Source organism: Bufo gargarizans, chromosome 7 (assembly GCF_014858855.1).
Source record: "Bufo gargarizans isolate SCDJY-AF-19 chromosome 7, ASM1485885v1, whole genome shotgun sequence".
Classification (NCBI taxonomy): domain Eukaryota; kingdom Metazoa; phylum Chordata; class Amphibia; order Anura; family Bufonidae; genus Bufo; species Bufo gargarizans.
Window position 1 is genome coordinate 173,069,163 of NC_058086.1, and position 144,179 is coordinate 173,213,341.

At 51.6% G+C, this 144,179-nt stretch overlaps 1 protein-coding gene across 4 annotated transcripts; it reads right to left on the reverse strand.

The window, feature by feature from the left end:
- Positions 1-8,214: 8,214 nt before the first annotated feature.
- On the reverse strand, positions 8,215-64,376 carry SEMA3F (semaphorin 3F). Of its 4 annotated transcripts, none has more exons than XM_044300622.1 (19): positions 64,159-64,376; positions 44,747-44,874; positions 26,298-26,458; positions 25,634-25,696; positions 25,188-25,307; positions 22,730-22,813; positions 21,303-21,396; positions 20,404-20,523; positions 20,179-20,318; positions 18,869-18,983; positions 18,712-18,781; positions 18,490-18,634; positions 18,123-18,345; positions 15,083-15,171; positions 14,675-14,716; positions 14,200-14,369; positions 14,010-14,077; positions 12,494-12,627; positions 8,215-9,937 (listed from the first exon to the last, which is right to left on the reverse strand). In XM_044300622.1, the coding sequence occupies exons 2-19, from the start codon at positions 44,856-44,858 to the stop codon at positions 9,536-9,538; spliced, it is 2,352 nt and encodes a 783-aa protein (XP_044156557.1). In that variant the 5' UTR covers positions 44,859-44,874; positions 64,159-64,376; the 3' UTR covers positions 8,215-9,535. The 4 variants fall into 4 exon arrangements, with proteins under 4 accessions (XP_044156557.1, XP_044156560.1, XP_044156558.1 ...); XM_044300623.1 differs by having other exon boundaries at positions 8,218-9,937; positions 14,212-14,369; positions 64,159-64,371; XM_044300625.1 differs by lacking the exon at positions 22,730-22,813 and having other exon boundaries at positions 8,216-9,937; positions 64,159-64,374.
- Positions 64,377-144,179: the final 79,803 nt, after the last annotated feature.

Sequence of the window (144,179 nt, forward strand, 5' to 3'; positions counted from 1 at the left end):
ACATTGTCTGGGGTTTTGTGGATCTGCAAACAATGTGGGCCACAGCACCTCAATCACAGTAACAGAGGGGGCAACAGCACCCCAATGACAGTAGCAGAGGGGGCCGACAGCACCCCAATGACAGTAGCAGAGGGGGCCGACAGCACCCCAATGACAGTAACAGAGGGGGCCACAGCACCCCAATCACAGTAACAGAGGGGGCCACAGCACCCCATCACAGTAACAGAGGGGGCCACAGCACCCCATCACAGTAACAGAGGGGGCCACAGCACCCCATCACAGTAACAGAGGGGGCGACAGCACCCCATCACTGTAACAGAGGGGGCGACAGCACCCCTTCACAGTAACAGAGGGGGCGACAGCACCCCAATGACAGTAGCAGAGGGGGCCGACAGCACCCCAATGACAGTAACAGAGGGGGCCGACAGCACCCCAATCACAGTAACAGAGGGGGCAACAGCACCCCAATCACAGTAACAGAGGGGGCCGACAGCACCTCAATAACAGCAACAGAGGGGGTGACAGCACCCCAATCACAGTAACAGAGGGGGCCGACAGCACCTCAATAACAGTAACAGAGGGGGCAACAGCACCCCAATCACAGTAACAGAGGGGGCAACAGCACCCCAATCACAGTAACAGAGGGGGCAACAGCACCCCAATCACAGTAACAGAGGGGGCAACAGCACCCCAATCACAGTAACAGAGGGGGCCGACAGCACCTCAATAACAGCAACAGAGGGGGTGACAGCACCCCAATCACAGTAACAGAGGGGGCAACAGCAGCCCAATAACAGTAACAGAGGGGGCGACAGCACCCCAATCACAGTAACAGAGGGGGCCGACAGCACCTCAATAACAGCAACAGAGGGGGTGACAGCACCCCAATCACAGTAACAGAGAGGGCCGACAGCAGCCCAATGACAGTAACAGAGGGGGGCGACAGCACCCCAATGACAGTAACAGAGAAGGCAACAGCACCCCAATGACAGTAACAGTGGTTGACAGCACACCAATAACAGTAACAGAGGGGGCAACAGCACCCCAATCACAGTAACAGAGGGGGCAACAGCACCCCAATCACAGTAACAGAGGGGGCAACAGCACCCCAATCACAGTAACAGAGGGGGCAACAGCACCCCAATCACAGTAACAGAGGGGGCAACAGCACCCCAATCACAGTAACAGAGGGGGCCGACAGCACCTCAATAACAGCAACAGAGGGGGTGACAGCACCCCAATCACAGTAACAGAGAGGGGCGACAGCACCCCAATGACAGTAACAGAGAAGGCGACAGCACCCCAATCACAGTAACAGAGGGGGCAACAGCAGCCCAATAACAGTAACAGAGGGGGCCGACAGCACCTCAATAACAGCAACAGAGGGGGTGACAGCACCCCAATCACAGTAACAGAGAGGGCCGACAGCAGCCCAATGACAGTAACAGAGGGGGGCGACAGCACCCCAATGACAGTAACAGAGAAGGTGACAGCACCCCAATCACAGTAACAGAGGGGGCAACAGCAGCCCAATGACAGTAACAGAGGGGGGCGACAGCACCCCAATGACAGTAACAGAGAAGGCGACAGCACCCCAATGACAGTAACAGTGGTTGACAGCACACCAATAACAGTAACAGAGGGAGACAGCACCCCAATACCAGTAACAGAGGGGGCGACAACACCCCAATAACAGTAACGGGGGGCAACAGCACCCCAATAGTTACTACAGCGACAGAGAGAGAGCAGCCCAATTACAGTGACAGAGGGAGACAGCACCCCAATAACAGTAACAGGGGGCAACAGCACCCCAATAACATTAACAGGGGGGGGGGAGGGGTGACAGCACCCCATTAACAGTAACAAGGAGAGAAAGTACCCCAATAACAGTAACCGGGGGGCAACAGCACCCCAATAACAGTAACCGGGGGGCAACAGCACCCCAATAACAGCGATAGATAAGCTGGGCCAGGATTGTATTGAATAACGGAGGGGCTAGGTAAAGGGTCAGAATATTGGGGGCTGGGTAAAGGGTCAGAATTGTATTGGGGTCAGAATATCGGGGGGTTTGGGTAAAAGGTCAGGACTGTATTGGGGTCCGAAAATTGGGGTCTGGGTAAAGGGTCAGGACTGTATTGGGGTCAGAATATCAGGGTGCTGGGTGAAGGGTCACTAATGATTTCTGGATCTTTGTCCTTCATGTGTAACACCCCAGAGCGGTGTTACCACTTCTGCACCTTGCTACTGTCTTTATTGGTCTAACCTCATGTCACCTTATGCATTTATTCCAGGTCCTCCACACTGTGCATTTCTAATGTTATGTAACTGTTCATGTAATGTGCCTGGTTCACCAGCAGGTAGCAGCAAACAGGGCAGAGTTATAGTTAGAGAGAATTGTACTTACCATTCCATTCTAACCCCCCTCTGTAGGGGAGTGGGCCAGCCCTACTTCCTGCAGGAAGGGTGGGGACCAGTTGGTCTAGATTACCCCCAGCTAGGGGAAAGGTGTGTAGGGGTACTGCTGGACATGGAGGCCAAAGCTTGAAGCCAGGAGGAAAGTTTCCTGGCATAACCTAAAGTCAGACTAAAGAGTGGAGTGCAGCATAAAGAAGTAATCAAAGTTACTAAGCTAGCCTGTCAGTACAGCAGAGAGAAAGCAGAGTTGAGTTTGCCTGCCAGTTCATGCTAAAGCCTGCTGGAACCAAGACAAAGCCTGAAAACCGTTTTGGAGAAACATTTATTCAAGTAAAGCTGCCATTGAACTTCATCTCAAGGTCTGGACTCAGGTTATTCTTTTATTCAATTATTCCCCCTATTTAATGCTTCGGAGCCAAAGCCTGGGGTCCAGCGGTATCCAGGTAGGAGCACCGTGACACAGAGACATTTTAGGCTGCAACATACCAATCGGCATTTCCTACACCTGGGACGCATGTTATATAGGAGGGCCCTGGCGGGGGGGCCCGTTGTACATGCGATGATGAAAAGAGCGAGACATCAAAGGAAGAGGCAGGAAGTGTACAGATGGGGGGCTGTGTACAGGGCGCCTCTACTGCCCAGGATGATGGGAGTGATACACTGTGTGTGAGATGGCGGATTAGATTGTGAGCTCCTCAGATGTCAGCTGCAGTTACTTCCAGGTCTATATCTATGAGAGAGGATGGCCACGGTCCTCGGATCATAAGATCTAAGGGAAGTTCAAAACTTAAAATAAATATTCTAGTTTCCACACTGGCCCCTGAGCCATCCAATACAATCTATCTGTACAGCGCCACCTGCTGATGGTTCTTTTTATTCCTTTGTCCTGCTCACTAAGGTGGCTGCACATGCTCAGTTTCATCCTTCAACTGCCTCCTGAGCTGTAGCAGAAAGGACACGCCCCCTGAGCTGTAGCAGAAAGGACACGCCCCCCGAGCTGTCGGCTTGATATAAATCTAGCAGAGCAATGACTGGGGAGATCTCTGGATCCATGTGGGGTGCAGCGCGGGTCCCGCCTGTGTTAGAGATTGCCATGTCCTATATGAGGTCTGTCATTTTCTACATTAATGAAGGAATTACCTCAACAAGTGGCAATTATCATGTAGAGGAAGTTAGTACAAGCCACTTACTACTATATTATTCTCCATGTTGCCTCCTTTTCTGGCTGGATTCATTTTTCCATCACATTATACACTGTTTGTTTCCATGGTTACGACCACCCTGCACTCCATCAGCGGTGGCCGTGCTTGCACATTGTAGGAAAAAGCAGGAAGCACACATAGGCTGGTGCTTTTACCTACAGTGTGCAAGCACGGCCACCATTGATGGAGTGCAGGGTGGTCGTAACCATGGAAACAGTGTATAATGTGATGGAAAAATGAATCCAGCATAGGAGGCAACATGGAGAATGACAATACATTAGTAAGTGTCTTATGTTTACTTTCTCTTCATAATAAATGCTATTTGCTGAGGTGAGAGGACCCCTTTACATGAGGCGATTATCGTGGAAATCATTATTAAATCAAGCAAAACCGCACAATTATTGAGCAGTGTAAGAGCAATGAGCGACAATCGGTAGATTTCTCGTTTGTGCGATTACGCTCCCGTTATCGCTTTGTGTAAATGCGCCAGTCTGCATTACAAACCCTGGAATACGTGAGCGACACGTGTGAACAATAATTGGCGCGTCTAAAGGGTCATCGAGAAACGACTCGTGAATAGAAAAGTGGCTTCCAAATGATGAGGGCACGGCGGCCCCCGGAGCAGCAGCTGGAGGTGAATAGTCTCCATGAAGTATTACAATCGGGAGACCGTCAGCAAGTAGAACGTAGCGGAACCGGTGGGTGCAGGAGGGACACCGACCGGAGATACAATGTATCACTCAAACCTCTCCCGGTCGTTTGTTACATTGTATCAGGCTGGAGTCTAGGCTGTGTAACATCAGAGGATTGGATACAACTGTAACAGACCCTCAGCTGTGAGAAGTATTACAATCAGACCGTCAGCAAGTAGAACGTAGCGGAACCGGTGGGTGCAGGAGGGACACCGACCGGAGATACAATGTATCACTCAAACCTCTCCCGGTCGTTTGTTACATTGTATCAGGCTGGAGTCTAGGCTGTGTAACATCAGAGGATTGGATACAACTGTAACAGACCCTCAGCTGTGAGAAGTATTACAATCAGACCGTCAGCAAGTAGAACGTAGCGGAACCGGTGGGTGCAGGAGGGACACCGACCGGAGATACAATGTATCACTCAAACCTCTCCCGGTCGTTTGTTACATTGTATCAGGCTGGAGTCTAGGCTGTGTAACATCAGAGGATTGGATACAACTGTAACAGACCCTCAGCTGTGAGAAGTATTACAATCAGACCGTCAGCAAGTAGAACGTAGCGGAACCGGTGGGTGCAGGAGGGACACCGACCGGAGATACAATGTATCACTCAAACCTCTCCCGGTCGTTTGTTACATTGTATCAGGCTGGAGTCTAGGCTGTGTAACATCAGAGGATTGGATACAACTGTAACAGACCCTCAGCTGTGAGAAGTATTACAATCAGACCGTCAGCAAGTAGAACGTAGCGGAACCGGTGGGTGCAGGAGGGACACCGACCGGAGATACAATGTATCACTCAAACCTCTCCCGGTCGTTTGTTACATTGTATCAGGCTGGAGTCTAGGCTGTGTAACATCAGAGGATTGGATACAACTGTAACAGACCCTCAGCTGTGAGAAGTATTACAATCAGACCGTCAGCAAGTAGAACATAGCGGAACCTGTGGGTGCAGGAGGGACACTGACCGGAGATACAATGTGTCACTCAAACCTCTCCCGATAGTTTGTTACATTGTATCAGTCTGGAGTCCAGGCTGTGTAACATCAGAGGATTGGATACAACGGTAACAGACCCTCAGCTGTGAGAAGTATTAGGTTTTCAGCCTTTACTGAAAACAAGAGCGTTTCAATTTACTCAGAGCAAGCAGAGATCTTAATTAAAAATGCAAATAGTTCAAACACACAGTAAGATCAAACTGCTGGAAAGGAAGACTGGCTTAGTTGGCCCTAGCAACCAGATCCCATTTCCGGTGGAGCCGGATTGGTTGCTAGGGGTAACTGAGCCGGTCTTCCCCTCCCCCCAGTGTACTGATCCGGCTTCAGGTGGGTGCTCTGTAGGATGGCGGCTGGTCCTGCTTCGTGTGAATGGCGCTGCGCACAATCCTTCACATCACGCTGGAGAGCGAGCAGATTGCTGGCGACTGTGAAGACCCGAGGGATCTCCGTACCAGAGACGCCATATGTTCGGCAGCGAGACAGACGCGGCTCCGAGGACGAGAGATTTATATGTTCCTGCAGCTCAGTGGCGTCAAAACTTCTGCAACTTTCTAAGTAATATGCATTTTAATTCCTTATTGTTTTTAAGATCTCTGCTTGTTGTCAGTGAATATGAACCTCCCACTCACATAAATGAGGGGCTGTTACAGTGTGTCAGCGTAGATAATGCTCTGAACACACATCAGCAGCAGAAATCTCTCTTGTCCTGTTCACACTGATACATTGTAACGGAGTCCAGCATCATCCTGGGACCTACATACATATAGATGTACGGGAACCGACACGAGATGAGCGGGACCTGGCGATCTGGTGGTTGCTGCCCCCCTTAAGCCGCCGTTTTCCCACTTTGCCTGAGCTCTGGGGCCCGGTAACTGTGCAGCCGCAGGCCGATGATCACACGGTGCTGCACGATGATGAGACTGGTGACAGCCTGGGGGCCCGTGCACTGGGGACCCAGCTCTCGTGGAGCCATGAAGCGCAGATTCCAGGACCTGTCCCTGCACGTCGCCGCTTGTCCTCAGAGATCAGCGGCCCCATTAGTCTGACACTAAATCCCTTTGAACATAAAAAGGAACGCCATCTGCTGCTGAGGGGGTTCCTGCAGGGTGGGGGGGACACGGACCTTCATCCGGCTCCAGCTCGTGGCCGGTCCTTCACCGGATGAGACTCGGAGCACAAATCCCCCCCCATCTCCGTGTGCCAGGACACAAGTGGAGGTCACAAGTGTCTGTGGGGCACCGGAGAACCACTGTCCGCTGCCGAGAAGATCCGCATGGAGAAGAGTCAGATCTCCGTTTCTGAGGAAATGAAGATCTGAAAAAACACCTCAGAGACAGAGAAATTCCAGTAATCCAGAAGAATCCGGCCCAGAACTGCTGAATAGTGCGGAATGTGGGGGGCGCCGCGCCCTCCCGCAGAATTGCAGGTCTATAACCCACAGGTCGCAGCCATATTCTGAGGCGGTGAAGATACTTAAACCCTTAAACCATGGAAATAAAGGGGCTCCCTGATCCTTGAGACACGTGTCAGGGGCCAGGCAGGAAGAGGATCCCCAAAATCGGAATACTTCATACCATGGCTGGTGCATGCTGGGAAAGAAAACACTGACTAATGAAGCAGACTCTCCGCGCACAGAACAGAGAACATAGAACCAGAACCGCCATAGAAAAGTTCAGAACATTCACAGTAATTGTGTAGATTAGAACACTGTCAAAATCCAACCCCTGCACCGATACAGAGCGCCAAACCCTCTGCATAGCCATAGTTACAAGACAGCATACAGCCGCCACCAGGGGGAGCTCACCGCATGCAGACCCTACACAGCCGCCACTAGAGGGAGCGCACTACATACAGAACCTACACAGCCGCCACCAGGGGGAGCTCACCGCATGCAGACCCTACACAGCCGCCACTAGAGGGAGCGCTCACTACATACAGAACCCACACAGCCACCACTAGAGGGAGCTCACCACATACAGAACCTACACAGCCACCACTAGGGGGAGCTCACTACATACAGATTATACAGCCACCACTAGAGGGAGCTCACTACATACAGATTATAGTCACCACTAGAGGGAGCTCACTACATACAGACTATACAGCCACCACTAGAGGGAGCTCACTACATACAGATTATACAGCCACCACTAGAGGGAGCTCACTACATACAGATTATACAGCCACCACTAGGGGGAGCTCACTACATACAGATGTATACAGCCACCACTAGAGGGAGCTCACTACATACAGATTATACAGCCACCACTAGGGGGAGCTCACTACATACAGATTATACAGCCACCACTAGGGGGAACTCACTGCATACAGATTATACAGCCACCACTAGGGGGAGCTCACTGCATACAGATTATACAGCCACCACTAGAGGGAGCTCACTGCATACAGATTATACAGCCACCACTAGGGGGAGCTCACTGCATACAGATTATACAGCCACCACTAGAGGGAGCTCACTGCATACAGATTATACAGCCACCACTAGGGGGAGCTCACTACATGCAGATTATACAGCCACCACTAGAGGGAGCTCACTACATACAGATTATACAGCCACCACTAGGGGGAGCTCACTGCATACAGATCTATAATGTTGCTTGTATGTAGACATTTTAGACATGGTTGCAAAAACAAAAAGTTACCATTCACTGACAAACACAAATTGAAATTCCATCCTAACCTATTGCTGCTTACTCTGCTGAGGGCCTGTTACAATGTATTAGTGCATGTAAGAGCTATTACCCTGGAGTCCAGGACAGAACTGTCTCTAATACAAACCCTCAGCCGTGAGACAGGTTTTCAGTCTTGATGTAAACCATAATTGTTTCTATTCACTGACAGCAAGATCATGGAACTCACAAAGGGAGAAGTGGAAGACAAAAGTACATGAAACGCTGCAGAGATTTTCATTAGACAATGGAGGACGGGGTCAGTTATGATTGCGAGGCGCCGGACACCATGACGCCTCCCCTCCCCCTCGCTGTAAATCAGTCACCTTGTATAAAACAGGCCAGTGTTTATTGTATTGTGTTCATCCACAGGAGAGAATTCACCGCACGGTTCATACTTACATTCTCATTTACATCTATGTACAGACAATCAGCGGGAGGGTGACGGGCAGCGCCAGCGGTGAAGTCCTGGTCCCACCCTGTACCTGTGAGCATCATAGAGCACAGCACAATACAGAGGGGCCCCCGATGACCCCCTCATACACCAGTCCATCATCTACAACCAGTACACATGGGGGCAGGTGACCTCAGACGCCCGATTCATGGTCCCTGTTCCCAGACTCGGACTGGATCTCTGAAGACGTTTCCTACAGACATCAGGGCATGGTCCGCCATTTTGTTCCTATTAGCAAGGACATGTGACCCCCCCCCCCTATTATACAGATGTCAGGAGACCGCCGTCCATCTTGTCACCCTCGGCGCCGTCTTTCTATCAGGTTCATATGTTTAATGCTAATCGTACCACGCAATGACAATAAGGAAGACTTAAAGGTAGCAGAAGGCCCGCCGTGCTCGCCCCCCGACTGCCATTCTAGGGCCCCCACTCTGCAGCTCCAGGTGCAGCACTCCCATGTAGCATGATGTTCGCACGAGGGCGGATCATGGAAGCTTCAGCCACTGATCAGACATGACATAAAATAATGGAAGCTTATAGGACAGGAGGAGTCACCAGGCGGAGCGGCTCCGGCGCTGTAAAACGTCCGTGCAGCTCAGGGGCCGCTAAATACATGTACAAGAATGGCAGGAGGCAGAGGCTGGCGCAGGAACCAGAGCGTCTTAGCGGAGCAGCGGTCTGCAGAGCAGCTGGACCTCAGGCAGTGGAGGTAATGCTCTGCTCACCGTGCAGTGGTCATGATACAGGAAAGGTGCAATGTGCAGCCGAGCACCAGGGCTGCGACGTTCTGCAGGAAATGCAACAAGTTCCATATGATGAAGCTGTTCACATGCTGCAGTATAACAAACTGCCCGAGCAAAAACCTCCTCATCCAAACTGGGAATTTCTGCGTCCCCCAATAAATAATTCTGAGGGACCTTGAAAGGCAACTCCTCCGACGTTCTTTACATTTATAGATATTTATATATTTATAGTTTTTTACTCATTAAAAAAAAAATTGGGGTAAAAATAAAATAGGGGCTAGTCTGAGGGAGATGTAGGGGTCAGGAGGCTGGGGGTTCGCCTGCCGCAGCCAGCACCCCTTCATGTCTGCAGCTCCTCTGTGGGCGGGTGGTTCCGTCGATTCCTCGCTCGTTTCTGGTCCTGAAGATCTTTGGCGTCACTGTGAGCAGAGCCTGATGGGCGCCAGTATCCCTGGCAGTACTGGTTGATGAGTCCCATCTCCGGCTGGGATAGAAGCTGCACTAGATCATCGTAGGCCCCTGGGGGCCCAGCAGGGTGAGATGCAACGGCAGCTGGTGCTTCAGGGTGAAGAAGAGCGGCAGCAACAGCCTCAGCACTCAGAATGTGGAGCTGGACACGCATTACTGTGTGCTTGAAGTTGTTTTCGGTGGCCGTGCAGTGGTAGACGCCGGTGTCCGACAACTGGAGAGTCCGGATGAGGAGACCTTGTTCAGTCTTCAAGAAGCGGCCCTCCGAGCGGAGCTGTGGAAGAAGACATCTTTATTACCAGGGCAATCACAATGAGGAGTTGCATGCAGTCAGTGAATGGAAACCTCTACCTAGACCAGTTATGGCGAACCTATGGCACGGGTGCCAGAGGAGGCACTCAGAGGCCTCTGTGGGCACCCGCACCCTGGAAAAAATATATGGTGTACCAATATGCCTTAGAGTTTCCCTGCCCTTCATCGGCGCAGGGCACACTAGGCACGGCCCAGGCAGCGCAGGGCACATCTGGTATTATACTCCAGAGCTGCACTCACTGTTCTGCTGGTACAGTCACTGTGTACTGTACTGCACTGTCTCTAAAAGGTTCCCCATCACTGACCTAGACCCAAGTCCTGATTACACATCTGAAGGTGCGTTACAATGTATCAGAGTAGAATAACCTCTGACCTAAACTGATACACTAACAAAATGGATGTAATTCCATTGCCTTCACATTTTTGTTTTTGCCCCACTCCATATATTTGGCGGACTTTGCGGCATCAGGATCTGCTGGAGTTCAGCTCTGTTTCTAGATGGAGCTCATCTTTCCTGCAATATCTATAGAGCAGAGGAAGGAGCAAAAATCCTGAAATCTCTAGACTTCCTGACATACTCCCTATGGCTATACATCATCTGTCCGCACCGCCATCATCCAGGAGACCCGGATCTCTACATTTGAGGGACTGGTGTAATATCCCCGCAAATCCATAGAATCTAAGCCAATATAATCTATCAGCTCTGTTCACATAACAAAAAGACGTTTTATTCTTGCCCGCCGGCAGACTGCGTTTAGCTTTCCGCTGGGGAAATACGTCCTAGGTACACTGACTGTTACATGGGGTTTAAAGCTTTCAGCTTTGGACTCTGTTTGACCGGTTTTCTGTTCCTTTCCGGCTCTCTAGCTCCGTCCACGACATTCTGCTGGAAAGGAACTGACATCAGGCCAAAACGGAGTCCAAAGATGAAACCTTTAAACTCCACTTAACCCATTAAAGTCAGTGTATCCCTTGCAGTACACGTGAAGACCGTTTTCTGGGTCTGCCCTCGTATACCATTGACGAGGCCCTGCGGAGGGCTACAACATAGTGATCGTAACCTAAGAGTGAAGCAGGTTGTGCTTTCCTATACAGACAAAGGGGTGACATCGCTCTCCCGGCCTCAGTCAGGGACTGGCCTATGGACAAGCTCAGTGTAAGCTCCAGGGGTGTTCCCTACTCCAGTCTTCGCGAGTCAGGTGTGAGCAGGCATCTTGTTTTTAACAGGTGATCTATCAAAGTCTGATCTTCACATCGCTGTGGAAGTGACACAAACAAAAGGAGATTTCTGAGGACCTCAGAGGAAGAATTGTTGATGCTCATTAGGCTTGTTATAAAACCATCTCTTAGAGTCTGGACTCCACCAATCTACAGTCAGACAGAGTGTGCACAAATGGAGGAAATTCCTGACCATTATTTCCTCCCCGAGGAGTAGTGAGGTGACAAAGACAAGGTAAGAGCAGGTCGTGTAATAGTCTGTGAGGTCACCCAAGTTCCTTCTAAGCACCAGACAGCGTTTCTCACATTACCTGTTAATGTTCATGAGTCCACCATTAGGAGTGCACTGAACTACAATGCCGAGCATGGCAGGACTGAAAGGAGAAAGCCACTCCTCTCCAAATATTAACATTGCTGCTCGTCTGCAGTTTGTGAAGGTCACGTGGACAAGCCAGAAGGTATTGGAAGAATGTTCTTTGGACGGGTCAATCGGGAATAGAACTTTCTGGTGTAAATGAGAAGAGTTATGTCTGGAGAACGGAAAACCCTGTATCCTGCATAAAGACCTCATCCCCGCTGACACACGGTGCTGGTAGGATCATGGTCTGGGCCTGTTCTGCATCTGGGCCAGGACAGCTTGTACGGAAAGCAGGGGTTCAGATACTTTTACCGCTCATACACGTTATTTTGGAGCAATTTCCTCCAGGTCTGATATTTGTAACTTATTTGTTTGATTTGGTTCTTTATCTTCTTTTAGGACTTCTGTGAAAATCTGATGTAGTTTTAGATCAATTTTATGCAGAAATATAGAACATTCTTTAGGGTTCACAAACATCACTGTACACTGGAAACCTAGTAACAAATCCTCAGCTGAGAGCAGGACTAGCAACTGACTATGTATTTTATTTTTTTACGGGCAGAGTGCCTTTTAACAAATTTGCTCCATTTTACTCTGAACCACTGTATTACATTGGTGCTAAAAATGGCAGATTTAATAAATCTCCCCAAAGACAATTACAACTGTGTAGAGATTTTGGATTAATTGAGAAATAAAAGGGTTGTCAAGGATTAGAAAAACATGGCTGCCGTCTTCCAAAAACAGCACGTCAACATCCACAGGTTTTGCTGCTCACTTTAATTGAAGGGAGATGCATACAAGTCACAAGCCACTGATCAGCGAGGCCCTGCTGTTTTTCTAGTCCTGCACAGAATTTATACAAAAAGGTAGAAGACCTCTTTAACAGTTCAGGGTACAGTACTCTGAGGGGGTCATTACCCCCAACATTTGTGACCATCTTACCTCCTTTTTGCGCTCAGAGTTGTCCTTCTGTAGGATCCACTTGATGGAAGCCTGTGGGGAACGTGCCTGACATTCCAGGAACACAGAGCTTCCCTCCACCCCATACTGGGCGGCATCCATCCCATTCTTACTGGCTGCAGAAGAGGCAATTCAAGGGGAAAAAAATTAAAAATTACTGTGTGCATTCCGTGTCCATATCTCCGTTCCGCGCAAAAAAAAAAAAAAAAAAAAAAGTAAATAGAACACGTCCGCATTGTGGACAAGAATAGGACAGTTCTATTAGGGGCCGTCCCTTCCATTACGCAAAATGTACATGGCCGGTATCAATGTGCAATTTGTGGACCGCAAAACACCCTGTGGTCATGTGCATGAGCCCTAAGTAATGTATGTACACAGTGACTGCACCTGCAGAATAGTGAGTGCAGCTCTGGAGTATAATACAGGATGTAACTCAGGATCAGTACAGGATAAGTAATGTATGTACACAGTGACTGCACCAGCAGAATAGTAAGTGCAGCTCTGGGGTATAATACAGGATGTAACTCAGGATCAGTACAGGATAAGTAATGTATGTGCACAGTGACTCCACCAGCAGAATAGTGAGTGCAGCTCTGGCGTATAATACAGGATGTAACTCAGGATCAGTACAGGATAAGTAATGTATGTACACTGTGACTGCACCAGCAGAATAGTGAGTGCAGCTCTGGAGCATAATACAGGCTGTAACTCAGGATCAGTACAGGATAAGTACTGTATGTACACAGAGACTGCACCAGCAGAATAGTGAGTGCAGCTCTGGAGTATAATACAGGATGTAACTCAGGATCAGTACAGGATAAGTAATGTATGTACACAGTGACTGCACCAGCAGAATAGTGAGTGCAGCTCTGGAGTATAATACAGGATGTTACTCAGGATCAGTACAGGATAAGTAATGTATGTACAGTGACTGCACCAGCAGAATAGTGAGTGCAGCTCTGGAGTATAATACAGGATGTAACTCAGGATCAGTACAGGATAAGTAATGTATGCACACAGTGACTGCACCAGCAGAATAGTGAGTGCAGCTCTGGGGTATAATACAGGATGTAACTCAGGATCAGTACAGGATAAGTAATGTATGTACACAGTGACTGCACCAGCAGAATAGTGAGTGCAGCTCTGGAGTATAATACAGGATGTAACTCAGGGTAAGTTATGTACTTTAGAGTGACTCTACAGTTCAAGGAGATGAATATATCAATCAGATCAAGGACTAAATCCAGGACTCAAACAAAAGCTGATGCAGTCCAAGTACCATCTACAAACCCATCTAGATTATTTTGCATGTATGAAACAGTTTGTAGTTTAGTGAGCGTTGCGGGGCCCCAGGTCAGCTCTGCAGGTGATGTAAGGGATTAAGTGACATTATCAATAATCTTTTGCTCAGCAGTCATGGGGACTTAGGTCGGTATCATATACACGGCACCGTTATTTGGGTTGAATAGATTGTAGGACGTCCTAGTCCTGATCTTACCGTTTGAGTTGTAGCCGCGGCACTGCCTCATAGGATTCCCATGTCGGACATCCTGTCGACGGCTTCGCCTGTGAATAAGAGAGAGAAATGGAGACCAGAAGAGGAGGGGACAGATGTCAGGTGGATAAGGCCGTGGTGTGCGTTTGTTGTATACGATAAGGTTTCTCTATGAATTAAGCCCAGGCCTCACCCCTCTGCATACCGCTTGGAGGATGCTGAATAGCGCGAACACGTTTTTCCATCCCAGGCACAGTACGGATCTCTGGCTAGACAGCAATCAGCACACACCTCCCCGTATACGTCACAGCGATGGAGGGCAAGATGTGTCACCCCAGACACGGACGAGACATAGAGCTGTTGCTGTAATGAGAGAGGAACGAGTTATTCTGCCACATAGAACGTATCCCGAGAACTGACTGACACTGAACATCAGGGCAGAATCCACACAAGACGAGTTGGTACATTGGAACTTGGCCGTGTCTGGTCTAGATCTGGACTGTTGGAGCAGCCTGGTGTGATGGATGAGAGAAGCCACCTGTGGACAACCAATAACCAGAGCCTCCTCCTCACTACCCGTGGCCGGGTGATCAATCCGGACTACTTCAATTACATATAGACAGTGCTACAAGAACCATCGCCCGGAGAATAAAGATAGGAGCACTTACTCGTTTTGATGAGATTTTCATGGATTTGATGGATGCAGGGACCTAAGAGAGGGGACACTGGGTTACACATGAGTAGGACACAGATGAGGCATCGTATAACAAAATAATGTTCAGTCCAGGAAAAGTTAGAAGATTGCGATGGTCGTCATCCCTGTGGCAGGTCGGGTACAGGTATTCCTTGTGTAAGGATCTTGGAGCGATGAGAAATAACCCGACTATAGTATCTATATATTACCAGGACAAGGCTGGCCTCCACATCCCTGTCTGCACCACGGACGTGAGTGAATGCAGCAGATCCGAGTCCGTGAGCTAACGTAAGTGCATGATGGCCATGACAAACAGCAGCGTGTCTAGTATGTGGCGGCAAAATGTACTGTGTAATCGGCACCAACCTAAAGATGCCCTCACCTTAAACACTTCCACCTCCTCCAGGATGAGCTCCTCCGTCTCCAAGTCATCTTTTGGAAGCACAATCACTTTCTGCACCATGCCTTGATCTTAAACAAATGGTGGAAGGATTACAAGACGAGATACACAGACGGCTACGCAGAAAGTGCGACATTTCATGGAGTCTGTTTAGGGCTGGGCGATATCCTAAATATTCCTATGATAACGATATATATCGCGATAAATGCCCATTTAGAGAAAAACAAACACAGAACATGTACTCGTGTTTCCTTGTTGCCCCCATGCAGTAATATCCATCTCCTTGTTGCCCACCAAGAATAGGGTCACAATTCCCCCCCCCCCCAAATCTAATGGAGCGGCCGTGTCCCCTGCTGCTCTATTCATTCTCTGTGGCAGTGCCGGAGATCGCAGCGGTCAGCCATCTTCACCGCTCCCACAGAAAATGGGACATCCTAGCGGAGAACCCTGATAAGTGGGTTGTTCAGAGTGTGCCCATCATAGGTGCACATTGTCAGGAAGGGCACACAACAGACTTGTAGGTCCTACAGGAGGTGGTCACACTATTTTAATTAAATATATAAATTTCAGGGGTCACTAGGACCAAAGCGTGGCTTGATTCACCTGTCTGACTGTCTTTTTACTTTTATTTCATAAAACATGTTTCATACATTGTCAGGAAGGGCACCTTGGCATCATAAAGATGCATTTCAGTCAAATAAAACATTGGGGGTCATTTACTAAAGACTGGCGCTTCCCATATAGGTCTTAACTGTTCTCAGCCCCGGCCTGTCTGTGCAGCAGCCCCCAGAGAGCAGCGACTGTTCTCAGCCCCGGCCTGTCTGTGCAGCAGCCCCCAGAGCGCAGCGACTGTTCTCAGCCCCGGCCTCTCTGTGCAGCAGCCCCCAGAGCGCAGCGACTGTTCTCAGCCCCGGCCTCTCTGTGCAGCAGCCCCCAGAGCGCAGCGACTGTTCTCAGCCCCGGCCTGTCTGTGCAGCAGCCCCCCCGAGGGCAGCGACTGTTCTCAGCCCCGGCCTGTCTGTGCAGCAGCCCCCAGAGTGCAGCGACTGTTCTCAGCCCCGGCCTGTCTGTGCAGCAGCCCCCAGAGTGCAGCGACTGTTCTCAGCCCCGGCCTGTCTGTGCAGCAGCCCCCAGAGCGCAGCGACTGTTCTCAGCCCCGGCCTGTCTGTGCAGCAGCCCCCAGAGCGCAGCGACTGTTCTCAGCCCCGGCCCGTCTGTGCAGCAGCCCCCAGAGCGCAGCCACTGTTCTCAGCCCCGGCCTGTCTGTGCAGCAGCCCCCAGAGGGCAGCGACTGTTCTCAGCCCCGGCCTGTCTGTGCAGCAGCCCCCAGAGCGCAGCCACTGTTCTCAGCCCTGGCCTCTCTGTGCAGCAGCCCCCAGAGCGCAGCGACTGTTCTCAGCCCCGGCCTGTCTGTGCAGCAGCCCCCCCGAGGGCAGCGACTGTTCTCAGCCCCGGCCTGTCTGTGCAGCAGCCCCCCCGAGGGCAGCGACTGTTCTTAGCCCCGGCCTGTCTGTGCAGCAGCCCCCCCGAGGGCAGCGACTGTTCTTAGCCCCGGCCTGACTGTTCTTAGCCCCGGCCTGTCTGTGCAGCAGCCCCCCCGAGGGCAGCGACTGTTCTCAGCCCCGGCCTGTCTGTGCAGCAGCCCCCAGAGCGCAGCGACTTTTTACAGCCACTAGATGCCATTTCTTTGTGACCTAAAAGGACTTATACCCCCATGACTAGGGATGTCACAATACCAAAATTTTGATTCAATTTCGGTCCCATAAAAAGTAATGCAATACTCGATACCACGCAAAAGAAAAAAATTAAATGCCCCAAAAAGAGTGTGCATTCCGCAATTTATGGAACAGTCCTATCCAATTTTTTTATGGGAGAAGGAGACTAAAAAAAATTTCAGACATGGCGATACCCAATTAGTTTCTTTTTATGGTTTATATTTTCTTTTATAAAATTGGGAAAGGGTTAAAATTAAAAAAAATTTACTTTTTATTTTTATAACTATTAGCCCCCTTATGGGGCTAGAACCTGGAATCTTTTCATCCCTTGTCCTATGCACCCTAATAGAGATTTATTGCACACGGCAGCAGGGAGATTACCATGGCAGCCATGGATGGCTTCAGTAGCGTGCTGGCTGCCATGGTAACCGATCGGAGCCCTGAGATTTCACTGCTGGGGCTCCGATCAGAAGCTGCCACTGCGCCACCAACGAAGAGGGGAGGGGACCCTGTGGCTACTGCGCCACCAATGATTATAATTTATAATACTGGGGTATGGGGGGGCGCACCAATAAATGTACTAACCCCATAATACAAATATAGACTGCGGGTGCCGGCCATATTACACAGACAGCACTCTGCCTCAATGACAGGGATCCCGCCAAACCATGCCATTAACCCCTCAGGTGCAGCATTTGAGGGGTAAATTGCAGTGGTTCGCCGATTCCTGTCATTGAGACAGGGTATGCGATACGTCCGGCACCCGCAGTCAATATTTGTATTGACTGCCCCTCCCCTCCCTCCTCACTATTACCCTCGCATTGGTGGCGCAGCGGCAGCCGGCTCACAATGGGGGGGGTACACACTCTCCTTCTCCGGACGTTTTAGCTCCGGGTTCTGTGTGGCTAGACCATCACGTTTCCACACATTCACAGTCCATGCTTCATCCATGTTTTTCCTTGTCTAAAAGGAAACTCCTCCAGCAGTGAATGCCAATCACTCCACAGATTTGAGGAAAGCCAAGTGGCGATTGCCCCCTGTGGGAGCTGTAATGGCGTCATACTGGTCATCACCCAACTTTCCTAGAAACAGATATGAGGGATACAGCTGCACAGCATTTCTCGACTTCAGGACAGATAATTACAGGGACTTAGTTTACGATGCTGCCACCATCCGCACACGAGGCACAGACTTGATTGTGATGTGCTGGACAATCAGTAGCTTGCGCTGATTTCCTTCCTCACAATCTCACATCACTGATTACACTTCATTAACGTTATACTTCACTGTGATTGAAGCCTCATTACCTGTGCCTAAGAACAGAACCTCGTATCGCCCGTCAGACGCATCCACCTGATCCACAGCAATGGTGGTGAACTTGTAGTTGACATTGGTGCGGACGAGCAATGGCTGTCGATGGATGGGGTACACCGGATTGTACATGACCGGGTGAGTCCTCATGAAGTTTATTACTTCATCTGGGTAATCCTTCGTTGACTTCATGGACGGAGTGAATGTGCCACCTGGACACTGTGCACAAACACAAGGATGACGTTATACATCAGCGCCGCCACACGTGGATCAGTTTAAAAAATAAGAAACAAAGCAGATTCTAAAGGAACGGAGTTACACTGCATTAAAGCGGCGTACTAATCCTGAAGGAATTGCTCTTACCGTGCCCGGGCGTGGATATGGGATCTTCCCTGTATACGGCATCCACTGGTAGTTGGGTCCTTCCTTGTGAGCAAATGGTCCATTAAACACCATGCGTATGTCAGCCATCGAGTACACGCACACCGCCGAACCCTTAAACACAGAGCTACACAAGAAGGGGGAGGTTAGACAGATGCACACAAAACGACAATGCAAACAGCAGGGATAAGATGCAGGATGTACCCGGAGGCGGAGAAGACGGCGTAGATGACAGGGTTCTTATTGTCCTGCGTCTGCTGAATAAAGACGTCCTCTGGAAGAAAACACAATAAACCGGTGATGTCGTTACATCATACAACATGTCCCGCTGAGCGCCAGGCCTCTCACCCCAGATACATACGTAGTTCATCAAAATGAGTCTCTATCCCGTCAGCCCCCGGCACTGAACATATGAGACGCGCTTTCAGGAACGTGCTCCATTTATTTACCAGGCAGCAGTGACCTCCGTCGTCGTTCTAGGACAAGTAACATTATTTGTAACTCACATTGTACAGCGATGGAAGAATTCAGTACATCAGACCCGCTGCCTGCAGGATCCGGATGATCCGACATCCACACTAAATATTGTAGAACCACGTTTATCACGGATTCATGTGGTTACCTCTGTGCAGCTGAATCCCTCCATGAACGGGGAGTCTATGACTCCACTCCTCAAACTCCTTCAAGTAGGACCCATGGACTGTAATGTCAGACTGGAAGCTGGTCCGGGCTTGGTTAATCTGTGTAACGTGTGTATTCTGAAACTACTGTCCAAAAATGGTGCAGAACCCCCTGTACAATAGGTTACGCCACCACAATCTCCATCGCAGAACAGGTGGGTCCAGCACTTTTCTGCCCCCTGTTTTTTTAAGAAAGCAGCCATGTTTTCTAATCCTGGTCATCAAGACCAAGCTGCCCGGAGCCAGGGAACCTGCATGTTCATTAGAGTTTTCATAAATTAGGCTAAAAGGGGTTATCCAACACTATAGCAGACCTCACAGAGTGGCCGGCCCACAGTGGACATCATACTTACATGATCTCCACCGCTGGGTTCGACCTCTATTGCAAGGTGATGCAGAGGGCACAGGCCACTGCTGCCACCAGCCACTGGCTGCAGTGGTCACGTACCTCGCCGTCAGCAGGGTGCTGATGTCAGCGCAGCAGGGAGATGAAGAGCAGGCCGCGGAGCGATAGAGACTGAACACAGGAGCAGGTAAGTATGATCACCACTGTGGGTCGACCACTCGGCGGTCCGATATAATGTTGGATAACGCTTTAATCATTTTAAGACTTCTGCTAATTGATAATTTGGTTTCAATTTCACAAAATTGTCAACATCTCTGCTTGCCATCAGTGGGTGGAAACATTTTAGTTTATAGAGAGACTGGAAACCTGGCCTGTCAGAGGAGAGGGTTTGATACAATGTATCCAGTGTAGCCTCATGTCTATAAGCTAGACAACCTACAATCAAGACTGATACATTGTGGCAAACCACTAGGACGGGTTGTCCGGGCTTTTAATATTGATGACCTATTATCAGAATAGATTAACAGCTGAGGATCGGTCATCGATATTAAAAGCATGGACACAACCAGAAAACCTCTGCGACCGGTTTCCTTGATCAGATGACCGTTACGGAGGCAGATGGTGATGCGACAGTCCCCTTCTTACCAGGCACACTCTTCCAATGCGGGAATATACGGTTGGGCTGTGCGGAGAATCTGTCGACTTCTCCCGGAAGAAGAAATAAAGTTTATCGTCATTTCGCTCCAAGCTCTCAGGGATGAGCTGTACGTGGATGAACGCTGGATCTGTGGAGAGAAGGGTCATTATCTGAGGAGAAGAACAGGTCCTCTACCCATCATCCTCCTCTGCAGCGTATGACTGGAGTCTTACCATTGAGCCAGCGGGAATTGTACTGGTCGGTCCTCATGGCGGCTTGCTTGCCCATCGCTCTGAAAATAGCAGCATCAGTGCCCATAAAATCTATGTATACCCCGGAGTAGAGCTCCTCATCTGTAAAAGTCAGGACAAGATGCGACATGTAGACGATTCTCGCTGTCTGGGCGCCGCTACACTTCACACAGATGTGTACAGCGCAGAAGACGGAGTGACGCTTCTCTAGCTGGCTCCCAGCCCAGCAGCTGCTCCTGATTAATTAGAAAGTCTCAACCTCAGATTGTAAGGAAAGCCCCTCAGGTGGTGGACGCAGGGAGGGGGTCACATGGCGGGTCCCTCTCGGAGGGGCAAACAGATTAGCGGGAATGAGATCTGGCAGCCTTGTGTCCCCCCCAGATGGACCTCATCTTTGGATCCAACAGCTGCTCACAAACACCGTCTGCACGTTAACCCATCACTCCACAAGCTGTATGGTGCCTGATGGGGATGACTGAGTGTCCGGAGGAAAGTGTCACCGCGTAATGACCAAGCGGCAGCCTACGACTGGTGACTTATATGGATGCACTAACGGAAGAGGCTGTCCTCAAGTATAAGCCCTACAGGATGCCCCTTGCCCTGGTAAACAAGCCGGGAGAACATGAACACTTCTACTTCCCTTCATAGTTCCTAAAACTACGGGGTGTGAAGACTTGTGCTCCAGTCATGTCCAGAGCTGCTTCACGTGCACCATCCTGCAATGAACTGTTCTTTGTGCTGCAGGCAACACGCATATAATATAAGGCTTATGAATGCAGCTCTGGATGCGATTGGAGCAGGGCACATGGATCAGCACAAGCTGACGTTAAAGAGTTTATAACGACCATATAAAAAATCCAGCCCCCAAAGACTCCACTTACTGATGAGTGCGGAGACACTGTCCAGTTTAGGGTCATAGGCACATTTTCCTTTCCCTGACTCGACGCGATCTGGGTCCAGGTAGAAGACATAATCCTGTGGGGGTAAAGAGGCAGAGGGGTGAGGTACAGAGCCGCAGACATCACACTGTCACACTAAGGGTTAATAAACCATTGGAAGATTATAGGTCCTCAGGACTTTATTACAGGGGATGCCTGATCCATGAAGACGATATAAAGCTCCTGGGAGGAGGAGGTGGAGACGTTATGGAGGTGCACCGGAGGTGATCGAGAGGAAGGACAATGGGACAGCGGACAAGCTGTGCCGCAACACTAATCCTCAAGCACAGACAGCAACCAAATGATACAGGCTGAAGAGGCGGCTTCACTCTCTCAGTACATGACGTGCAAAGCTTCAAAATGGCGCCCGCCACAAAGGCAGAAAGCTCCGACATACAACAGGGTATGAACAGGTCATGTCTGCCCTCCAGAGCTTACAATCTAAAGTACTGTATTCCCTTTAGGAGGGGCTCATGTCAGTAATTCTTAATCATCAAATAATGAAAAGTTTTGGAGACTCCTAATAGACTTTGCCTTCATTCCCCACTGTTTTCAAGATCTCTGCTTGCAGTCTGTAAATAAACAAAAACTTTCCTGATTAAACTCAGAGGCTGAAAACCTGTCCTGATCTACAGTTATCTTCATCCTTCAGTCTTGGACTCCAGACTCGTAGCTCTTACCTGCACTGAGACACTGTACCAAACCCTTAGGTGCGTGAGCCGGACTAGAACAGGACTGTTTCCAAGCCTCTTAAAGTAAATGAGAACATTCCCAGTCCATGACAGGAAGCAGGGATCTTGAACACACAGCGAGGGAATGAAAGACACCGTGCAGTACATGTTATGTACAGACCGGGCCGCCCGCTGAATGACGTGGCGACACTGGTCTGTGTTTCGGCAGACTATGGGGCGGACTACCGGCTCTGCTCCGAGGACTCTGTCCAGGAGCTATGGAGAGGAAACGGTGGTACGTCTGAGGAGGAGTGAACCAGCCGGGCATGTATGAGCGGAGTAGCCATGGTCTTGTGAATCATTGAGCCAGCTCTGAAGACAGCATGGCAGAACAAGCATCACATGGCGACTCCATTCATACACATCCCATGCCATGACTGGCAAGTGCACAGCCCCCCGCTCACTGTGGAAGGGGCGAGGGTGATCTGTGGCGGCTCTGGGGTCTTCTATCACAGGACCAGCTGGTTCTCCTATGTGGGGGCATTGGGCCCCATGTCTGTACAACACTAACCTGTTCAGGGAAACATACAATTGTTTTAGGTCACAAAGAAAGATGGAATGAGGGCTAGAAGTTATCACTGCCCCAGTATCAGGATGGGCGGGGGGAGGGGGCTCCAGGGCCCCTGGGAGTGGCCCCACCTTGTGCTCTGCTGGTGCTGGGCTGGGCGGATAATCTGCTGCTCTGCTCCCTCTTCCTCCAGGGGGCGCTGTGTGATCTGAGGCCTGAAGAGAGGAGCAGGGCAATAAGAGTTAGACCTGAAGGCTGTTCAGGTTAAAGGCAGAAAGAGGAACACCGCCAGGAACGGGTGTGAGACACGACACGGATGGTGGACACACAGGGGCACAGATGGAGTCTAGCGCTGGCCCTAGGTGTTAGTTTTTGGATGCAATTCTGTAGATAGGAGACGTGTAGCATGATCACATGGAAACACGGAATACACCACACAGACATGCATACATAGCTACGCTGCTGGCACATACGTGTTACGGTCATGCAGGTGTCATTCATGAAATGAAAAAGAATAAACCGCACATGGATACAAAAGTCACGTGTGATGGATCATGTACGACACAGAATCACTGAATGTAACTCACCTCCAGAGGAACAGCCCCAATCCAGGCCACAACCCCTGCACCCTCCCATGTACCCACATACCGGATGGCTAGGAGCTGGCTGTGTCAGCGTCACCCGGTCTGCATCACAGCATGTTCACCCGTATACAATCCCACCCTCCAGTCCAAAACAGAATAGGTCACTACACATGTATCATCAACATACCTGGTACCTCCATTCCTCCGCTGGATTGGTTTCAAGATGGGTGCCAATGCTCGAGACCTCCCCACATGCAGAGCTGTAGGACAGTCTTATACACGTCCACTGCCGTCATATGGACCAGCGCCGATTATGTAGGTGCAGTGTCCATCTTAGGGCAGTGGAGGAAGGGGGCATGTCTTCGGGTTCTTACAGCACTCGGCATGGTGAAGTCCGAGACAGTGGCAGCCACCTTTAGACCAATCCGAAAGGGGAAAAGAACAGAGGGCACCAGGTACGTAAATTATACACGTGTTCTCCATAGTGAAGTTTTAGGTCTGGGCTGTCTCTTTAATAATATCAATTGGGTTCAGAGGTAAATGTCGCTTTTCAATGCGTGATATGGCTGTACGGACCAGATGTGTATGTAAAGTAGGGGCCCCCACTACGGGTCTGCCATAGACAGCAGTAATATATGCATCATTAAAGGATAACCACCAAAAACAGAGAGGATAAGGGGAGTGGTAGTGACTAATATTACACACCCACATAGTCACCCTAAATCCTTCTTTATGTCTTGGGTGGAGTTCCATTTTTGGATCCGTGTCCCTGTCGTCCTCCCTTTTATCAGAGCCACCTGACATTGTGCTTCCTATACCTTCCTGTACACCCTTGTGTCTTCTAAAGCTTCTGGCAGACAATAGAGCATACAGGGAGGAGCAGTCACAGGCAGCCGCAGTGCGAAGAGCGAATCCTCACAACAATAGAGATGGGCCATGAAACGCGCTGCCCCATTCCTCTGCCTAGATGAAACTCTGCGCTGTGGTGGCTTCTGAATGGGTCAAGCGACCCGGACGGTGGAAAAAGCTTCCATTACTCCTGGAAACCTGTGGTTCTAGTGCTGGGCTGGAGAGCCATCAGCCATGGGTCAGGTAACCGGTCTGATGGCGCACCGACACGTTTCAGACTCCACTCCCATCCGTTTCCCACTGATCTCAACCTGCACTTTTCTCCAGGGTGCATTGTGTGTACATTAGCCTCCATACTACCACCCCCATCATGCACACTTCTGCGTGTATCCTGCAGGTTCATAAATAAAGAGTAATTAGGACATGCTGGTGTGATAGGTCACAGTGATGGTTTGTAACGTTTATTTAACCCCGAGCTCAAGTGAGACGTGGCGCTAACCGATTCAGGACATGTTCAGACTACAGAGTTTATCCAAAAGCCTCAGTGGAATCCACAGCAGGCAACGCCCGGCTGACCCTTCAGTTTCTGCTGTCCACATTGACTCAGATCCACGTGGTGTCAGCCTGGAAACAGCAAACATGAAATACAGCGTGGACCCCACTGAAAACAAAGGACGGCGGATTCTGAAATCCAAACTCCTCATGGAAGCTGCTCCGTGTGAAACCCACGGGATGACACTTTACCATATGAAAGTGTCAACCCTGCCTGTAATAAGTGGTTATTGACCAACACCAAGCCTGCCAGGAAGTGTTATCCCGTGGGTTTAAAGAAAAACCGCGATGAGAGATAGAAAATAGGCTTCTATTGGATCGAGTCCTGGATGGCACAGACTGCGGGATGAGGATAACACTTCCTGGAAGTCCTGACCGGTCAGAAACGTGCGGTATTCTAGCTTCACCTTCTCTAAGTTGATGTCCCCCAGTAAGTCTGTCAGAAGGGTCTTTCTGCCGCCTAGCATTATACAAGAGCAGTACAAAAACCTGGTCTGCAGAGTATTGCTCCCAGCACTGTACAGAAATGCAGAGTATCCTCCATTCCCAGTAATCACACAGCACCCGGTTACCACCCGTGGCAGCGGATCATAGCGTTCAGTACCTGAGCTTTGCGTCCGCGGTTGATGTACGTGCACACAGGGTTATAAGCTCCTGTCCCGCACGCATACAGGTGCGTCCTGTTCCAGGGTTGGATGAGACGGATAAAATTACCGCACTCTCCCTGCGAATAACAGAAGTTGGAATACAGAGTAGGAGAAGCAAAAACAGTAAAAAAGATGGAAGTTTACAAGATCAGAGAGTGAACAAGGGGAAGAAAGGGGAAAAAGAAAGAGTTAATGAGATTAAATCCTGATCATCTCACCGGACTGTCTACATTATGTGCTCACCCAGCTTTTCTAAGGACAGATCTAATGGAAAAGCCTTTCTAACAAGCTGACAGCAGAGGACTCCTCCAGCATTTACAGGGGGGAGATGCTCTTTAATGTGCTGCAGGTTGCACTCGCCCCCTGAGCTGACACTTCATCATCCTCCTCCGGTCATACTCACATTGATGTCTTTACCGGATAAGACACATTCATCTATTCTCTGCTGCTTTGCCGGCCAGTGAATCTGCAGGGGAAAGACAAAATGAATCCTGTAAGTGGGGAGCCGGCAATAAAAGGAAAAGCCATCAACCCGCACCTCCAGAGTGAGAGCTGAAGCGAGCGCCTCCATCATGGGTAATAAGCTGCCTCTCCCTACACTCCTGTTACTGCTGCCTGTGGCGCTTCAGGCTCTGCTGTGGTTGCCTCACAAATGAGAAGCGGACATGCTGCCATTACAAGAAGATGGCGGTCAGAGCGAGGCAGCGCATTACGGTTATCATGCTGCAATGTGTTATTATAATCGACTCCCCGTATTCTGCACTGCTGGGCACAGATGCCAATACCCGGGCAGGACGCAGGATGTCAGCTGGTCCATCCTCCTCATATGTTTGAGACATCCGCGAGCATCTGAGAGCTGTGTGACGCACAAAGCGCAGTCATGTGACACCGGCAGCCATAGCGGTGAAAGCAGAAGGACACGCCTACAACGCCCTTCATATCCCGCGGGCTCTTACCATTATATGGGGAGGACAGACCACTGTGACCCTGGTGGTATACATACCCAGGACCCCACAGATGCCAGGCACAATCACTAGTATAAGACACCATCCTTGGTGCAGTCTTACTATCAGAGGCTCCCGGTTGATGTCCTGCAGATCCAGGGACAGGATGTAGTCTTTGCTACCCACGTACATCCGGTCGTGATCCTCATCTTTCAGCAGAATTCGATAATCGGTCGTGTTCAGCAGGAAGTTCAAGAAGTGCGCGGTGTTCGAAGCCTTCAGCTCTGCAAGGAGAAATATGAATTCATAACGACTACAGGTCTCAGCATGTTGTGCCAGCAGATGTGTAGTCCCACAAACAGCTGGAGAGCCACAAACCACCTAATCCTGCGCTACTGGAGCCAAGGACGAGCACCAACTGTACGGCTAGTGGATGCCATGAACCTTCCTGACGTGTCAGTGCGGACATGGAACATACAAGGCTCACTGACATGACCGCGATCCGTGCGTCAGGATTAGGTGTAATTACAAGAGGCATCACAGGGTTAAACGAGATTGCGTGGGAGAGATTAACCCGGGGACTGCAACGAGAGCCGCCTGCAGGTGCACGAGAGGCTTATGGGTTAATTAAAAGTTTAAAGCCCTAAAGAGTGACCCTGGAGGCCGGGACATGTCTAATTAAATCAGTTAACCGGGCTCAAGAGCATTTCAGCAATAAGCCACGGAGCGCAGCCCGACACCTCAGACGTGGCTTCTCGGAAACCTCTAGGACATTACAGTAACAGATGGGAACATTTTACTATGAAGTCGTCACCTCTGATCCCCACTGTGTACATGACATTACAGGCTGCAGAGCTGAAATCTCCCGGCATTCTCAGCTTGTTCAGCGTCTGCACATTAGTTGCTCTGGTGATTTACACTCTGGTAATGCAGAATGCTGAGTGCAGCTCTGGAGTATAATACAGGCTGTTACACTAGGCCCGTTTAACACAGATCCTGACGTAGGAGATGCGTCAGAACCGGACACAGAGGCTTCCTGAGAGGGCTCCTTAGACCGCGAGGGCATGCTGGGGGATGTAGTGCCATGACAGCTGGAGACCCCTGGGTTAAAGATGAGCTTAGAAGAGAAGTGTGTAGATAGTAGAAGTCATGGCTGACCCTCCACAGCACCAGACTGGTCACTAATGAGCATTTTATATCAGGGGACTGTGGAGCTTCTCACCTCCAGGGCCCGGCGTGCAGAACCCCACCGGAGCTGTAACCTCAGCCCTCTCTGGGGGACGCGAGACATCCCAAACATCTTCATTAGACGTGTGAAGGGGCCGAGAGCCCACGACAGCTGCGGCGGGATGATGTCATACAGACGTGGCGGGCACTGATACCCCTCAATCCCTGTCTTACAGTATAATTAATTTATGGTCTAATGTTACATTACAGGTGGAGCGCGGCGAACACTCGGCTCTGTCACATGGATTTCAGAGTAATAAATTATCATTCAAGTCTCATAATGGGCGTCACTGCGCTCTCCACAGACCCGGCGTGGCCCATTAACCAGCCATGCCACGTCCTCTGTGCCAGTCACCAGATATACATGTACAGCCGCATAGGATCAGCGTTTTGCCCAGTAACTGGGATTACTTGGGCTTCCAGTATGTGTCTTATTTCCCAGTATCTGGTGCTGGTTTCCATCAAGTATTTCACAACCTGGGCGAATTAACTCCTGGATCTGGGATTATTTTGCTGCTTGATGAAAAACAATAGTTGGTAAAGAAGGAACAGATGAGTAAATGTTTGTCCCGCTGCGAGGCTTTCATGTGGCCTTTGATGTGGACGGAGCTTTACATCCCAGCGGAGTAAACAGTAGTCGAAGATTTACTGCACATCACGTATGTAGCCAAACACAGAACATGCCATGGCGTGTTCAGCCGTACACTCACCGTGTGCAGACAGATCAGAGGGCAGCGAAATTACTGAGCAATCTGGGGCTGATCTACAGAACGGTTACACAAGAGCCGCAGCAAAGCTTTCTACATGAGGGAAAACAGGAGACGGGGTGGATAGTGTGGACAGAGCTGCGCTCACTATTCTGCTGGTGCAGTCACTGTGTACATACATTACTGATCCTGAGTTACATCCTGTATTATACTCCAGAGCTGCACTCACTATTCTGCTGGTGCAGTCACTGTGTACATACATTACTGATCCTGTACTGATCCTGAGTTACATCCTGTATTATACCCCAGAGCTGCACTCACTATTCTGCTGGTGCAGTCACTGTGTACATACATTTCTTATCCTGTACTGATCCTGAGTTACATCCTGTATTCTACTCCAGAGCTGCACTCTCACAGGTCTCCCAGCATGCCCTTACTGCTGCCTCCATACACCCCAAGCACAGGAGTCTACCACATATAGCGGTATGTAGCCCTGGTATGGGTTGTAGTGTAATGTGATCGGAGTCCCAGTTTATTTTTGCTGGGTAGAATGGAATACCGCGTGGATGTGACGTCATAAGATGAGGACAGCGCAGAAACTACGGCTGCGCTCCATGCGATGTGCTACACGGCCCCCGCAGTCTGGGCTCTCATGGCCCCGGCTTTCACGCCCTTTATATTGCCCATTATTTCACCCTGGAGTTAAGGAAACATATGTAGAATTTCAGGCATTTGGGGAGTAGAGAGGAGGCGATATGGTCTCCAGAACATGAACCAGAGGTTATTAACCCCTGCAGAACTGATAGCGGCAGAGACCAGACAAAGGGTTAATGGCTGCACAACAGGTCAGATTCCTGGGGGAGCCGGTCTGAAGTGAGGGGGTCCAGGCTCCAAAACACATGGGGGAGACGTACATGGAGACAGCAGAAGATAGACATGTCGGCTACTGACCAAACAATGGCGTCCTCGTAGGACCACCGGCAGCAGCACGTACAGCGCCCACAGCAGGTCAAGGTGCAACATTCTCGTGCACCTCGCACAACCTTGAATTTTTCATGTGCCGCGCTGGCGGGACGGAGACTGGAAACTATAGGGCAAAGCGTTGTGGTGACCAGGACCAAATGCATCACATTTCCGTATATGGCAGCCATGACAAGACGCAAGAAAGGAAAACTGTTAAAACAGGGAGCAAGAGCTGCGACATATCATGGCATGTGCGCCATCTGTGCCAACCTGTCAATACGTGCATCCTATGACGCCACGGATAAATGCCCACCACCGGAGGAATGTTCCCATGTGACAGCTCGTGGCCCTGCACGTTAGCAGCTGACACATTAATGATTAGTCGGAGGCGGCAGAAGACCCCCTGTGTGCTGGTCGCCGCCGGTCTTTGAAGCTCCTCCAGACACTGACCCCCGGCTGTAATTACAGAGCTCAGACCAGGAGCCACTAATTAGGAACCAGAGAAGATTTCAGGTCTGGGAGGGGGCGTGGGCCCCGTAACTGCTGCATACTAACAAGTCCTCTATTAGTACTAGGGGCCCCCACACGTACCCACCAAGTACTTGGGGCCCCACAGGTACCCCCCCAAGTACTAGGAGCTTCAGTCTAACAGTCTATGGTTGATGGCAGCTTCAGTGCTCTGCATGTTTATATAGACTCACATCAGGGCATTAAGTAGTTAATGTTAGGACGGTCCGTGCGCTGCACGTCTGTCTCCGCCACTGTGACCTCGCACACGTAAGAGTCCATGTGACTGCTGTATGCCCGGACAGACGTGTAGAGAACACGCCAGGCCCATGGTCTGGATCACAGGCCGCCTGGGCACACCTGGACCTGGGCGCACGCCCCACTCCTGTCTAACCAAAGTCATCATTGTGCACTGGAGACCACACACACGCAGCCGGAGTGTTTCCTTAACCTCCCTGGGGGGGTCACAGCAGCGCAAACACAAGCCCCATTCATGGCAGCCGGGCCTGCTACAAATCACACACACACATCCTAACCGCAGACCTGGAGACGGGAAATGTCGCATTTCAGCCCCCAATCACACAGCGCCCTGCGGTGCTCGCCCCACCAATAACAGCAGAGCCAACGGTGCCCAGGACGGCCCCAATAATCAAGGTCTACAGAAGATCGTCCCCACAAAGGTTTGTCATGTGCCACAGATACTTCCATCCCCCCATCTGCATGTATGACCGGAAATCTGCCTGTGCCATACAAATGGATCCAAAGGCACAGAACTGTTGTGTGTGAACTGCGCCGCAGGCGAGGATTCTCTACCCGGTGGAGCAGACGACCGCATCCTGCATCTGCCCAATGATACTGAGCGACCACTCGCCAAAGAGCAGCCAAATCTTCAAGAAAATGGCACCATGTGCATTTGGCTTCAGGAGACACAGGGGCGGTCAGACCAGTGGACGAAGGGTCAATAAGATGGGAATAGGTTGGACGTGACCAGAAGCCCAGTCCCTACGCCCGGTGGAAGGGGGTCCCGTCCGCCCAGTCCCTACACCCGGTGGAAGGGGGTCCCGTCCGCCCAGTCCCTACACCCGGTGGAAGGGGGTCCCGTCCGCCCAGTCCCTACACCCGGTGGAAGGGGGTCCCGTCCGCCCAGTCCCTACACCCGGTGGAAGGGGGTCCCGTCCGCCTGGTGGAAGGGGGTCGCGTCCGCCCAGTCCCTACACCCGGTGGAAGGGGGTCGCGTCCGCCCAGTCCCTACACCCGGTGGAAGGGGGTCGCGTCCGCCCAGTCCCTACACCCGGTGGAAGGGGGTCGCGTCCGCCCAGTCCCTACACCCGGTGGAAGGGGGGTCGCGTCCGCCCAGTCCCTACACCCGGTGGAAGGGGGGGTCGCGTCCGCCCAGTCCCTACACCCGGTGGAAGGGGGGGTCGCGTCCGCCCAGTCCCTACACCCGGTGGAAGGGGGGGTCGCGTCCGCCCAGTCCCTACACCCGGTGGAAGGGGGTCGCGTCCGCCCAGTCCCTACACCCGGTGGAAGGGGGGTCGCGTCCGCCCAGTCCCTACACCCGGTGGAAGGGGGGTCGCGTCCGCCCAGTCCCTACACCCGGTGGAAGGGGGGTCGCGTCCGCCCAGTCCCTACACCCGGTGGAAGGGGGTCGCGTCCGCCCAGTCCCTACACCCGGTGGAAGGGGGTCGCGTCCGCCAGCCTCCGGAGGGTCCCTACACCCGGTGGAAGGGGGTCGCGTCCGCCCAGTCCCTACACCCGGTGGAAGGGGTCCGCATCCGCCCAGTCCCTACACCCGGTGGAAGGGGTCGTGTCTGGAGAAGCTGCCAAAGCTCAGCGGAAACCAACAAAAAAAAGGAGACTATTCATAAAAAAAGATTTTATTTTTAATAAGGAGCAGAAGGAAACACGGCTTAAAAGTTACAGCCGCATCGCACTTACGTCAGCGCAGCCAAGAATAACACGGACATCCCAGCAGTATTGTGCGCTGGCAGGTTACGTTACATGGGGGAGGGGGCAGGTGAAGGGGCCGCCAGGATCCAGTCTACTACAGCACAAGGATCTGCCGAAAATCACATCCTCTCTGAAAGGCTAATGCCCAGGAGCTCACAATCTAATCTCACAAATATATCACTCATCATCCCTGCTCTCAGGAGTTCACAGTCCGCCATGTCACACAACACATCACTCCCATCATCCCACAGTCACTATTCAAATTGTGAGGCTGACAAGTCCTGCTGTAACAGCTGATGGGCTCGGCCCGATGTACGGGGGTAACAATCCTCTGAGCAGAAGACACCTCCCTCCTGTCGTGGACCTGAGGTTGACAGCTGTCTCATCACCGCTGCCTTTAATATTACGAGTCTGGCCCTTTAAAGCATTCTTCCGTGGCCCTCGGTGTAAGCGCTGAACACTTCCCTTGCACATGCAGCTGCGTTGCTTCGATTTATATGAAACATATGATAATGCAAAGCAGGTAACACACAGTGGGATAGAAAAATGGCGCGGGGTCTGCGGGCCCACCGCACACGGCCTCATTCACATGTGTATGTAGCAGCGCCGCTCACTGGATAACATGGAGAATGATGGCGCCCTGTGCGTGCGCTGCCCCCCCCCCCCCCCCCCCGTAGATTACAGTAAGTGGAAGACCACATAACAATGAATTTCATCCTCAGCTTTTCCAGCTGCTGTTCCATCAAATGTGAAACAAAAAAACCAAACAAAGCGGTTGTGGAGAAGCGCGCACATGTCGCAGGAGGGACGCCCCCCCCCCCCAAACAGGAGGGGGCACCGATTCTAGCTCCTACAACATGTCCCATCACTTTATGTTTAAATTCCTGACCGTGTCCAAGATCTCCGCTGCCTGTCAACCCGATCCCGCTTCCATCCAGAGGACCCCAATGTAGCAGTGCAGGTAAGAAGCATCAGCCTAGAGTGCAGGAGAGGGGAGCGATCTGTACCGCGTTTAGCTCAGGAGCGAGTCTCTCCGCCGTACGAGCAGGACCAGGCTGCCACGTGTTTTAAGCCTCTGGGCACAAATTCATGCTTCCATTCACAGACAGGAAACAGATCGTCAAAACTGTAAGGAACTGAAACATAAAAGGGGCTCATTTATGAAGATTGGAGTTTCTTACATACCTATTAATACAAAACACGCTGGTAAATAATGCAGAAAACTTATTACGAAGAGCATGGCGTTCTGTGCACCAGAGACGGCGGCTAGGAGCTGTGGAGACATATAACATTCCGGCAGATGTTATATCTTTATATATATATATATATATATATATATATATATATATATATATATATATATATATAAAAAAGGGGCCAAAGCCATGATAAGTGTCCCCTCCCCATGGCCATTAGAAAGGGGCAGAAGCTGTCCCTGCGCAGTGATTAAGCCTCCCTCACGTCAGCGTGCCGGATCCTGCACTTCGCCGTCCTTGGTAGGACAGAGGTGACATAGCTGAGCCGCGCTCCTGCGTTTATAGTCAGAGGATGGCAGAGACCGCCAAAACAAAACTATAAAAGGTTTAGGAGATCGGCGTTCTGTCCGCAAAGAGAACATACGGCGCCATCATGGGCAAGGATAGCCCAACAATCGATTGAGGCGCCCGCTGGAGGTCATCTTCTGTGCTCACAAGCTATTTACTCACCTATATCACTGACATATTCCACAGCGCTGTACAGACATTCTCCTCATGCTGTCCCCGGTGGAGCTCACAATCTAGGTTTCCCCTCAGTATGTCTATGCAATTCACAATTAAACAGCCTGCGCGCATGGACATCAGCATTCACACTATATACAGCATCTCCCAATAGTGAGCGCACCCCTATATACAGCATCTCCCAATAGTGAGCGCACCCCTATATACAGCATCTCCCAATAGTGAGCGCACCCCTATATACAGCATCTCTCCCATAGTGAGCGCACCCCTATATACAGCATCTCTCCCATAGTGAGCGCACCCCTATATACAGCATCTCTCCCATAGTGAGCGCACCCCTATATACAGCATCTCCCATAGTGAGCGCACCCCTATATACAGCATCTCCCAATAGTGAGCGCACCCCTATATACAGCATCTCCCAATAGTGAGCGCACCCCTATATACAGCATCTCCCAATAGTGAGCGCACCCCTATATACAGCATCTCCCAATAGTGAGCGCACCCCTATATACAGCATCTCTCCCAATAGTGAGCGCACCCCTATATACAGCATCTCTCCCATAGTGAGCGCACCCCTATATACAGCATCTCCCATAGTGAGCGCACCCCTATATACAGCATCTCTCCCATAGTGAGCGCACCCCTATATACAGCATCTCTCCCATAGTGAGCGCACCCCTATATACAGCATCTCTCCCATAGTGAGCGCACCCCTATATACAGCATCTCTCCCATAGTGAGCGCACCCCTATATACAGCATCTCTCCCATAGTGAGCGCACCCCTATATACAGCATCTCCCAATAGTGAGCGCACCCCTATATACAGCATCTCCCAATAGTGAGCGCACCCCTATATACAGCATCTCTCCCATAGTGAGCGCACCCCTATATACAGCATCTCTCCCATAGTGAGCGCACCCCTATATACAGCATCTCTCCCATAGTGAGCGCACCCCTATATACAGCATCTCTCCCATAGTGAGCGCACCCCTATATACAGCATCTCTCCCATAGTGAGCGCACCCCTATATACAGCATCTCTCCCATAGTGAGCGCACCCCTATATACAGCATCTCCCAATAGTGAGCGCACCCCTATATACAGCATCTCCCAATAGTGAGCGCACCCCTATATACAGCATCTCCCAATAGTGAGCGCACCCCTATATACAGCATCTCCCAATAGTGAGTGCACCCCTATATACAGCATCTCTCCCATAGTGAGCGCACCCCTATATACAGCATCTCCCAATAGTGAGCGCACCCCTATATACAGCATCTCTCCCATAGTGAGCGCACCCCTATATACAGCATCTCTCCCATAGTGAGCGCACCCCTATATACAGCATCTCCCAATAGTGAGCGCACCCCTATATACAGCATCTCCCAATAGTGAGTGCACCCCTATATACAGCATCTCCCAATAGTGAGCGCACCCCTATATACAGCATCTCCCAATAGTGAGTGCACCCCTATATACAGCATCTCCCAATAGTGAGCGCACCCCTATATACAGCATCTCCCAATAGTGTGTGCACCCCTATATACAGCATCTCTCCCATAGTGAGTGCACCCCTATATACAGCATCTCTCCCATAGTGAGTGCACCCCTATATACAGCATCTCCCAATAGTGAGTGCACCCCTATATACAGCATCTCCCAATAGTGAGTGCACCCCTATATACAGCCTGGTGCGGACATTTGGAGTTATCGCTCTCGCACTGGTCACTGGACGCTCAGCATGGCTCCTCATGGCCAAGAACTCTCCGAGGATCTGAAGAAAAGGCTCCTCCTGCTACATAAAGATGGCCGCAGGGCAGTGTCCAACATGAGAACGACCCCAAACACCTCCAAGACGACCACTGCCTTGTGAAGAACCGGCTCCAGACCTAAACCTACGGAGCATCTGTGGGGCCTCCTCAGACGGAGGTGGAGGAGCGCAGGCTGTAACATCCACCAGCTCCGTGATGTCGTCCTGGAGGAGGAAGAGGATCCCAGTGGAACCAGTGAAGATCCAGTCACCTCCATGTCCAAGAGTTAAGGCCGTGCTGGGAAATAATGGCGGCCGCACAGAATACGGACACTCTGGGCACAGTTTGGCCATTGTCACTTAGGGGTGTCCGCACTATTGATGCCAGTGGTTTAGACATTAATGGCGCCCAATTTACACCGTTATACAAGCTGCACACGGAGTACTGTACATCGTATCACAGGGTCAGATCGTCAGGGGTGCACTCACTATGGAGAGATGCTGTATACAGGGGCGCATTCACTATGGAGAGATGCTGTATACAGGGGTGCACTGACGTGTGAGATGCTGTATACAGGGGTGCACTGACGTGTGAGATGCTGTATACAGGGGTGCACTGACGTGTGAGATGCTGTATACAGGGGTGCACTGACGTGTGAGATGCTGTATACAGGGGTGCACTGACGTGTGAGATGCTGTATACAGGGGTGCACTGACGTGTGAGATGCTGTATACAGGGGTGCACTGACGTGTGAGATGCTGTATACAGGGGTGCACTGACGTGTGAGATGCTGTATACAGGGGTGCACTGACGTGTGAGATGCTGTATACAGGGGTGCACTGACGTGTGAGATGCTGTATACAGGGGTGCACTGACGTGTGAGATGCTGTATACAGGGGTGCACTCACTATGGAGAGATGCTGTATACAGGGGCGCACTGACGTGTGAGATGCTGTATACAGGGGCGCACTCACTATGGGAGAGATGCTGTATACAGGGGCGCACTCACTATGGGAGAGATGCTGTATACAGGGGCGCACTCACTATGGGAGAGATGCTGTATACAGGGGCGCGCTCACTATGGGAGAGATGCTGTATACAGGGGCGCAGTCACTATGGAGAGATGCTGTATACAGGGGCGCAGTCACTATGGAGAGATGCTGTATACAGGGGCGCAGTCACTATGGAGAGATGCTGTATACAGGGGCGCAGTCACTATGGAGAGATGCTGTATACAGGGGCGCAGTCACTATGGAGAGATGCTGTATACAGGGGCGCAGTCACTATGGAGAGATGCTGTATACAGGGGCGCAGTCACTATGGAGAGATGCTGTATACAGGGGCGCAGTCACTATGGAGAGATGCTGTATACAGGGGCGCAGTCACTATGGAGAGATGCTGTATACAGGGGCGCAGTCACTATGGAGAGATGCTGTATACAGGGCGCAGTCACTATGGAGAGATGCTGTATACAGGGGCGCAGTCACTATGGAGAGATGCTAGGCAGTCACTATGGAGAGATGCTCAGGGGCGCAGTCCTATGGAGAGATGCTGTATACAGGGGCGCATCACTATGGAGAGATGCTGTATACAGGGGCGCAGTCACTATGGAGAGATGCTGTATACAGGGGCGCAGTCACTATGGAGAGATGCTGTATACAGGGGCGCAGTCACTATGGAGAGATGCTGTATACAGGGGCGCAGTCACTATGGAGAGATGCTGTATACAGGGGCGCAGTCACTATGGAGAGATGCTGTATACAGGGGCGCAGTCACTATGGAGAGATGCTGTATACAGGGGCGCAGTCACTATGGAGAGATGCTGTATACAGGGGCGCAGTCACTATGGGAGAGATGCTGTATACAGGGGCGCAGTCACTATGGAGAGATGCTGTATACAGGGGCGCAGTCACTATGGGGAGATGCTGTATACAGGGGCACAGTCACTATGGAGAGATGCTGTATACAGGGGCGCAGTCACTATGGAGAGATGCTGTATACAGGGGTGCACTCACTATGGAGAGATGCTGTATATATATGGCACGTGTCTGCACAGACGGAGGAAAAAAGCATTCTCTGGGAATGTGACATTTCCTGTAAACTGTGGCCGATAGGAAGCTGAAGAGGAAGGCGAGACGTCGCCGAGTCCTGAGCGTGACGCTGCCCGCACCAACCCTTCCATATTTCCTGTATACCTCAGAGGAAATAAATCATTATCACAGGCCCCGGGTTATGGCGCCACTTTATACTGTGCAAGTTAAAGGGAACCTGTCACCGGGATTGTGTGTATAGAGCTGAGGACATGGGCTGTTAGATTGCCGCTAGCACATCCGCAATACCCAGCCCCTATAGCTCTGTGTGCTCTTATTGTGTAAAAAAAACCCTATTTTATCGATATGTAAATGAGGCAAGTAAGAAGCCCAAGGAGCCGTTATTAACATTTACAGAGTCCAGCACCAACCGCATCCTCCACATCTCCTCCTTGCTTCAGACTTCACAAAGCTAGGACGCCGTAATCTCGCGATGCACGAGCTAGCGCATGCGCAGTTCGTTCCCGAGGCTGATGCCACACAGGGAAGGACCACTATGCATGCACCAGCTCGTGCATCACGAGATTACGGCGCTCTAGCTTTGTGACGTCGGGGAGCAAGGAGGAGATGCGGAGGATGCGGGCGGTGCTGGGCTCCGGAAAGGTTAGTAACCGCTCCTTGGGCTTCTTAATTGCCTCATTACATATCTATAAAATCTTTTTTGGACACAATAGAAGCACACAGAGCTATGGGGACTGGGTATTGCGGATGTGCTAGCGGCCATCTAACAGCCCATGTCCTCCGCTCTACACCCAAAATCCTGGTGACAGGTTCCCTTTAAGCCTCATTCACACATCAGTGTTTGGTCAGTGATTTCCATAACTGATCATGAGCCAAAACCAGGACTGAAGCCTCCACAGACATCAGGAATACAGGAGAGATCTGCCCCTGTTCTGTGTTCAGAGCAGCACCTGATTATGGCTCAAAATCACTGACCGAACACTGACGTGTGACTGAGGCATTACACTGGAGGCCAATGGCGGAAGGGCTGCCAGTCCAAACGCTGTAACCCTATGATCGGTTTCATCCGGTTCACATGCAGAAGCTCGGCCTCTGGGGTAATTCTGTAGACAATCGGCCCTCCCCGGGGCATCCGTCTCCACAGACCAGATCCTTACAGACATCCCTCTGATGAGGAGGAGATTTGGAGGGTTGTTCTGAGGGTCCCTATTATGTAGGTTGGATCAGAAGGTGCTAATCCCTTGGTTAATCCATGTAAGTAGACAACAGCAGGAGCAGGTCAGTGACCCCAGAGACCTTCAGGAAGTCACCAGCCCAACCGCATCACCCTGAGCAGCCACCAGAGGCAGCACCACGCCGCCCTCACAGGACACAGCTACCTGACCCTCCGACAACACCCACCCCTGATCCACAGGAAGCCACTGCTCAGCAGACTGTATCACACAGGATTAGATACAGCGGCTCAGCAGACTGTATCACACAGGATTAGATACAGCGGCTCGGCAGACTGTATCACACAGGATAGGATTAGATACAGCGGCTCGGCAGACTATCACACTGGATAGGATTAGATACAGCGGCTCGGCAGACTATCACACTGGATAGGATTAGATACAGCGGCTCGGCAGACTATCACACTGGATTATTATTTATTCCCTAAAGGAAATCCTGAGTGGGTTTTACGGATCGGGCGGTACTGCGGGAAGTGCCGCATCCTCCACACCTTACTCCTCAAGTGCAGGAAATGAGAGCTGCGTGTGGCCACCAGGACAATCACAAGGACACTTCAGGGATACGTCCACCACAAGAGCCAGGACCCACAGGAGACACACTCTCCCCTCCCCTCCCCTCCCCCCCCCCCCCCCCACTGCTCTAGTCTTCTGGGATCCAGACCCAAGAATGACTTACACTTTCATTAAAAAAAGGGCCATGACATCATTAGACCGTGTGAAGCTGCCGTTCTCTATCAGCACCGAATCTCGTGCCGGGGGAAGCAGGAGCGACAGGAGGAGCCATGGCGGGAACTAGGAGCAAGAGCGGTGCCACCTTGAGCTGGGAGAAGGTGGTCACCAAAGAGGCAGAGAAAGAAAGGGGCCAGCTACAGTTCTGTGTGGGCAGTTTTATTAGTCCTAGTTTGGTCCCATTTCTGCACGAACAACATGATGTCAGGGCCAGTCTTCACTGTTTGTGCACAGCACAGATCTCCTGACTCCATTACACACTAACATTCATTCCGTATACTACTTTGAGAAAACCACCTCCATAAAAAACTTCAGGCGGACACGCGAGAAGAGAGGAGCGCAGGCGGACACGCGAGTAGAGAGGAGCGCAGGCGGACACGCGAGTAGAGAGGAGCGCAGGCGGACACGCGAGAAGAGAGGAGCGCAGGCGGACACGCGAGAAGAGAGGAGCGCAGGCGGACACGCGAGAAGAGAGGAGCGCAGGCGGACACGCGAGAAGAGAGGAGCGCAGGCGGACACGCGAGAAGCGAGGAGCGCAGGCGGACACGCGAGAAGCGAGGAGCGCAGGCGGACACGCGAGAAGCGAGGAGCGCAGGCGGACACGCGAGACGCAGGCGGACACGCGAGAAGAGAGGAGCGCAGGCGGACACGCGAGAAGCGAGGAGCGCAGGCGGACACGCGAGAAGAGAGGAGCGCAGGCGGACCGCGAGAAGAGAGGAGCGCAGGCGGACACGCGAGAAGCGAGGAGCAGGCGGACACGCGAGAAGCGAGGAGCGCAGGCGGACACGCGAGAAGCGAGGCGCGCAAACGAGAAGCGAGACATGCATGTACATGGACACGTGCTTCCCAGCAGCAGGCGCGGGCTCCGTCACACAGATTAACACACTCACGCTTCCTCGCACACACAAACACAATCCCTCCTGGCAGGTAATTATCTTTTCAGGGTAAACTCACGGATAATGAGCTCAGCGAGAGGAGACGAAAAGTGTGCAGCACAAAAATGAAGCCAGAAAATCAGCTCTACAACCAAAGATGGAGGCGGCAGAGGCTCGCGGTCACTGGGTCAGCAGCCATACCAGTCGCCTGTACATGGTGGTGACCTGTAAGATGCAGGTCTCTCATTCCCCAGAGATCTCTGCTCATTTTTGCCTTTCTAACAAGCCATCTCTGGGTCCTCCTGCGGGGCGGTCATCCAGTTGTCCACCCAGCTGAGCAGGAGGAGTCTCCAGCTTTTAGTAGTTGTAGTTTATTTTACTTTTCATTGCAATTCTTTTTACTGCCATTTTGATCATTTTTCCAGTTTATATGCACAAACTAGATAAGGGACATTTAAAGGAATTAGAGCCTTGCTGAGGAATCCGGCCATGTCTGGGGCCCCGCTCGCCGACATTCTGCATCCCAGCAATGTGACCTCACACAGCAGGAGAGGGAGCCTGGTCCTAGGCAAGAACGCTGGATAAACATCATCATTTATCCACTGCCGCGCACCGAGACCCCGGGCCCAGATGAAATTTCACTTACTGGATCAGTATTCGCAGGGCTGCGAATGTGCTCAGGCGTCGTCACATTACACCCCACTTCTTACAGGCGTCAGTCACAGCTGCAGCCATGATACAACCCTGCGGCAGACGTGGGTATGTATGTGTGTGTGTCACCACTACAACTGCATTCTTACATTTATTTATCCTTACATATAGGGCGGTATACACCGTATGTAAGGTGTTGTTCTGCACACACCAGAGGGAGGCGTCTCAGAGCCGTCCCGCACAGCACATGAATAATTCCCTCACTTTGCATTTCCCTTTGTGTCTTTCGCCATCCCTTTCTTTGCCCACTATAGGGGATGTTTGTGCTGCGGCCTCTGGGCATTGAAGCGGCAGATAATACATCAGAGCGATGTCCCCTCACAGCTGGAGTCAAATGCTAATTTTATTCTAAAGAAGATTAGCTACCACTTCATCACTTGTGACCTGCAGGGCCTCCATTGAGGGGGGGGTCATTCACTGAGACACAGTGTCCCACCTTTGCTCCAAGCCTGGGCATAATGTGGGTGACAGAGGCTGACAGATGGGCGACACCCACTCACTTAACCCTTCCTCACAGCTCGCCCCTTTGATGTGACACAATGCTGAGGGACTGGTGGGCTGGAGGGTGATTGGCAGCTGTCACTCCCACCTCTGCCTTTAAATGAGCAATGGACCAGCGCATGGGGATTAAGAAGGATGATGGACGTCAGATAAAGCCAAATTGTGACCTCCGACCTCTTCCAGGTGCTAATCCACCCAGGGCACAAAACCAGGCGAGGGGCAGGAGTGCTGACAAATAGCAGCTTGTCAAGTATCTGTGCTATTTATTACACAGATCAGGTCCTGTCCGGCAATAAAGAGGACGTCCGCGCCCCTCCGAATATAGATCAGCAGCATCATCCAGCCCGAACATTTCTGCAGGATCCTCCACATTCCTAGTCTCTCCTGCCGTCTTACCCTGTAACAGCTAGCCATGACCACAAAGGTTAATAATCCAACCGGAAACGGTGGTCATCGGTAGCCATGGCCTACGCCGCCAAATAGCTGCCTGGGATCGGTTTTATTGGTGAAGATATTTAACGGATTGGTTTAAAATTGCCTTCATTGTCAGCGCCCACATCACGTACCGTACAAGTCCGCCATTCCGATGAGGACGTCGATGCTACCCAGTGTAAATAATTCCAAATATAAGAGATTCTTTCCCATTTTTTAAAGTGACAAAGAAATCTACAAAGTCATCTGGATCTTGCACAGTCCCGACAGCTTTGCAATGACCTTGACACTGAAGGGTTAAGGAGTTACGCAGCTCCTGACGTGAACTGGTTAACAAGCACTGGGGGCAGCGCTGCTCATCCCGCTGGTACCCATAGGAAATCAGTGTGCCAGGAAAACCCATTACCATCCTGTCTGTGTCAATTAGCTTCTAATTATGGCCTTGTAATGCTCAGGAGATAATTAACATGTAAATGACATTACAGTGTTTATAGTCAATAAAGCCTCGCCGGGACGTCGGAGGGAGCGTTACCTGACTACGCAGGGCACCCAACCCCGAAGAAAGCTCTCAAACGCAGCAAGGGCCACACACCCACCTTCTGCAATAGCAGCGGCTCCAGGTGGGAAATGGAACCAAACTCCTACAAAACTAAATATGGAGTCAAAAAGCGACATTCAACAGCAGAAGACAGAACTAAATGATAACCTGACACAGAACGGATAAATCTGACTGGATTATAAAAAAATCCCATCCAGTTTTAGGTCTATAAAATTCATTATTTTCTTTGGTTAAAATCGACCCTTTCCCCCTGCAGGAGACGGCACACGCTGGCGAGTGGACAAACCTAAAGTGTAACTCCACCCTTGTGAGAGGACAATCGCAGACACTGAGAAGGTCTCCCCATGACGCTGCTTTGTGGAAACGAAGAGCGAAGCGGCGAAACACTGGAGAAGAAAAATGGAGGAGGATTGCAGTTCTTGTAGGATTCATGCTGAGACGAGGTGTGAATATAAGAGGGGCCAATATACTGCGATGGCGGAGAGGAGACAAAGCAGCAAACTCCACACGGATTTAGGAAGCACAACCTGGAAGACCTGGTGCAGCCGCTGACACAGGCTTTCCAGGGGGAGAGCGTGCATATGCATCCTATTACTGCAGCACATGTGAAGCCTTCCTGCTAAGCCCACTCCTCCGCTGGCACAGCCGACACCACATGCAGAGTATTAGCAGAGGCATCCCTGGAGCAGTATCCCAGCATTACCACACCACGTGTGGAGCCTTTACTTCTAAGAAGATGACAACATATGTGCATCATTTCCTAAAGGGATATTACAGCATATGCATAGAATTAACTCTCAACATTCAGCCATATGCCTGGGATTACCCCCAGGAATATCACACCCAGCAGTGCCGTACGCGGAGCGTTACCTGGGGACGCGCAGAGGATTTACCTGTGGATCTAACACATGCACACAAAGTCCCCCCCCCCCCCCCCCAGGAGTAACAAGCCGCTATGGACGGGAAGGGGGGTGGGGTGGGGATAGGTAGAGCGCAGGAGGGAGGAAACCGCGGCACAATTCGGGGGGGGGGGGGGGGTGATGGTGAGGCAGCGGGAAGAAGGAGGTTCTGGAATCAAATAATCTGAAGGAGATGGGGAGTTAAAAGGAATTTTGGAAAAGGCCCAAGTGAACAGAACAGAAACATTTGTGGGGTGGAGCGCAGTTTGTGTGAGAGGTCGACCACTGCCAGGATATACATTCATACATACGGATATAAATACATGTATAATGCACAACCTCCATTAACGAGCTGCGATATTACCCGGCGAACCACACCGGCCTATAATAGCTGCTCCAATACACAGATTCCAGTAACCGTCTCCAGCCGAGAGATGAGGAGACGCTTGTAGGAATCCAAGTCATTTACCTGGACTGAACGCTGCAGATGCAAATGTGGAAAAGCTCAGGGAAGAGACGGCGCGCGAGCTGGGAGGGGGGCTTCGCTAGGACTTCATTTGACTAATATCAGGTTGGGGAGGCTGGTGAGCCACAAGCAGCTCTTAGAGGGAAAGAGAAAGCCCCAAGATTGGCAGATAATTATACCTGCTTGTACCGCGGCTGTCAGGGGACCCCCTACACTCAGTCATTACAGGAGGGGGGGCGGGGAAGAGCATGCTGGAAGACGAGTGAGCGGGGGGAGAATATGCAGGAAGCCGACAGGCAGGAGACCCCCAATTCATATTACAGGCGCCCCATTCATATAATGGGAGGTGCACAGAAGCAGCAGAAATGTACAATAGAGCAAACGGATTAACTATAAAGTGAGAATACCGAGCAAGACGAGTCACAGGGACAGACCACGGGCGCCACGCACACAGGGGGGGGGGGGGGCCACTACAGCCATCCAGTGCCATTTTAGCTTCTTGTACCATGAAGAGAGGTCACCGTCAATGATATGGGCATGCTTCGTGATTGGACACGCTTACCCCACGTGTTGCTGCGCGTCTGCAGAGACATCAGATCCAAGTATTCTGCAGTGCTGGCGCTCCTATCATGTATGGGTGACCGCCGCGATTCATTAGAATTTGGTGGACAGAGAACCTCATACTGAAGCAGCGAGGGGGGGGGGAGATTTTCACTGTTTGGGGGCAGTATTTAAGAAAGTGTCATTTCCAGCCACCATGACTGAAGTGCTGTGACTGGTTATAGTCTCCGCTCATGCGGTAGATTGCGGCAGAAATTTCTGCGACTGATATGTAGAAGTCCATGCTGCAGAAACCACCCCACTGCGATACACGGATATGCACAGGTTTTCATCTGCCGCGTGTAAATATCGCCTTAATGCTCGGTAAGAACCTCCAGACCGCGAGGATTACTTGTTTTGTAACTGCTGGCGCCACAAATTACCATTTAGTAGGAAAAAAGGAAAAAGAAGAGGAAAAGAAAAGATCTATAGGCACAAAATCAGCGCTCATCTATAAACCTGCATCTGAACACCCTTGGCCGGCACACAAGGTGTTAACGCCGAGCCGCACACTACATGACAGACAGGTCTCTCCTGATTTCATAACCTGCATTGATTGCGCTGACCCTCCCTCCCATAATCGCCCCTCTCCCCTCGATCCTCCCGGAACAACTCCCGCAGAGCGGCTGAGAAATGATCATTACAAATGGAGGATTAACCCCTCAGTTGCTGTAATAGTTGTCGTCTTACCTCGGAAGGAGAGCTGCACACGGGGGGTTGGTGGTGGAGTAATATCCTTTGCGACAGTGGAGTACAAACTTAGCAGGATGCAGGAGAGTAGCAGAGGGTCCTGAGGTTGCATGGCGCGAGACGGGGTCCTGTCAACAAAACACAGAAAGAAATGATAAATGCGCTGCTGCCAGCTCCACGCCTCATCACTGCCGTGATCCAGGAGGCTTCCTACACGAGACGCCTCATACACTCCAGCATGGAGGTCACTGGTGCCCCTCTCTGGGCAGGAGGGGTGAGACGGGGCTTACACCTGGGGCAAACATGGAACAAACTATCTACACGAGACACCTCAGGGCGCTCAGAGCTACATGAAAGAGACAGGGCGCAAAAAGAACGCAAAAGTGGGGAGAGAGACACAACATGGAGTCAGTCCACCGCACCACAACGCTCCCGAGGGGGTCCAGGTACAACAGACTAGAAGATGCCCCCAACACAGCGACGACAAACCTGACTGCATCCACTACACATACAACTACCTCTCAGGTTGTCAGCAGTAATAGTATAAGGTGTGTGGATCTCAGGTCATATCAGTGATGTCATCAGCAGGGGGCGGGGCTGTGACTACCTCTCAGATAGGATATTCAGATGCTAGTGTGGCATATAGGATTGCAGGTGGTGTCTGATGTACGTGGTCACTATGGTGGCTGCACACTGCAGATTCAAAAGGTTTAAAGGGCATCCGTGTTGGTAGTGTGTGTGTGTGTATGTATATATATATTGGGGGGGTATAATGTGTGTGTGTGTGTGTACACACACACACAATTTACCCCCCCAATATATATATATATACATACATACACACACACGGGACCAACACGGATGCCCTTTAAACCTTTTGAATCTGCAGTGTGCAGCCACCATAGTGACCACGTACATCAGACACCACCTGCAATCCTACATGCCACACTAGCATCTGCTCTTGTGGTTCCTTGTCCTTTAACTCCTGATTGAGTCGCAGTGAAGGTTGAAGGGGTTACACACACACATACACAAAGCCTCTAGGAATTGCAGAGAAAGCTGAGCCACTAGGTGCAACAGCAACGCCCCCATTGCTCCTAGAGGCTTATTTTCATATATCAAACCTTCGGGTTTTTTCTCAGCAATGCGGGCAAATGTGAACACGGGACCAACATGGATGCCTTCAGCTGCCGAGCGCACATGGAACAGGCCAGCCAGAATCATAGGGACAGACGCTCTTTAAAATGAAAAGCTGGTGACCGCTTTGCTGGTGTGAACCTCTGCTGCCTTCATCCCATTAACCCCTTCAACCTTCACTGCGACTCAATCAGGAGTTAAAGGACAAGGAACCACAAGAGCAAACCCTCAGCTCTGACACGGCCCATCAGGTGTGCGCCAAAGACATTAGAGGATACCGGCAATTAGCCAATGGCGTCACAAAGCCACTGTGTAATTAAAAGCTTAAAAGGCACCCAAGAGCCATGAGTGACACACGCCTGTAATAACCAGACTCGTCTGATCGGCGTGAGGGTCAGGAGCGCCACCCTTTAGTCTGTGCACAGCAGAGCAGCCTCCTGCAGCAGTCCTGTGTACAGACAGACAGTCCCTGTGGTCAGCCAAACACAATGGCGAGAATTTCTTAAAAGATTCTGCAGGAGGAAAGAGGCAACTCTTCTAAAAGCGTACCCGAGTTCTCAAAAAAGTTTGCTTAATGGCTGTGCTTCTTGGTACAATCATAACTGTTACGTTTGGGCATCACTAATGTTTTTCAGCCATATTATTCCCTCTTTCAGCTGCACAGCTAGATGCATTTCACTCAGAATCAGGGGGTGTCTCCCTTGTGCCAGTACTGTATTGCCTGTACTTCCCACTATGTTTTCAGCTCCGGAGCTCACTGAACAGATAGAGGGGATAAATCACACTAAGGCCTCATGCACACGACCGTTGTTGTGTTCTGTTCCGCAAAATGGGGTTCCGGTGTGTCTTCCTTTTTTTTTTTTTTGGGGGGGGGGAGGATCCCCAGACATAAAGTAAAAAAAAAAGAAAATCTAAGACAGGTTTGCCATTCAAATGATAGGGGAAAAAAAAACAAAAAAAAACGGACGTGTGCCTCTGTGTTTTTTAGCGGTCCCATTGACTTGAATGGGTCCGCGAACCGTTTTCCACAAAAATAATAGGACAGGTTATATTTTTTTGACGGACTGGAACCACGGATCACGGACACGGATGACAAACTGTGCATTAGCCGAGTTTTCAACGGACCCATTGAAAGTCAATGGGTCCGCAGAAAATCACGAAAAACAGCACAACGGACACGGAATAAAACGGTCATGTGCATGATGCCTAAGGGTGCATTCACATGACCGTAAGTGTTTTGCGGTCCACACATGGCTGGCAACTGCGGACAAGAATAGGACATGCTTCATATTATTTGAGAGGCCGCGGATCAGAACAACGGATACGCACAGCACATGGTGTGCTGTCCGCATCTTTTGCGGCCCTGTTGAAATGAATGGGTCCACACCCGTTCTGCAAAATTGTGGAACAGAGGCGGATCCATTTATATGGTTGTGTGAATGCCCCCTATGGAAAGGAAGGAGGCTCCTGTGAATTTAGAAGCAGAGTCTGGCACGACCCCACAGAGTCTCCTCAGAGTCCGTTACTAGGGACGGCCCTTGACAACACGCAGTGGACCCCTGGTGGCCATGACTGGACCCCTGGTGGCAGATTGCTTCATTTAATAAATGTTCCACGTACTCTATTCAATTTCGAGAAAGTACAGCGACTCTAACGTTGGTGCATCACACGGCACGTGAAACTAGGACGAGGCCGACATGAACTACAAGTCACAGAAATTCCCTGTTATATCCTGTTTATCCATATGTGCCGGAATCTGGAGCCACGGACAGGTGTATATAAGGGCCCACTGCACGTGGAAAACAGCAGAAATAACCCAATTCCCGTGCATTTTCCAACAAATTTTTTGGGTTTTCCCATACTGCTCATAAAAAGGTGGTCACCCAGCTTGCCTCAGACAATTCTTCCGCACTTCCCTTGGCAGTTCTGGCATGAAGCAGGTAGATTAGGATGAGCAATGTAATAAAGGTAAGCTGCAGCCTATGGGGCCAGCTGGAGTGGAGACCCCCCTGATGCTGCTGGACACGATGAGGCCTCAGACAATGAAGACGGCGGGTGATGGAGAGGAGCTCTCCGACTGACTCCCATCCTTTATGGTGCGTGACCTCTGTGACTATTGGGGGAAGAGTTCAGGGTCAGTGCCATATTTTTTAGACTTTTATTTCAGTAGTGAGGGGCGCCACGCTCAATCCCCCCGCTGCAATAACCTCCATTGTCTGTGGGTAACCCCCACTTATCACTGCCATAGGAGCGGCGCTTGCTTCCTGCTCGGCCATTAGTCCTGCTTCACTCTTCTTTTTCTGGGGGAAGTTTTATTACAATTAAAACTGAACAACAGATTCTTTGAGATGCGTTTCAGGGAGGCGCTTTTCTCTGGGCGGATAATAGACGGATCTGCGCTATCAGCACATACACAACTACTCGTGTAATGGAGGCCTCGCACCTGGGCTGTCTCATGCGGTCTCGTCCACCTCACAGCAGCATGTCTTGCAGTTGCACCATGTCTCAGCGTCTTCCTCACTGTTTGGCTTGGCTCTCCCCGGCCATGCGGAGACTATAAAGTGACAAGACTGAGGCGATGCATAAATAAACGCGCCTCCTCCGTGCCTCGTCATCCAGCTTCCTCCACCGACTTTCTCTCTCCTTATCTCCAACACAACGATTCCCTACTGGGCGCATAAAACACATATGAGCTTCCCAGCAGGAAGGTTCACCTCAGTGCCCGGTAACCTCATGCTGCTGCCGCCGGCTTAACCCTACGTCTGCCGGATAAGTGAACGCCACCGCTCGGGTGTAACAGGTCTGAAAAGTGTTTTCAAGGAAATAAAAGGAAAAAAAAAAGCGCCACATAAAAGATTTCCTTATAACTCAGCGCCGCGCCGGATTCACAAAGGAACCTTTTTATTACAGCTTTCAGTTAATTGATATTTAGAAAGAAGTTCTTTATAATGGGCAAGAGCGAGAAGGGCGGAGGACGGACGGGAGGCGGCTGTGGAAGAAGGAGGGAAGCAAGAGGAAGCGCCGCCAGAGGAACGCGACAGCAAAGGTGCAACCAGGAGAGATGTCACAGCCACTGGGTGTGCGGTCCCCGGGGCCCGCTGTGTCTCTGGGCTCAGAAAACCCCTCATCATACTCTGCACTCTGAAGTGCTGGCCTCTCAGACACTTCTGTGCTCAATGGGCTCCACATATTGAGGGTAGTAGTCTGAGAATAAGAGCAATGAGTGACAACTGAAGTCAGGAAACCATGTATGTCAGCCCCAGTATGCACTGCCACTCGTGTGCAGCTCCACCTGGCCACAGGGGGCACCGGTCCTTCCCATAAGCCCCCACTATTAGTAGTGCAGCGGGGTCTAAATGAAGGTCAATCAATGTAGGATGAAAAATTCTGTCAAACTTTCCAGGTCTGTGGACACTTCAGGCTACATGAACACGAGGGGCCACAGAGGCCCCCAGTCACCCCACGGAGGTCAAATATGGGTCTACATGGTGGCCCTGGAGGTCCGCACTGTACAGGAAAGAGCTGTATACAGAGGGCCACAGCAGAAAGCAGTCAGCGCCACAGGCTAATTTACGGAGAGCCAGTGACAAACACTGCCAGGGGCCTAAACCTAAAGGGGCCCTGGGAAAAAAAAAAAAAAAAAAAAGTGGCCCCAAAGATGTAGACGAGCCCTAATTGAAAGAAGGTGGGCCAACACAAGTAGGCGGGGCTGAAACGAGCCACTAGAAGGCAGGGACAACACAAGTAGGCAGGGCCAAAACGAGCCATTAGAAGGCAGGGACAACACAAGTAGGCAGGGCCGAAACCAGCCATTAGAAGGCAGGGACAACACAAGTAGGCAGGGCCAAAACGAGCCATTAGAAGGCAGGGACAACACAAGTAGGCAGGGCCGAAACCAGCCATTAGAAGGCAGGGACAACACAAGTAGGCAGGGCCAAAACGAGCCACTAGAAGGCAGGGACAACACAAGTAGGCAAGGCCGAAACGAGCCAATAGAAGGCAGGGACAACACAAGTAGGCAGGGCCGAAACCAGCCACTAGAAGGCAGGGACAACACAAGTAGGCGGGGCTGAAACGAGCCACTAGAAGGCAGGGACAACACAAGTAGGCAGGGCCAAAACGAGCCACTAGAAGGCAGGGACAACATCACCATACTGAGGACGGGATACAGCTGAGCTCAGGAGGGCCCAGCGGCTGCATCAGATCGCCATGTACCTGGCCTGGGAAATTTCCCTGTGGGGTGGTCAGTCCGCCCCTGAACACTGGGGTTGTATGGGTGGGGGTTATCCTGGCGTACAGCTGTAGCATGGTGTGAACATGGCCACTTCAGGCCCCATGCACATGACCGTACTTTTGATCCATGTCCAATCTGCATTTTTTTGCTGTTTGATTGTGGACCTATTAATTTCTATGGGACTGCAAAAAAGAAAAAAATTAAATGCGGCCAGCACATGGATGTCATCTATGTGCTGTCCGCATCTGTGTGTCTATCCCGCAAGTTACAGAGCATGTCCTATTCCTGTCCATTTTGCAAGTAAGAATAGGGATTTCTACTTCAGTGCCATATGGTCATAAAAACCAACCCTTTAAGAATAAGTCACCACAATCAGCACGGATATATGGACGATGACAATCCTCCGAAAAAGCGTGTTATCAGACATGGAAGTTACGTCTCCAAAAGAGAACCTGCACCCTTATCTACGGCATGGGCACTATATGAACAGAGGGGAACACTGGTATCACCAAAAATGAACGTCATGGTGGAATTGTGCAAGACTTCTCCTGTCCAGAGTTGCCATTACTGGGGCGTTTCTTCATAAAGATGCCATATTCTAAAAACCGCAAGTCCCAGGAAGGAGGTCAGCTCTGGCCGCTCTTATTACAAGGTGATAATACCGCCTATATGTGCGGTTGTGTGATGTCGTCTAGATACCATGTCCTGACAAAACACGTCCGGGCGCTCCAGAAGCTCAGTACTCCCATAGACATGCCGCCATCTTCATGTCACCCCCCCCAAATCTCCTCCTCCGACCCCCACCATCTCTTCTCACCATTTCATATTTTGTTTCACATGTTGGATTTTGTAGCTAAAATAAACAACGCTGTGACGAGGGGGAGGAGGGAGACGCTGGAAACCATGAGTCAAACAGAGGAAACTGAAGGTCAAACATTACCATGGCGTAAGATCTGGAGTGACAGGAGAGAGGATAGATATTAGCAGGGTCCGCAGACTGCCCCCCAGCCACCATGTGCTGCAGACCTCGCTTCTTTGTGTTTGCCATGCTTCGGCCTATGAGGCCAGGAAAGCAAAAGCTGAGAAAATGAAGTAAAAGGAAGGAATAACCAGAATCAAATCACGACGGTTCTGCTCATCTACAAAAATCCGCCCAGAGTTTGACGCCTGCCTCGGATTGTGATCCTTTCAGCGCATGCAGTGAAGAAAACAGTCTGCGCCAAGATGAAGGCTGAGTGAACGTGCGCGGGGACACAGCGCAGGTATCCCAGGGCTGGAATTACAGCCATCATCTACGGCCAGTCTTGCTCCTCATGAAATATTCAGTGCAGAGTTGGGGGATCACCTTTCAGTAAGGGGGGGTGGGAGTGCACACCCTCGGCCTGGGACCGGTATACACAACATGTGGCACTTAACCCCTTCTCCTGCCACTTAAACCAAAGTATCATACAACACACGTGTGATATGTGATACTGCAGATCAGGCCTCTGCAAGAAAATACAAGAATCAGCAAAGCGCTGGGACAGAAGACCTGAATGCTACATTTCCCATATGTCCCCTGTAAAGTCACCATATACTGGGACGCACAGCCCCAGACAGGATTAGGGTCCATTCACGCGTCCGTAGTGTATTGCGGATCCGCAATACACCCGGCCGGCACCCCCATAGAACTGCCTATTCTTATCCGCAACTGCGGACTAGAAAAGGACACGTTAATTTTTTTTCCCGGAGCCGTGGACTGGAAGTGCTGTCCGCATCCATTCCTGCCCCATAGAGAATGAATGGGTCCGCACCCGTTCCGGATAATTGCGGAACGGGTGCAGACACATTCTACGGACATGTAAATGGACCCTCAAAGTAATTGGATTTTCAGTCGTGTTGAGACTCTGGGCTTCGGTGGGGAACGTGCAAGGACGGTACACGGAATTTGCTGCAATTCATGTGCAAAGAATTAAAGCAAATTAAATGCGCTCATCACAAGGAAGATCACGTGCTGGGCGATCCCGCCTCGGACGTCTCTAGTGATCAATCTCCTTTGTTGGAGTGTCTTATGTAACCGGAACATGTGGCGCGGCCGAGCCATTCACCACGGTGACAACACGAGATTTACGCACAGGATTATTTGCCTCCTATTGAAAAGGGCTGCGTTGCGCTGAGGCGGCAGAGACCGTCATTACACTCATCAGCAATCATTCTACGGAGTCCTCGGTCGCACAAGCAGAGCTGACGTTTAAGCCGACCGCTGAGCGCACCCTTAGAAGAAACGCACTTTACGCGTGCATCCTCGTATCTATTTCTGGCGTCCCAGTTACACAAGACTACAAAGCACAAAACGTATAGATTTATGCAAACGGCGGACCGGAGGCTCAGAGCGGCACGGATCAAAGATAGGAGTCCGAGAAGAATCACAAGCAGAATCCACAGTCACATGACGGCAACGCACTGCGCATCGCTAAGCAGAGACGTATGTGCCGCAGAATAAGCCACGGTGTACACGCCAGGACCAGGTAAAGATGTAACACTAAGGCTACATGCACACGACAGTGGGAAAAATTCCCTTAAACAGACATTTTATCACTGATGCTAATGGTCACATTCAATTGTATGGGGCCAACAGTGAAAACAGACGAGGTAGAACACGGCCATCAAACTGGGGTGTGAAGAGCCCCACAGACGACCATTGTTCCATCGCAGGCGGTGTGCATGTAGCCCGACGCTTCCCAACATTTACTTTCTAGGAGGAATAAGACTGAACCGCGCACAGAAAACCCCACAACAGCCTGATATGGGCTCTATTATCAGGCACGGGGCCCCAAGATCAGCAGCATCACGGGGGCTTACAGATTACTACATTTATGGCCCCCTGTTCCCAAGGCTCTGGGGCCTTCTGATGGTCACAAGTTCCCCTTAGGAAAGCCTATGGCAAAGGCAAACTAAAAAACCACATATCAGCAAGACACAACTGAGGGTCTCCACGCGTGGAGGAGCTCTAGACATCCATGCGAGGATCCTGAGGCTCAGAGCAGCCACATCCCCAACAGACGGCGACACTACAGACTGTTCGCGGCCGCTCTCGTGCCTTTATTTACGGCCTCTTCCGGTAGAGTCGAGTTAAACACAACAACCTTTAATTTGCCATTTTGAATGATGAATAATGTAGCGTAACCCGCTGTCTGACACGGCACCGTATAGCAGAGTGGAGTGCACGACCAGCTCCTCGCTCAGCGGTTCTGTACAGCACGTGTGAGCATTTACAGAAAGCATGTCACCCAGAAATTAACCTCCAGCGTCATCTGTTATCGTCTCCCGCGTCTGAATCACGAGCCGCCATCCTAAATGCATTCTAATTAAAGCCCTTCTTCTGACGGCAGAAAGCAGCACCGACTGCTCAATCAGGGAGTCCATTGAGCGATGTCTCGGCTGATTTAACGTAGCGAACCGAGGAGCCCTAATCAAAATGTCTTCTAGAAAATGATTCACAAATCTCATCCTCGAGCTGGAAATCTGAGAATAAAAGGAGAAATTCTTGGGGCCGCACATCCCACAATACACTGGGAGAACAGAGCCGGCTGGAGTGGGGCTCGGAGGATGGAGTTACAAAAATCATAAATTATACGGAAAACACAGAACCTGAGGGATCGGAGCGAGGACCCCCGTATTGTGGAGGGGCTCAGCTCATATTCTTAAAGAAACATTAACCTGATAACTGCAGCATCCACATTAATGACTGCGGCGCCCACAACATCTCCGTCACACAAATACCACGAGTTTAACAGATAAAAACGACTGAAGCTGCAGCCGCCCAGATTTATCGGCTTCATGTTCTAGGAGAGATTCCATGCACCGACGCAGAACCTCCGAGGCACAGGTCCATCACATGTTTTTCTGAGCGGCTAGGGTGCACTGCATACCAAGAGAAAACGTCCGAGGCACAGGTCTATCACATGTATATCTGAGCGGGTGGGGGCAGGGTTCATCACCCACCATATACCAAGAGAATCCATGCACCAGCGCAGAACCTCCAAGGCACAGGTCTATGACGTGTATATCTGAGCGGGTGGGGGCAGGGTCCACCGCCCACCATATACCAAAAAAGAATCCATGCACCAGTGCAGAACCTCGGAGGCACAGGTCTATTATATGTATATCTAAGCGGGTGGGGGCAGGGTCCACCGCCCACCGTATACCAAGAGAGAACCCAAGCACCGGCGCAGAACCTCCGAGGCACAGGTCTATCACATGTATATCTGAGCGGGCGGGGGCAGGGTTCATCTGTCGTCCTTCTGTGCTGGTTACCAGAAAACTGCAGAAATTCTGATTGTCAGCACTTAAAAGCTTTTGTGTTGCATGAGAGGATTATCAAATAAATTAGGTGGCCAGACTGAAGGGTTTTGGGAGTCGATAAGGAGATTACAAGACAAAAGACAAACCCAATGGTTTCAAGAACCACTCCAGGTGGAGGGCGACAGAAAGCCATATTTATGGGCACCGAAAATCCACTTACAGACACAATAGTCGGTCGCTGCAAATGGCCCTCATTGGTGGTCGTACATTAAAGATACCACTGCACGGTTACATGGGAATAGTAGAGAGCTCAGCACGCTGCACTAATAGTGCACATGACGGCAGTGAGGGGCGGACGTCGGTATTACACAGCGGTCTATCACCAGTCACCCTATACACGGAGGCGGTGTCCACGCCGCACTAATAGTGCACATGACGGCAGTGAGGGGCGGACGTCGGTATTACACAGCGGTCTATCACCAGTCACCCTATACACGGAGGCGGTGTCCACGCTGCACTAATAGTGCACATGACGGCAGTGAGGGGCGGACGTCGGTATTACACAGCGGTCTATCACCAGTCACCCTATACACGGAGGCGGTGTCCACGCCGCACTAATAGTGCACATGACGGCAGTGAGGGGCGGACGTCGGTATTACACAGCGGTCTATCACCAGTCATCCTATACACGGAGGCGGTGTCCACGCCGCACTAATAGTGCACATGACAGCAGTGAGGGGCAGATGTCAGTATTACACAGCGGTCTATCACCAGTCATCGTATACACGGAGGCGGTGTCCACGCTGCACTAATAGTGCACATGACGGCAGTGAGGGGCAGACGTCTGTATTACACAGCGGTCTATCACCAGTCATCCTATACACGGAGGCGGTGTCCACGCTGCACTAATAGTGTACATGACGGCAGTGAGGGGCAGACGTCGGTATTACACAGCGGTCTATCACCAGTCACCCTATACACGGAGGCGGTGTCCACGCTGCACTAATAGTGCACATGACTGCAGTGAGGGGCAGACGTCTGTATTACACAGCGGTCTATCACCAGTCATCCTATACACGGAGGCGGTGTCCACGCTGCACTAATAGTGTACATGACTGCAGTGAGGGGCAGATGTCCGTATTACACAGCGGTCTATCACCAGTCACCCTATACACGGAGGCGGTGTCCACACTGCACTAATAGTGTACATGACGGCAGTGAGGGGCAGACGTCTGTATTACACAGCGGTCTATCACCAGTCACCCTATACACGGAGGCGGTGTCCACACCGCACTAATAGTGCACATGACGGCAGGGAGGGGCAGACGTCAGTATTACACAGCGGTCTATCACCAGTCACCCTATACACGGAGGCGGTGTCCACGCTGCACTAATAGTGCACATGACTGCAGTGAGGGGCAGACGTCTGTATTACACAGCGGTCTATCACCAGTCATCCTATACACGGAGGCGGTGTCCACACTGCACTAATAGTGTACATGACGGCAGTGAGGGGCAGACGTCTGTATTACACAGCGGTCTATCACCAGTCATCCTGTACACGGAGGCGGTGTCCACGCTGCACTAATAGTGCACATGACGGCAGTGAGGGGCAGACGTCCGTATTACACAGCGGTCTATCACCAGTCATCCTATACACGGAGGCGGTGTCCACGCCGCACTAATAGTGCACATGACGGCAGTGAGGGGCAGGGGAAGGGGGTCAGGCTCTTACAGATCAGATACTAATGATCTGGAAAACAATGTTCAGGCGATTCTGCTCCGGCGCTGAAGCTGCGACCCCTCGGCCGCCTGGATTTTCTGGGCTATAATTTGTGAGAACGTTTCACATGGTCACAGATTCCCCTCAATATTATTTTAGGCAAAAGGCCGGAGACAGAGAGAAAAATATTCATCTGCCCAGGGCCAAAGGCAACGATGCAGAGGAGGGGCGGCGCGTCATCTGTTTGATGTAAACTTTGGCAGAATCGGGTTTGTTAACGCTCGTTTTAGTCTCAGCGATGGAAGCAGAATCCTTCACAGGCCAGACTTACAGGGGGCTCCAGAGGAGCAGCGCGGACATCAGTGCACGGGGGCGTCTCTGCAACCTACAGGCCTGGACCGCACAGGTCACGTCCTCTGAACATCCCCTGCAAATAACACACAAGAATGCTACTCAGCAGCCGCCATTACAGGGCCCAGGGCTCCGTTTACTGGGGGGGTTAGCGATATTAATGGACATCCCTTTGGTTGTCACGTCTCGCCACTGGTTTCCTTCGCAAGAACGAAAGGATGTTTAACTGTAAGACGGACAGTTACACAGCGGCCATTATAAGATCCATTACAGAACGTTCCCTCGTCACTTTTTCCAATCTTTCTTTTGTTGCCTGTAACTGGCACCAACTTCATCAATTAATTAATTACCTGAGCGCCGCTCGGCAGGAGGGGCGAGAAACCGCAGAGCGCCAGCCCTTCTAATTGGCAAGTCATACAACATGCAGGATGCTGCCTCGGAATGCTAGGTGTTGTAGTAAGTAGAAGACGTCCATCACAGAGGACAATAAGAAAATCCCTACATTATCTGACGGCCCCCGAACCCCGCCAGCGATCGGCCTGTAATGTCCTCATCAATTGGAGCCCAAGATTCATCAGACTCCATTCAGGAAAACCAAGGAAATCACCGTACAGCTCACAATCAGGCCTCATGCACACGACCACATGTATTTTGCGGTCCGCAAAAAATATGAATGACATCCGTGTGCATTTCGTATTTTGAAGAACGGAACAGCCGGCCCTTAATAGAACAGTACTATCCTTGTCCGTAATGCGGACAATAAGACATCTGCTATTTTTTTGAGATACGGACATACGGAAACGGAAAGCTCACGAAGTAACTTCCGTTTTTTTTTGCGGACCCATTGAAATGAATGGTTCCGTATAGGGTCTGCAAAAAAAAAAGTCTGCAATCTATTTCACAAAAAAGGGGAGAGAAAGGAACCAATATAGAGACCAGCGGAGGCCTGTACAAAACTCCTGCAGAGTATCGCACCTCCATACTAGAGTATAGTCACCATACACAATATAGAGACCAGCGGAGGCCTGTACAGAACTCCCACAGAGTATCCCACCTCTATACCGCCCTGAGCACTCATCAGGAGAGGACAGCATGAGCAAAATCAGGGTACACAGACTAATGAGACCTGTGTATCCCGTGTCCATGCTTGTATGGGTGCAAATTCGCCATGGTGGTGCTCCCCATCAGAGACAATACGTCATGTCCCTGCATCACATGAAGCAGAGCCAACGTGTGAGCTCAGTATACAGAGCGCATCTGGATGAAGAACCCCAGCGCATGCGCCGGACTGCGACCGAGCAACAGACAAAGTAAATATACCACTCACATAAAGTCCAGGACATTTTTCTTGTGGGTGAAATTTTAGGATAAAAAGCCCTCACCTTCTCTATCCTTCTGAATGCACACGTCCAACTCTTCAGTGTTTCAGGACCTTTTGCACAACTTGCTTAACTGTAATATTCACAACAGGTGCTCGATCCGTGAATCGCCCAATAAATTTCCTGGTTCAATTAGTATAGGTATTAAACAGTCCTCCTCATCATGCTGCTCATTCTGACACAATGATACTAAGACGACATCTAACAATTGATGAACAGGACCTCGCCATGAGGCTTCAAGCAGGATGTTCTCAGACAGAAGTGGCCCCTGAGCTTAGAGTGTCCTGTACTGATCCCAAGTTTCATCCTGCATTATACGCCAGAGCTGCACTCACTATTCTGCTGGTGGAGTCACTGTGTACATACATTACTTATCCTGTACTGATCCTGAGTTACATCCTGTATTATACTCCAGAGCTGCGCTCACTATTCTGCTGGTGCAGTCACTGTGTACATACATTACTTATCCTGTACTGATCCAGAGTTACATCCTGTATTATACTCCAGAGCTGCACTCACTATTCTGCTGGTGGAGTCACTGTGTACATACATTACTTATCCTGTACTGATCCTGAGTTACATCCTGTATTATACTCCAGAGCTGCACTCACTATATGCAAAAAGCAGTTTGTTGTGTGACTAGAACATACAGGCTCCTAGGAGAATCTCCAGAGGAGTAACGAGAGCAGCGCTCCCAGTGTCTTCAGAACTCATGGCCACCACCAACATACAGTACACACCGTAACCCCTAGAAAACACATAAGGGACCACAAAGAACAGTTTTACAGCTCCGCTATATCTAGAACTTTCCATTTCACCACCCGCCATTTGAGCATCACGTGAGCCCATACACTCTAGTCTTTACATTACTGCACTTATACTTCGAGTACAAGTCACCAGTGGGGAGATTACAGCTGTGAAAACGGCAGTATTGTGAATGCAGCTCTGGATTATATTTCTGTTGTTATCAGTGCCCCACTGGGTCAGCACTCTGCTCACCAGTACATGGACTGCCACAAAATCCTTGTCCCCAACAAAGTGCAACTATTTAATAACCATTTTACTTGGAGCACAAGATGAAGTCATCTCCTGGTACACAGGGAGGGCAGGGTGATTACCGGTATACAGGGGGCAGGGCGATTACCGGTATACAGGGGGGGCAGGGCGATTACCGGTATACAGCTTGGAACACAGGGGGCAGTGTGATTACCGGTACACAGGGGGCAGTGTGATTACTGGTACACAGGGGGCAGTGCGGTCTTCTGGAGGGGGTACGATCAGTAACTTGTGGACAGGCGGATGTGCTAGGGGATGACCAGGGACAGACTGGAATGCACTTCCTTTTCTACAGTTTGGGACAACGTCCACACTTGACCCCTGTGAGTGGCAGCCTCACCTACTCACTGCCCCTCAGCATGTGTAACAGATCTCCTGCTGTGAACAGTACACAGCCCATGTTGTAGCATCCCTGTATTTATACAGCAACACGTATCCCTGCAGTCGCTCACATGTCCAGGGCAGGACCCTCAGGGGATCCCTGCAGCAAACTCCCCGCAATTTGTACAAAACACTCCAAATGAGTTTCACTGGAAATCTCCAGAGACGGACGTGGAGCTGGTGGCGTGAGGGCAGCGCGAGACACGGGCGATGGGGCGAGAGTCACAGCAGTCAGTCTCATTAAGCTGGATGAAACTTTGGAAGTGAGAGCAGCAAAGGTCTGCACGCATGTAATACACCGAGGTCGGCTCCCCTGCACACACACACACACACACACACACACACACACTGTACACCGAGGTCTGCTCCCCTGCACACACACATATAATACACCGAGGTCTGCTCCCCTGCACACATATAATACACCGAGGTCTGCTCCCCTGCACACACACACACTGTACACCGAGGTCTGCTCCCCTGCACACACACACACACACACGTAATACACCGAGGTCGGCTCCCCTGCACACACACACACTGTACACCGAGGTCTGCTCCCCTGCACACATATAATACACCGAGGTCTGCTCCCCTACACACACACACTGTACACCGAGGTCTGCTCCCCTACACACACACACTGTACACCGAGGTCGGCTCCCCTGCACACATATAATACACCGAGGTCTGCTCCCCTACACACACACACTGTACACCGAGGTCGGCTCCCCTGCACACACACACTGTACACCGAGGTCGGCTCCCCTGCACACACACACACTGTACACCGAGGTCTGCTCCCCTGCACACACACACACTGTACACCGAGGTCGGCTCCCCTGCACACACACATATAATACACCGAGGTCGGCTCCCCTGCACACACACACACTGTACACCGAGGTCTGCTCCCCTGCACACACACACACACACACGTAATACACCGAGGTCGGCTCCCCTGCACACACACACACACACACACTGTACACCGAGGTCTGCTCCCCTGCACACATATAATACACCGAGGTCTGCTCCCCTACACACACACACTGTACACCGAGGTCTGCTCCCCTACACACACACACTGTACACCGAGGTCGGCTCCCCTGCACACACACACTGTACACCGAGGTCTGCTCCCCTGCACACATATAATACACCGAGGTCTGCTCCCCTACACACACACACTGTACACCGAGGTCGGCTCCCCTGCACACACACATATAATACACCGAGGTCGGCTCCCCTGCACACACACATATAATACACCGAGGTCTGCTCCCCTGCACACACACACTGTACACCGAGGTCGGCTCCCCTGCACACACACACACTGTACACCGAGGTCGGCTCCCCTGCACACACACATATAATACACCGAGGTCGGCTCCCCTGCACACACACACACTGTACACCGAGGTCTGCTCCCCTGCACACACACATACTGTACACCGAGGTCTGCTCCCCTGCACACACACATATAATACACCGAGGTCGGCTCCCCTGCACACACACATATAATACACCGAGGTCTGCTCCCCTGCACACACACACACTGTACACCGAGGTCGGCTCCCCTGCACACACACACTGTACACCGAGGTCGGCTCCCCTGCACACACACACACTGTACACCGAGGTCTGCTCCCCTGCACACACACACACTGTACACCGAGGTCGGCTCCCCTGCACACACACATATAATACACCGAGGTCGGCTCCCCTGCACACACACACACTGTACACCGAGGTCTGCTCCCCTGCACACACACACACACACACGTAATACACCGAGGTCGGCTCCCCTGCACACACACACACACACACACTGTACACCGAGGTCTGCTCCCCTGCACACATATAATACACCGAGGTCTGCTCCCCTACACACACACACTGTACACCGAGGTCTGCTCCCCTACACACACACACTGTACACCGAGGTCGGCTCCCCTGCACACACACACTGTACACCGAGGTCTGCTCCCCTGCACACATATAATACACCGAGGTCTGCTCCCCTACACACACACACTGTACACCGAGGTCGGCTCCCCTGCACACACACATATAATACACCGAGGTCGGCTCCCCTGCACACACACATATAATACACCGAGGTCTGCTCCCCTGCACACACACACTGTACACCGAGGTCGGCTCCCCTGCACACACACACACTGTACACCGAGGTCGGCTCCCCTGCACACACACATATAATACACCGAGGTCGGCTCCCCTGCACACACACACACTGTACACCGAGGTCTGCTCCCCTGCACACACACATACTGTACACCGAGGTCTGCTCCCCTGCACACACACATATAATACACCGAGGTCGGCTCCCCTGCACACACACATATAATACACCGAGGTCGGCTCCCCTGCACACACACACACTGTACACCGAGGTCGGCTCCCCTGCACACACACACACTGTACACCGAGGTCTGCTCCCCTGCACACACACATACTGTACACCGAGGTCTGCTCCCCTGCACACACACATACTGTACACCGAGGTCTGCTCCCCTGCACACACACATATAATACACCGAGGTCGGCTCCCCTGCACACACACATATAATACACCGAGGTCGGCTCCCCTGCACACACACATATAATACACCGAGGTCGGCTCCCCTGCACACACACATATAATACACCGAGGTCGGCTCCCCTGCACACACACATATAATACACCGAGGTCGGCTCCCCTGCACACACACATATAATACACCGAGTTCGGCTCCCCTGCAACACACACATATAATACACCGAGGTCGGCTCCCCTGCACACACACATATAATACACCGAGGTCGGCTCCCCTGCACACACACACACATAATACACTGAGATCGGCTCCCCTGCACACACACACACATAATACACCGAGGTCGGCTCCCCTGCACACACACAATACACCGAGGTCGGCTCCCCTGCACACACACATATAATACACCGAGTTCGGCTCCCCTGCACACACACATAATACACCGAGGTCTGCTCCCCTGCACACACACATATAATACACCGAGGTCGGCTCCCCTGCACACACACACATATAATACACCGAGATCGGCTCCCCTGCACACACACATATAATACACCGAGGTCGGGTCCCCTGCACACACACACATATAATACACCGAGGTCGGCTCCCTGCACACACACATATAATACACTGAGGTCTGCTCCCCTGCACACACACATATATAATACACCGAGGTCTGCTCCCCTGCACACACACATATAATACACCGAGGTCGGCTCCCCTGCACACACATATATAATACACCGAGGTCGGCTCCCCTGCACACACACATATAATATACACCGAGTTCGGCTCCCCTGCACACACACATATAATATACACCGAGTTCGGCTCCCCTGCACACACACATATAATATACACCGAGTTCGGCTCCCCTGCACACACATATAATACACTGAGGTCGGCTCCCCTGCACACACACACACACACACACACATATAATACACCGAGGTCTGCTCCCCTGCACACACATATAATATACACCGAGTTCGGCTCCCCTGCACACACATATAATACACCGAGTTCGGCTCCCCTGCACACACATATAATACACTGAGGTCGGCTCCCCTGCACACACACATATATAATACACCGAGGTCTGCTCCCCTGCACACACACATATAATACACCGAGGTCGGCTCCCCTGCACACACACATATATAATACACCGAGGTCGGCTCCCCTGCACACACACACATATAATACACCGAGGTCGGCTCCCCTGCACACACATATAATACACCGAGGTCGGCTCCCCTGCACACACATATAATATACACCGAGGTCTGCTCCCCTGCACACACACATATAATACACCGAGGTCGGCTCCCCTGCACACACACATATAATACACCGAGGTCTGCTCCCCTGCACACACACATATAATACACCGAGGTCGGCTCCCCTGCACACACACATATAATACACCGAGGTCGGCTCCCCTGCACACACATATAATACACCGAGGTCGGCTCCCCTGCACACACATATAATACACCGAGGTCGGCTCCCCTGCACACACACATATAATACACCGAGGTCTGCTCCCCTGCACACACACATATAATACACCGAGGTCTGCTCCCCTGCACACACATATAATACACCGAGGTCGGCTCCCCTGCACACACACATATAATACACCGAGGTCGGCTCCCCTGCACACACACATATAATACACCGAGGGTCGGCTCCCCTGCACACACACACATATAATACACCGAGGTCGGCTCCCCTGCACACACATATAATACACCGAGGTCTGCTCCCCTGCACACACACATATAATACACCGAGGTCGGCTCCCCTGCACACACACATATAATACACCGAGGTCGGCTCCCCTGCACACACATATAATACACCGAGGTCGGCTCCCCTGCACACACATATAATACACCGAGGTCGGCTCTCCTGCACACACATATAATACACTGAGGTCGGCTCCCCTGCACACACATATAATACACCGAGGTCGGCTCCCCTGCACACACATATAATACACCGAGGTCGGCTCCCCTGCACACACACATATAATATACACCGAGGTCGGCTCCCCTGCACACACATGATCCGGGCCGCTCTCCTGCCTCTCCCGGGGACTCCGCGGTCCCGATCCCTTTGTGTCCCCGGGAGGAGCGCCCTCCTGCCACCCGCACACAGGTGCCTGCCCCATCGCCTCATACAGGTAGCTTCCTCCTCGTACACAGCACAAAGGCGGAGGAGGAGGAAGCAGCGCACATACACAAAGTCACTAGTGCTGCTGACAGCGGGGGGGCCGGTGCAGTGTGACAGGGCAGCGCACTCACCTAACACGACCCCGGCGATCCGGCTTTGTCCTGCAGAGAGCGGGGCCCAGGCAAAGCAATTATCCACAAGGTCCGGAGCTGCGGGGACATCAGCGCGTCCGTGGTGACAGGGCGGCGGTAATCCCGGGCAGGAGGCGCGGAGCTCACAGCAACCGCCGCGGAGAAGCTTCTGCGGGAACTGAGCGCTCCAGCCGGAGAAAGTCACAGCAACTTGAGCTATTTACATAACCACGCCCCTCCAGTCCCGCCTCCCAGCATCCATGCCCCTCACACGCCGCTCACCTGTACAGGAGGACCACTCCACCTGTATACACACACTGTACACCGAGGACCCCTTCACCTGTATACACACACTGTACACCGGGGACCCTCCACCTGTATACACACACTGTACACCGAGGACCCCTTCACCTGTATACACACACTGTACACCGAGGACCCCTCCACCTGTATACACACACTGTACACCGAGGACCCCTTCACCTGTATACACACATGTACACCGAGGGACCCCTCCACCTGTATACACACACTGTACACCGAGGACCCCGTCCACCTGTATACACACACTGTACACCGGGGACCCCTCACCTGTATACACACACTGTACACCGAGGACCCCTTCACCTGTATACACACACTGTACACCGAGGACCACTCCACCTGTATACACACACTGTACAACCGAGGACCCTCCACCTGTATACACACACTGTACACCGGGGAACCCCTCCACCTGTATACACACACTGTACACCGAGGACCCCTTCACCTGTATAACACACTGTACACCGAGGACCCCTCCACCTGTATACACACACTGTACACCGAGGACCCCTTCACCTGTATACACACACTGTAACACCGAGGACCCCTCCACCTGTATACACACACTGTACACCCGAGGACCCCTCCACCTGTATACACACACACTGTACAACCGGGGACCCCTCCACCTGTATACACACACTGTACACCGGGACCCCTCCACCTGTATACACACACTGTACACCGAGGACCCCTCCACCTGTATACACACACTGTACACCGGGGACCCCTCCACCTGTATACACACACTGTACACCGGGGACCACTCCACCTGTATACACACACTGTACACCGAGGACCCCTCCACCTGTATACACACACTGTACACCGAGGACCCCTCCACCTGTATACACACACTGTACACCGAGGACCCCTCCACCTGTATACACACACACTGTACACCGGGGACCCCTCCACCTGTATACACACACTGTACACCGGGGACCCCTCCACCTGTATACACACACTGTACACCGAGGACCCCTCCACCTGTATACACACACTGTACACCGGGACCCCTCCACCTGTATACACACACTGTACACCGGGACCCCTCCACCTGTATACACACACTGTACACCGAGGACCCCTCCACCTGTATACACACACTGTACACCGAGGACCCCTCCACCTGTATACACACACTGTACACCAGGGGACCCCTCCACCTGTATACACACACTGTACACCACACACACTGTACACCGGGGACCCCTCCACCTGTATACACACACTGTACACCGAAGGACCCCTCCACCTGTATACACACACTGTACACCGAGGACCCCTCCACCTGTATACACACACTGTACACCGAGGACCCCTCCACCTGTATACACACACTGTACACCGAGGACCCCTCCACCTGTATACACACACTGTACACCGAGGACCCCTCCACCTGTATACACACACTGTACACCGAGGACCCCTCCACCTGTATACACACACTGTACACCGAGGACCCCTCCACCTGTATACACACACTGTACACCGAGGACCCCTCCACCTGTATACACACACTGTACACCGAGGACCCCTCCACCTGTATACACACACTGTACACCGAGGACCCCTCCACCTGTATACACACACTGTACACCGAGGACCCCTCCACCTGTATACACACACTGTACACCAAGGACCCCTCCACCTGTATACACACACTGTACACCGAGGACCCCTCCACCTGTATACACACACTGTACACCGAGGACCCCTCCACCTGTATACACACACTGTACAACCGGGGACCCCTCCACCTGTATACACACACTGTACACCAAGGACCCCTCCACCTGTATACACACACTGTACACCGGGACCCCTCCACCTGTATACACACACTGTACACCAAGGACCCCTCCACCTGTATACACACACTGTACACCCGGGACCCCTCCACCTGTATACACACACTGTACACCAGGACCCCTCCACCTGTATACACACACTGTACACCGAGGACCCCTCCACCTGTATACACACACTGTACACCGGGACCCCTCCACCTGTATACACACACTGTACACCGGGACCCCTCCACCTGTATACACACACTGTACACCGAGGACCCCTCCACCTGTATACACACACTGTACACCAAGGACCCCTCCACCTGTATACACACACTGTACACCGGGGACCCCTCCACCTGTATACACACACTGTACACCAAGGACCCCTCCACCTGTATACACACACTGTACACCGGGGACCCCTCCACCTGTATACACACACTGTACACCAAGGACCCCTCCACCTGTATACACACACTGTACACCGAGGACCCCTCCACCTGTATACACACACTGTACACCGGGGACCCCTCCACCTGTATACACACACTGTACACCAAGGACCCCTCCACCTGTATACACACACTGTACACCGGGGACCCCTCCACCTGTATACACACACTGTACACCAAGGACCCCTCCACCTGTATACACACACTGTACACCGAGGACCCCTCCACCTGTATACACACACTGTACACCGGGGACCCCTCCACCTGTATACACACACTGTACACCAAGGACCCCTCCACCTGTATACACACACTGTACACCGGGGACCCCTCCACCTGTATACACACACTGTACACCAAGGACCCCTCCACCTGTATACACACACTGTACACCGAGGACCCCTCCACCTGTATACACACACTGTACACCGGGGACCCCTCCACCTGTATACACACACTGTACACCGGGGACCCCTCCACCTGTATACACACACTGTACACCGAGGACCCCTCCACCTGGAGGAATACCTGTGTGCCAGGAGGGGCAGCTGGAGGGATACCTGTGTGACCTGTATTCTTCCAGCTGCCCCTCCTGGCACACAGGTGTCCCTCCAGCTACCCCCCCTGTCACACAGGTGTACCTCCAGCTGCCCCTCCTGGCACACAGGTATCCCTCCAGCTGCCCCTCCTGGCACACACGTGTCTCTCCAGCTGCCCCCCCTGTCACACAGGTATTCTTCCAGCTACCCCCCTATCACACAGGTATACATCCAGCTGCCCCTCCTGTCACACAGGTATTCTTCCAGCTGCCCCCCCTGTCACACAGATATTCTTCCAGCTGGCCCCCCCGTCACACAGATATTCTTCCAGCTGGCCCCCCCGTCACACAGGTATCCCTCCAGCTGCCCCTCCTGTCACACAGGTGTCCCTCCAGCTGCCCCCCCTGTCACACAGGTATACCTCCAGCTGCCCCCCCTGTCACACAGGTATTCTTCCAGCTGTCCCCCCCTGTCACACAGGTATTCTTCCAGCTGCCCCCCCCCCCCTGTCACACAGGTATTCTTCCAGCTGCCCCCCCCTGTCACACAGGTATCCCTCCAGCTGCCCCTCCTGTCACACAGATATTCTTCCAGCTGGCCCCCCCGTCACACAGGTATCCCTCCAGCTGCCCCTCCTGTCACACAGGTGTCCCTCCAGCTGCCCCCCCTGTCACACAGGTATACCTCCAGCTGCCCCCCCTGTCACACAGGTATTCTTCCAGCTGCCCCCCCCCCCTGTCACACAGGTATTCTTCCAGCTGCCCCCCCCCCTGTCACACAGGTATTCTTCCAGCTGCCCCCCCCTGTCACACAGGTATCCCTCCAGCTGCCCCTCCTGTCACACAGGTATTCTTCCAGCTGCCCCCCCGTCACACAGGTATCCCTCCAGCTGCGCCCCCTGTCACACAGGTATTCTTCCAGCTGCCCCCCCTGTCACACAGGTGTCCCTCCAGCTACCCCCCTCCTGTCACACAGGTATCCCTCCAGCTGCCCCTCCTGTCACACAGGTATTCTTCCAGCTGCCCCCCCGTCACACAGGTATCCCTCCAGCTGCCCCCCCTGTCACACAGGTATTCTTCCAGCTGCCCCCCCTGTCACACAGGTATACCTCCAGCTGCCCCCCCTGTCACACAGGTATTCTTCCAGCTGCCCCCCCCTGTCACACAGGTATCCCTCCAGCTGCCCCTCCTGTCACACAGGTGTCCCTCCAGCTGCCCCCCTGTCACACAGGTATACCTCCAGCTGCCCCCCCTGTCACACAGGTATTCTTCCAGCTGCCCCCCCCCCCTGTCACACAGGTATTCTTCCAGCTGCCCCCCCCCCCTGTCACACAGGTATTCTTCCAGCTGCCCCCCCCCCTGTCACACAGGTATTCTTCCAGCTGCCCCCCCCTGTCACACAGGTATCCCTCCAGCTGCCCCTCCTGTCACACAGGTATTCTTCCAGCTGCCCCCCCCCCTGTCACACAGGTATTCTTCCAGCTGCCCCCCCCTGTCACACAGGTATCCCTCCAGCTGCCCCTCCTGTCACACAGGTATTCTTCCAGCTGCCCCCCCGTCACACAGGTATCCCTCCAGCTGCCCCCCCTGTCACACAGGTATTCTTCCAGCTGCCCCCCCTGTCACACAGGTGTCCCTCCAGCTACCCCCCTCCTGTCACACAGGTATCCCTCCAGCTGCCCCTCCTGTCACACAGGTATTCTTCCAGCTGCCCCCCCCTGTCACACAGGTATCCCTCCAGCTGCCCCCCCCTGTCACACAGGTATTCTTCCAGCTGCCCCCCCTGTCACACAGGTGTCCCTCCAGCTACCCCCCTCCTGTCACACAGGTATTCTTCCAGCTGCCCCCCCCCTGTCACACAGGTATTCTTCCAGCTGCCCCCCCCCCCTGTCACACAGGTATCCCTCCAGCTGCTCCTCCTGTCACACAGGTATCCCTCCAGCTGCCCCTCCTGTCACACAGGTATACCTCCAGCTGCCATTCCTGTCACACAAACCTCAGCGCCCGATTATTTCCAATCGCCTTCCCGCGCGTATCCCTCCGCCGTGACACACATGAACTGGGGCAGGCAGCCGGCGGAGCGTCATTCCTTGCAGCCAATCAGATCCAATTATCACTTCGACTGCAGAGAGGTGATTGGCTGCTCTGATTCCCCGTTCTTCTCAGGTGGCTCCCTGTATCCCTCCGCCCCTGTATCTTTCCCGCCGTCTCGGGACTTTCCTCAGGTGTTGGAGCGTCCTCCGCCGTGTGTGGTCGCAGTGTGAACAGGGCCGTGCGGTATGTATGCTTTTATCTCCGAGTCCTTATCCTCCAGAGAGGCCAGGCTTCAGGAGGCGCCTCAGCATTATGAGGCCAGGGTCTCTGCAAGGCTCAGGGTTTCGTTCACACTTTTTTTCGGTCTATAAAAATGCCTGAAAATAAACAGTTTGTAGCGTTTTTCGGGCTGTTTTTTTGGTTAGACTGAGTTTTTTTTTTTTGCAAATACTGTGCCAAGCGCTGCTGGGGGCCGTGTGGAGGCCGCCTCCTATTGTTTTCAGTGTGAGGCGGTTTATGGTAACGACTGCTCAGAAAGGAAGCGACAAAATACCGGAAAAGTGTGCACCGTACGTAGCGTGTGAGGGGGCGCCCACGTGTCCACGTAGCGTGTGAGGGGGCGCCCACGTGTCCACGTAGCGTGTGAGGGGGCGCCCACGTGTCCACGTAGCGTGTGAGGGGGCGCCCACGTGTCCACGTAGCGTGTGAGGGGGGCGCCCACGTGTCCACGTAGCGTGTGAGGGGGCGCCCACGTGTCCACGTAGCGTGTGAGGGGGCGCCCACGTGTCCACGTAGCGTGTGAGGGGGCGCCCACGTGTCCACGTAGCGTGTGAGGGGGCGCCCACGTGTCCACGTAGCGTGTGAGGGGGCGCCCACGTGTCCACGTAGCGTGTGAGGGGGCGCCCACGTGTCCACGTAGCGTGTGAGGGGAGCCCACGTGTCCACGTAGCGTGTGAGGGGCGCCCACGTGTCCACGTAGCGTGTCCACGTAGCGTGTGAGGGGCGCCCACGTGTCCACGTAGCGTGTGAGGGGCGCCCACGTGTCCACGTAGCGTGTGAGGGGCATCCATGCAGATGGCGAGGGGCATCCACATATCCACGTAGCGCGTGAGGGGGCGCCCAGGTAGCGCGTGAGGGGGCGCCCACGTAGCGTGTGAGGGGCATCCACATATCCACGTAGCAGGTGAGGGGCGGTGAGAACCACGAGGCCGGTATTCTAGGCTAGGGCTACTCAGTGACACCGAACTCGTTCATGCTCACGCCCTTAGGGCGGAGTCACTGGAGTTGTCACCAATTGGCCACGCCCAGATAATGATCTCCTGAGAACCTGAAATCCGGACTCCACTGAGAAGGAATCGGGTCCATCCATATTTCACGGAGACCGTATGGAGGAAGCCTTAAAGGGCCGGCGCCTGGATCCCGCATCTTCCTGCCCTTTTTTTCCTCTCACATTCCTCATGACTCGTAAATCAGCGTTTGTTAACCCTCTCAACACCCTGCAGGAGGTTGAATCATAAAACCGTATGTGCCGCAGATCCTGTAAGTGACCTGTTATCTCCTCAGTCAAAGTAATGAAGAGGTTAACCAAGCCAAACATGTCAGTCTGCAGAGCATTGCCCCTCACATAGCAGTGGTTGCAGCTCCCCCTTTCCTCGCAGAGTGTCACACGTGGAGACAAGGGTCTTTTCACGTTGCCCTTCTAGACGTCTTCAGAGGATTTTCTTTAATGGTATCAGAGACCACCTTGTTCAGCAGCCCAGATGTGAGAGACGGCGGTCGCTGCAGAGCATCTCTCCTAAGACGTGACCACCACTGATTGGACATCCATACAATGCCTGCGGGAGCGAACGTGTGTGATGATTGTCAGCTCTGGTACATAGCGGAATCAGCCCAGACCTCCTCCCCCAATACATGGCATGAACTAGTGCCCCTCCGGTGAGAGGATATGTAAGGGTACTTTCACACTTGCGGCAGAGAATTCCGGCAGGCAGGAACTGTCTGCCGGATCCGGCAATCCGGACGCAAGCGGATGCATTTGTGATCTGGATGTGGATCCGCCTCACAAATGCATTGCAATACCTGATCCGTCTTTCTGGTTGTCATCCGAAAAATGGATCCGGTATTTTTTTTCTTCTTCTAATTTTTAAAGGTCTGTGCATGCGCAGACCGCAACACCGGATCCGTGTTCAGGATTTTTGGCCGGAGAGAAACTGCAGCATACTGCGGTATTTTCTCCGGCCAAAAAACATAAGAGGGACTGAACTGATGCCTCCTGGACGAATTACTCTCCATTCAGAATGTATTATGATCAAACTGATCAGTTTTTGTCCGTTATTGAGCCCCGAGGACGGAACTCAATACCGGAAAACAAAAACGCTAGTGTGAAAGTACCCTAAACTGGAGACCCCCGGCACCTGTGCCCCTCCATTCCTCACCCATAGGTGCCATGTTAATAGACCGGCCGTGGACCTGTATTACTAGAGGCCTCTCTATAGATGTGCACAGTTGCAAGCAAATTTTATAGGAAAGCAGACATGACACGAGGTGCCGCTGCGCTCTCCGGAGTGCGAGACTGTCCCTGCAGCAGCTGTCTCTGCCCCCCTCCCTTTCCTGCAGGTACCTAGAGGTGTCCTGACTGAACAACCCCTCGAAAAACAGTTTTCAGCCCAGCAGCGTGTTCAAGGGCCGTATCGATATCTTCTGTGTATGTCCACATTATTATAAACCGAGAGCTTCTCCCGTCAGGGGCATAGCTATAGGGGGGGCAGATGAGGCAGGGAGCATAGCTATAGGGGGGGCAGATGAGGCAGGGAGCATAGCTATAGGGGGGGCAGATGAGGCAGGGAGCATAGCTATAGGGGGGGCAGATGAGGCAGGGAGCATAGCTATAGGGGGGGCAGATGAGGCAGGGAGCATAGCTATAGGGGGGGCAGATGAGGCAGGGAGCATAGCTATAGGGGGGGGCAGATGAGGCAGGGAGCATAGCTATAGGGGGGCAGATGAGGCAGGGAGCATAGCTATAGGAGGGGCAGATGGGGTCAGGGAGCATAGCTATAGGGGCAGATGAGGGCAGGGAGCATAGCTATAGGGGGGCAGATGAGGGCAGGGAGCATAGCTATAGAGGGGCAGGGAGCATAGCTATAGAGGGGCAGGGAGCATAGCTATAGAGGGGCAGGGAGCATAGCTATAGGGGGACAGGGAGCATAGCCATAGGGGGGCAGATGGCGGCAGAGAGCATAGCCGTAGGGGGGGCAGATGAGGCAGGGAGCATAGCTATAGGGGGGGCAGATGAGGCAGGGAGCATAGCTATAGGGGGGGCAGATGAGGCAGGGAGCATAGCTATAGGGGGGGCAGATGAGGCAGGGAGCATAGCTATAGGGGGGGCAGATGAGGCAGGGAGCATAGCTATAGGGGGGGCAGATGAGGCAGGGAGCATAGCTATAGGAGGGCAGATGGGGTCAGGGAGCATAGCTATAGGGGCAGATGAGGGCAGGGAGCATAGCTATAGGGGGGCAGATGAGGGCAGGGAGCATAGCTATAGAGGGGCAGGGAGCATAGCTATAGAGGGGCAGGGAGCATAGCTATAGAGGGGCAGGGAGCATAGCTATAGGGGGACAGGGAGCATAGCCATAGGGGGGCAGATGGCGGCAGAGAGCATAGCCGTAGGGGGGGCAGATGAGGCAGGGAGCATAGCTATAGGGGGGGCAGATGAGGCAGGGAGCATAGCTATAGGGGGGGCAGATGAGGCAGGGAGCATAGCTATAGGGGGGGCAGATGAGGCAGGGAGCATAGCTATAGGGGGGGCAGATGAGGCAGGGAGCATAGCTATAGGGGGGGCAGATGAGGCAGGGAGCATAGCTATGGGGGGCAGATGAGGCAGGGAGCATAGCTATAGGAGGGCAGATGGGGTCAGGGAGCATAGCTATAGGGGCAGATGAGGGCAGGGAGCATAGCTATAGGGGGGCAGATCAGGGCAGGGAGCATAGCTATAGAGGGGCAGGGAGCATAGCTATAGAGGGGCAGGGAGCATAGCTATAGAGGGGCAGGGATCATAGCTATAGGGGGACAGGGAGCATAGCCATAGGGGGGCAGATGGCGGCAGAGAGCATAGCCGTAGGGGGGGCAGATGGCGGCAGGGAGCGTAGCCGTAGGGGGGGGGGCAGATGGCGGCAGGGAGCGTAGCCGTAGGGGGGGGGGCAGATGGCGGCAGGGAGCGTAGCCGTAGGGGGGGGGCAGATGGCGGCAGGGAGCGTAGCCGTAGGGGGGGCAAATGGCGGCAGGGAGCGTAGCCGTAGGGGGGCAGATGGCGGCAGGGAACGTAGCCGTAGGGGGGGCAGATGGCGGCAGGGAGCGTAGCCGTAGGGGGGCAGATGGCGGCAGGGAGCGTAGCCGTAGGGGGGGCAGATGGCGGCAGGGAGCGTAGCCGTAGGGGGGGGCAGATGGCGGCAGGGAGCGTAGCCGTAGGGGGGGCAGATGGCGGCAGGGAGCTTAGCCGTAGGGGGGCAGATGGCGGCAGGGAGCGTAGCCGTAGGGGGGGAAGGTGGCGGCAGGGAGCGTAGCTGTAGGGGGGAAGCCACTAGGCCCCTCTGACACCAGTACAATAGAGAGCACATGGTAGACGGGGGTCCCTGGGGACGAGGATCTTCAGGGTCAGGTTTTGGCTCCATGAGGTTGTGTGTGGCTGGACAGGAGCTGCCGGTGATGGACACCCTGGTGAGAGTCGAGGGGGTGCTCCTCACTGGTCTGTACACTATATGCATCTGAAAGGGAAGCTCCATTGTGTGATGCCCCTCATCCAGGTCTCTGCGTGGTCCGGGCCTAAAGATGAGCTGGATTGTGCCAAGATGGACGTTTTCAGCAAAGTATCATCATAAGCAGGAAGTTTTATCCAAGTTAGTGACGAAAGCATCAAACTTTGTGTTTTATTTGGAGGTCAGAGGTCATGTGGTGAATTGCGCAGTGCGGCCTCCACCAGAGGCGATGTTCTGCTCGTACCGAGGCCCCTGCAGGGAATCATTAGCCGGACTGAACCCAAGACCTTCCTGGCGGCTATAAAATAACTACCGGCCAGAAGATGCCGAGATGCCTGTCAGCGCCCACGTCCTTCACACACGAGGACCGCATCACCTGGCGGATGGGATTTAGGGACACAACTGTTATCCAGATCCTTTTTTTTATTAACTCTTTATCCACCAGCTCCATTTGTGGTAGTAGATTCCCCTGGTTACATGCAGGTAGTCAGGATAAACCCGTTCATTCCGAGTAGCTCCCATTCACTGCTCTGGAAAGTACAGAGTCCTGGCCGCTCAGCAATTTCTGCGACTCTGTCTCTCCTGGCCGCCTCTTACTGTGGTCATTCCAATCTCAACCATGAAAGGCTGAGATGGGACAACCCCTTTAAGTCCTAGTATCCTTAGGTCACATGAAGGGAGTTAATGTCAGATGAACCCTCTGGTTTTGGCAGCACCATCTAATATGTTTGGGACTGTCCGGTTTCCACTGTGGCAGATGTAGTGGAGGGAGGCAAGCTTCAGGCTGGTGGATTTCCACATGTCTGATCCCTTTGGTCTCACAGGAGATAAGCTGCTTCCAGACAAGTCTGGAGGAGGCCGGGGGACTTGGGGTCTGGAAGAGGGGGACAGAGGAATCGGGTGGAGGACAGGTGGACATGTATGAGGGAAGGGGTTATCTGTCTGACAACTATCTAGAGTGAATGACAGTTTTCCTGACCTCACACTCTTGTGTTAAGTCTAGGTAATTAGGTATTTATCTCCTCGTTTGCCATGGTTTGTTATCATGGTCATTAAGCTTTGCTGCAAGTGAACTCAGACGTGTTATTATATAATTAGGTGTCAAGGAGGCAGAAGGCGATGGCCGGCAGCCACAAGGAGGAACTGTTAGATACAGCTGGAAGGGGAGACGGGAAAAGATGGACGGTGGTGTAGTATTGGAAGGTGAAGGGATGATGGGTGAAGCTGTATCCTCCAGATCCACATTCTACAGACAGCCGGCCACATGCAGAATAGGAGCAGTGAAGCCTGCTGTCAGGTGTCAGTATGAAGCATTGTAATGCCTCAGTCACACGTCAGTGTTCGGTCAGTGATTTTGAGCCAAAACCAGGTGCAGATCTTTTCTTTGTACCTTATGTCTGTGGAGACTCTAATCCTGGTTTTGGCTCACAATCCCTGACGTGTGACTGAGGCTTAAGGCCTGCACTACAGCTCAGTGCAGGACCACGAACCTGGAGTTAGAATCGGCGCAGGACCACGAACCTGGAGGTAGTATCAGTGCAAGACCACGGACCTGGAGGTAGAATCAGTGCAGGACCACGAACCTGGAGGTAGAATCAGTGCAGGACCACGAACCTGGAGGTAGAATCAGTGCAGGACCACGAACCTGGAGGTAGAATCAGTGCAGGACCACGAACCTGGAGGTAGAATCAGTGCAGGACCACGAACCTGGAGGTAGAATCAGTGCAGGACCACGAACCTGGAGGTAGAATCAGTGCAGGACCACGAACCTGGAGGTAGAATCAGTGCAAGACCACGGAACCGGAAGTAGAACCAGCGGCAGACCATGGATTCAGAGGTAGAATCAGAGCAAGGCCATGGAACCAGAGGTAGAATCAGTGCAAGACCACGGGACTGGAGACAGCCTCATAGACCCAGGCATGTCAAAGAATTGGTGCAGTTGAGTGCGACCATATTGTACCTGAATGCAACACGTGTGGCCCCGTGGTCGCCCGCAGCTCAGCGCTCCTCACATCCGCCCCTCTTCGGGCTGTGCCTTATCAGAAGGAATGATCCCTCAGGTATGGCTCTGTCACGCAGGGTTAATAAACCGCAGCACAAGTAATGCTGTGTGGATCATGTCCTGCAGTGTGCTCTATGTATGAGGCGTCTTTGTGGCCACGCGCTGGTGTCAGGGCCCGGTGCTGTGGCAGGACGTTTCCTCCCCTTTGGCTCAGGTATGGAATGCAATTAGTGACAATTATTCTGTCAATATTTACATCCCTGCCAATGTTTAATCTGGCCTCTGCCGCTCTCTTAACCCCCGCCCTGCCGTGCATGCCATTGGTTGGCTGGGCCTGCTATGTAGACGCGGTTTGAAGATATTTGGAGATTTTATTTCAGTGATGAAAGCCACCAGTGACATCTGTGGCCATATTGTCCTGGACTCAGCATTACATACAGCGGCCATATGGTGACAGTGTAACGCGACGTCACCAAACACATGGCTTCATTTCATTGTACCTACAGATCAGGATCCGGAAAGATGGGTGCCTACCCCTGGCGTAGCTGTAGAGGTGGCCATAGCAGTCTCAGGTGTTGGACGTGTGTATATACAGGTGATTGCACACGGCGAGCCTGGGCGTATAGATGGCGGTCATGTCCACGTATGGTCCAGGGATACTGACTGCGGCTCTCGGAGGCGATGGCGCGGCGTCTGTTCCTGGGCTGCGTCGTCTTCTTTCTTCTTACTGGAATGTAGGAATGTGACCGGTCAGGATCGCACTGTGCAACCGATCAAGGTCCACGCCCATGTGACAGTCTGTCCTACCTGCCCGTCGTACACAGCCCGTGCCTCACACCTCAACTGCCCGCTGTACACAGCCTGTGCCCCACACCTCAACTGCCTGCGCCTCACATCTCACCTGTACAGAGTCTGTGCCTCACACCTCACCTGCTCTCTGTACACAGCCTGCGCCTCACACCATGTCTGCCTGTGCCTCACATCTCACCTGTACACAGCCCGTGTCTCACACCTCTCCTGCCTGCCGTACACAGCCTGTTCCCCACAACTGCCTGCGCCTCACATCTCACCTGTACACAGTCTGTGCCTCACACCTCACCTGCTCTCCGTACACAGCCTGCGCCTCACACCATGCCTGCCTGTGCCTCACATCTCACCTGTACACAGCCCGTGTCTCACACCTCTCCTGCCCGTCGTACACAGCCTGTGCCCCACACCTCAACTGCCTGCGCCTCACATCTCACCTGCCCACCATACACATCCTGTGTCTCACGTGCCCTTTGTACCTAGCCTGTGCCTTACCTGCCCCCTGTACCCCGCCATGCCTTACACCTCACTGGCTGTGCCTCACGTGCCTGCTGTACCCAGCCTGTGCCTCACACCTCACCTTCCCCCTGTGCCTCTCACCTGCCCTCTGTGCCTCACACCTTGCCTGCCCCCTGTTCCCAGCCTGTGTCCCTTACACCTCGCCTGTACCCCGCCTTGCCTCACACCTCACTGGCCGTGCCTCTCGCGTGTCTGCTGTACCCAGCCTGGGCCTCACAACTCACCTTTCCCCTGTACCTAGCCTGCCCCCTGTTCCCAGCATATGCCTCACATCTCGCCTGTACTCAGCCGTGCCTCACACCTCACCTGTCCGGCCGTGCCTCACACCTCACAGTTTTTATTGCTCTTTTCTATGGCGCCATGTCTCTTGGCTGTGACCCCTGTGCCCTATGAAGCTCACATCATCTCTGAATGAGAACCAGTCTGTCCGGCCGGATCCCCAGCTCCTCGTCCAGTTCTCCCCAGTGCAGGTGACGTGTAACCAGGCTCCAGTCTGGACTATATACAGGTTATACTGGTCAGGGAGACGCCTGAACGGCGACATTTCTCTGTAATTAGGATGAGGTCACGTATCTACGATGTCAGATAACGGACACATGTTAGAAATTAGCGATAAGAGGGCGGTCTGACTGCTCGAGAGGGCGGTCTGAGCGCGGTATGGCTGCTCGAGAGGGCGGTCTGAGCGCGGTATGGCTGCTCGAGAGGGCGGTCTGAGCGCGGTCTGACTGCTCGAGAGGGCGGTCTGACTGCTCGAGAGGGCGGTCTGACTGCTCGAGAGGGCGGTCTGAGCGCGGTATGACTGCTCGAGAGGGCGGTCTGAGCGCGGTATGACTGCTCGAGAGGGCGGTCTGAGCGCTCGGCTTCTTGTACACGCGCCGCTCGTGTTTCACGTCCATATTACACCTTTGGGCACAATATCTCTTCTTCTTTTGTGCAGCTGGAAGATGAAAGTCTTTACATAAGTAAAAGCAGAGACTGAACCAACCCGTTCTCTTCACCCCTCCCAAAACAAAAGACAGAAATGCCTTTGATTAGTTTTTGGAGACCCCCTGCGTCCGTGGAGCGTCTCCTCCGCCCACTGCTAATCATCCTGCGCCTCCCATTACCCCTCAGTCAGGACGCCCCCTTTGATGCCATTGTCACTTCTTTTGGAGAATTTGCCCCTCACCCAGGCCTGCTGCTGACTTCACCCGTCACCTATTGTTGTGGGGCTGGATGGGCTCTGTCACTGCGCAGCATCGTGTACGGATAGGCTTCAGTGTGCTGCGACAGAGCATTGACTGCGCTGATACATTGTAACAAGGCCACAGCAGGACTCGGTTAAAGGGAGCCTGTCAGCAGGAAATTGCACCAGGTACAAGGCCCTGCAGGACGCGCTCACCTGAATGCAGTGAGACCTTCCACTCAGCAATCCAATGGAGAAAAAGTACCTTTAATACATATGCAAATTAGCAGTTAAGTGCACCGAGGGCAGGCCCAATGACACTGTGTGCACCCTTGCTCCTCCCCTTGTTTCTGCCAGCCTCTCCTTGATTGACAGGGCCCTGGCCCTTGGTGCACTAAAAAGGTGTGTGTGTTTTTGTTTTTTTTACTTCTGTCCTATATCTGGTAGGATCCAGTGAGCTCAGCGGCCTTCTCTCAGCTTACCAAGCACAGCGCCGTGTATTGTATAGTGGCCGTGCTTGGTATTGCAGCTCAGCCCTATTCACTTCAATGGGGCTGAGCTGCTCCCAGGCCACATGAACGTGAGCACCGCAGCACTACCGACTGCTCAAACAGCTGATCTGCGGGGGTCCCGGGTGTCAGACCCCCACCGATCAGATACTGATGACCTGTCCTGAGGAAAGCATCAGTTATAAAGTCTCGGAAAACCCCTTTAACTGCTCACTTTCATACAGATTAAGGCCTCATGCACACAGCCGTTGTTTGGGTCCGCATCCGAGCCGCCGTTTTGGCGGCTCAGATGCGGACCCATTCATTTCAATGGGGTCGCAAAAGATGCGGACAGCTTTCCATGTGCTGTCCGCATCCGTGGCTCCGTTCCGCGGCACCGCTAAAAAATATAACATGTCCTATTCTTGTCCGCACTTTGTGGACAAGAATAGGCATTTATATTGCCGGCGCCCGTTCCGTTCCGCAAATTGCGGAAGGCAACACGGGCGCCTTCCGTTTTTTGCGGACCGCAAAAAAAAACGGCACAGTTGTGTGCAGGTAGCCTAAAGGTGTTTTTTCTCCAGAATGAAGCATCGGATCGCGGAGTACATTCGGGTGAGCGCGCCCTGCAGGGCCTTCTGCCTGGTTTGACGGGGGATTCCTCTCTCACAGGCTCCCTTTTGAGATGCGATTCAGCCACTGAATGTAAACTCCTTTTTTTTTCCCCCATTGCCTGACAGCAAGCAGGGCTCTTGAAAGTGTTGACAAACTGCAGAGCATATCACTGTACAGTCACTCTCTGTTATGTGAAGGGAATTTTACTGGCAACTGTCGCTGCGGTCATGGCGGCCATTAATCACGTGAAGAAACCGTGCGACCCTCTTGCGCTTCGCTTTTGGCGACCCCTTTATATCGTAGACTAGAGCCACCCCAAAATGATGAGAGTATTTCAGGAACATTCCTAGAGATTTAATGGTTCTCATGAGAAGAATCCGTCATCATGTTCCTAGAGGATAATCGCTCTCGTAGATCACTAAATTTTACTGCATGTCACGACCCCGCAGGGACCTTCCATTTAACCTCTTGTGCTCCGGGCGGCTGCACTTAGGTAACATCTACCACTAAATTGCATAATGTGTTCCTGTCTGGTGAATTATTTGCAGGTTGTGTGCGGCTCCTGCTTTACTTAGGGACAGATTGCATTTCCATCTGGCACTAATTGTACAACTATCGCTGTCACTGCAGATGAGGGAACCCGGCACAGAGTGGCCCCAGATGAGAGAACCTGCACCCAGACAGCAGGAGGCCAGGGTGACCGGTCCGTCCACATGAGGGGTGCACAGCCTGCCGGCATGCGGCTCCCAGAGCCATGGTTTGTGGCCCCTATCCTGCTGGGCAGAACCACAGCAGGGTTACAGCTCCTGCTCCCGCGCTGTAGCAGTCGGTGACAGCACCAGACCCGAGCAGTGTACCAGCGCTTCTGCCTTCTCCTCACACAGATGAGCCGCGCACTGTGCAGTTTAGGCCCAGCGATCACGTGATCTCCGGGTGTCAGGGGCAGAGGAGTGCAGAGCCCCCCTCAGCAGGCTGGTTTTTCCTGTAACTGGGGCTCCTTTGGCTGCTCCAGTTACAGGGGAAATAGTGCAAAAAAAAGTATTTTATGGACCTTTTGGGGACCAATTACGTGGCAAATATATATATATTAAAAGTAAAAAATTGTTTTGAAAACATGATAAAAAATACAAATAAAAGTGAAAAAAGTGAAAAAAAAAAAGTCAGTGTCCAACAAAGACCTCTCGGGGGAACATACAGTGCTGCAAAAAATAAATAAATAATAAATATATATAATATTATATAAAGACAATTTTAGCAAAAAGATGTAAAATAAATAAAATACAAGTAAAAGGAAACTATATAAAAAGAAAAAAGAGTACAAAATAAAATTGTTTACTGTCATATTATGTGGCAAAAATATATTTAAAAAATAAATAATATAGTGATGATAAAAAATAAATAAAATACAAATAAAAGGAAAAAAAATAGGAAAATGTACAAAATAAAAAAGGTCTTTTTGGAGCAGAAATGAATAATAAAAAAATGCATAAAAAAATGCCCACACCAACCAAAACCATTACAATTATCACCCCATTCATGTGAAACTACACAAAATTGTATAATAAAACGATCCAACACATATAGGGAGCTAATTAAAATAATTTGCATATTTAAGTAATGAGCTATAGTTTGATTAAAAATGGCTTTTTAAAAATAAATTTACAGTTTTCCCCTAATAAAACTAAAAAAATATATTTAAAAGCCCTGTGTAATAAAAAGCTGCAAAAGTTATTTTGGTCATCCAAAAAATAAAAAAGTTAAGAGTGTTTGAACCAGATGCGCTAAATTATAAAAAAGTGACGTGTCATTAAGGCCTTTTCAGGCCTGATCATTAAGGGGTTAACCAATAAGTGCTTTCCCGGCTAGTAAGGCCTCGTACACACGACCGTACCTTGTCTTTTGGTCCGCAGGACACCAGCCATGTGTGTTCTGCATTTTACAGAACACAGTAACGGATGCAGCAGCACACGGAGAGCTGTCCACATCTTTTGCGGCCCGTTGAAGTGAATGGATCCACATAAAAAAAAATACAGCTCAGATGCGGACTAAAACAATAGCCGTGTGTGTGAGCCCTCAGGGAAAGTGCTTACTGGTTATTCCAGGGCCCCTATAACTGGGGGCAGGAGGAGGTAACAACCAGTGAGCCCAGTCCTCTGCAGGGAAGGAAAGTACTTACTGGTTATTGCAGGGCCCCTGTAACTGGGAGCAGGAGGAGGTAATAACCAGTGAGCCCCGTCCTCTGCAGGGAAGGAAAGTACTTACTGGTTATTGCAGGGCCCCTGTAACTGGGAGCAGGAGGAGGTAATAACCAGTAAGCCCCGTCCTCTGCAGGGAAGGAAAGTACTTACTGGTTATTGCAGGGCCCCTGTAACTGGGAGCAGGAGGAGGTAATAACCAGTAAGCCCCGTCCTCTGCAGGGAAGGAAAGTACTTACTGGTTATTGCAGGGTGTCATGGAAGGTGTACAGAAAACTAGAAGACCCAAAATGAAGATCCGACTGACTGGATCCAAAACTAAGGAACCAAAGGGAGAGTTCTGCAACAGACCTGGCTCTCTCCCTGACTGCTCAGCCTATGCAAAAATCTCAATGGTAGATGATCGCATATCCTCGTACCTCGACTGTATAACAGCTGAACACTCTATAATAGTGAGGGGACACGACCACCGGCTCCCTACACTTGATACGGAGGGAGTCAGGGTCACCTGGGATCCAGCAAACAAGAAAACACAAATGAATGAACAAAACTTATCTGTAGAAGACTCAGTAGTAGCATCCAGCATGCACACACTCCAGGAAGTTGTATAAACCGCAAAGTGATGCAGTATGGGAAGGGATTTAAAGGGATGCAATCAGTGCAACTACATGACAGCTGAGAGAGGCTAACGAGATGAGAAAACGAAAGCAAAACAAAAGGAACCTCAAGGAGGAGGTTCTGAAGGACGTCTGTCAGAGCTTCTCAGATGTCTGGTGGTGACACAGGGCCCCTATAACTGGGGGCTGGAGGAGGTAATAACCAGTGAGCCCCGTCCTCTGCAGTGAAGGAAAGTTCTTACTGGTTATTGCGGGGCCCCTATAACTGGGGGCAGGAGAAGGTAATATCGCTATTTAAAGGAGTTTCCCAGTTAAAATGGTTGTTAACCAGTTCCTGCAGCATAGTCCCTGACACAGAAGATTCCTGCTTCCCTGCTCCGTGCTGCTATCGCTGTCTCCATCCTCCTCTACCGGGGCACCCCTCCAGTAAATGACTGGCCTCAGCGGTGTAACGCTGCTTGTGGCCACATCACCATTGAGGCCGGTCATTGGCTGCAGAGGTACAAGTGACTCTGCCCATATCCAACCGGATGTAAACAGCGCCGGAACCAGAAGATGGAGACAGCGGGAGCGGCAGGGAGCAGGAAAGTGTGAATCTTCTGTTTCAGGCCCATGTGGCAGGAACGTGTTAAAGCTCCATTCACACATCCGCAAATGGGTCTGCATCCGTTCCGCAATTTTGTGGAACGGGTGCGGACCCATTCATTCTCTATGGGGACGGAATGGATGTGGACAGCACACAGTATGCTGTCCGCATTTGCGGAGCGCGGCCCCGATCTTCGGGTCCGCAGCTCCGCAAAAGATGGAGCTTGTCCACAGCTACGGGGTGCGGGGCGGGTGTGTTGCGGATCTGCAACACACCACGGATGTGTGAATGGAGCCTAAAAATCTTTTTTTACCAGGAAATCTCTACATTCCTGTTAGACGGCTCAATATTCAGGACAATTACTGGGAACAAGTCTTCATAGGAGCGCTCATTCCTGATATCGTGCCGCTGATAACAAGGAATCACAATTATCGTCAGCACATCTCACCGTGTAATCAGGGATCGGCTACCGATAATCGATAGAAGTCACTTTGCATCGGCTCGTGTAATAGGCTGATGCAAACGAGCGCTGATTTAACTTATTTTTTGCGGCCTCTTGAAATAGTTCGATGTGACCATGCGGCCCCCAGACCGAAAAAGGTTGGGCACCCCCGGTCCGCAAAAAAGACCGAAAAAGGTTGTGCACCTCCTTCCCTGACATCGCCCTCTTTCACACGAGTCAGTATATGGCGCTTTATGTGCGTTTCCAGAATCCGCCGTTAATGGTGGTGTCCGTATTTGAAGTCCACAGCGGGTCATAGTCTATGGGAGAGCAGACTGCAGGAAGGAAGGACTCCGCAGCAATACTGACGACAGTCTGGGTGGTTCCGCAATCTGTGCGTAATCTGGAGTCGGAATAAAGATGGATTTCAGGACACTTGTGTGGAGCAGACGTTTTATGTTAAATGTTCTGATATCTAAATGTCCTATAACTTGTAGATAGAAAACTACCAAGAAGCAGTGTATATAGGCCACAAATAAGAATTAAAACCGCTAAAATAATCCTCAGTGCGGGTATAGTGCTTCACTATGCACCTAGTACCCCAACTACCAGTAAGTGTATATATACTCAGTGGTAGAAATAATCACTAACGAATAATAGCATCACATAGACCACCAACAGCCACTACAACTAACACACATATCGCACCAGATACCAAAAGTAATAAACATATTAATAATAATAGCCTAGAGCCAATGGTGCAGAAGTGAACTATACCACCCAGCAAGCATGGCAAAGAGGAATATGCCACATGCTTATCACCCCTGACCGTGACTTTCTCAGGGGTCCTGGGTTGATGAGTTACATCATGTATTATACTCCAGAGCTGCACTCACTATTCTGCTGGTGCAGTCACTATGTACATACATTACTTATCCTGTACTGATCCTGAGTTACATCCTGTATTATACTCCAGAGCTGCACTCACTATTCTGCTGGTGCAGTCACTGTGTACATACATTACTTATCCTGTACTAATCCTGAGTTACATCCTGTATTATACCCCAGAGCTGCACTCACTATTCTGCTGGTGCAGTCACTGTGTCCATACATTACTTATCCTGTACTGATCCTGAGTTACATCCTGTATTATACTCCAGAGCTGCACTCACTATTCTGCTGGTGCAGTCACTGTGTACATACATTACTTATCCTGTACTAATCCTGAGTTACATCCTGTATTATACTCCAGAGCTGCACTCACTATTCTGCTGGTGCAGTCACTGTGTACATACATTACTTATCCTGTATTATACTCCAGAGCTGCACTGCATGTGTATAGAGCAGTATATATATATATATCGGTCTATAGGGCAGTATATATCGTATTTGGAGCGCTCTTGATAACTTTTTGAGGTCCGCACATGTCTGCGTCTGTCATCCTGGTGGATGTCTCTTGGCCCAGTAGTCACATTCACGGTCTCGCTGTGTAATTGCGGGATTCGCCGCTCTTGGTTTCGCTGCTCGCTCTGGACCGCCAGCGGCTTGTCGGGTTCCGTGTTGTACATTCTGCAGCCTCTAGCGTGGAGCGGTGTGACGTCGGGTCCCCCGCGCTCCCGTCTGGGGATGTTCGCTCTTGCTTTGTGACGTCGGGTCCCCCGCGCTCCCGTCTGGGGATGTTTGCTCTTGCTGTGTGACGTCGGGTCCCCCGCGCTCCCGTCTGTGGATGTTTGCTCTTGCTGTGTGACGCCGGGTCCCCCGCGCTCCCGTCTGGGGATGTTCGCTCTTGCTTTGTGACGCCGGGTCCCCCGCGCTCCCGTCTGGGGATGTTCGCTCTTGCTTTGTGACGCCGGGTCCCCCGCGCTCCCGTCTGGGGATGTTTGCTCTTGCTGTGTGACGTCGGGTCCCCCGCGCTCCCGTCTGGGGATGTTCGCTCTTGTTGTGTGACGTCGGGTCCCCCGCGCTCCCGTCAGTGGATGTTTGCTCTTGCTGTGTGACGTCGGGTCCCCCGCGCTCCCGTCTGTGGATGTTCGCTCTTGCTTTGTGACGCCGGGTCCCCCGCGCTCCCGTCTGGGGATGTTTGCTCTTGCTGTGTGACGCCGGGTCCCCCGCGCTCCCGTCTGGGGATGTTCGCTCTTGCTTTGTGACGCCGGGTCCCCCGCGCTCCCGTCTGGGGATGTTTGCTCTTGCTTTGTGACGCCGGGTCCCCCGCGCTCCCGTCTGGGGATGTTCGCTCTTGCTTTGTGACGCCGGGTCCCCCGCGCTCCCGTCAGTGGATGTTTGCTCTTGCTTTGTGACGCCGGGTCCCCCGCGCTCCCGTCTGGGGATGTTCGCTCTTGCTTTGTGACGCCGGGTCCCCCGCGCTCCCGTCTGGGGATGTTTGCTCTTGCTTTGTGACGCCGGGTCCCCCGCTCTCCCGTCTGTGGATGTTCGCTCTTGCTTTGTGACGCCGGGTCCCCCGCGCTCCCGTCTGGGGATGTTCGCTCTTGCTTTGTGACGCCGGGTCCCCCGCGCTCCCGTCTGGGGATGTTTGCTCTTGCTTTGTGACGCCGGGTCCCCCGCGCTCCCGTCTGTGGATGTTTGCTCTTGCTGTGTGACGTCGGGTCCCCCGCGCTCCCGTCTGAGGATGTTCGCTCTTGCTTTGTGACGCCGGGTCCCCCGCGCTCCCGTCTGGGGATGTTTGCTCTTGCTTTGTGACGCCGGGTCCCCCGCGCTCCCGTCTGTGGATGTTTGCTCTTGCTGTGTGACGCCGGGTCCCCCGCGCTCCCGTCTGGGGATGTTTGCTCTTGCTGTGTGACGCCGGGTCCCCCGCGCTCCCGTCTGGGGATGTTTGCTCTTGCTGTGTGACGTCGGGTCCCCCGCGCTCCCGTCTGTGGATGTTTGCTCTTCCTGTGTGACGTCGGGTCCCCCGCGCTCCCGTCTGGGGATGTTTGCTCTTCCTGTGTGACGTCGGGTCCCCCGCGCTCCCGTCTGGGGATGCTTGATCTTGCTTTGTGACGTCGGGTCCCCCGCGCTCCCGTCTGGGGATGTTTGCTCTTCCTGTGTGACGTCGGGTCCCCCGCGCTCCCGTCTGGGGATGCTTGATCTTGCTGTGTGACGTCGGGTCCCCCGCGCTCCCGTCTGTGGATGTTTGCTCTTCCTGTGTGACGTCGGGTCCCCCGCGCTCCCGTCTGGGGATGTTTGCTCTTCCTGTGTGACGTCGGGTCCCCCGCGCTCCCGTCTGGGGATGTTTGCACTTCCTGTGTGATGTCGGGTCCCCCGCGCTCCCGTCTGTGGATGTTCGCTCTTCCTGTGTGACGTTGGGTCCCCCGCGCTCCCGTCTGGGGATGTTCGCTCTTCCTGTGTGATGTCGGGTCCCCCGCGCTCCCGTCTGTGGATGTTCGCTCTTCCTGTGTGACGTTGGGTCCCCCGCGCTCCCGTCTGGGGATGTTTGCACTTCCTGTGTGATGTCGGGTCCCCCGCGCTCCCGTCTGTGGATGTTCGCTCTTGCTGTGTGACGCCGGGTCCCCCGCGCTCCCGTCTGGGGATGTTTGCTCTTGCTGTGTGACGTCGGGTCCCCCGCGCTCCCGTCTGTGGATGTTTGCTCTTCCTGTGTGACGTCGGGTCCCCCGCGCTCCCGTCTGGGGATGTTTGCTCTTCCTGTGTGACGTCGGGTCCCCCGCGCTCCCGTCTGGGGATGCTTGATCTTGCTGTGTGACGTCGGGTCCCCCGCGCTCCCGTCTGGGGATGTTTGCTCTTCCTGTGTGACGTCGGGTCCCCCGCGCTCCCGTCTGGGGATGCTTGATCTTGCTGTGTGACGTCGGGTCCCCCGCGCTCCCGTCAGTGGATGTTTGCTCTTCCTGTGTGACGTCGGGTCCCCCGCGCTCCCGTCTGGGGATGTTTGCTCTTCCTGTGTGACGTCGGGTCCCCCGCGCTCCCGTCTGGGGATGTTTGCACTTCCTGTGTGATGTCGGGTCCCCCGCGCTCCCGTCTGTGGATGTTCGCTCTTCCTGTGTGACGTTGGGTCCCCCGCGCTCCCGTCTGGGGATGTTCGCTCTTCCTGTGTGATGTCGGGTCCCCCGCGCTCCCGTCTGTGGATGTTCGCTCTTCCTGTGTGACGTTGGGTCCCCCGCGCTCCCGTCTGGGGATGTTTGCACTTCCTGTGTGATGTCGGGTCCCCCGCGCTCCCGTCTGTGGATGTTCGCTCTTGCTGTGTGACGCCGGGTCCCCCGCGCTCCCGTCTGGGGATGTTTGCTCTTGCTGTGTGACGCCGGGTCCCCCGCGCTCCCGTCTGGGGATGTTTGCTCTTGCTGTGTGACGACGGGTCCCCCGCGCTCCCGTCTGGGGATGTTTGCTCTTGCTGTGTGACGCCGGGTCCCCCGCGCTCCCGTCTGTGGATGTTTGCTCTTCCTGTGTGACGTCGGGTCCCCCGCGCTCCCGTCTGGGGATGTTTGCTCTTCCTGTGTGACGTCGGGTCCCCCGCGCTCCCGTCTGGGGATGCTTGATCTTGCTGTGTGACGTCGGGTCCCCCGCGCTCCCGTCTGGGGATGTTTGCTCTTCCTGTGTGACGTCGGGTCCCCCGCGCTCCCGTCTGGGGATGCTTGATCTTGCTGTGTGACGTCGGGTCCCCCGCGCTCCCGTCAGTGGATGTTTGCTCTTCCTGTGTGACGTCGGGTCCCCCGCGCTCCCGTCTGGGGATGTTTGCTCTTCCTGTGTGACGTCGGGTCCCCCGCGCTCCCGTCTGGGGATGTTTGCTCTTCCTGTGTGACGTCGGGTCCCCCGCGCTCCCGTCTGGGGATGTTTGCACTTCCTGTGTGATGTCGGGTCCCCCGCGCTCCCGTCTGTGGATGTTCGCTCTTCCTGTGTGACGTTGGGTCCCCCGCGCTCCCGTCTGGGGATGTTCGCTCTTCCTGTGTGATGTCGGGTCCCCCGCGCTCCCGTCTGTGGATGTTCGCTCTTCCTGTGTGACGTTGGGTCCCCCGCGCTCCCGTCTGGGGATGTTTGCACTTCCTGTGTGACGCCGGGTCCCCCGCGCTCCCGTCTGGGGATGTTTGCTCTTGCTGTGTGACGTCGGGTCCCCCGCGCTCCCGTCTGGGGATGTTTGCTCTTGTTGTGTGACGTCTGGTCCCCCGCGCTCCCGTCTGGGGATGTTTGCTCTTGTTGTGTGACGTCTGGTCCCCCGCGCTCCCGTCTGGGGATGTTCACTCTTGCTGTGTGATACGCTCCATTTCCTGAACGCTCAGACGGTAACAGTCGCACACAATTCCCTCAGAAAGCCAGGTGAGAACGCGGGCGATGAGCGGATGGCTGTCTGTGCTGAGTATGACCCAAGAGTATCTAAGCCTCTCGTAATAATCTGCTGAGATGATGTATCTCATCCTGAGCTCCAGTATCTAAGCCTATAATCTGTGATGCTGTCTACTAAGACGCTGTATCTAATCTCCTAGGCTGCTGTATCTAAGGGCTCTTGCACATGACCTTATGTGGTTTGCGGATGACGTCTGCGTGCATTCCGCATTTTGCGGCCCCTAATAGAACAGTCCAATCCGTGTCTGTGATGCGGACAATAATAGGACAAGTTCTTTTTGTTTGCTGAATGGAAATACGGAAACAGAATGCACACGGTGTAACTTTGTTTTTGTTTTTTTATGGACCCTTTGAAATAAATGGTTCTGCATACGGTCCACAAAAAAAAAACTGTACAGACACGGAAAGAAAATACGTTTATGTGTATGAGCCTTAAGACTATGTATGTACAGTATATGGATTCTGTGTGGCTGTGCAGTCAGTGTGTGGATTATATATATATATATATAATAGTATATGGCTTGTATGTGGCGGTGCAGTGTGTGGACTATATATATGTATAGTATATGGCTTGTATGTGGCGGTGCAGTGTGTGGACTATATATATGTATAGTATATGGATTGTATGTGGCGGTGCAGTGTGTGGAATATATATATATGTATAGTATATGGCTTGTATGTGGTGGAGCGTGGCTCAGGACGCCGTCTGTCTCTGCTCAGGATTCACACAACTCCCTGGACGGCTCATTAAATCCTGTAAAACAACTATTTGATTATTTTCTCTTTTTTCCAGTGAGCTGTTCCCAGCGGAGCCCTGGAGGGGAAGCTGCAGCGAGTCTGCCGAGGAGGGATGATTAGATGTGAGCAGAGCGGGGAGCAGCGCTGACATCAGGACCTGCCAGAAGGTAGAAAGGTAGGAGATGAGAGCGCTCCCCGGGAGAGGAGACAGGCCGCACAGGCCTCTCACACATTACACTAAAGACACAACTGCTGTGACGCCATATCATCATCGGGAAATCATTTTAACCCGATAGCTTATTGACATATCTTTCGTCTACAAATAATCTCTGCTTTCCAATAGATCGTTCCACCTGCTGTCACTCAACATGTATGGACTAAAGCATGTCCAACTGCAGCACAAAGTGATCGGTCTCCAGACAGTGGTCAACCATCAACCTACCTCTATCCACCATCACTGCAAGGGGATCTGGCTGGTCCAGTCCCGCTGCTCCAGATTTGGGGGAAAAAGCGGAGGCCCCATTACATACGTTTACCTGACAACAATCTGAGTGGTAGGAATCCTGACAAAGATGAGACATGAGTGCAAGCCTCTGGGGTAAAAGTGTCAGCAGGTTCTCCTCTCATCCATGGAAAATAATTAACGTCATTCATTATACGGCCGGGGGTGCGACTGGAGGGATCATCGGAAAACCTTGTACTTCATAAACGGACATATGGTCATTGGTTTATATTAGGGCTGAAAGGATTACTCGATTAAATCGAGTAATTCGACACAAAAAAATCCTCGAAAAAAATGTGTTTGTGTCATGTGATCACGGAGCAGGAGTGAAGCGTTTTCTATTACTCCCGCTCTGTGGTCTCCCGCTGTGCTTGGAATACTCACCTTCGCAGCAGGGGGCCTCCGGACACTTCGCAGCATGTCCATAGTCCCGCGCTGCACTGACCTCCTGACTTGTGCACGCTGTGACCTAACGCGCTGTGTGACGTCAGGCGCGAAATGATGGAGTGTCGGCTGCGCCGCTTCTGGAAAGGTAAGTTGGTGAAACTGAGGGGGTGAGGGTGCGACTAAGGGACTGGCGCCCAGAGTGCACAGCGTCATAGCAACCAATGACACTGTGCAATCTGGGTGTCAGGAGGAGCAGGGCAGCAGAGACTATGGCACGGTGTGGGGGGAGAGCTGATGGCACAATGTGGGGGGAGAGCTGATGGCACGGTGTGGGGGGAGAGCTAATGGCACAGTGTGGGGGGAGAGCTGATGGCACAGTGTGGGGGGAGAGCTGATGGCACAGTGTGGGGGGAGAGCTGATGGCACAGTGTGGGGGGAGAGCTGATGGCACAGTGTGGGGGGAGAGCTGATGGCACAGTGGGGGGAGAGCTGATGGCACAGTGTGGGGGGAGAGCTGATGGCACGGTGTGGGGGGGGAGAGCTGATGGCACGGTGGGGGGGGGAGAGCTGATGGCACGGTGGGGGGGGGAGAGCTGATGGCACGGTGGGGGGGGAGAGCTGATGGCACGGTGGGTGGGAGTGGAGCTGATGGCACGGTGGGTGGGAGTGGAGCTGATGGCACGGTGGGTGGGAGTGGAGCTGATGGCACGGTGGGTGGGAGTGGAGCTGATGGCACGGTGGGTGGGAGTGGAGCTGATGGCACTGGGGTGGGAGTGGAGCTGATGGAGCTGATGGCACTGGGAGAATTGATGCACTTGGGCTGATCGCACAGGGGGGAACGAAGTGTGTTGGGGAACAATGGCAGGGGGTCTGATGAGTTTGTATAAAGGAAAACAGTCTATTAATTGATTTTTTTTCTTATTAGATTACTTAATTAATCGTAAAAAATTATCGATTGAATACTCGATTACTAAAATAATCGTTTTCTGCAGCCCTAGTCTATTTTGTCCCGATTAATATTTGGTAACATCCCCATATCGGTCACCTCATTAATTGTGTCAGTTTTTTTATACTCTTAGGCAGAAGTTGATTTTCTTGGTTTACATTTACGGTTTAGGCTACATGCACACGAAAAACGGACTTGTGATGGACGGTTTTTTAACGGCCATCACACACCCGTTTGAAGACGAAAGGTCGTCTGTGGGGTTATTCACGGCAGTTTATTTGACTGTCCGTGAAAAACGGATGTAAAAAAAATAGAACATGTTTTATTTTGTCCGTTTTGAACGTCTGTTTCTCGGAAAGGCATCAGTGAACCAAACGTCTGTTAAAAATGGGACAGTTTATCCGTTTTTAACAGCCTCTTCTTTTTTTTTTTTTTTTTTCATTCATTGTCAATGGGGACAAACCTGAACGGAGTGCACAAGAATGTGTTCCGTTGCGTTACTATGACGCACACAAAAGCGATGCAAGCAGCGTTTTTGAGTCCATCATGGGATACTGTTTAAGACGGCATGAAACACAATGTAAGCCCGTGGTGCCGGATCCGATTTTTCGGACATATAATAAAACCGGATCTGGCACTATATCCATTGTAAGTCAATGGGTCCTGGATCCATTTTGTCTTGTTCATTTGGGAGATAATGCGACAGGATCCGTCCTGAACGCAGACAGTTGTGTTATTAACCGGATGCGTTTTTCCTGATCCCCTGACGGATCCAGCAAAAACGCAGATGTGAAAGTAGCCTTATTTGGGTCTTTGAAGATATTAACCCTGGACTGGGGTCGACTAGAGGCCGAGTCTGACTGTATATGACGGACGTGTCGCTATTGGTGACGGTTCTATCACTTTTCTGGGCCGTCTTAGGGATATTTAGGAGGTTCTAGACTTGGGATCAGAAGGCAGAGCCCCAGATTACTGGGATAGGGGTGAGGGGCGCTATTTCTCCCCTTCAGAGCGAACACCCTGTGGCCCCTGCTGTATGTCACTGCACGAGTATCTGTTGTATCTGGGATTATGGATCAATGGACTGGAACCAGCAGACGACCTAAACGGAGTACAGCGATGGCCCCCACCTCAGCCGTCACCCAGCTTTCCCTGGGTACAGCGATGGGCCCCCACCTCTGCCGTCACCCAGCTTTCCCTGGGTACAGCGATGGCCCCACCTCAGGCGTCACCCAGCTTTCCCTGGGTACAGCGATGGCCCCCACCTCAGCCGTCACCCAGCTTTCCCTGAGTACACAGATGGCCCCCACCTCTGCCGTCGCCCAGCTTTCCCTGGGTACAACGATGGCCCCCACCTCTGCCATCACCCAGCTTTACCTGAGTACACAGATGGCCCCCACCTCAGCCGTCACCCAGCTTTCCCTGAGTACAGCGATGGCCCCCACCTCTGCCGTCACCCAGCTTTCCCTGAGTACACCGATGGCCCCCACCTCTGCCGTCACCCAGCTTTCCCTGAGTACACCGATGGCCCCCACCTCAGCCGTCACCCAGCTTTCCCTGAGTACACCGATGGCCCCTACCTCTGCCGTCACCCAGCTTTCCCTGAGTACACCGATGGCCCCCACCTCAGCCGTCACCCAGCTTTCCCTGATTACACCGATGGCCCCCACCTCAGCCGTCACCCAGCTTTCCATGGCTCCTGAGCTCCCTCCTCCTGACGCTCCTGGAGAGCTTCTTTTCGTGGATGTATAGCCTGGTAATAGTGATGTGGAGGATGGGGGTTATCACTGTGCTTTCTCCTCCATTTGTTGATGGAGCCGTCACCGGACCTCCCGACATTTTCTCATTAGGGTGACAGAGGAGGCGCGAGGCTCGGCCGACACGTGATGACATTTGAAAGATGGCAGATTTAAGCCTCTGATGAGAAGATTGGATTTCAGCTTAGACTCCTGGTAAATAACACAACCTGGGGCTACACCTGAGGGGCCACGTTAGAGGGGCCACCCCCAGGCCACCAGGATGTTTTCACCGCCCCAAGTGGAGGCATTTTTAAATTATTTTTTTGTGTCTATTTTTTACATCTTCTCCAAAGCCACGGTCCTAGATGGATCCAGTTTTCACCCTGTATTTTTAACCATTTATATACTGCTCCGAGATCGCCATCACTCCTTGTCCTCATTGAGAATGAGTCGTTCTTAGTTTTCCAACCCGCAATGCAAAATCCATAATGCAGTCTGCTGTATCTGCCATTGCATTTCTGCCCCAGCCATCAGTATCTGTGGCCCTCAGGGTCCGTGGCCTGATATAGATGCCACCCTGCCTCCATGTGGCTGGTACGGTTGTTCCTGTGGCTTTGTCTAGTGAAGTATTGGTCATAGAATAATCTCTTTCTGCGCAGGACCCATTGGTGTTGGACTGTGCCCCAGGGCGGGGTACAGCTGCACCCCAGAAAACCTTAGCCTCTTGGACTCTTCAGGGTTAAAGGTGTGGTAGAATTGATGGAAGCCATAGGGACTAGTGCTCATCCCGTCCCTTCTCTCGCCCACACGGCTGAGATTTGGGGTCTGGAATGCTCTGTGTTCTCAGTGAGACGCGCGGCGGAGGTGACTTGTATGTCTTTCCCATGACCGCTCTGTTTGCTGAAATCAAGACATAAAAAGAAAAGTTTAAAACTTTAGGAAAGTGAAGGAGCGAGGAGGGGGGAGAACAGGTGCAGCAGGACAATGCAGCATGAAGATTGATGGCTGTGAGGATGATGAGGCACAAACATTCACTATCTCCCAGCCTGGCCCTGAACCGTGCCGGACAACTCCCAGCGTGTCCTTCCTCCTAACCACAACTCCCAGGAGGCGCTTCTGCCTGACATGTCCTCTAATGATTTGTGATGCCCCATCATAATGCCATCCTAAGCTGCCCACTGCCTCATAACTACCACTCCCAGCATTTCCTCACCTGCGCTGGTTGTAGATACACATTTCAGGGATTACTGCTGAAGGTTCCCATAGTCAGCTGAGATGTCTCGGGGTCCCTGCCCCTCCTTCCTCTTGTTATTCTTTCAGTTTTGGCTTTTTACCATCTTGGCCTCTTGGAAATAAATCCCTTAAATTTGTTACAGTCCCTGATGGAGGTCGGGGGTCGGAGCACAGGAGCCCAAAACTAACAGGAACTTTCTAGGATGGAAAGTGAGAAGCAGAATATACAAGATGTGGGGGGGGGGGGGGGGAGAGACGGCAAGAGACAGACGCGGGGGCTGGACACAGGTAGAGGGTCACGGGGGGGCCGCAGTGTGTCTGCCCTCCATTACTGCCCCCAACGTCTACAGAGAGTCTTTACATGTAGTGCACCCTGCCCGCCGTCCTGTCACCACCCATACATGTACCCCCGCCACCCGCTGGCCTGGATCAAAATCTGTGGCAGGTTCTGGAATAAGTTATAGTAAATCAGTTGCCCCCACCTTCCGCAAAGTGTGAAGAGTGGTGTAAAATCGAGAAACTCGCACGTTTTCTGCAAAGCCAGTGTGCAAAAATGTAAGCTTACAGCAGGTGCAGTCATGTGTGCACACCCGGACAGCTACACGCACACGTATCCTGTGGTGTAGCGCATGCTACATTGACCCGGGAAGGTCGCGGCAGCTCGGTGTTCTACTCCATGTGCCTCCCAGATATGGCGGCGTCCTCTGTGCAGTGTGAACACTGGTGGCTGAGGGGGTCATTCTGCTCAGAAGATGAGGGCGATGAGGCGGCGGCACGATAGCGGGAAGTCACAGCAATGCAAGGGCGCGTTCTGCTGTCCGTGATGCTGGGTCGTATAGAGCTGGTTTCGCCGCACCTGCCGGATGTCCACAGTCCTACCGCCGACATAAAGCTCAGTAACTGCTTAGCTAGTATTGCTGCTGAGCTAGGTCTTATACTTGAGCCTCTTGCACACGACTGTATGGCTTTTTCAGTAATTTGCGGTCCACATAAAACTGATCCGCAAAAAATACGGACGATGTCCGTGTGCATTGCGTTTTTTGCCGAATGAAACAGCCGGCCCCTGATAGAACAATCCTATCCTTGTCCGTTATGCAGACAATAATAGGACATGTTCTATCTTTGAACGCAACGGAAATATGGAAACGGAAGGCATACGGAGTACCTTCCGTTTTTTGGGGCGGATCCATTGATATGAATGGTTCCGTATATGGAACGCAAAAAATGAAACGTAAACCTGTGCAAGAGGCCTTAGTTGTATCCAGAGCTGCATCCACAGTTCTGCTTGCCGTCACTTAACCCTCTATTGTACTGATAAGACGCTTATATTCACACAAAGCAGTTAAATTCTGCTTCAAACTGCGTCATAAACTAGCACGGTTTTTCCAGGACAGTTTTGATGCAGTTTTTGCTCTCAAGCGTAATGTGTATATGACCCTGTATAGCAGTCACGGTGCACCTCACGCAGTAATAGTGCTGACTTCTGATGACAGCCATCGCTCCCATCGGTCGACAGCCATCACTCCCATTCTCCCACACACGTACACACTTGGCCGAGCATGCATGTGTTCTCAGTCTGAAGAGGGGAGGAATCTGCTTCGGCTCATCCAAACGGATCGGGCTGTTGAATCCACTTTCCGCATTCTCCCCTGCAGAGAGCCAGACGGGCCCATGACATGGGTAAGGTGTCGGGCCAGCTGATACGCGCGTCTTCACCTCCGAGCGATGCTTAGCTGCCGACATCTCAGTCAGCTGCTCCGTTAGGCCTCGGTTATGATCCTGTTTCATCACAGGCTCAATGCATCCTCCCCCATGCTTTACACTTCCACTCAGACTGTGTTTAAACACATGCTAAGAACTCGGTTCATAAAGAACTGATTTTCTATTCCAGTAAGGACTAAGGGGGTCATTTATGATGCTTAAATACGTCCAAATTCATCGTACTTCAGGCGCAGGTTGTGGTGCAGTGGCTAGTTGCACCGCAATCTGTGACTTCTTCTCGCCGCGCCCATTTTTTTTTTTGACCTGCGGGGAGAAGGGTCGGCAGCCTGTTTTATCTACCATTTTCTTCACCTGTTTCAGGCGTAGAAAAAAATGTAAATGTAAGACAGCTCGGAAGCCGTCTTATATTTCAAACTGACAGAGGACGCTTCTTCGTCACTCCGGCGGATCCACTGCCAGCTCAGCGGCTGATTAAGACCGAAGTCTAAATCGCCAGACTTAGTAAATGTGCCCCTAAATGCTTCTAACTAATGACTACCGGTAACTAGAATATGAGATTGTATGCAGGACGAGTACAAGATGTGGAAAAGGGATTGGAGAGTCACCAATTCTGTGGATGTTCCCTGCGAGGTGGTGATCTCTGCGGCCGCTGCGCTCTCTGGACTCGCTCCGCTCTGTTTCCTGTGTTGTTCTCCATGAACTTACTTTACCTCGCACTCATACATTGCTTCCCACATTGTGAGCGGGACCCGGGGTGCAAAGTGTTAATGAGCTGTGCCCCCTGCTTCATCAGTGCTGCACCTCACATCCGTACTGAGCCTGCATTGCAGATCTGCATCCATGTTTGCTCAGTACGCACCAGTGAGCGCGGCCGAGTGGCCAAATAACACTGGAATTCCAGCCGAACAAACCTTCCACCCCCCACAGAAGAGCGGCCATCTACATGCATTCCAAAAGTCCTCACATTCTGTCCTCTCGCTTCTTGTGCCCTCAGTCCCCACAATGAGAAGGTGAGAAGAAGGTGAGAAATCTTCACTGATTTACTGAGAAGAAACTAACATCTCACATGGACATGAGTGTTCGGCCCCTTTACCCGGGACATGAGTCTTCGGCCCCTTTACCCGGGACATGAGTCTTCGGCCCCTTTACCCGGGACATGAGTCTTCGGCCCCTTTACCCGGGACATGAGTCTTCGGCCCCTTTACCCGGGACATGAGTCTTCGGCCCCTTTACCCGGGACATGAGTAAAGGGGTTGAATACTTATGTCCATGTGAGACGTTAGTTTTTCCCTCTCAGTAAGGCCTCATGCACATGGCCCTTGTTTTGGTCTACATCCGAGTCGCAGTTTTGGCGGCTCGAATGCGGACCCATTCGCTTCAATGGGGCCACAAAAGATGCGGACAGCACTCTGTGTGATGTCCGCATCCATTGCTCCGTTCCGTGGCCCCACAAAAAAAAAAAAAAACATGTCCTATTCATGTCCACGCTTTGCGGACAAGAATAGGCATTTATATTAAAGGCTGTCCGTTCCCGTTCCGCAAATTTCAGAACGCGCACGGACGCCATCCGTGTTTTGCGGATCCGTGATTTGCGCCCGCATGTGCATGAGGCCTTTTTCTCATTCTGGGGACTGAGGGCAGAACGTGAGGACACTGAGGGGTGTGAGGTATTAATGGCAGCCATGACACCGTCTGTAGTGGTTGTCACCTGTCTGCAGAAGGTCATTACCGTATGTCTGTGTGTCAGTAATCACTGTAGTTCACTTGAATTCTATTCCTGGTGCAGGCAGCATTCGATGGACATTGTTTTCCGTCCCATCCTACGAAGGCAGCTCTGCAGAGAATTGTGGGATCCGGACGGTAAGAGGCATTTTATGTGATTATGTGCTGCCTCTGTGGCGGGATTGGCGTCGTGAGGAAATGGCGCTTTAATGAGGAAAGAGAAGATTTGAGATGTAAATCCAGTTTATTAAAGAGAGAACGGAGGTGTTTTGTGGCTCGTATCCTGATTGTTTATCACTGTAATATCTGAGCGGTTCCCCGTATAATCTGCGATCAGGGATCCCTCGCCGCCTCCCACCTCTACATACAATGAAGCCGCTCAGGGCTCCTCGCTGCTTTCCTAGAACACATTGTCTTATTGTGCCGCTGGCCGAGGCTGAAAACAATCCGCTCTTCAGGGAACAGTTTATTAAATGTTTTGCTGCATTTCTTGCTCAAATTTTGTAGCAGAGAAGCAACCGATGCGCCCCCCACAGCTCCCAAATCTGTGTGACCTCCATGTTATTGGCGTCGCGCTACCTGCCGGGAAAGCGATGACTGCTTTTATGTGCTGTGGATAGTAAGCATATTGTGACAACCATCCTGCATATCATGAGTGAGGTTGTCACAGCCCCGCCCCCGCTGTCAGTTGAATTGCTCAGACATTGGGGGCTGCAGACATTACTGGGCCGCACAGGCCTAAGGGTCACCGGTTTGGAGGACTTTTGCAGAATACTCAGGTTCTTCCTAATTCACTATTCATAATGTCGTTTATAGAACCTGCGTCGCCCCGAGGGGCACATAATGCGCCGTCCTAAGTCTTATCATTAACAGAGGACGTATGGAGCGGGAGATACCGCGCTTCAGAGGTAAAACAATGAGAAGAGTTATCACAGAAGGTCGCTGCGCTTGGATAGCTGCGAACACTTCACTGCCCCTAGCAAATTAGGAGAGGACGAGAAGTGATAACGCTTTGGAGAGCGGTAGAAGAGATTATAAGGAAGAGGCAGAAACTTTATTCCCGAGTCTCCTCAGGCGTGAAGAAGGACCAGGACGTCGGGTACAACTAGCAAGTGACATTGCAGATAGGAAGAATGGACGAGAAACGGCAGCACGTCATGGCTCCTGACCCGATCAACATGAAGTATGGACTGGCGACCAAGAGCTAGGAGGTAACGCATCTACACGTAAAACATGTGACGTGAATCCCCCTCCTCGGTCCACGGGTGGACAGCTCAGATATCTGTACGATCATCCATAGCTTACATACCGAAGCGGACCATAGACCCAACGATTCCCCCTCGATCAGATGTCAAGAATCCGGACCCTCTGCTTCTCAGTGGTGATGGTGCGGCCTCCATACTTCTCCATCAGCCGAACGAGCGTTCATAAACCATATCCAGACAATTGCCCGTTGTAGTCCGTGGCGGTCAGCCAGCAAGTGAGCAGTGCTTGCCCAGTCAGGTGATCCAGTGAACGGGGACAAGCGATCGTACTAGTGATTATTCATCCCTTGGTGCGGTGAAAGGTGCACTGACTCTCACGGGGGCCGCACACATCAGATAGAATCGGTTGATGGGTGAACGCTCATCTTGTAGACACGGCCGCACACGTTTAGTCCATGTTGGCGGGCGCAGTTCATCAGATTGCCGATACGCGTTCAGGGAAAGCAGGCGATGGAGGAAAGATCCTTCTGGGAACGTTATTTGTAAGAACGATGTTTTGTCCATGAGCGATCATTCTCTGAAGGAAAGAGCTTTTATCCGACTGCAGCTTCTCAGGTGATAATGGTCTGTCGTCAGTCGGCTGAAACAATCCATCGCTGGTAAATTTCACCCGACAAACGCTTGTTTTGGATGAAGTTGTCGACGTTAGACTAACGTGTGGCTAATTCTAGGGTTGACCCGTCCCCCAGCGATAGGCTTCATGGTTATTAGGGAGGGTCCTCCAGCCAGACAGCCCCTTAAAGCTTGTCCTGCTTTGCTGTTTGTCAGTTACGGAGATGGTGTGTGCGACGCCCCGCTCGACTTTCGACGTGAGAGTGGTGAGATGGGACAACCCCTTTATAGGGGGCCTGTTATGTGGTCCTCGTGGATTCTGAATGGTTATTGTGGCCCGGTAGATAGGATGCACTTGGTATCGCTGACTCGTCCTCCTCTGCAGCCTCTGTAACCGCACGGCTTCCTTTGAAATCCACATTTTCCACTTTGCGCAGCAGTTCTGGTCTCCATTCCCTGTTCTTCAGCTTTTCTTTTCGTGTTCCCTTGCCTCTTATAGAATGCACTACTCCTACGGCCCCAGGATGGAAGCGTTCAGACCCCGAGATCTGCTGCAGGTGTCTGCAAGAACAATCCTATTACCTAATGGACGAGCGTTTCACACCTTTACACAGACAGATCATCACTAACGAGTGTTCCTGCTAATGCTTGTTAGCAATAATCTGCCCGATGTACAGGGGCCCTTACATGTGCTGCCTCCCCTGACCCGGGGCCTCTGTCTGGGAAGCCTGATCTGCTGTATAAATGGCCGTGCACTCTCAGGCTGGATCCGCGCTCAGCACGAGAAGATGTCCATATTGATGCAGCCCTTCTCACCTCATGTCCTGCCCAAAAGGGGAGCAAAGATCTTAGGCTACTTTCACACTCGCGTTTGGTGAGGATCCGTCATGGATCTACACAGACGGATCCGTTCAGATAATACTACCGGATCATTCGAGGACGGATCCGTTTTCTATTGTCTGTCATAGAAAACGGGTCCGTCCTCATTGACTTACATTGTGTGCCAGGACAGATCTGTTTGGCTCAGTTTCGTCAGACGGACACCAAAATGCTGCAAGCAGCTTCCAGAGCGGAATGGAGACGGATCAGAGGCGAACTGACGCATTCTGAGCGGATCCTTTTCCATTAAGAATGCATTAGGGCAAAACTGATCCGTTTTGGACCGCTGAGCCCTGAACGGATCTCACAAACAGAAGCCAAAACGCCGGTGTGAGAGTAGCCTGAGATCTCTCAATAACTGATCCTTCAAGTGGATTATAACGAATGGCCTGTGTGGGGCAAGAAGTTCACCCCAGAAACAGAGGCGAGTCGGGGGCTTTTATCTGTCGGTGTCGTGAAGGTTGGACATGGGCTGTAATGACGACCCCATCATGTTACATTAGTGGCTGCTGTGGATGGAGCCCTGATATCGGACATGCTTGTAGCTTGCAGGAAGCTGCCACCTGCGGTGGGCTCGCTTTATCAGGGGTCTGTGATGTAAACAACTGCTGCCCCTCAGGTTTCACCTTGTAAGCTGATACCAGAATTACATTGGAAAAGGAGCAGAATTCCTGCAGATAAAGGACTTCCAGGCAGAGACAATGGATGGAATGATATCAAGAACAATGGAAGGAGATCAGAAGAAGGATGTGCTTGAAAGCTGCAAATCCTGGCAACCCCCGAGACAGAGAAAGTCAAAACACAGAGAGAAATGTGAGCCGCTGCCTCAGCCCCGAGCATATCAGGGGACCGCTGTTTACGGGGGTCCTCCCCAGCAGCTTCCGCTATTTACCTTACGCCCCAGTGATTGTTACAGCCATAGTTCACCAGCATTGCTCGGTGTGAATATGCGGATCGCATCTTTTCTCAGCATCTCATCCCCAAGGGCATCATCATGAGAGGGGGCAGGCGAGCGGCGAGCGCAATGTCCAAAAAGTTATATATGTTTCTGGGAAAGCTGGTTGCCAACCAGTATGGCTGGCACTTTCCAAAGGACTGAAATAATGGCGTATCCATCTGGTGGTGTGGAAGCCATGTTTGTATCGCCCATTACCGAGGCAGAACTGGGTGACAACCTCTTTGGAAACGTTTACAATTAGCGATGATCGTGCCTCGGATACCTCGTGGTATGATAGTGTGTCTGCTGTAGAGCCGCCATATTGATTGACTGACAGGTGGTGGGTTCATGTTAGGAGTATTCGCTGGGTGTTCTAGGACCTCACTGAAGAAAGTGCACCAAATGGATATGCCACTGACTATACTAGCTGGTCATACAAGCAGATGTTAAAAGCTGAGACTTTTGCCAATATATTCCTGACAGGAATATATTGGCAAAAGTCTCAGCTTTTAACATCTGCTTGTATGACCAGCTAGTATAGTCAGTGGCATATCCCTTTGGTGCACTTTCTTCAGTGATTTGTATAATTGTATTGTCATCCGCACAATGCTCCGGTCTGTGTAGGATGCTTTTGTGGTGCATGTGGACCACGCGGGCGTCCTCCTTTGTACGCATAATTGCTCGGGATGGTCGTTTGCTGCGGTCCACATGCGGTGGGACTGCTCCCCCAATGAGAAACACGCCACAGTGTTTGGGGTTTGAGCAGCTCCCCCATACTTGCCACGGTATTTTAGTGGTTCACATGCGGTGGGACTGCTCGCCCAATGATAAACACACTACAGTGTTTGGTGTTTGGGCAGTTCCCCCATATTGGCCACTATATGTCTGTGATTTTGTGTTCTAGGACCTCACTGTCCTGTATCCACCACTAACGGCTGATGTGTGATCTGACTGTGGAGCGCAGGGACCACATCTATGGTGCGTCCGGGACTGTAGTATCAGGCGGACGCCACGGCTCTCAAGCCACGCGCACCACCTGCTCTTCATAAAGGTGTTTAGCTGGTGGGTGTATTCTCTGACCTCTGGGGGCCTCCTGCATAATAATCAGGGTTACATAATTCCTGATAGAAAAGACTGTTTGAAAAGAAACAACAGGACAAACATATGGTAAGTGGCTGCATCTCCGAGGTGGCCCAAGCATTCCTCTGTAGTGTAAATAGGAGGCCCATTGGCACGTATCCCTCCTAGTCACTGACTTAATGCATTAAAGCCTGGATTTCCAGATGTGCTCCGTGGATGTGGTGGATGCCAGCTCTGCAGAATAAATATCCCCCCAAAGAAATGAGTAGGTGTCCGGGGAGGGGGAGGACCAGCAGCTGGACAGAAGCCCACAGCTGTCTGATCAGTACTGGGAAATGGCGCGGTGTCAGGGTGGGGGATGCTGGATTATAGGCTCACGGGTGGTGAAAGTGCGAGCAGGCAGCCGTGCGGACACGGCGAGGAGCAGCAGCAGCGTCCAGTGACCGTCTGTCATAGGGATGGGTGCAGACTATAGCTGTAAAGTCATGCCCAGCAGCGAGAGACTTTGCTCCCCTCTGCAAGATAATCGACCAGGGCAGGTCTGAGTGAGCCGCTGCTACTACCCGTCCAGATAATGCACGAGACCAACAGATAATAAAATCCTGAATGTAATAGATAAAATACACTAAAAAACAGCTAGGAGGGACATGCCTAAAACAATGCCAAGGTACCACATGATACTACAGCACAAAAGATGCCAGCAACCGTTACAGTAACAAGGTATACGGACTGAGCCCGGGGCCACAATAATCAGAGTAACACCCCAATGTGCGCTTCACACCCAAAGCCTCTTCTGGGGGTCAGTTCATGTTGTAGAGCATGCCCATTACTGGTCCAGTTGTGGTCCATCTCTTATCATAGTCCTTAAAGGGGAAGGTCCACGATTTCTTCCAAAGACTGGGCCGTGGTTGTGTGTGTAGATCGCTTACTTCCATGGAGCTTTGATAAAGGTTTTCTTCTCGTATCATCTGCAGATCGCAGACATCAGTGTGTTCCCCGTGGCTTCTGTCTATCACGCGGAGGGGTTGGTATAGCTCCTGTCTGCTTCAGATTGGGCATTAAGAGCGTCCGGCTCCAAAATCGTGCAGGAAAAAATATAAAAAGTCCTTCTCCACCAGCCAGGTCCCTGCGGGGAAGTGCACTGTATTATTACAGGAAAGACAGAGCTGTAGACACCAAGTGTATGTGACTGTAATAGAGACACCGAGGGACGGGGAGTGCGAATGATTCACGGTTACTGAGCCACAGGGAGGCACAAAGAGCCCGCAATACTGAGCCACAGCGAGGCCAGGAGCCCGAATATTAATTACAGCTGAGCCCAGACCTGGGCACAAGAGGAGGATGAGGGAAACAGCTGGTCCAACCGCTGCGCCAGGTCCAGCTGTGCCAGGGTGGTGTGTGCCCGAATACACACATGTGGAGAATACATGCTTATCTCATGACGGGACCCATGGCCAGGATCTCTAGCTGCCAGAACCACCACCCTCATTATCGGTACCTTTCTTGTTCCCATGCTGGGATATGTAGTGCTGCTTATCCTTCATTTACCCGAATACACACGTGGACACAAAAGGAGGGTGTCATGGCGGTGCTACGGGCCCACCACCATCCTGCTGTCCGGGGCACCACATCGCTCAACCTTTTGATGCGGACGTCCGCTGCCAACCCTCCTTTGGCCCAGTCGGTTGCTGGAGTCCTCTGTCCCCACTTGAGGCTGCAGCCTGTGCTCAGCTGCTGGGCCTCTTTCCCATCGGGCACACATGCCTCATGGCTCTTAAACGGCCAGCATACTTTTTTTGTATTTTCCCCAATGGCTGGACATCTATGGGTATTTACACCACCTTTGCCCGGGTAGAGGTGCCTGAGCAATAGGTTTCCTAGTTCGCTAGCTACCTGTGAAGGTGCGCTATTCTGACCGTCTGCGTGTGTACAAAACTCCAGTCTGTCTTACCGATTCTGACCCTCAGTTGCCTGTCTTGACCTTAGGGGCCCATTCAGACGGCCGTATGAACAGGTCCACACCCGTCCCGCAATTTTGCGGAACAGATGCAGACTCATTAATTTCAATGGGGCCGCAAAAGATGCGTACAGCACACCGTGTGCTGTCCGCATCCGTCGTTCCACTCTGCGGAAAGGATAGAGCATGTCCTCTTTTTGTCCGCAATCGTGGACAAGAATAGGCATTTTCTATAGTGGTTGTGGCCATATGCAGTCCGCAAATTGCTGAACGCACATGGCTGGTATCCAGGTTTTGCGGATCCACAATTTACAGATCCGCAAAACACTACGGCTGTCTGAATGAGGCCTTATCCTGAGTTCCGTATTAACCCATTACTACCTGCCTGACCCTGGACTATTCTCTTGGTTACGCACATATTCTGCCTGCCATGACTTCGTTACCTGACTGCGAGTATTGTTTGCCCCGTCAGTGCCTTGTATCAGTGTTTCTGACTCTCTGGGTCAGCTGCCAACTACACTGGAGCTATCCCAATTGTTGTCAGCCCGGTGGCTCCTGCAGCAAAGACTAGATCCCTGTACAGGGGTTAATGGGTAAAAACCAGGGAAGCGCCAGGATAACGCCCTTAGGGATAGCCCAAATCCAAACTGGTTAGTTGGCACAGTGGGTCCACACCCAGTGCCCGTTACAGAGGGTCTCTGGTTTACGACAAAGGTGAATCATGGGTTTGGAGACAGATAGCACCCGACACTTTACCCTTTGAGTAATGAATTCCGCCTGTTCATTGTGCCTGCTGGGCACCTGCTCCCCTCTTCAAGGCTAGCGGGGTAACCCCTGGTGTGTGGCTGCCCCCGCTCATCTGGACATACCCAGCTGTTACATGTGAGCTCAGAACTGAAGGCTCATTATAAGTCTCATAACGTTGGTATCGGCTCCTGACCACCAGATGACTCCAGGGTCTTCAGGCCTCTGCACAACTTGTGGAGTCCTATGATCGTCTTCCATGATCGTCTCCCATGATCGTCTTGCTGACGGTCTTCCTCCAGTGAGATGAGTTTTCTTGTAAAGCTTCAGTCTGGTTACTGGTTCTTCAAGTCAAAGGCTTTTTGTGATTTAGCCAAGAAGAAGAGCATCATCTTAAACCATTATCTACATCATCCCCGCGATGTCGACCTTGGTGAAGGAAGACTTTTCCAGCATTCAGTGAATTTCTAGCCGTAAATAGACGATTCAAATTGACCAGAGCCTTGGAGACCATCACAGAGCCGTCCTCCTAGATGAAGATCTTCTCAATGTCTTGGAGGTGATACTATAGGGAAATCTCACGTCTGCCTCTGAAGCGGTGTGGATGTGATTGTCTGCATGTGCCAGCTCTGTGTAGGTCCGCACCTCCGACATGCTTGGCTTCATCCTATTAGCCAGGAAAATGAGAAAACTAGATAGAGATTATTCCCGAGAAGCGGCCTTAGAGAAGGAATCGGAGCTGCCGGGGGGTTTACACAGACAACCTCAGCAGCGTCCGGCCATTTACATTCACTGCGGATTGTCCACAATGAACATCTGGTGAAAGTCACCTACCTACCTAGAGGTGCCCACACATCAGGGGAAGGTGCATGGTAATGGCCACTTACAGTGGTACTGGCAGTGCCGGGTATTTGAGGCCAATTAGCTAAAGTGTTGGGTGGCACTGGAAAGGCCATGATGAGCGTGATAGTTGCCCTTCCTACCTATGAAAAATAATCAGTGAAGTTGTATGTTGGTTGGTGGTTATACTGGTGCAGCGCTTCTGGCAGTTGTACTGGTGAATTCTTCTCATTCTCCCTCCATGGCCGTGGCATGCTTGGTGTGCCGACAGCCAAATAATGGGTCACCACTGGGACTCCTACCAGTCATGGGGAGGGGGCCCCTGAGTCCGCTGTGTGAATGGAGTTAGTGCACATCACCACCGCTGCGTTCACGGCCTATGAGATTGCTCCCCCCGGTGGGTGCAGGGTGGTCACACTGCGGACCCCTGCTCTTATGATGAGTGGACCCCTAATGATCATACATTTACGCCTCTCTAACAGCCTGTCCTCCCTTTAAGCTTCGGTCGGAACTTACCCAATCTAGACATAGGTTTTCTCAATAGATAAGCGGCGTCAGATGCGTAGGGGGATGCTTATCTACTGTATTTTAGTAAAATACCAGGAATGTTTGGGGTGATGTATGTCGGCAGCTGCCTGAGACCGCCAACCAGCCCAAGGGGCAGCTCCCGACACAAGATAAATAGCACAAGCTGGCTGGCCCTTGAAGTCCTGTCCCCGGTGGAGGGGCGCTCCTAATTGTTGCTTCCCTCGGAGAAGCGCTTAAATTTTTCTGGTGATCTGGAGGCCAGCTGCTCATACACCATCACATCCAGTAAAGCTTCAATAGACAATAAAACCTCCAGCGCTTTGTAGTGCGCCCGCGCTCGCACGATAATTGTGAGGGCTCCTCCTGCTGCATCCTGTGATCTTATCTTCTGAGGATCTCTGCAGCCCCTTCATACAATCCAGAGGTGACCAGCAACATCTGGGCAGCGTTTCATCCCACCAGGAAAACATCACGTTTATTGCCGTCCATTGCAGCGACCTCGGCTACATGAGTGGGGCCATTAATGGGGCGCAGACAGTAATGCGGTTAGCCCCAGTACCCTGTATGTATCTTACATATCGGGGGCCGATTCTGCTGAGGACGCACCGCTGTGAGTGACTCTCCAGTCCCATTTCTCCGTCTGTACATGTGTCACGTCCTGTGCCCCGTCTTCTTCTTATCATCTCACATCTTCCAGCATCTTCTGCTGGTATTGCCGCAGCATCTTCCGCTGGTAAAGCGCCATTATGGGTTTTGGATGATGGGTTCAAGTGGCAAATGGGGGCTAACCATGTGATATGTAAGGTTATACACACGGGGAGGGACAATGCATGTCACCAGTACATACTACATGTCACCAGTACATACTGCACGTCACCAGTACATTACATAGGAAAACACTGGGTGAAACTGACATGGAAAAGGACTTAGGAATTTTAGTTGACACTAACTGTACGGCCAGTGCCAGGCAGCTGCTGCCAAGGATGAGACGGTAGCTCTGCCACTTTACACATCACTCATCAGACTGCAGATGGGGTGTTATGTCCAGTGCTCAGCGCCTGTGTGTAAGACATGGCAGAGCCGGAGCGAGAGGAGCAACCGAAGTACAGGAACCAGAAAGAGGATCAGAACTAAGATGAATTAGTTTAGCAAAAAGACAGCTGGGGGAGATAGCCATGTATAATATATCAGGGGCCTGTACAGAGATCTCCGAAACTATGGACTCTCTACTGTAAGAGCAGTGAGACTATGGACTCTTTACTGTAAGAGCAGTAAGACTATGGACTCTTTACTGTAAGAGCAGTGAGACTATGGACTCTGTACTGTAAGAGCAGTGAGACTATGGACTCTTTACTGTAAGAGCGGTGAGACTATGGACTATTTACTGTAAGAGCAGTAAGACTATGGACTCTTTACTGTAAGAGCAGTGAGACTATGGACTCTGTACTGTAAGAGCAGTGAGACTATGGACTCTATACTGTAAGAGCAGTGAGACTATGGACTCTATACTGTAAAAGCAGTGAGACTATGGACTCTTTACTGTAAGAGCAGTGAGACTATGGACTCTATACTGTAAGAGCAGTGAGACTATGGACTCTGCTGTAAGAGCAGTGAGACTATGGACTCTTTACTGTAAGAGCAGTGAGACTATGGACTCTTTACTGTAAGAGCAGTGAGACTATGGACTCTTTACTGTAAGAGCAGTGAGACTATGGACTCTGCTGTAAGAGCAGTGAGACTATGGACTCTTTACTGTAAGAGCAGTGAGACTATGGACTCTATACTGTAAGAGCAGTGAGACTATGGACTCTATACTGTAAGAGCAGTGAGACTATGGACTCTATACTGTAAGAGCAGTGAGACTATGGACTCTTACTGTAAGAGCAGTGAGACTATGGACTCTATACTGTAAGAGCAGTGAGACTATGGACTCTTTACTGTAAGAGCAGTGAGACTATGGACTCTTTACTGTAAGAGCAGTGAGACTATGGACTCTTTACTGTAAGAGCAGTGAGACTATGGACTCTTTACTGTAAGAGCAGTGAGACTATGGGCTCTATACTGTAAGAGCGGTGAGACTATGGACTCTATACTGTAAGAGCGGTGAGACTATGGACTCTATACTGTAGACTATGGACTCTATACTGTAAGAGCAGTGAGACTATGGACTCTATACTGTAAGAGCAGTGAGACTATGGACTCTATACTGTAAGAGCAGTGAGACTATGGACTCTATACTGTAAGAGCAGTGAGACTATGGACTCTATACTGTAAGAGCAGTGAGACTATGGACTCTATACTGTAAGAGCAGTGAGACTATGGACTCTTACTGTAAGAGCAGTGAGACTATGGACTCTATACTGTAAGAGCAGTGAGACTATGGACTCTGTACTGTAAGAGCAGTGAGACTATGGACTCTGTACTGTAAGAGCAGTGAGACTATGGACTCTGTACTGTAAGAGCAGTGAGACTATGGACTCTATACTGTAAGAGCAGTGAGACTATGGACTCTATACTGTAAGAGCGGTGAGACTATGGACTCTGTACTGTAAGAGCAGTGAGACTATGGACTCTATACTGTAAGAGCAGTGAGACTATGGACTCTATACTGTAAGAGCAGTGAGACTATGGACTCTATACTGTAAGAGCAGTGAGACTATGGACTCTATACTGTAAGAGCAGTGAGACTATGGACTCTATACTGTAAGAGCAGTGAGACTATGGACTCTATACTGTAAGAGCAGTGAGACTATGGACTCTGTACTGTAAGAGCAGTGAGACTATGGACTCTATACTGTAAGAGCAGTGAGACTATGGACTCTATACTGTAAGAGCAGTGAGACTATGGACTCTGTACTGTAAGAGCAGTGAGACTATGGACTCTTTACTGTAAGAGCAGTGAGACTATGGACTCTTTACTGTAAGAGCAGTGAGACTATGGACTCTGTACTGTAAGAGCAGTCGAGACTATGGACTCTATACTGTAAGAGCAGTGAGACTATGGACTCTTTACTGTAAGAGCAGTGAGACTATGGACTCTATACTGTAAGAGCAGGTGAGACTATGGACTCTGTACTGTAAGAGCAGTGAGACTATGGACTCTTACTGTAAGAGCAGTGAGACTATGGACTCTTACTGTAAGAGCAGTGAGACTATGGACTCTGTACTGTAAGAGCAGGTGAGACTATGGACTCTGTACTGTAAGAGCAGTGCATACTAGGGACTCTTACTGTAAGAGCAGTGAGACTATGGACTCTTTACTGTAAGAGCAGTGAGACTATGGACTCTTTACTGTAAGAGCAGTGAGACTATGGACTCTGCTGTAAGAGCAGTGAGACTATGGACTCTTTACTGTAAGAGCAGTGAGACTATGGACTCTTTACTGTAAGAGCAGTGAGACTATGGACTCTATACTGTAAGAGCAGTGAGACTATGGACTCTGTACTGTAAGAGCAGTGAGACTATGGACTCTGTACTGTAAGAGCAGTCATACTAGGGACTCTTTACTGTAAGAGCAGTGAGGTTGAACAGAGCTTAGCCCCGCCCAGGTCAGTTGATACTAGTTGTGATGTCACTGGGCCAGCGGTAAACAGTGAGAAAGCCGCGGCGCTGATGGAGCGCTGCTACCTTCTTGAACAGCTGATCGGTGGTCCCGGGTGTCGGACCCCCGCCGATTAGATGCTGATGATCTCTCCAAAGGATAGATCATCAGTTTAAACAACCCCTTTAATATATATTTAATGTAATCCTGTAGTTTTCACACCGGCCATTAGGTCTAATAGTAGGTCTTGAGTTCCTGTTCTGTAACTTTGTTCTCATTATCACCACAGGCAGGATTACAATGACAAGTAACAGAGCATGCCCAGAAAGCTCTCCTATGGCCAGCTTCTGTCCCTTGTGTCTATGGACCATGTAGCTGCTTTTAAAAGACCGGAAGCCTTAAAGGGGTTGTCTCAAAACTGATCAGATTCCAGCTTTCATATTGCTAGGGGGCTGTGAAAAATGAACGGTGGAATCTGATTGGTCGCTTTGGAGAGCTTGTCTAGTTTCGGTAAATTGAAGTGCATGGGAAGAAGAGAACGCTTCCCAATCACTGCAGTGAACTCAGTGGAGGACGCGTATTCGCCTCTTACCGTTATTATATAGCTCCACGCTCCTATAAGGGGGGGTCCTTCCTGCATCAGAGACGACACTTCTCAGAGTGCAGATCACCAGAGGAACTTCTAGTTTTCACGTTAATAACAACATAATGGGGAAATGTTGTAATTCGCCGTGGACAGTGACAGGTCGGGGGCTCATAACGTGGGGCTGTACGTGCGGCTTGTCTGCCACTCGCGTGACTGTTTCAGAGCTGGGATTTGGCTGTGAAAACGCCTCTAGGTTGCGTGAGTCGCTTGCAGCCTGCTTTCCAGCAGTGTTGAATTTCTCCGAATTTCGCAGCCTGCCGCATTTTGCACTATTGCCATACATTATATGAGATGTTGGGGTGTAGCCGTACCCTGAATGCCATGGAGAGTGGCACTTCTCACCAGTAACTACTCCGTCCACCGGGCCACGTCCATTCAGTGGGATTAAAGGCCTTTAAGAAGCTTTCCAGCCTGAACCTCCTGAGGAGCCACTTGCCTGTTCACTGTAGAGGAGGAGCAGGTTCCCAGCAGCACAGAGCACTTCAGCACGCTCCTCTTCTGATCTCCTGTGAGGCCACAGACTGAACTTACATAGCTGAGTTGCTTGGCATCCTCTCAGCAGAACAGAAGACTGAGGGCAGAGATGAGCAGCTCCTCGGCCGGGTCCAGTCGCCTCTTTCTGAGCTCCTGCGGTTTTACAGTATTTGGTTCTCAGCGCACCCGGATATCTGCAGGTATTTTCTGGCATGTGTGAACACCCTCTTAGAGGGATCAGGCCGCCCGGGATTCTGTGGTTGCTGCATTCCCTCCACCTCTGAGGTTGTACGAGGGGCATTGTTTGGTGGGGACACTGGGAGGACTGGTGCTCCGGGCACAGCGCCAGCGGGCGCACTGATACATTGTGTCGCTTTATTAGGTGAAGTTACTTTAGTATCAGCCCAGATTTGCTCCAAATGAGACGTCAAAACTTTTTTCTTCCTGGGCAGAATGCCAGGACCCGGGATTGAGAAGCTTTTTGAGCCTCTTTGTTTTGTCGTGTACTTTTGTGATGTTTTCTCTGCAGGAGTGAGAGGTTAATATGGAGACAATCCGCTCCAGCCAAATGACTACCAGTCAGCAGATGGAGGCCAGGGCCCGAGCAGGTCCGCATTGTCCTGGGACACGTGTGCTATCTGGGAGGGTCTCAGACTAAGGGCCCATTCACACGTCCGTATGTGTTTTGCGGATCTGCAAAACACGGACACTGGCAATGTGCACTCCACAATTTGCGGACCGCACATCGCCTGCACTATAATAGAAAATGCCTAATCTTCTCCGCAATTGTGGACAAGAATAGGACCTGTTTTATTTTTTTGCAGAAACGGAAGCACTATTGCGGAAGTACAGATCCGCAAATGCGGACAGAACATTCCGGCCCCATTAAAAATGAATGGGTCTGCACCCGTTCTGCAAAACGGATGCGGACCCTTTTTGCAGATGTGTGAATGGACCCTAACAGCTGGCACTGGACATGGCACAACTGGTGGCATCCATGGTGTAAATCTCCTCCTTCATCCGTCCTCACATCCATTCTCTTCGCTATGAATTGCATGCAGTGACCAGGACGGTACATTGCCGCTGTGGCATCAGGTGCGGTGTTTAGAAATGGAGGGCGGCACCGGGATGTTGGGGGAATTTATCCAGACACAATTCTGTCTTCATATAGTCACAAAATTGAGCTTCTGCCGTATGCGCTTACATGGGCAAAGATTTTGCAACTTTTAGCATTTTTACATCACGCCAGCTTTGAAAATTGGATGGGAAGGTGGGTGTGGTCAGCTATGGTAATGAGCTTTACTCCAGATTTATCAGGCCCCTCCAGTAGGGGGCAGTGCAGAAAACTGGAGTGGCATTTCTAGACAGAAGTGGTAGGTTTACAGGTTCTCCAGATTGTACATATTGAGTCCGGCGGGGGTCCCGGGAGTCTGTGGAGGCCGCAGTGCTCCTGTCAGCGCCACAGCTTATCAAGGACAGCGCCGTACATTGTATAGTGGCGGTGTTTGGTATTGCATCACATGAATGGGACTGAGCTATGCTTTGGCCATACAACTGCTTAATGTGACGTCACATGGTCTAGGAAGAGGCCTAAATGCCAGGATTTCAAGCAGTGCTCTGTCTTACCACTCTATTAATCATAAATTTGTTTGTGAAGTCATAGTCATGAAAATGAGGTATTACCCCCCCCCCCCTGTATTATCCGCCTGTATTATCCGCCTGTATTATCTGCCTGTATTATCTGCTTATATTACCCGCCTGTATTATCTGCCTGTATTATCTGCTTATAGTACCCGCCTGTATTATCTGCCTGTATTACCGTAACTCAGAACTCACTTATGTAAGAAAATGAAAGGGCAGCAAGGCACAGAATGAGGATTCTTCACCGTCCTGAGATAAAACATCACGCAGTGGTCGGATCGCTGTCTGCCCCGTGAATGGCGCCAGCCTCCGATGCAGCTTCCTTATTATAATGGGACTCTGGTTCTAAATGCACAGTACATGGGCAGCACGTCCAGTCTGCAGATTTAGGGTGCACCCCAGGACACACCTCTGGTCATCCGGCTCACGCTCTGACTAGCAGCACGATGGAAGATGCCATATTGTGCCGGGGCTGTCAGTGTAGTCCATTAATCTCCATGAGGAGTGAGGTACAAGAGCCGCACTTAACAAGTCGCACAGCCTCCTGCTTGTGTCTTCACCTCGTTAACTGGTTAATGATCCTCCTGCTGACAGTCGGCTCCCTCCTCCCCAGCTCCGTCCGGGCCCCGCGCCGCCTTCACTAACAATAGTGAGCCTAATGGTTTGAGAACAGAAGCAATAAACGCACAGAACGCGGCGAGCTGTATGATAAACAGTTACCGTCCGCTGTAATTATCATCTACTGATAAAAATGTCTTCTACTGCGCTGGTGCAGATGAGCCCGTTCTGCAGATTCGCCCTCTATTGTATTCGATGGCTAGTGACTGAGCGAGATCGGTTCTGTCCCTGGTGCAGATGAGCCCATTCTGCAGATTCTCTCCATTGTATTCGACGGGTAGTGACTGAGGCAGATCGGTTCTGTCCCTGGTGGGAATGAGCCCGTTCTGCAGATTCGCCCTCCATTGTATTCGATGGCTAGTGACTAAGGCAGATCGGTTCTGTCCCTGGTGGGGATGAGCCCATTCTGCAGATTCACCCTACATTGTATTCGATGGCTAGTGACTGAGGCAGATCGGCTCTGTCCCTGGTGGGGATGAGCCCATTCTGCAGATTCGCCCTCCATTGTATTCGACGGGTAGTGACTGAGGCAGATCGGTTGTGTCCCTGGTGGGGCTGATCCCATTCTGCAGATTCACCCTCCATTGTATTCGACGGGTAGTGACTGAGGCAGATCGGTTCTGTCCCTGGTGGGGATGAGCCCATTCTGCAGATTCACCCTCCATTGTATTCGACGGGTAGTGACTGAGGCAGATCGGTTCTGTCCCTGGTGGGGATGAGCCCGTTCTGCAGATTCGCCCTCCATTGTATTCGATGGCTAGTGACTAAGGCAGATCGGTTCTGTCCCTGGTGGGGATGAGCCCATTCTGCAGATTCGCCCTCCATTGTATTCGAAGGCTAGTGACTGAGGCAGATCGGCTCTGTCCCTGGTGGGGATGAGCCCATTCTGCAGATTCGCCCTCCATTGTATTCGATGAGTAGTGACTGAGGCAGATCGGTTCTGTCACTTATGTTTTCTCTCATCTGCTCTTATCTCCGGATCTGTGCCCCGATCTATCCTCCTCTTCTTCGCTGTGTCTTTATCCCTGATGTCGCCGGGGATGATGTTCTGCAGCTACTTGTTTTATAATATTTGTCTAGTGGAAGATGCCGTAGAGTGCACACGGATAAATGTTCTTCTTCTCCATCCTCGTAGAGTGCACACGGATAAATGTTCTTCTTCTCCATCCTCGTAGAGTGCACACGGATAAATGTTCTTCTCCATCCTCGTAGAGTGCACACGGATAAATGTTCTTCTTCTCCATCCTCGTAGAGTGCACATGGATAAATGTTCTTCTTCTCCATCCTCGTAGAGTGCACACGGATAAATGTTCTTCTTCTTCTCCATCCCTGAGATCTCCGTGTGTCCCCTGACGTGTCTGTACGACCCCCACTCATCTGATAGTCCAGACATCTGATGGTTTGACATGCAGAGGAAGCACCAGCCGTGTTCTCCTCCTGGATCCTCACAGATTGCTACCAGTCCCTGCCATGTTGTCGGGGAATAATGTGGGGTCTATAGCGGCGTCTGATATATGCCGATCCTGAACAGGAAAGCTGCAGTCAACTATGGCGGCTTCCACGTGATGTTCCCTGGTCTCCGCTCATTAGGACACATGGTGGATGTTGGAGCAGTCCACACCGGTCCCAGTAAGTCTTAGCCAGTTGTCGGCAGCGTTCTCCCCCAGTCTAGTTGTCACCACCTACACAAGTGTCCATGTGTCAGGTACAGGACCTCGAAGCTTCAGGAATGGAGACGACCTGAGCACGTCCTTCATATCTGTGCAGACTTCAGGGGATAAGTGATCTCCAAGGAACTTGAAATACCGAAGGCGTCTCGACCAGCTTTGTGCAAACCTCACAACTTCTGGTGTTCTGGCCGCGCTCCCCGCCATCATCACTTACAGATACGTTTATTGTACTTTGTAACTTGAAAGTTTCCACAGTTGCTATGGTGACTTGATGCACCTTTCTGTTTCCATGGCAACTACTTGAGGAGTTTTAGAGATGCTGAGGTACATTCCTTAGTTGCTATGCGGTGATATCCCCTTGGGAGATGGATGTGACAGGCACAGAAGTGTGACGGGAATACAGGCTGCCCAAGGCAAAGAGTGCCGCTCACCTGGGACGAGACCGTGCCGTCTAATACATCGGGAGGAAGAGACCTCACAGAAGGAAGAGACCAAACCGTCTAATGCACGAAGAGGAGACTGCGCTAATACACCGAGAGGAAGAGACTGCACAGGAGTAAGAGACCACACTGTTTAATACACAGGGAGGAAGAGACTGTACTGTCTAATTCATGGTGAGGAAGAGACCGCACAGGAAAAAGAGACCATGTCGTCTAGTACACAGGGAGTAAGAGACAGCCCGGGAGGGAGAGGCCACACTGTCTAATCCACAGGAAGGAAGAGACCACGCCATCTTTTACATGGGAGAAAGAGACTGCGCCATCTAATACATGGGAGGAAGAGACCACGCTGTAGAATAACCGTAAGACAGCACAGGAGAAGAAGAGACTGTGCATGGGAGGAAGAGACCACATCATTGAATACATGGGGAGTAAGAGACCACACCGTCTAATTAAAGGGGAGGAAGAGACTACATTGTCTAATATATGGAGAGGAAGAGACTGCACCATCTAATACATGGGGAAGAAGAGACCACGCTGTCTAATACATGGAGAGTAAGAGCCCTAACAAAAGGAAGAGACCATGATGTTGAATACATGGGAGACTACATGGTAATACACAGGAGAAGAGAAGGATAAGAGACTGCTGCACAGTCTAATACATGGGAGGAAGAGATTGCAGTCTAGAAGGGCGTATGAGACTTGTATAAGAGACTGTGCTGCTGAATATACAAGACAGGAAGAGACTGCACATCTCTTATCCTGGTAGATGAGTGCCTGCTCTGCTGGATGGAGATGCGAGTGCAGGGGTCGGGATGTGTAGTTTATAAGATATAAGAAGAAGGAATGTCAGTGTGAGCGCAAGCGAAACCCAGCGGTGGGACCCCCGCAGCGCGGCCCGGACCCAGCGGTGGGACCCCCGCAGCGCGGCCCGGACCCAGCGGTGGGACCCCCGCAGCGCGGCCCGGACCCAGCGGTGGGACCCCCGCAGCGCGGCCGGACCCAGCGGTGGGCCCCCCGCAGCGCGGCCCGGACCCAGCGGTGGGCCCCCCGCAGCGCGGCCCGGACCCAGCGGTGGGACCCCCGCAGCGCGGCCCGGACCCAGCGGTGGGAGCCCCGCAGCGCGGCCCGGACCCAGCGGTGGGAGCCCCCAGCGCGGCCCGGACCCAGCGGTGGGACCCCGCAGCGCAACCCTAATACCCCTAACATGGGAGGCACTCTGGGAGTTGTGTTGCCGCAGGCTGTTATGTCCTACAGAGGATCCTCATTACTGTAATTAATAATCAGGACAATGAGATGTTATATTACCAGGACCAGCGCCATGACCCAGATGCAGCTGTCGCTCAGTGCCACCCCCACCCCTGACCCAGAAAAGTAGGTGCTGAGACCCCTTGCATTGTGTCGGCACAGGCGGCCGAGAACACATTTTGTGTAAATGAAGGAATCACATCATCACCCTGAAGACAATGGAGGCTAATGGTGCGAAGTGTGGCCCCTCATTGTCCTGCACACGGGGACCGGGGCTCTTATCTGTGGCAGGCAGGGGCCCGGGAGTCTTCCTGTTCCTGAGCGGCCTCATTCCTGGCCATGGCCGTGCCATTCCTCAACTTCCCTTGGAGCACATTCCTCTTGAGGGTCCTGATGAGTCCTGTGAATGAGGCTTTGTCAGGGGCCATGGAGGGCGGACAGAGGTTTGTTTTTGGTCTGTCAAGTGAGACATGAAATTCCTCGATCAATCAGCTGGCAATCTATTCTAATTAATCATCACTGTGTCTGAGGATGGAGATGAAAGGAGAGGGGGGCATTTTATATAATCACCCCCCAGGGAGCGGAAGTCTACTGTCCCTGCGATTACCCTGAGCCTCAAACTAGGTGCTATATGTGCGGGGAATATATGCTGCCAATATGGCCGTCATCACTGATCCCATGTGGCTCATCACTCCTGAATGGCAGAGCAGCCTTTCTATACAGTGATGATCTCTATGGGACCTGTTCTTGCAGTCATGGTGGTCATCACCCAGCTGACAGACGCGGGCGACTTCTCTGTAAGTGCTTCCCCTTATGTAGCATACAGTGTTCTCCCCTCACCCCATGGAGATCCCACCGTGCGCCACATTCCTCGTGTCTGTATTTTGTCTGCGTTATAGATCAGCAGATATCAGGCGGCACGTGTGTCCTCACCTGCGCTGCAGGGCTCCAGGGTCTCACATGGAGATATACAGTGCCATCCTGCACCAGGATAAGACCTCCGACCTCCTGCAGTGACTGGAACCAACAGTGAGGGAATTGCCTGTGGGTCCACTCAAGCATCCTGAAAATGGTGACCCTAATTGTACAGATGAGTCCTTTAAGTTGGAGAGGGAATCCCTCCAGTTAGCGGATGATGAGAGTATGAGGCAGTTCTCTGAATGGCAGCATTTCTCTCATGCTAGAGTATTGAACCTTGTGTCCTGATATTATGCCAATGACCGCCATGGCAGAAAAGGGTTAACTGGAGTAGACTCGGTCCTCCTGAACTCCATCTGTTCATTATAATTCCAAGTAGCTGTTGACAAGATAAGTATCCAGAGGCGAGCATTCTGGGAATATCCTCAGGAGGTCAGCAGCGTAGGGTCAGGTCTAATGAGAGGGCGACATAATCCGCAGGTACTGGGGGAGCGTGGGAAAATGCTGGAGAGGAGCAAGGTGCATGCGCAGGGTGTGCGAGGAGCTGAAGAAGACGGGCAACCATGAGGAGCGAGGTGATGGTGGCGCAGACGTACTGGATTCAGGGAATGACCTGGAGGACTGGGGGAGACGTCACCTCATTCTCCATGTGTCATGTGTTTGTTCAGAATCATGGGGACGCGTAACAATGCTGCCATATGTGGGTGGATGGACGCTTGGATCATTATGTGACTCAGGAGTGACAGGACAGAGAGAGGATGAGAGTTATCAGGACGTAGGAGTGACAGGACAGAGAGGATGAGAGTTATCAGGACATAGGAGTGACAGGACAGAGAGAGGATGAGAGTTATCAGGACATAGGAGTGACAGGACAGAGACAGGATGAGAGTTATCATGACGTAGGAGTGACAGGACAGAGAGAGGATGAGAGTTATCAGGACATAGGAGTGACAGGACAGAGAGAGGATGAGAGTTATCAGGACATAGGAGTGACAGGACAGAGAGAGGATGAGAGTTATCAGGACATAGGAGTGACAGGACAGAGAGGATGAGAGTCATCATGACATAGGAGTGACAGGACAGAGAGGATGAGAGTCATCGTGACATAGGAGTGACAGGACAGAGAGGATGAGAGTCACCGTGACTTAGGAGTGACAGGACAGAGAGAGGATAAGGGTTATCAGGACATAGGAGTGACAGGACAGAGAGGATGAGAGTCATCATGACATAGGAGTGACAGGACAGAGAGAGGATGAGAGTTATCAGGACATAGGAGTGACAGGACAGAGAGAGGATGAGAGTTATCAGGACATAGGAGTGACAGGACAGAGAGAGGATGAGAGTTATCAGGACATAGGAGTGATGGGACAGAGAGAAGATGAGGGTTATCAGGAAATAGGAGTGACAGGACAGAGAGGATGAGGGTTATGACAGGAGTTACAGGACAGGGAGAGGATGAGAGTTATCATGACATAGGAGTGACAGAACAGAGACAGGATGAGAGTTATCATGACATAGGAGTGACAGGACAGAGGATGAGAGTTATCATGACATAGGAGTGACAGGACAGCGAGGATGAGAGTTATCAGGACAGAGAGAAGAAGACAGGACAGAGAGGATGAGAGTTATCATGACATAGGAGTGACAGAACAGAGACAGGATGAGAGTTATCATGACATAGGAGTGACAGGACAGAGGATGAGAGTTATCATGACATAGGAGTGACAGGACAGCGAGGATGAGAGTTATCAGGACAGAGAGAAGAAGACAGGACAGAGAGGATGAGAGTCATCATGACATAGGAGTGACAGGACAGAGGATGAGAGTCATCATGACATAGGAGTGACAGGACAGAGGATGAGAGTCATCATGACATAGGAGTGACAGGACAGAGAGGATGAGAGTCATCATGACTTAGAAGTGACAGGACAGAGAGGATGAGCGTTATCATGACATAGGAGTGACAGGACAGAGGATGAGAGTCATCATGACATAGGAGTGACAGGACAGAGAGAGGATGAGAGTTATCAGGACATAGGAGTGACAGGACAGAGAGAGGATGAGAGTTATCATGACATAGGAGTGACAGGACAGAGGATGAGAGTTATCATGACATAGGAGTGACAGAACAGAGACAGGATGAGAGTTATCATGACATAGGAGTGACAGGACAGAGGATGAGAGTTATCATGACATAGGAGTGACAGGACAGCGAGGATGAGAGTTATCAGGACAGAGAGAAGAAGACAGGACAGAGAGGATGAGAGTCATCATGACATAGGAGTGACAGGACAGAGGATGAGAGTCATCATGACATAGGAGTGACAGGACAGAGAGGATGAGAGTCATCATGACATAGGAGTGACAGGACAGAGAGGATGAGAGTCATCATGACATAGGAGTGACAGGACAGAGAGGATGAGAGTCATCATGACTTAGAAGTGACAGGACAGAGAGGATGAGCGTTATCATGACATAGGAGTGACAGGACAGAGGATGAGAGTCATCATGACATAGGAGTGACAGGACAGAGAGGATGAGAGTCATCATGACTTAGAAGTGACAGGACAGAGAGGATGAGAGTTATCATGACATAGGAGTGACAGGACAGAGAGGATGAGAGTTATCATGACATAGGAGTGACAGGACAGAGACAGGATCAGAGTTATCAGGACAGGAGAACAGGTGACGGTGACCGGACGCAGTGAGTTGATGATCAGCGAGCCAGTTTCACAGCGGGTGTCAGGAGCAGAAAGTAGGGCACACGTGGTGTCACCGCGCAGAGCTCCGCAGAGTGGGCGAGTCGGATGCGCTCCAGTCAGTATGACCTGAATTGGGCGCAGTAAGTGGGAACTGTAAATGAAAGAGACTTTAAACCAGATCAGATGCTGCCGGAGTCTGTTTGATGTGTCTTGCATCAATATGTATCACAGAGCAGCTCAAAGAGAGACGGGGGAGGGCGGGGGGAGCGGAAGACGCGGCCAGGAGAAGCTGATAAAAGAGGCCTGAAGATGAGACGGGGAGTTGTCCAGGTGGACGGTATCTGTCTCATGGCTGTGCTTCTTGTGCCCTCATCACCGCCTCGCCCGGGGGCCTGTGTGTCCCAGGAGCATGCACGTTATAACTGCACTGTATCCTGACCCTGCTCATATATATGGCTGCATTGTAAGACTCAGTGTTAGCCTGAGGAACGTCACTGAAACGCGTTGCTTTGTGCGCTTTTATGTATTTTTATTTATTGTCAAACAAAACAAGTATTTTATTGGAGTCTTCCAGTGCAGCGCGTTTTTTCAATGTGGTAATGCTTGAGGTCTGTCCAGCGCAGCAGCGCGTCATCACTCCCGGAGGGGAGCTGCCCCGCTGTCTTTCCGTGTGGTGCCTAGCTTGCATGACAATATTAGGTAAGGTGCATACACCTACCTAAGTATACTAACCTTGAGGATCACACCAGGGAGCACCCCCGCATGGCTTTCTTTTTTTAGAAGCCAAACGATGACATTGCAGAGGAGTAGGGGGTCTGTAACGGGCCATGTGTGACATCACAGCAGAGACGGGGGGGGCAAAAGATGACCTCATCATAGAAGAGATTGGGTCACATTAAATGATGTCATCATAGCAGAGAATGGGGGGAGGGTACAGTCAATGGCATCATCATAGCAGAGAATGGTGGAGGACGTTCTTTAATGGGGTGACCTATGACTACATCATAGAGAATGGGGGGATGACGGTTTGCAGTTAGCTGGTGGAAGAAGATGGGGGCACAGGAGGGAGGGGAGTGCTGCAGTCAGGAAGAGGCAGAGATAAGAGGAGTATAATAGGAGGCAGACAGAGGACCATGATGGATGGGAGAGGGGAGAGGACTCTGAGAATGGGGGAGATAAGCGGGACATGATAAGATGTGGTCTAGACAGCAGGGAGCAGAATTAATCCTACAGAAAAGTGCCAGATTGTAAGCGGGGAATGTCTTCTGTGAGGAGCGTCCCATAACGTGCACTACTACTCCCAGTCTCCTGACAAGCTGTGGCCATTTCTTAGTTATGTCACGGGAAAAGCTTGTTGGCAGACAATATGGCCACCATTACCACTCTTATGAGGTTGTCACCCAGCTTGCTGGATGGCAGATCTTTCTCGTTATGCCTGAGCATGGTTGGAGAAGTAGTCCTGGTAGGGTCGGGCAGATTTGTGATTTAGTTGTCGTCGGGCTTTCCCAGATTTCAGATACAGCTGGGCAGAGCGCGACGCAAGGATTGACGCTTCCTGGTGCACGCTCTTAGCGTCTGCTGCGTAGACCCTCTCCTCCACACTGAAAGAGTCCTGGAGTTATGGAAATCACAGGGTCGGTAGACATGTTAATGATATGCAAATGATTCAAAAATGGAAACAAAATATCCGGATTTATTCAGTATGGAATATGAGCGCCACGTGCAGAAATCCACGCTCTTCCACGCCTTGGCAGCTACGAGTGAGGTTATTAATGCTTGTGTGAGGAATGTTCTGCCACGCTGAATGCACGTAGGCACGCAAATCATCAAGATACAATTACCGAACAATGACGTCCCAGATCTGCTCGATGGGAGACAAGTCCGGAGACACCACAGGCCACGTTAGCACGTCTAGGCCACGCAGGCTGCACACAGTGCCACACACAACATGTGGCCTGGACGCGTCCTGTTGACTAACGGCTCCTGGGACACTTTGGAAAATTCACTGTATCACTGTTAGTACCTGAAATGAGAACTGTAGGTTTGGTGGACCAAGGAGGTCCAAGAGAAAGCGGACAGAATAATGGGCGCAAATCCACAACCAGAGATCGAGAACAAATTGGTTTATTCAGGACATCCTGAATAAACCAATTTGTTCTCGATCTCTGGTTGTGGATTTGCGCCCATTATTCTGTCCGCTTTCTCTTGGACCTCCTTGGTCCACCAAACCTACAGTTCCCACATTCACCCTTTTGGCGGTTCGGCACCGACCAAAGGGTGTTTTTTAGGACAGAGCCGGCGGCACCAACCAACCCTAATATCTACTCAGCTCTCATTGTAGTTGCATCCAATAGGTGCAACTTTAACAGGTGAGCACATTACCTCTCGTCTGAAAAAAGGAAAATAATCCCTTACATATTCACCCTATGAGCGCCTTCTCTTTCTTTTTGTCTACAACCGCAGTACCTGAAATGAGGACTAGAGGGGCCCGGCTACAGTACATTATGCCACCCCTTAATCCTGAGTGTAGGACCAGTGTGACGTTCCTTTGTGAAGACCCCCTTATAGCGTTACCCACACGGGCTCCAGACCAATCTCCGATTATTCCCTCTTATGATTAAAGGAAATCACTTTTCATGTTGTTTTTGTTGGGATCTGTGGGCTGATTCTAATTCCTGAACGCAGATAGAGGGGTCTGGAGAGGGACAGAGGGGTCTGGAGAGGGACAGGAGTCTAGAGAGGGACAGATGGGTTTGGACTTGAAGGAGACAGAGGAGTCTGGAGAGGGACAGATGGGTTTGGACTCAGAGGAGACAGAGGGGTCTGGAGAGGGACAGGAGTCTAGAGAGGGACAGATGGGTTTGGACTTGAAGGAGACAGAGGAGTCTGGAGAGGGACAGATGGGTTTGGACTCAGAGGAGACAGAGGGGTCTGGAGAGGGACAGGAGTCTAGAGAGGGACAGATGGGTTTGGACTCGGAGGAGACAGAGGGGTCTGGAGAGGGACAGATGGGTTTGGACTCAGAGGAGACAGAGGGGTCTGGAGAGGGACAGAGGGGTCTGGAGAGGGACAGATGGGTTTGGACTCAGAGGAGACAGAGGGGTCTGGAGAGGGACAGAGGGATCTGGAGAGGGACAGATGGGTTTGGACTCAGAGGGGTCTGGAGGAGACAGAGGGGTCTGGAGAGGGACAAAGTGGTCTATAGGAGACAGAGGAGTCTGGAGAGGGACAGAGGAGTCTGGAGAGGGACAGAGGGGTCTGTAGAGGGACGGAGGGGTCTGGAGAGGGACGGAGGGGTCTGGAGAGGAACGGAGGGGTCTGGAGAGGAACGGAGGGGTCTGGAGGAGGACGGAGGGGTCTGGAGGAGGACGGAGGGGTCTGGAGGAGGACGGAGGGGGACGGAGGGGTCTGGAGGGGGACGGAGGGGTCTGGAGAGGGACGGAGGGGTCTGGAGGGGGACGGAGGGGTCTGGAGAGGGACGGAGGGGTCTGGAGAGGGACGGAGGGGTCTGGAGGGGTCTGGAGAGGGACGGAGGGGTCTGGAGAGGGACGGAGGGGTCTGGAGAGGGACGGAGGGGTCTGGAGGGGGACGGAGGGGTCTGGAGGGGGACGGAGGGGTCTGGAGAGGGACGGAGGGGTCTGGAGAGGGACGGAGGGGTCTGGAGGGGGACGGAGGGGTCTGGAGAGGGACGGAGGGGTCTGGAGAGGGACGGAGGGGTCTGGAGAGGGACGGAGGGGTCTGGAGGGGGACGGAGGGGTCTGGAGAGGGACGGAGGGGTCTGGAGAGGGACGGAGGGGTCTGGAGAGGGACGGAGGGGTCTGGAGGGGGACGGAGGGGTCTGGAGAGGGACGGAGGGGTCTGGAGAGGGACGGAGGGGTCTGGAGAGGGACGGAGGGGTCTGGAGGGGGACGGAGGGGTCTGGAGAGGGACGGAGGGGTCTGGAGAGGGACAGGCTTAGCCTGGCAGCAGTTTTCACCTCCCTCCACAGTCGGAGCACCTGCATACTTGGATGAGCCCAGCGTGCAGGTTTTTGGAGGCCTGTGAGAGACTGCTGCTGATGTGTGTATGCTCTTAGGGTTCTTTAGTTCATGGTTGTGCCGGAGATGTCATCATTATTTCTATTTTAAATTTCAAGAACTATTTACAAGCTTCTGCAAAGTTTCTATTGGACTTTATGTTGTAAGATCTCTGCTTGCTTTCGCTGAAGTGACTGGAAACATACGCAGATTTGTTCTACTGCTTTGTTTAGCTCATGGACAATGGTGTACACTGATACATTGTAACAAGCCCTTTGATGTGTTAGGATAGGCTTTCACTGACAGCAAGCTAAGATCCTGAAATTGAAACACAATGGGAAAAATGCATCTCCTAAAAAATTTCAGATTTTCAGCGCCGAGCTGTTTTTACCAAACATTTGCTACTTTGTGATTTTACACTGTTCACTATTTTAGAAATCGGAGAGCTTAGGCTCCTTTCACACTAGCGTTCGCTGGTCCGCTCGTGAGCTCCGTTTGAAGGGGCTCACGAGCGGTCCCGAACGCAGCCGTCCAGCCCTGATGCAGTCTGAATGGAGCGGATCCGCTCAGACTGCATCAGTCTGGCGGCGTTCAGCCTCCGCTCCGCTCGCCTCCGCACGGACAGGCGGACAGCTGAACGCTGCTTGCAGCGTTCAGGGTGTCCGCCTGGCCGTGCGGAGGCGTGCGGATCCGTCCAGACTTACAATGTAAGTCAATGGGGACGGATCCGTTTGAAGATGCCACAATGTGGTTCAATCTTCAAGCGGATCCGTCCCCCATTGACTTTACATTGAAAGTCTGGACGGATCCGTCCGAGGCTATTTTCACACTTAGCTTTTTTTTTGCCATTTTAATGCAGACGGATCCGTTCTGAACGGAGCCACCGTCTGCATTATTATGAGCGGATCCGTTCAGAACGGATCCGCCCGAACGCTAGTGTGAAAGTAGCCTTAGAATTGAAGTGGGCGTGGTCAGCTATGTTAATGAGGTGCATTGTCAAACACAACATTTTAAAAAGACACAATCTCTCTCCAGTAGGGGGCGACACGAGGAGCTGGAGTAACGTCTCTAGAAGGTGCCCCAGAGTTGTCAGACACCTCCTTGACATGAAAGCAAAAGTGACTTCAAAAACTCCTCTCTTGATATTATATAATTTACCCCAAAGTGTATTAAAAACTTGCAGAACATTTCATTATATAAGGGCTGGCCCCGTGTGCAGGAGACTGGACGCCGGCCCTGACGCTCCGGGAACAGGGTGGCGACACTTGCCATAATTTAGTTTTTTCCAGCAGCTTTTCAGTTAAATATTTTTACACTCTCCTATAAACCTGCGGAAGTGTTTCAATTAACCATCGCCTGGAGGGGACATGTGGCATCATTTTACGCTGCCCCACCCCTCATACCGCGCGCCTCCCCGACCTCGGCTCTGTATGACCTCACAGTCCCGCCTGATGACTGCGCCGAGCGATGGTCGCGATCCCACGTCTCCTCCATGAATGGTCGATGTGTTTCTCCATTAGATCCAGTGACAGCGCAGAGTGCGTCCTACCGCAGGACGTCCATACATATATGTGAGGGGAGGATGATCAGAGTTATGGTGCGCCCCCCCACTCCGACCCCTGTGTGGCCAGGAACCTGTATGAATGGGCCATAGATAATAGGGGGTTACAAAGTTGTGCTCCCACGAGCCCCAGCAGAATAGGGCGTCATGATCTCATTGGCTGCTCCTAATCCCCCATGCTGGGGTATAATGGCACTGAGTGGGGTTGGCTTCCAGGACTGAATAGATGTTTTATGCAAAGTGGTTTCCCACAAAACTTATCCCATACAGATGAGAATCCCGAAAAACAGTGCAGTGCAATTAGAGCCACGTCCGTGAGCAGGAAAGGGACTTAACCCCTTCACTGCTGGGCGGCTTTACATTGGGTTGCGGCTCTGGATTGTGGGTAATGCTATAAAGCTGGAGGTCGGCCGGGGATAATGGACGCCATGGGAAAACAGACGAGATTTATGGTTCTGTGCTCAAGTATTGTCCCCAGGGAGAAATGTCTGCAACAACCAACGATACCAGGCACAAGTCTGTGAACTGGACGGGACCAGCTGAAAGTGTCCTCACTGCACACGGAACTGGAACAAGAACCGGACACTGGATCTAGAGCATGACAGCAGATCTAGAACATTCATGTTATGGGAGGCACATAGGTCAAATACTGTGCAAAAATGGATGAAACGACGCAATGTGGGCGAGCATTTCTAAGTTACAGTGCGTCCGGAAAGTCCTCACACCCCTTACTGTCCGCACAATTTGTGTTCTCAGTTCCCAGAATAAGAAAGTGAGAAATCCTCGCTGATTTACTGAGAAGGAGAAATAAGTCTTCAACCCCTTTACTCGGGACATAAGACTTCAGCCCCTTTACTCGGGACATAAGACTTCGGCGCCTTTACCGGGGACATAAGTCTTCGGCCCCTTTACCGGGGACATAAGTCTTCGGCCCCTTTACTCGGGACATGAGTCTTCGGCCCCTTTACTCGGGACATGAGTCTTCGGCTCCTTTACCCGGGACATAAGTCTTCGGCTCCTTTACCCGGGACATAAGTCTTCGGCTCCTTTACCTGGGACATAAGTCTTCGGCTCCTTTACCCGGGACATAAGTCTTCGGCTCCTTTACCCGGGACATAAGTCTTCGGCTCCTTTACCCGGGACATAAGTCTTCGGCTCCTTTTACCCGGGACATAAGTCTTCGGCCCCTTTACCGGGGACATAAGTCTTCGGCCCCTTTACCGGGAACATAAGTCTTCGGCTTCTTATGTCCTGAGTAAAGGGGTTGAAGACTTATGTACATGTGAGATGTTAGTTTTTCCGTCTCAGTAAATCAGTGAAGATTTCTCACCTTCTTCTCACTTTCTCATTCTGGGGACTGAGAGCACAAGGAGTGAGAGGACAGAATGTGACAGGGTGTGAGGACTTTCCTAATGCCCTGTATATCAGGGCAGCTGGGTGACACCTTTTACAGCCAGGTAGTTGTCACCCAGCTCTCCTGGGTTCTGAATGGTCACCCATCGACCCGCCAGCCTCATGGTCTGTCACGTCAGGACTCTCCTGGGTGTAATATTTGTGTATAATGATCGTCTCACTTTTGCTCCTCGTGTGATTCGGTGCACGTTAGTTGCTTTAGTCGATCTCATTTCCTGTGCAGAATTGACTGAAAATAATCCCTGCAGTCAGCGCTTTGTGACCTCGCTGTCATATTGTTAGGAAGAGATTAATGGCGTAACCTACACGCGAAGCTGCTGCAGACGGCACGGCCTGCACCACTACTACAAGCCATTACTCTGAGCACGAGGATGGGGACGTCAGAGAGAAGGAATCTGCAGCCTCAGAGCTGAATTCTCCCAGCATTCCCTGCTTGTTCAGTGTCTGCATAGAACAGTCATCTGATGTAAAATTAATAACCTAACCACCTGCCCTCTAAAGACGTCCACATGTAAACCAAGCAGAGGGCAAAACCCACACGAGTGACTTCCTGCGTGTTAAACCGCCCGGCGCGGGTCAGTCATTCGGCAGATTTTTCCTCTGTGTGTGCACCATAGTATGCTGCAGATCTGCGCGTCCGCCCCGCGTGAACATTGTGGTGCGTTCCCCTGGTTGTATTCCAGGAATGAGGCGGGAGCTGACAGTCTGTGTAGAGAGGTGCTCGGCTCTTGTGATCCCGGAGCCCAGGGACTATTAATCATTGTTCTCTGGTAACTGCTCACTTAATGAATTGAATTAGACTCATTACACATGAGCGGGCCCTGGAGAGCTGCAGCCAGTGACATATTTTCACTTGTTGCTGAGGTCTTAATGAGCCGTGTCTCCTATTTCTGCAGATCATGGCTGGGAGGCTGTGGGATGTATTAGGCTCCGGGTGGGTGAGAGAAGACGCGCGGCTCAGTGACCTCAGCGCAGGTTGGGCACATGGTCGGGTTTCCTGATGCAGCCAAAGTCAGGAATGGATCATAAAAGGATTGAAAATATAAAGGACAGATACAATTTTTCTTTTTTCAATTCACTCTTGATTTTGGTTTCCAAAACTTCCTAGAGAAACGTGAGCATGAGGCTGTACCCCGCCACTGCGTGTGCCTGGTTTCTGTCCTGTCCCCCGAGAGCAGCGTGTCCCTGGTATCTGTCCTGTCCCCCGACACTGCGTGTCCCTGGTATCTGTCCTGTGCCCCGACACTGCGTGTCCCTGGTATCTGTCCTGTGCCCCGACACTGCGTGTCCCTGGTATCTGTCCTGTCCCCCGAGAGCAGCGTGTCCCTGGTATCTGTCCTGTCCCCCGAGAGCAGCGTGTCCCTGGTATCTGTCCTGTCCCCCGACACTGCGTGTCCCTGGTATCTGTCCTGTGCCCCGACACTGCGTGTCCCTGATATCTGTCCTGTCCTCCGAGAGCAGCATGTCCCTGGTATCTGTCCTGTGCCCCGACACTGCGCGTGCCTGGTATCTGTCCTGTGCCCCGACACTGCGTGTCCCTGGTATCTGTCCTGTGCCCCGACACTGCGTGTCCCTGGTATCTGTCCTGTCCCCCGAGAGCAACGTGTCCCTGGTATCTGTCCTGTCCCCCGAGAGCAGCGTGTCCCTGGTATCTGTCCTGTCCCCCGACACTGCGTGTCCCTGGTATCTGTCCTGTGCCCCGACACTGCGTGTCCCTGATATCTGTCCTGTCCTCCGAGAGCAGCATGTCCCTGGTATCTGTCCTGTGCCCCGACACTGCGCGTGCCTGGTATCTGTCCTGTCCCCCGACACTGCGTGTTCCTGGTATCTGTCCTGTGCCCCGACACTGCGGGTCCTTGGTAACTGTCCTGTCCCCCGACACTGCGTGTCCCTGGTATCTGTCCTGTCCCCCGACACTGCGTGTCCCTGGTATCTGTCCTGTCCCCCGAGAGCAGCGTGTCCCTGGTATCTGTCCTGTCCCCTGACACTGCGCGTGCCTGGTATCTGTCCTGTCCCCCGACACTGCGGGTCCTTGGTATCTGTCCTGTCCCCCGACACTGCGTGTCCTTGGTATCTGTCCTGTGCCCCGACACTGCGTGTCCCTGGTATCTGTCCTGTCCCCCCGACACTGCGTGTCCCTGGTATCTGTCCTGTGCCCCGACACTGCGGGTCCTTGGTATCTGTCCTGTCCCCCGACACTGCGTGTCCCTGGTATCTGTCCTGTGCCCCGACACTGCGTGTCCCTGGTATCTGTCCTGTCCCCCGACACTGCGGGTCCCTGGTATCTGTCCTGTCCCCCGACACTGCGTGTCCCTGGTATCTGTCCTGTCCCCCGAGAGCAGCGTGTCCCGGTCCCAACAACACGACTACAAAACACCAGCACATCATTATGTTCCTGCTGCGTCTTAAGGGACAGTCACTCCCATCATTGCAGGTCTGTAACAGTATAAGCCTGTCCATTTAATATAATAATAAAGGGACAGTCCAGTGTTGGATGCATTACGTGTATTTGTAGTCAAGGTGTGCGTCCTACGGAGGGGAGCGCTGTCCTATTGGGAATATTTTTAAAATAAACATTTTTCTCGTGTCTGACAGGGTTCAGTTTGGCGGTGCAGGCTGATTTATCACCGCAGTCTATACCACGAGAGAAAACTGTCATACAGTTACACTAATATGTCCCCGACTTCACCATCTACCCCAGAAATCAGGAGGAGGACACACATCTTCCCTGGACCGATTGATACCCAGGACCCCCGAGCTGCAGATTAGCGCCCTTCGGCCATGACTCGTATATATGTAAAGCGAAGGAGCGTCAGGTGAATGTTACCCCCAGACCTGCCACCCGCTTTCCGGAATGATTAATGTGTGATCACACTGCAGATATGGGGCGATAACGGCGCCGGTGGTTGGAAATGAGACTATAAATCATACAGCGATATTCTTAAGTGATAAAATGGTGAGAATCCAGTACGAGGAAAAGCATCAACGTCTCCAGCAAGTCGTGGTCCTGCTGCGCCAGTATCGGAAAAGTAGATAAAATGTAATGATGGGGATGTCCTTACCGCGGAGATCACCGCGCCGATATATCATCAATCACCGTTACCATTCTCATCTCACTGAGGAGAACCCAACAGCGAGGACAATCCTTTATCTGAGATCTGCTCAAAAATTCTTTTCAGGATCAGTAAGACGCGACCTTTCCTCTGCAGCCTGGAAGAGGTTGTGGTCTCTCCGGATAAGAGCGTCACATGGATGACTGCTAAGAGCCCCATTAGGGGCTGAGGGGTAAACGGAAGCGTTCAGGATAATGTCTTCCATTCACCCCCCTGCTGTGATCTTCTGATGTGGAGCCCAGGGCTGATCGACACCTGGAAGAGTCAAATCTGCGATCACAAGGGAGAACATCAGTCATAAGAGGGGAGAGGAGCACACCGACAGGTGGAACTACAAGTGCCAGCAGGCTCTGCCACAAGTATATGTATCGCCCAGTGTAGAATCCGTAATAATATTAGCATTATTTATATGCCTACAACATACAGGAGAGAGAGGACCCACTGACCATAAGAGCTTACACTCTACAGGAGAGAGAGAGGACCTCACTGACCATAAGAGCTTACACTCTACAGGAGAGAGAGAGAGGACCTCACTGGCCATTAGAGCTTCCACTCTACAGGAGAGAGAGAGAGAGAGGACCTTACTGACCATAAGAGCTTACACTCTACAGGAGAGAGAGGACCCCACTGACCATAAGAGCTTACACTCTACAGGAGAGAGAGAGGACCTCACTGACCATAAGAGCTTACACTCTACAGGAGAGAGAGAGAGGACCTCACTGGCCATTAGAGCTTCCACTCTACAGGAGAGAGAGAGAGAGAGGACCTTACTGACCATAAGAGCTTACACTCTACAGGAGAGAGAGGACCCCACTGACCATAAGAGCTTACACTCTACAGGAGAGAGAGAGGACCTCACTGACCATAAGAGCTTACACTCTACAGGAGAGAGAGAGAGGACCTCACTGGCCAAAAGAGCTTCCACTCTACAGGAGAGAGAGAGGACCTTACTGACCATAAGAGCTTACACTCTACAGGAGAGAGAGGACCCCACTGACCATAAGAGCTTACACTTTGCAGGAGAAAGAGGACCCCACTGACCATAAGAGCTTACACTGTACAGGAGAGAGAGAGGACCTCACTGACCATAAGAGCTTACACTCTACAGGAGAGAGAGAGGACCTTACTGACCATAAGAGCTTACACTCTACAGGAGAGAGAGGACCCCACTGACCATAAGAGCTTACACTTTGCAGGAGAAAGAGGACCCCACTGACCATAAGAGCTTTCACTCTACAGGAGAGAGAGAGGACCCCACTGACCATAAGAGCTTACACTCTACAGGAGAGAGAGAGGACCTCACTGACCATAAGAGCTTACACTCTACAGGAGAGAGAGAGAGGACCTCACTGGCCATTAGAGCTTCCACTCTACAGGAGAGAGAGAGAGGACCTTACTGACCATAAGAGCTTACACTCTACAGGAGAGAGAGAACCCCACTGACCATAAGAGCTTACACTCTACAGGAGAGAGAGGACCCCACTGACCATAAGAGCTTACACGCTACAGGAGAGAGAGGACCCCACTGACCATAAGAGCTTACACTCTACAGGAGAGAGAGGACCTTACTGACCATAAGAGCTTACACTCTACAGGAGAGAGAGGACCCCACTGACCATAAGAGCTTACACGCTACAGGAGAGAGAGGACCCCACTGACCATAAGAGCTTACACTCTACAGGAGAGAGAGAGGACCTCACTGACCATAAGAGCTTACACTCTACAGGAGAGAGAGAGAGGACCTCACTGGCCAAAAGAGCTTCCACTCTACAGGAGAGAGAGGACCCCACTGACCATAAGAGCTTACACTTTGCAGGAGAAAGAGGACCCCACTGACCATAAGAGCTTACACTGTACAGGAGAGAGAGAGGACCTCACTGACCATAAGAGCTTACACTGTACAGGAGAGAGAGAGGACCTCCCTGACCATAAGAGCTTACAGTCTACAGGAGAGAGAGAGAGGACCTCACTGGCCATAAGAGCTTACACTGTACAGGAGAGAGAGAGGACCTCCCTGACCATAAGAGCTTACACTGTACAGGAGAGAGAGAGGACCTCACTGACCATAAGAGCTTCCACTGTACAGGAGAGAGAGGACCTCACTGACCATAAGAGCTTACACTGTACAGGAGAGAGAGAGGACCTCACTGACCATAAGAGCTTACACTCTACAGGAGAGAGAGAGGACCTCACTGGCCATAAGAGCTTCCACTCCACAGGAGAGAGAGGACCCCACTGACCATAAGAGCTTACACTTTGCAGGAGAAAGAGGATCCCACTGACCATAAGAGCTTACACGCTACAGGAGAGAGAGGACCCCACTGACCATAAGAGCTTACACTCTACAGGAGAGAGAGGACCTTACTGACCATAAGAGCTTACACTCTACAGGAGAGAGAGGACCCCACTGACCATAAGAGCTTACACGCTACAGGAGAGAGAGGACCCCACTGACCATAAGAGCTTACACTCTACAGGAGAGAGAGAGGACCTCACTGACCATAAGAGCTTACACTCTACAGGAGAGAGAGAGAGGACCTCACTGGCCAAAAGAGCTTCCACTCTACAGGAGAGAGAGGACCCCACTGACCATAAGAGCTTACACTTTGCAGGAGAAAGAGGACCCCACTGACCATAAGAGCTTACACTGTACAGGAGAGAGAGAGGACCTCACTGACCATAAGAGCTTACACTGTACAGGAGAGAGAGAGGACCTCCCTGACCATAAGAGCTTACAGTCTACAGGAGAGAGAGAGAGGACCTCACTGGCCATAAGAGCTTACACTGTACAGGAGAGAGAGAGGACCTCCCTGACCATAAGAGCTTACACTGTACAGGAGAGAGAGAGGACCTCACTGACCATAAGAGCTTACACTGTACAGGAGAGAGAGGACCTCACTGACCATAAGAGCTTACACTGTACAGGAGAGAGAGAGGACCTCACTGACCATAAGAGCTTACACTCTACAGGAGAGAGAGAGGACCTCACTGGCCATAAGAGCTTCCACTCCACAGGAGAGAGAGGACCCCACTGACCATAAGAGCTTACACTTTGCAGGAGAAAGAGGATCCCACTGACCATAAGAGCTTACACTGTACAGGAGAGAGAGAGGACCACACTGACCATAAGAGCTTACACTTTGCAGGAGAAAGAGGACCCCACTGACCATAAGAGCTTACACTGTACAGGAGAGAGAGAGGACCTCACTGACCATAAGAGTTTACACTCTACAGGAGAGAGAGGACCTTAATGACCATAGGAGCTTACACTCTACAGGAGAGAGAGAGAGAGAGGACCTCACTGACCATAAGAGCTTACACTCTACAGGAGAGAGAGGCCCTCACTGACCATAAGAGTTTACACTCTACAGGGGAGAGAGGACCTTACTGACCATAAGAGCTTACACTCTACAGGAGAGAGAGAGAGGACCTTACTGACCATAAGAGCTTACACTCTACAGGAGAGAGAGGACCCCACTGACCATAAGAGCTTACATGCTACAGGAGAGAGAGAGAGGACCCCACTGACCATAAGAGCTTACACTGTACAGGAGTTTGCCGCCTGTGTGGAGTTTGCAGTCTGCGCGCAGTTTTCAGCCTGTGTGGAGTTTGCAGCATGCGTGGAGTTTACAGCGTGTGCAGAGTTTGCAGCGTGCGCGGAGTTTGCAGCGTGCGCGGAGTTTGCAGCGTGTGCGGTGTTTGCAGCGTGTGTGGAGTTTGCAGTCTTTGCGGAGTTTTCAGCGTGCGCGCAGTTTTCAGCCTGCGTGGAGTTTGCAGCGCGCGCAGAGTTTGCAGTCTGCGCGGAGTTTGCATTGTGTGTGGAGATTTTCGTGCCAATGCATTGTAGCAAAGGCTGACAGGGAAATAAACAAAGCAGTAATAAGACTCCTGACAACCTTGGAGTATGAATCCATCTCATTGTTGGCGTCCAGCCCCCTCAGCCGGGCGTAGTATGCGCAGCCACCTCTCTAGGCTCTGAACAGTCTTATTGGTGTCTGTGGGTTGTACATGGAGATGCTCCATATGTTTACATATAACCCACGGGCACGAGACCAAATGTTTATAGACTGGGAATGATCCTGGGGAACCAGGAGAATGTATTCAACATGACACTGATATATGCAACAGATTTATACCGCAGGTAGAGACACCCTATTATTAGGAGTAAGTCCACCCACACCTCCTCCACATATAAAAACCAGGGGGTGCACATTTCCTCCCCTCTGGAGATGGGAACCACAGTTTAGACTGGATCCTGCTGCTTCCAGCCATCATTAGGGGGGTTCACATCACTGCTGCTCATCATTTCATTATCCCTCCGATCCCTGGACCCCAAGTAGATAAACAGGGGGCAAGAATCAATGCCGCCCCTCTGCACGGCCGAGGTGTTTGTCAGGTGACTCTGACGTAGATGTGGTGCAGTGTGAGGGGTTTTGCTGCAGCTGTGGAGCAAGTGTGCACATGATGTCTGCTCATCTGTCAATGACCTGTGGATAAGGCAAGTCTGCAGCCCCAAAAACCTAAATTCTGCCAGTCTTAAACATAATGAATGCTTCTAGTGACCCCTTCAGGGTCCACATTATCGTTGACGAGCACACAAGGACCAGTCACTGCTAATTGTGATGATTCATGTAGTCATCTTGACCCATCATAAAAATTCTAACCTCCTACCATGCCCTGTGTGACTTCCCCATCATAATGCCCAATGTGCCCTTCCTCATCATCATGCACTACATGCATCTGCCCATTACATGCCCTATGTGCCTCTCCTAATCTTTATTCCCTCTTCTCTCCATCATCATATCCTATGTGTGTCTCCCTATTATCATGCCATATATGCCTCTCTCCGTCATCATGCCTTTTGTGCCTTTCCTCGGTTGCACTATGTCAGAGATCTCTGCCGTCTGGCGCCGCTGGTGGGAACCAGGTTAGCCTTGAACCAAAGGTCACTCTCCCAGATAGGTTTTCTGGGGGAAGTGATATTTTTTCCGGGGGGAGTGATAACTTTGTTTGGTTCGGGGAGTCTTGTGAATTATATGTTCGTCTGCGTCTAATTTCATCTGGGGACGAAAATCAAAGAGTGGGGATTATAATTTCTCTGCTAAAAAGTGATGCTCAGTCCTGGGCTTTTTCTCTGCCGATCGGCTCGCAGTCCTTCCGATCGGTGGATGAATTTTTCAGAGCCCTGGGCCTGATTTATGATGATCCAGACCGGGTCTCTCTGACCGAATCTAAGCTGGGTAGCTTGTGTCAGGGAAAACATACGTCATATATTGTGCTGAATTTGGAAGATGGGCGATTGACTCGCAGTGGAATAACCCTGCACTCCGTAGTCAGTTCTGTCAAAGAAACGAATAGACGCCCTTTCGTTTCATGAAAATCCTGATTCTCTGGAGGCGGCCATGGCTCTAGCCATAAGGATTGATAGACGTCTGAGGGAGAGGTGCAAGGTTCCCCTCAGGCAAGAGGCACTGTCATTTGGGGAATCTGTCCCTCGGGGTACAGTGACACTTGAACCAGGGACTGGAGAGGAACCTATGCAGTTAGGTCAGGTCTCTTCTTGCCTTGATAATAGGAACTCTAGAGTGCAGAGAAGACTGTGTTATCTCTGTGGTAAAGAAGGACATTTTGTTAATGTGTGTCCTTTTTTTAAGCCTCAAGATAACGAAAAACAAAAAGTTTCAAAAACAAAAACGAGTTCCCTTACTCTACCTGCCATGGTGGCGCTAGACTCAGAAAATATTGAATTAGAAGTATTTGTTAACAGTGGCGCAGGGGTTAATCTTGTTGATTATCCATTTGTTCAGAGTCATGGTGTCATGGTCTTACCTTCTTGCTGTTCTCCTTCATTTGACATGTGCTGGCGGCCATCTTGGTTTCTGGGTTTCTTGTAGCCTCCCACCCTGCGGCTTCTCCTTCCCACTGGGAGGAGCTGGATGCCTAGCTCATATATATAGGAGGTCTGTGGCTTCAGTTCCTTGCTTGGTCCTCCTGTGTTCACATGCTTCTAAGACTGCTGCTGCTTCTGGTTCCTGATCCTGGCTTCGTCTGACTACCCTGCTGGTTCCTGATCCAGGCTTCGTCTGACTACCCTGCTGGTTCCTGATCCAGGCTTTGTCTGACTACCCTTCTGGTTCCTGACCTCTGGCTTCGCAAGACCCTGCTTCGGTTTAGCCATCCGTTTGGACTTTTGCCTTACAGCTTGATTTTCAATAAAGCCTTCTTATTTCCACTTATCTCTTGTTGTACGTCTGGTTCATGGTTCCTTGACACATGGTTTTAGAACTAGCGCATTAAGCAGTGTTTGCTATAGATTCCGCTCCTCTCTCGCAAAAATGTCTACCTCATATTGTGCAGGATTTTCATTTGGCGGTAGGTGATTCTCATTTTGAGTCAATTTCTTGTTTTATTCTGAAAGGTTTGCCTCCTCTGCTGGTTCTGGGTTTACCATGGTTGACCAAACATAATCCTACCATTGATTTGCAAACTAGACAAATAAGTAATTGGAGTGAATTTTTTTATGGACAACTGTCTCGGCGCATCTATTTCTGGGGTATCCACTAAGGTGTTGCCTGTTTCTTTCAGATTTTTCGGACGTATTTGTGGAGGGTGGAGATCAGGAGTTGCCCCCTCACGAGAGTATGATTGTCCGATCAATCTTATTCCCAGAGCTAAACTGCCAAAATCTTTGTTATATAATCTTTCCCAACCTGAAAGAGTAGCTATGTGGGAGTACATTGCCGAGAGTTTGACAAAAGGACATATTGTAAAAAAAGAATTATGGATGGGCACTCGTACATGGAATTAAAGGACAGGATTTATTGAAACATACAAACAATATAGCAATAAAACAATAATGAAAATATAAAAGCAATTAAATGTAAAAAATATAAAAATTGTTTTTCAAGCAGAGGTTATCCACTCCAGTCGATCTCACTGGAATAAATTCAAGTACTAGGTATATAGGAGGAGGTCACACTGGGTAGGCAGCCTCTACCGAAAAAATCTATTCAGTCTTCTTATACCCTTAAAAATACATTAAACATTGTAATCCTATGTCCAAATAAATGCACATGAGTAATTGACCTAGGCGAAGAGAGCGGATCTCTACACTAAAAGGACATATTAGACCATGTAAATCACCTATGGCAGCGAGCTTCTTTTTTGAAAAAATAAAATAAAATAAAATAAAAAAGACGGGTCCCTTAGACCGTGCCTAAATTTCCGGGAACTGAATCTCATTACTGTCCGGCCTTCAATACCCCTGAGGCTCACTTTGAGAACCTGGTTATGCCCTTTGGTTTAACTAATGCCTCGGCAGTCTTCCAGCACTTTATCAATTACATTTTTCATTATTTGGTGGGGAGGTTTATCGTTATTTACCTCGATGACATACTGATTTACTCATCAGGATCATTTAAGACAAGTATTATTGATCCTTCGGGATAATAAATTGTATGCTAAGTTGGAAAAATGTGTGTTTGCTGTTCAGTAACTGCAGTTTCTGGGTTACTTACTTTCTGCCTCAGGTTTTCGCATGGATCCCTAAAAGGTCCGTGCGGTACTAGAATGGAACCGGCCGGAGAATCAGAAAGCTCTGATGCGATTTTTAGAATTTACTAATTACTACAGGAAGTTCATCCTGCATGATTCCACTATTGTCAAACCTTTTGACCGATATGACTAGGAAGTGCACTGACTTCTCTGTCTGGTCGGAAGAGGCATTACTGGCTTTTTATGCAATTAAGGAATGTTTTGCTTCTGCTCCCATTCTGATGCAACCCGATGTGTCTCAACCCTTCACTGTGGTGGTTGACGCATCAAAAGTGGGAGTCGGAGCAGTTTTGTTGCAGGGTCCCTCTCCTAGCAAATGGCGTCCATGTGCTTTTTTCTCTAAGAATCTCTCTGCTGCAGAAAGAAATTATGATGTTGGGAATAGAGAGTTGTTGGCCATCAAATTGGCCTTTGAGGAATGGCGTCATTGGCTAGAAGGTGCGATTCATCCGATTACGGTAATTACTGACCATAAGAATCTGGCTTACCTGCAATCAGCAAAGCGCTTATACCCTAGGCAGGCCAGATGGTCATTGTTCTTTGCCAGGTTTAATTTTGTGGTCACTTATCGTCCTGGGATCAAAAACGTCAAAACGGATGCTTTGTCACGTAGCTTTCCTGGGGAGGGGGAGATTTGGAGGATCCCGCTCCAATTTTGGCTGATGGGGTGGTGGTATCCACTCTTTTTCCCGAGCTGGAGGCAGAAGTGTTGGGGGGGTTTGGTGGCCAGGTTTGCGTAAATGTGTTGAGGGCTATGTAGCAGCTTGTGAGACCTGTGCACACGCTAAGGTGGCTCACACTCGGCTATCAGGATCTCTTCTTCCTTTGTCCATTCCATCTCGTGCTTGGACGCATTTGTCCATGGACTTCATCACTCATTTACCAAGTTCCTCTGGGAAAACTGTGATTTTGGTGGTGGTGGACCGCTTCAGTAAGATGGCTCAATTTGTACCATTATTAGGTTTGCCCAGTGCTAAAACTCTCGCTCAGGTGTTTATTGATAACATCGTGAAATTAAACGGCATCCCCTCTGATGTGGTGTCTGATAGGGGGACGCAATTTGTCTCCAGGTTTTGGAAGGCGTTTTGTACTCGTCTGGGTATTCGGTTGTCTTTCTCTTCGGCTTTCCATCCTCAGTCGATTGGACAAACTGAGCGCACTAACCAGAACCTGGAGACTTATTTGAGGTGTTTTGTAATTGAGAATCTAGAAGAATGGTCCTCGTTTTTGTCCTTAACGGAGTTTGCCTTGTATTACCGTAGACAGGAGTCAACTCATAAGTCACCATTTTTTGGCGCATATGGTTTTCACCCTGTATGGTACTTTTTCTGGGACTGAATCTTCTGGTATATCTGAAGAGGAGAGATTCTCTTCTTCTTTGTCTTCTATCTGGCGGAAGATTCAGGTTAATGCTGCACGTGAATCTATCTGACAGATTGCTTTGTTGTGGCTTTGGGCAGGATCCCACCCCCTCACAGGTTCTTCTCATTAGTTAGTTAGTGATTATATTTATACCTGCCTCTCACTATAGCCCTTGCGGTTTATAGTTTCTCCTGGAGTTCTCTGCTGGGGTTTGGAGGATCTCCTGCTCCCAGTTCGTCTTAAGTTTAGTCCTCCTTCCTTCCCTTCTGTTGTTTTTACTGTCTAGGCCTTAGGTAGACGCTGGTTCCTTCATCTTGTCCAAGGAACCGGTTGTCTTTTCGTCTGCTCCCTAGCTGAGGGTTTTGTTCTACCATCAAGATTTGTTCATGTTGGTATCAGTCAGGGAAAGGCTCAGGGATTGTCAGGAGGTGACCTTTACCTGTTCCCTAGCTGCGGGGCCTAACCTGCAATTTTGTTTAATTTTGTTGTGTTTGGTTTGCTTCCCTTCCCTCACTTTCCGTGACAGAGCCTCTCCCCATCATCATGCATTATGTCCGTCACTCCGTCATCATGCCCTATGTGCCTCTCCCCATCATCATGCCCTATGTGCTCTTCCCCATCATCATTCCCTGTGTCATTCTCTCCGTCATCATGCCCTATGTGCCTCTCCCCATCATCATGCCCTATGTGCCCTTCCCATCATCATTCCCTATGTGCCCTTCCCCATCATTATGCCCTATGTGCCCTTCCCCATCATCATGCCCTATGTGCCCTTCCCCATCATCATGCCCTATGTGCCTCTACTCATTATCATGCTGTATGTGCCTCTCCCCATCACCATGCCCTATGTGCCTCTCCTCATCATCATGCCCTATGTCCGTCTATCCGCCATCATGCCCTATGTGCCTCTCCCCATCATCATGTCCTATGTGCCTCTCCTCATCATCATGCCCTATGTCCGTCTCTCCGTCATCATGCTCTATGTGCCCATCCCCATCATCATATTGTATGAGCCTCTTTCCATTATCATGCCCTATGTGCTCTTCCCCATCAGTGTTAGTCCCATCACCATAAAACCCCATATGCCAGCTCAGCATCCCGGCCTGGTGCCCACCTGCCCCTTGCTCTCATATCTGTGTCATTGTCTGTATGATGGATTTATAGGGCAGAGGTTAATCCCGGGGAAGCGGAGAGTTTTCGGTCCAGCGCTTGTGCTCAGCCTCTCTTTCTCTCTTTCTGATAAGGACAATTTGAATAAGAATCATCATCATCATCTTCCATTGGAAAGTTCTAGGAGGGGATGTGACCTGAGGTGAGATCCTCCGGCCTCTCTGTGCTGGAGGCTCATGGTGTTATCAGCCCCTCGGGCCTCCTCTTCCCGTACACGGAGTGTATATAATAAGAGGTGGTTGAGGCTGATAACATCCCTGATATCTCATTAACCCTTCATTTGCCCCTGGCCGCCCTTCTCTTGTGGGTTATGTGCTGAATACTAACACAAAGCCTCCCAGGATTCTACTGGTATTTTCAGCCAACTCAATTACCTCTGGTCCCCAGGGACTGCGATCTAGTTAAGTTTTGGGAATGAACCAGACAAGAAGCAGAGAAGGAAGATACGTTTTCAATTTGTGTTGGAATGATTATAAGCCCTAGAAGAGTCACTTATAGGGAGAGCGAAGTGCACTATAGATTCAGGTGAGGCCCCAGTACAAGGTCCAAGATGAATACAGATGGAAGCTCCTGGAGATGTATGCTTATACCAGGTAGTCTCCCACAGAACTTTGTAGAAGTCATTGTCACTGCCTTTATTACATGGTGGGAGCAGTATGACGATGCCGACCCCAGCGTTAGGTCAGTGCAGAAGGATTTGGGAGTTTAGTGAAGAATCGTATGAAATAGGACAAAACGTATAATAAATGCAATTAACACGAGCACTGAGCTACTTACTAGACTTTCTCTTTTCAACCCCCTTGTTCACAGTCTTGATGCTGGAATCTTTATGAGACAATGCAGTCTGTAGGTCCTGGCCATAACCCCGTCTGCTTTGTCTCCTCACGTCTTGACCAGTCTTCTATTAGGGAGTGATTTCTAGTTAGATGAGCAGTCGGAAGAGAAGGAACAATAGATGGTGATTATCCCCAGGAGGAGTCTGGAGCTTTTTACTTTGGTTTATGACCCTTTCCATCCAGGCTCTTGAGCTTCAACAACTTCAACTCAGAATTCATCAGGTCAGGGCTCATGACAAGTGTCCTCCAACCATCTGTCCAGCGACCATGATCCCATCAGGTTCTCCAGCCTGACAGCGGAGTCTCCGAGGTTTAATACCAGGGTACGCATTCAGTCTTGTCATCACTATCACTTCAGGTTTTCCCATAATATTCCTCACCTCCTCCTCATGGGACACCAGGCATAATCTTCATTGAAAACTGCTGAATGGAAATGTAACAATCTTTTATCTTTTTTTTTTTTTTTTGCAGATCTTCCAACTATTTATGTGCGTCCCCTGAGTAGGAAACGGGACGTAATGCGTGGGGGTAACAGGTATTTTTGAAGACACAGATTCATGGTGGGTTCTGTGAGAGCTCAAGCAACCAAGTCACAATTGCAAATGCAGGTGCTGAAAGTGACAGCTTTACTGAGCCTGCTAACAAGGTGACCATTAGAGACCTGTAGTCTGGAGCTTCCCCGCCACTATGTGTTTCCGTGCTTAGGGGCTAAGTACCATGTAAATCCCCTCTAATCATGGCGTCTGGCGCGTTTATCAGAGATCCACATCTGTGGGTATCTATATGAAGATATTAGTGACTGCTGCACAGGAGCTGTGACTTCACCAGCACAGTTCACCCCAAACAACAAGACATGTCATTTGTGGTCCTACAAAATCTGTAAGAGCAGGTAGCAGGGGGTGAAGAATCTGTAAGAGCAGGGGCTGAAGAATCTGTGAGAGCAGAGGCTGAAGAATCTGTGAGAGCAGGGGCTGAAGAATCTGTGAGAGCAGGGGCTGAAGAATCTGTGAGAGCAGGGGCTGAAGAATCTGTGAGAGCAGGGGCTGAAGAATCTGTGAGAGCAGGGGCTGAAGAATCTGTAAGAGCAGGGGCTGAAGAATCTGTGAGAGCAGGGGCTGAAGAATCTGTGAGAGCAGGGGCTGAAGAATCTGTGAGAGCAGGGGCTGAAGAATCTGTGAGAGCAGGGGCTGAAGAATCTGTGAGAGCAGGGGCTGAAGAATCTGTGAGAGCAGGGGCTGAAGAATCTGAGAGCAGGGGCTGAAGAATCTGTGAGAGCAGAGGCTGAAGAATCTGTGACAGCAGGGGCTGAAGAATCTGTGAGAGCAGGGGCTGAAGAATCTGTGAGAGCAGGGGCTGAAGAATCTGTGAGAGCATGGGCTGAAGAATCTGTGAGAGCAGGGGCTGAAGAATCTGTGAGAGCAGGGGCTGAAGAATCTGTGAGAGCAGGGGCTGAAGAATCTGTGAGAGCAGGGGCTGAAGAATCTGTGAGAGCAGGGGCTGAAGAATCTGTGAGAGCAGGGGCTGAAGAATCTGTGAGAGCAGGGGCTGAAGAATCTGTGAGAGCAGGGGCTGAAGAATCTGTGAGAGCAGGGGCTGAAGAATCTGTGAGAGCAGGGGCTGAAGAATCTGTGAGAGCAGGGGCTGAAGAATCTGTGAGAGCAGGGGCTGAAGAATCTGTGAGAGCAGGGGCTGAAGAATCTGTGAGAGCAGGGGCTGAAGAATCTGTGAGAGCAGGGGCTGAAGAATCTGTGAGAGCAGGGGCTGAAGAATCTGTGAGAGCAGGGGCTGAAGAATCTGTGAGAGCAGGGGCTGAAGAATCTGTGAGAGCAGGGGCTGAAGAATCTGTGAGAGCAGGGGCTGAAGAATCTGTGAGAGCAGGGGCTGAAGAATCTGTGAGAGCAGGGGCTGAAGAATCTGTGAGAGCAGGGGCTGAAGAATCTGTGAGAGCAGGGGCTGAAGAATCTGTGAGAGCAGGGGCTGAAGAATCTGTGAGAGCAGGGGCTGAAGAATCTGTGAGAGCAGGGGCTGAAGAATCTGTGAGAGCAGGGGCTGAAGAATCTGTGAGAGCAGGGGCTGAAGAATCTGTGAGAGCAGGGGCTGAAGAATCTGTGAGAGCAGGGGCTGAAGAATCTGTGAGAGCAGGGGCTGAAGAATCTGTGAGAGCAGGGGCTGAAGAATCTGTGAGAGCAGGGGCTGAAGAATCTGTGAGAGCAGGGGCTGAAGAATCTGTGAGAGCAGGGGCTGAAGAATCTGTGAGAGCAGGGGCTGAAGAATCTGTGAGAGCAGGGGCTGAAGAATCTGTGAGAGCAGGGGCTGAAGAATCTGTGAGAGCAGGGGCTGAAGAATCTGTGAGAGCAGGGGCTGAAGAATCTGTGAGAGCAGGGGCTGAAGAATCTGTGAGAGCAGGGGCTGAAGAATCTGTGAGAGCAGGGGCTGAAGAATCTGTGAGAGCAGGGGCTGAAGAATCTGTGAGAGCAGGGGCTGAAGAATCTGTGAGAGCAGGGGCTGAAGAATCTGTGAGAGCAGGGGCTGAAGACTCGTTAAGAGCAGGGGCTGAAGAATCTGTGAGAGCAGGGGCTGAAGAATCTGTGAGAGCAGGGGCTGAAGAATCTGTGAGAGCAGGGGCTGAAGAATCTGTGAGAGCAAGGGCTGAAGAATCTGTGAGAGCAGGGGCTGCAGAATCTGTGAGAGCAGGGGCTGAAGA

Coding starts and splice junctions, on each gene's coding strand:
- SEMA3F (XM_044300622.1), bottom strand. CDS start 44,858: ATGCAACCTCAGGACCCTCTGCTACTCTCCTGCATCCTGCTAAGTTTG. Junction 26,459..44,746: donor TGTGCAGCTCTCCTTCCGAG/GTAAGACGACAA, acceptor TTCTCCTTGCAG/AGCTGAAGGCTTCGAACACC. Junction 18,782..18,868: donor GACTCATTTTGATGAACTAC/GTATGTATCTGG, acceptor GTTTTCTTCCAG/AGGACGTCTTTATTCAGCAG.